We start from the raw sequence: 108,827 nt of genomic DNA on the forward strand, positions 1-108,827 counted from the left end.
TCTCATTCTCATTCGTATTCTCGCTCTTGTTTTCTCTCTCGTTCTTGTTCTCGGTCCTCATCTGTACAAAGTGCACTCATTGGCCATGCATGCTAATGATATGCATCGAATATATGTATGTATAATTACCACGGCCTGATTTGCATGCCAAAAAGTTGAGTCGCCCCGGCTAATGCATTTGTGAATGCAAATCTCTAATGGTAATTATGATACTTATTAACAATGGTGAAACAAAGCCAGGCTGCATGCCTCAAATCAAAAGGCGTCTTCTTGCTGGCTATGCATAAATTTCCGTCACTGCAATCTTCAGTCGGAGATTTGGCATTTAGTAGGAGCAGCTTAAATATGCCGCCTTGTCTCTGCCTCGATTTGCATAAATGCCCAGCCACATTGCAGGTCAGCAGGACCCAATCCAAGCAGGTCGCCAGGTCGCCGGGTTGCCCGCTTGCCCAGTTGCCAGGTTGCCCGGTCGTCAGGTTACTGGTTTGCTGCAGCTTATTAATGCAACGCTTGTCCGGCTTTAATTACTCTAATTAAACGTTGAGCGGCCACGCTGTCAATTTTTGGGACAAGCGGTTAGTTCACCTTTTTGGGGTCTGGTCCTGCACTCGAGCACCATATGGATGTGTATGTGTGTGTGGTTGACCGGTGAGGTGGGTGTATATGCCATGTGCACATCGAATCGGCAACGAAGCACAACGGCCAGCTGCAAAGGTTAATTAGAGATGGGCCAACAGAATTTGCAAATGTCCTAGGATGATTGCCAGGCTGACTGACCCCAAATTTGATATGCAGCCAGCTATGCCGATGGCCTTTTGACTCTGACGTTCAGAGTGCCCCAAAGCATATTTTGCATATCCGGCTAATCAATTGCACATCTACAGCAGCAGTTACGTTTATGCCAGCATTGAATGCCAGCCAAGCCGGTGGCAATCTAGTTAGCTCAATTGATAAATTGTGATCTATAATTATGATTGAAACAAAGATAAGATTAAGATTGAGTTACTGTGTATATGTAGAAATTTGTGGAAGCAAATAGGAATGCCTCTGGGATACTCATGCTAATTTGAAAGAAATGATAAGTATAACTCTAAAATATGTAATTTGTAATAAAAATCTATGGTTACCTATATAATGAAAATAGAATAAATTTAATATAAATATTTAAATTTAAACAGGAAACCTGCGGATTTCAAAACATATTTATATTAAACTGTATATTAAATATACTTAATAAATATATATATATTAAATACCATTTTAAATAGATTGTTTCAATGTTTAATAAACCTTAAATATTCGCATTTAATTTTTTCACACGCAATTCACAACCAGCATAAATAAACAAAAATTAGAAAAATTAGAAAAACACAATAAATAAAAAAAAAATTAAAAAAAAAAATTACAAACGGAAGAGGCTTATAAATGTTTAATTCGTATGAGTATAGAAAGTAGCACAAAGACACTCAAACGCATATACACATTAAGATATAGGTGGGTATAATGATTGAACTTATGTATGTGGTATACTGATACTGTTAATGCCCAGACATTTTAATTTTGTTTTGATTGATTAATTTGCTATGGTACCGCAAATATTACAAAGTACCGCCTGTTCAATCCTAAATTAGTAAGGTATTTGTTCAAGGTATACAAATGGTATACCTTGTAAGGTTGGTTATATACTCTGCGTTACACCATTAATTATAATTCAAGTTGTTTAATTGATATTCCTTTCAGCTTTTCACCTCTCTCTCTCTCTCTCTATCGCTCTCTCTCTCTCTCTCTCTATTACTCTCTCTTTGTCTCTCTCTCTCTCAGCAGAAGCGCAGCAACTGAGCTGCTCTATCATTAATTGTATTGGCTACTCAACCGAAGAGATAAGTTGAGAATATGACGTAAATGAAATTCAATTCTTTTTCTTCATTTGTGCAGTGTATTTTTCATTTGCATTTATCATAATCATTCTTTATTAACAATGTTGTTTGGATTTTGAAGTTGATCATGAAACCTCATTTAAATTTGTATTTTATTTCACTAAAATTTACCAACCACTTTTATTTAAATATTCAAATTCATAGCCAATATATTTGAGAAAATAAAACAAAAATGTATATATGCATAACATAAATTGGCGCCGGATACAAAATTGTGGACGGCAGTCCCAAGACATAGCCGGGGAAATTGGAATTTCCGTTGAAGAGAAAACTTCAGGACATTTACAATTTTGCATTTTGTATTTACCATTTGAATATAAAATCTGCATTTCCTTTATGGAGACTGCAGCTCGCTCGCCTGTTTGCTGAGAGCAAAGAGCAAACTGTCAATTGGCTTCAATCAAATCAGCGCATTAAAATCGCATTAATGTCGATGGAGCAGCGTTAAGTAATGTCATTTGACAAACGGCGGACGGCGGATGGCGAACGGCGAACGGCGGAAGGTTGGAAATATGTGTGCGTGCATGCCATAACGAAACTATTTTTCACACGACTGCACTTAGGTGCTGAGAAAGAGAGAGAGAGAGGGAGAGGGAGGGAGGGAGAGAGGTGAGAGGCGATGACAGCTGAGCTGAGCCATGCCTGCATAGATTGCTGCAAATGTCACATTAACGGCGAAATTGATTAGCTGTTACGCGGCAAGGTAGCGCCAACGTGCCACAAGCTGCTGCACATTGGTTCTACAAAAGCCGAGCGTTGCAAAGCAAACAGAATATAATTAACTTAGTGGTGGGGCATAGTGCGCTGCCAGGCGGTGGCTGGCGGCTCTGTGTGGGGGTTAAGAAAACAAAATTGACGCCAGAGCATGCAGCACAACAAATGGCAGCCACTTCACAGGAAGAGCCTCACCAGAGTTTACAGAGCAGACGGAGCGTGTACTCGTCCTAAGCGTGATTTAGTAAATTGATGTATGCACTCCTAGCAGTCACACACGCACACACATACACACAGGCCACTCGTAATGGCTCGAAATAACCGCAACCGAATAAAATTCAATCTGTGAAATGCTCTTCTTGCATTTTATGCTGACAATCTGCAAACATAAGTGCAGCACCCGGCCACAGGAGGCTGGGGCGACGACACCGTCCCGTTTTCTGCTCAGCGATTGCCGCAGCCGAAGTTAAAAAGCACTCAGCCAACAACAGCAGCTCGTACGTAATTCCGGAAATGGCAAAAGACATGCCAGCTAGCTCAGCAGACTTGTGCCGCTGCCCACAGTGGCACGCCCACCGCCAATGGCATAGGGCTGCTGCTGCTGCTGCTGCTGCAAGAGGGGCCATTTGCGCTCTATACTGCAACAGCAGCATCAGCAGCAGCAACAGCAACAGCAACAGCAACAGCAGTAGCAGCAGCAGCAGCATCAGCAGGAACAGCATCAGCATCAGCGCATTATTGGATGATTTATTGACGTCGATATGCTTAGTTGAGCACACACAGACAGCGACAGTGGCAGCCATTTTTGGCGTCTGTGCGTGCGCTAATGCACACACACACACACACACACAGAGAGAGAGAGAGAGATACTCATGCAGTCATGCACACATCACGCCAGCGCATGCAACTGCAACATTCGCAAAATGTTGCTCGATTTGAATATGCCACTTTTGAGATTGAGCACGCGTTGCAAGCGCGCCATAGATTGCGTTTGCCCCGAACCCAACAGCCCTCGGGCCGGAGACCCAAATTATTGAATCAAGCATGCATTTTGACGTTGATAGCAGTTACGTGCACACACACACACACACACGCATGCACGCACGTAATATCTATAAATTGCAGCTAAACATAATTGCAAATTTAGGCTGGGCACGTTGAACTGTTGGTCTACGCCTCTGGGCTTCAATCTTTGATAACATACGAGCTCGAATTCGAATGTGAAACGGCATCTTTCAATTGCTCTTGGCGAACTAATCAAATTTTTATGGAGCCCGTCGACCGACAGCAACTCGACAGCGTTTACGACGATGGCTCCATAGAAGTGGAGCGCACATCCGTTAGCCAAATATTTACTTCCGTCAAATCAACAAATTCATACATTTTTGATGGCATCGCAGCTGCAGCCTGGACTCGGCAAATGTCACTTTGTGCATTTGAGTCCCTGTCAGCAACAGCGCTCACACACACACGCACACACACACATATGTATGTGCATTGTACGCTCGTTAGCTGAGAGTGCACAGCATTCCTTATGGCCAATTGTCAACTGATACGCTGGCAGCAACAAGCAACGAACGGAAATGCACTTTTGCTATTCTATATATATATATATATATATATGTATATATATTTTTTGTTTGTTTGTTACTTTTGCTTTCCAGCGGAAGTTGTTGTTCAAAGGAAGTCGAGCTCGTTGCCATTATTTATGCAATTCCATTTGCACAACATTCTAATATTTATAGCGCTATCAAACATGAGAGCATTATGCCCCAACAACAAAACAAAAGTAAGTATATCAAAATGCTTTTTCAATTGCTTTGAATTCTAGTTACACTAAATTAACAATTTCATTATATATATATGAGTATTGAGACTGCAGTAAATATAATAAAATTGTTTTCAAATGTGATAAGGTAACTGCCATTCCACGATATGAAGACAGATGTGCGAAAGCAATAAACTGATTACTTTACTCATATATAATATACTTGGGGCAAGGCAGGATTCTAACTATACTGTATAAGACGTGAGTAAAATTGATGTGTTTATGTGTGGGTGTGTCGTTTATGTCTATATATACGGAAGTCTATTTGCAGTTGGTAAGTTTCTTGAATTCAAGGTCGGAGGCATGTCTAAAAATAGGTCAGTCCACTAGCAGTTATAAAGAGGCGTATTTATCAGCTTTCTATGCATGGCAGCCATTCAAAATGGAATTTAAGGATCGAAGAGATATGAGTACTATGAAGGATTATTCTTCTTGAGGAAACGATTGTACGATTTGTACGTTGATTTCCTCATCGGAATTATAAAATTGCTTATATATACAATCATGTTTACAGAATTTATTAACTATTTATCCTTAAGTCAATTGAGTCAGCATAATGCCATACAAACCAGATTCACTGCTAAGTTAGCAGGAGATTTCAACTTATTCTATGTCTCAGACAGGATAAACCACATATAATTACTAACTGTACTCCCGCCTCACAAAACTCCGCTAGAATACTCCGACATAGAAGAAAATGCAGATGAGTCAAGACTTCAAATCACTTCATTTAACACTTATCTATATACAATATTGAGAGCTGGGGATTATTATCAATATGTATTGATATAATTGCTCTCCTTTATTAATTGACATAAATTCTCAACTCATTTGGCTCTGAACTTTTCCTATGCAAACAAACAAACCCATTCATACTAGTTTTCTGTCATCATTTTTCGATACAAATATTGTATTTTGCCATTTTTGCTAACTATTATCCTATAGCCTCTTATATTTCAATTAGTGCATGAAAGCCGCCATTAAATGCTAAATTAAAGCATTTCAGTTATGTCGTCTGGTTGTCAAACGCAGCAAGAGTCGCAAAGGACTTTGCCCATTGCGTGCAATTTGTATTGTGGTTAGTTGGATGTGACAGCTCAGGAATTCCTATTTAGAGTCCACACACCATCGACAAGAGCAAAAAGCACGCATATCCCGATATAAGCAAAGCACTTCAGAGTAAAGCGGAAACTTAATTAAACTTGCGGGCCGCCGTTCAAATGAAACTTTTCACATAATTGACAGCTAATTAATTTGGCAATAAGCCGGTGCTGCTGCCACCTGCCAAGGTTGACAAGTCGCCTTATTTGTTAATGGGGCGCTTAAGTGGGCCGCAAGGATGCGCTTTATGACAGCGACAATTGAAGCTAATTAGCCAGGATTATGCAGTGTGCGCACACTCGAAAGACGCTCCCAAATGCGGCATATAAATGAAATCGAGAGGCGTGAGTTGCTTGCCATATTGCGCGGACGATGCGTATAAATTTTGGGCATTAACATCCTCATTGCTCAGCGAATGTCAGCCGGGGCACGGAAACGGACTCGGACACGGACACGGACGCGAGCTTGCAATTTACGAGGCGTCCATTGTAATAAATTAGCCGAACTTGTTACGCAAACTGAAAATGCCAATAAAATTGTTGAAAAACAGAGCCGCATAAATTATGGCCTCCCGCCCCCGGCCGCTGCATTCCGGCCGGAATCTGTTTGGTGGGCTGTTCGGTTTGCAGCTCAGCTTGCCAAATGTTTGGTAAGCCATTTCAAATACAAAGAACTAAGCAAACAGTCGGAAAAAATCGGATATAAGTGCAGGGCAAGCACAAAAGTACGAATGCTGAATACTTTTGGCCAAATCCGAAAAATCAATCAGTTTAATTACATATATATATATAGAATGGGGGAGAGAGAGAGAGAGCGAAATGAAAAACTAAATACAGAAATATCCTAGAGCGGGAGAGAAGGAGACAGGCAGAGATGAGCACTTGCATTCAGTTTCATTAAAGAAGAACTTTGGAAAATCACTTAGCCAAGTTCTTGGGGCATGCATTGCATTAGTTGTATTTGTGCAGCGCTTAAACTCGTTGCACTTCAAAGGCAAATCAATTGAATTTGCGCAATGTTGCTAAGCCAAGAAGAATGCAACTTTGACTCCTCTGCAACGCACCACACCGCACTACACTACACTGCGCTGCACTGCAGTGCATCAGCACAAAAGGTGCATCAGCTGAAGGGCAATCCACTCCGCTCAACAATGAGTTGTTGCGCACAAACTTTGGAAAAGTTTAAGTGGCTGCCAGGGCAAGGCTCGCGTAGTGCAGTCAAGTGGACTTTGAGTGGCTTTCGATGTCTTTAATCTAATTTACTCAGCCATCTGCCCAACTGTCCAGCGGTCCAGCTATCCAGCTGTCCAAGTGCCAGCCAGTCAGTCATTTCACTCAACTCCAGCCATATTATGCATGTATAATTTAAACTTTTTCCTAATAATAATGCTTGGCTTAAAAAATCCATTAGCTGCTGCTATAACTTTCCCTTTTGTCAAGGTAAATAGGAATAAGCTGCTTAGTGTCGCATTGTATTAAATGAAATTAATGCGTCTGAATCCTTTGAAAGTCACAAATTTGTTAACAAAGGAACCGCGTCCAATCCAGGTCGAGATATCTGGCTAAGTTAATTTAGTCAAAATATTTTATGCTGTAAAAATTTATCACTATGCGAACTTATTTCCCTAATATCGGTCAAACAAAAATTAAATCTCAAATAGAAATTCTTGTATAATTTCTTATTACTGAATTATTATTATTATTATAACTCAAAGATAAATGAAGGCACTAAATTAATATATGAAGGTATATATAATGAATCTAAGATTTCTAAATTATTTTTGCCTTTTAAATATTTTTGGAAGCTTAACAGAGAATACAATCAACAAAATTACATTATATATATGGTAAGATATAATGTAATTATGCTGAATTGTATTCTCTTTATTATTATTATTTCTATAAAATTAAACATATAAATCTATGTATGTGTACGTAAGAGATTTATTTGCTGGACATTAAATTAAATTAAATTAGAGAGAAAGTACTTACTCTTATTTGTTTTGAAGTTATGAAGAAAGGATACCAAAGGCAACGTCTTGGATTGGATTCTTAGAATTATGAAATTCATATCAAGAGCAATGCTTGAGAGAAAGAGAGTCGATTCGACCAAGTGTGCTGCAGCTGTTGCTTGATTGAAGCATTATTCTAGACCGAATCGACGATTGATGCACGAGTATAGGGGCGATACGAGAGACAAATATGCAGACAGGCCACCTGGGGAAAAAGAAGAGAGGCAACACAAAATTCTAGCTGGCTATATTCTGAGGAGAATTCAGCAAGAGAAGGAATTGACGATGAAGTGCGATATGCCTACTAGCATGAATCAAATTCAATACATTCCCCTTTACATTTGTCACATGGTAAATAAAGACAAATACACAATTTTATGACGACAGCTCTTAAAATAAAAATATATTATTTACTTTTTATATTCATATAAATAATATACAGATGTATTTCAGCCTTTATCGAAACTTGCATCCATGTCAAATAACAATTTCCATACAACTAATATTTTCTGATTTGAGGCATATTTCATTGAGAATTTTATTGAAAATACAAAACTTCAAGTCAACTGAAAGCTGGCAACAATAAGTTTAGGCCTTTACCTTCGGAAAGTTAGCAGTGAAGCGAAACAAACTTATCACACTAATCAATTTTCTGAAGTTGAGTGGTATGTGTTTAGAAATAAACTGGAACATAACAAATAATGCAATGAAAAAGCAGGCATATGATAAACAATCAATGCCTCTGCTGAATATTTATTAAAGTTTTGCCAGAAAGAGATATGCAAACCAGGCCAAATAAATACTGACAGGCATAAAGCAATTATAAAATGCAATCGAATCATTTACAAGCAGACACAAGCATATAAATATGTGTATATGTATATGTATGCATATACATATATTTAAGCAGAGCCAGTATGCTAGTGGCATTGGGTCACGTGCCGTCCCGAAAGACAATGTGATCGATATGCGAAAACTGCAACTAGTCCACAACAACATCGTTGAGGCGTAGGATATGCCGACATTGTCCTTAGACATTCAGCCTCAACCTGTGATACTATTTTGCAAAACGCCAAGGGAGGCATACAGACACACACGCACACACACACACACGCACACACACAGGCGCACACACGCATACGTGTATGTATATAGAATGAACGTGTGGGATAGACTCGTGCAGGCATAGCCGTACAAACATATAAACAGGATTACGTGTCTCAAGGGTTATGCAAGCAAGCTTCCGATGTAAATTGATTTTGTAGCAGGCAGAAGGAGCACACAAAGGAAAAATGAAAGGCATTTTATCAACTTATTGTTGAGGGTTCAATATCGAAGTCCACCTGAATATACAATACATGTATTGTATGTATATACGTCGACAAATCAGCTCATAAGCCATTCAAGCTCATGGCTGTGTTGATGTCTGTATGCGTGTGTGTGTGTGTGTGTGGCGGATTTCAGTTCGCCTGAACAAATTATGCAGGACATTTGGGCATAAAAATCACAAGATTCATTTTCTTGTACTATATTATGGGTAGCACAAACCAGCATTGTCAGCCCATGCGTCATGAATATACATATTCCGTATATCGAAGCTATGCATTGATTAGGCACTGAAAGGATAAGCACAAGGGTTAGCCTTGCCGAGCAATTCGACGCTTGATTCATTTGACATGCGGCAAGAGGTGGTACGATGAATTGGCTTCTGTTATTCATGATGATGCCCCATAAAGTGTTTTCAATTAGCTCGGAATGCTGAACAGAACTTTCCATTCCATTATTTTTTTTTTACTTTTTGCGAATTCTTCATAAAGTGACTGTGAGCTGCTTCCAATGGCTCGTCTGCTGTCGGCATATTAATGGAGGCCAAACAGCCGGCTTTGGCTTTGGCTTTGATGACACACAAGCACACACAAAGCTATCTGCTAATTGCGCACACACGTTCACAATTTCACCTGGACAGGTAACTAGGCAACTCGTGTTCCAAATGAGCGCAAAAGCGAATAGCAAAAACGGAACGGGCGACAAAAAAAAAAAACCAACAAAAAAATACTAAAACTGACGACATGTACGCCAAATTGGCGCTCAGCTGGATTAGCCGATGTCCAGTTTCATTCTACATATGACAACTGCGAACAGGTGGTCCTTGGAGCCTGTGCAAACATTTGCCTGAACTTTGCCCCTTTTTTCCCGCTTCGCAATAAATTCATGTGTCTGTGTGTGCGTAGGTGTGTGCGGGTGTGTGTGCTGGACTAATTTAGTGAACATCTGTGGCAGCTGAGCTTTGACATTGTTTTTGCATAACACCCAAACTAGAGAATGGTCCTGAATATTAATGTCGATTATATCAGCCCAATGGGAGGCTTATATGCACACCCACACATCCGGGCCATCAACATAATTTACTCGGCTCTGTTAGTTTAGTTACTCCTACTTCCTGCGCTCCCCCCACTTCCCTCGGCCTACACATGCATATTTTATGCCTTTTATCATAATTTATGCGTTCATACTGCAAATGCATAAAATTAAATTCAATTCATTCAGATATCTGCATGCATATATAAAGACATAAATATTGCCTCTCTCTCTCACACACACACACATACACCCACACACACAACCACACTTAGCTGTGGTTATCTGGCCGTATTAGGTTTGCGTAATACGCAGTTTTGGTCAATGGATTCACATTTTCTATAATGCCCTATCCGCCTCTGTCACGCCCCCTTGGCTGCCTTTGTCGGGGAATCATATTTTTTGCCATCATTTGCATAATTTTCTGTGAATTTATTGCAGTTAGATGGACAAAGAGGTTTGTCGCTTTTGTATCACATTGATAATAAATTGATAGGATTTGGGAGTTGGCGCAGTTAGTAAATCATTTTTAATTAAATCGCAGTCAATCAACTCGATTAAAGCTACAGTAATGAAATCTTCCCAGTACAAATCCCGATTTGCTGCTGCAATTTGATTACGTCTGTTGTCTATTTACCTATTTCCTTTTATTTACCATCTCGGCCCTTGTCTCCGATGCAATGAAAATCTAATTAAATTAAGAATTGGCCGATTGCTCCAGCCAGATACATTGGTACATCCCACGCCCACTTTATTGAATTCGCTTGCGCAATAAAAATTTATGTTCAGTCCGCCCCACTCCGGTCATGCTCCAACTCCAACTCCAATTCCAACTCCAACTCCTCCCACACAGTTGATCACAAAGCGTAAAAATAAAAAAAAATAAAAAAGAGAAAATGAAATGAGGAAAATCTAAAAAGGAAGACACAAAAAAGAGGCAAAAGGGAAACAAAAAGGAAAACATTTCTGAAAGAGCAGGCAAACTGATGATTTTATCACGGCCAGCATTTTTTCAGCTTGAGCTGTGGCGTTGGCCTTTTATTCAATTTGCGCGCTTCACTCAAATTGTGCGCCAACAAGTTTTGGCCGGGCTTGAACTTTTGGCATTGTTCTCCAGTCAGCGGAACAGCCAGTGCTGGTTGGCTCCATTAAAGGAGCTACCAAATCGACGGCTATCTGGCCAAGCAATTCTAAACCTCATTAATTTGTTGTGTGATAAATTAAATCAAAGCAAATTGTGCGGCCTTTGCCATGACAATATATGTATATATATGATGTAGAGAGTTTCTCTGAAAACATTTATTATTATTATTGTTTAACCAAGCAAAACAGTTCAAAAAAATAAATAAAAATAAATATTCAGTTCAAAATAGAAAAGTTTTCATGGCGCTAATCTATCACGATGCTACCATTAAGACGTCCATTGATCTGGTGTTGAGTGTGCTCGATGAGATCGGTAAAGGCATTCCCTTTTGCCAGCTGGTCCACTATTTCAGCGCCAGAATCGGATTTCCCGCCGACGTTTGCAACACGATCGTCCAGGAAGCCCTAGAGTGTGGCATGGAGAATAAGGCGATCATAAAAATGCGATCACATTACTATCTGACCCCGCCTCGTCGCCTGCGCAACCCAAGGGCACGCGACAGATTCATAGACTTTTGCAGCATTGTGAAATACAGGCGGAAGCTGAAGGCCAGGAGAACTAGAGCAAAGAGGGCAAAGCCAGCATCAGGCTGATATAATTAATTCATAATTCTATGAGTATCAGCTGGAGTGTGCCGGGAGTGCAGCGCAAACACTTTATTAAAATTAAAATTTATCTAAATTGCGGCGGCAAGCCATTTTGCCCGCAAAGTACTTAAACAACTTCGTCGACTCTTGTGGAGATGGTGCTGGCCACAGATTTTGGGAGAGAGTGAGAGCGAGAGAGAGAGAGGAGGGGTAGCTCAGGCGATGAAAGCTGCAAAGCCCTGCAGGGGTTGCTTTTGATTGTTGTTGCTGTGCGAGTTTTATAACCGAGTACTGTCAGTCAGGTTGTCAGCCAGGCAGTCTGGCAGTCTGGCAGTCTGGCAGTGCTCTACTCAGCTAGTCAGCTAGTCAGCCAAGTGTCGGGATCGCCTTGTCGGCTGCCTGCTTAGTGCCTTGCTCCAGAAATTGAAAGCCTTCTGTTGCCTCAACTGTCTTTGGCGAAGAGAGCTGCCAAGTGGCAGGCAACACCTTGCATTTTTCAATGTATCCATGCTGATTTATTATTTTTGACAGTTGTTTCTTTTGGCGCGGGCATTGCCTGCCTGCACTTCAATTTAAACATTGTGTGCTCACTCGTGTGTGTGTGTGTTGTGCGAGGGTGTGCATGAAAGTGCGCGGTTAGCTGCCAGGCGTTGCAGCTCGTGCACAATTTGTCATTTCCTTAGCATGATGTTCTGCAGCTCGCGCCACTTCACGTTTTTATTTCATTTATTTATTTTACAATTAGACAAAGTGAAGTGCAGCTCAAGTCAGACACAGAAGACAGACTGTAACAGAGAAGGAGGGTTGCCACTCTAAGGAGACATTATGTGAGGGAGAGTGAGAGAGGGAGAGAATGTGTAAAGAGGGGTTGTCACCGTGTAATGGCAGCACGCCAACACGGGGCACCTTAAATCTGAAGCTTATGCCCAGATATGCTTAAAATCCACATTAAGGCGCACTTAAGACCATCTGTAAGAAGATACACAATCATCCGCATAGCTACAAATACCTTCATTCCGAGGCGGCAGCGACAGAAAGCAATAATCATAAAAGTAGCCCGCACGCCCAGCTGCCTGTCAGCCTAGGCTACCTTTGGAGCAAAGTTTTCGCATCTGGGAGACACGGCTGCCTCGGCTGCCTCGGCTGCTACTGTTGCGCCCCTCTGCCCCTGTTGGGCGTGCTGTGCCAAAACAAATGGCAAATGGTCCTGGCGATGGAACACTTAAGCGCAAGGTAAGTGAAAACTCAAATAAAAAACGCTCCAGCACCAGAAAAGTTTCACATTGCCGCACGATACGAACATTGGAGCTGCAAGTTCCTAAAAGTAACTTCAAGGCTATTTTTGGGCCAAAGCGAGTCTTGGCTATATCCAGCCCCAAAAATGGCGGCAGATTCAATAAACAGTTTGTTGTCAGCCCTCTTTAAGCTCAACTTGAATAACTGATATGCGGGCTTTAAGCCCCTTCGCACTGCCAACGCCTGTGGCTATGCAGCGGTTTATTTATCGTGAGGCTCCAGCTCCCTTTGAAGTTGCCCCATCCGAGCTGTGACTGCATTCGGCCAACGACTCGACAATTGTTATTATCTGTTATCATGGGCCTGCACTCTCGCCTATAAATCTCCCTTTCCTCTAAGACTCGACAGTTTCTGAAATGGAGGCCTTTCTGGTTTAGTGGACCGTAAATGCGACACACAGCCCGGCGATATCACAGCAATCATGCCTCAAAGAAGCGATTGGGCCACTGCAATTATGTTGCACTATTGTGTTGCATCCTCGAGCTGCAGCTCAATCAACGCTCTAATAAACGCGTCAATGAGGTACGCAGTGCTGGGCTGAAGCTTTTAATTATGTACGTAAGTATGTAGACTCAAACTTTATGAAAATTAAAGAAATCCAAAATTATAATTCAATTATTTGATAATAATTCACGATTTAAGTTTTCAATAATTTGAATTTTTTTTTCTATTCATGTTCATATATTTGAATTTGCAGATACTCTTTGTTCTGATTATTTTATTTAACTAATAAATAAGCAACAAATCTATTTTAAGACTATATGTCTTCATTGTTTCTCATTATATTCAAATCTCTAATATTATATTATAACCTGCAATATTTTAAGCTCTTTACTCTTTTCAGCTTTCAGGCTGGTTTCAGTACACTTCTCATAACCTAGTCTGATCCAATAAATCTCCGTGTATATTCGATGTAGGAAGATTAGCTTTGGCTTTGCTACTGAAATATACTTAGCTGAAGGCTCAATTTAGTTTAGTTTAAATTTAGCTTGCCGTTAATTGCATTACTATTTTTATTTATATCTGTCAGATATGTTTTGTAATATATGTATTTATTTATTATTATTATATTATTGTATATAATTTATATTTTATTTTTTATCCTCTATTAGCTTAAGACTTGACTATTTGTAAATATTCACTCATTGTATTTTTGGCGGATATTCATTAATAAATATAAATTATAAAAAATATATATATAAATTTGTTTATTTAATATAAACTCAATAAAAAATTAAATTAAAAGTAGTCAACTCAACTTAATGTATTCAGCTATTTTGTTGTTGCAATTTCTAATTCAAGTTCAGAAATTATGGATATTAAATTGGAAATTGATAGACAGGCGCAAATCTTTCGTCAAGGTACAAAAATAACCTAGATTTGTGCAATTCATGCGTTCCGATTTTCCACTTCTCAATGGACGGACTATATAATTTATGAGTCCATAAGAACTTCGAATATTTAATGTCATTATTACGACATTGATTATTTCTGATCTCCCACGCCCTTAAACGGATATTACGCAGAGCCAATACACTCTTCTGCACAACACATTCGACTATAAAAGTGTAAGTATTTATCGAAATTGCTGATAATCAGAAACATTCATCGATAAGTGTCACTAACCGCAAACTTTTTGTGTCAACTGTACTACAGCTAGAGCTTAATTAGTTGTTGCACTCATCATTGTTGCTGCTATCCCGAAAAACTCACAAAGTAATTACTTGTAATTACATGTGTGCGAATATTATAAACTTAATTAGTGAATTCCTGAATGTGCGCTAATTGTGTATCATTTCTATTTATTTTTTTCTTTTGCATTTTTATTTATTTTGTTTTTGTCGAGTCTTGGTCAATTTTTGTGGTCATTAAAACAACTACTCGTAATTGACAGGCATTGCTCGATGACTGAATTAATAGATGCGATGAGATGGCAGAGAGAGAAAGAGATAAAGCGGCAGAAATTTGCACTTTGTTTGATTTCCGTTTCCCTGTCATTGTTTAATTGCAATCAGCGGCTATCATAGAACGTTGTATACCCTTTGATGGTTTAAAATTTAGTAGGCTTGAGTTTTTTTTTTGCGACTTCCCCTCCTAATATTGACGAAAATGCTATTTAGTTTAGTTGACCAATAAAACAATAGTTGATTAAAAATATTTGACATTTCATTTGAATTTACATGTGGAGCATTAGCATATTCGTTGGCCTAGGGCAGAAAAACTAATAAAATATAATTTTATTTGATTTACAGTGAATTGTTGAATAACAGACGAAAGAGATACACTGAAATAATATGCATCTGGACTGCACAAAAACATTCAAATAATACAATTCAAATAATTCAAGCAATTAAATACGCATCAATGTTAAAAATTTTATTTATTTTGCCTCCAGCCATGCAAAGCAGTCTATATAGATGTTTATTATGCGCATTTAACGAACATGCATGATAAAAAATGCACGTGTGTGAGTGAAGGAGTGAGCAAGTGGGTGCACAGTGATAGCGAATGCAATAGCAACAGTCGAAGCATAACCTCATAGCGCAAAATATCGTATAGTATATCTTAAATATCGTATATCGTTGTTCCGTTTTATATACTGCTTTAATTACTTGGAGAGCACAGCTACAAATTGCATCCTTAATATTGCTGTATTCATGTGGAATATATCCTTTGCTTACTCAATTTTCAATGTGTGTGAGAGAGCACACTACGAGTGAATGCAATAGCACATAGTGAATCGCTGAGCTACAAATATCGTATATTTTGCTTATTAAACCTAGCAATCCCTTCGTTCATTATTTTGCATGTGGCTAAGAGTTTGTTTCTGTGGGTGTGTGCATATAAGAAGGGAATATAATGGTGAGACTGCAGCAGATCTATAAATATAGTATATTACATCGTAATAATGGTATATCGTATATATTTCGATATTTTTATATGGTTAATTAAATAGTATATCGTATATTCTTGTCAAATCAATAAAACAATGCAATAATTAACGTGTAGCAAATAAATATAGCATAATATATCCTTAATATAGTACGTATTATATATATATATATATATTATTATATTTGCTTTGGTAATTCAATTCTTTTCATGAGCTTAAGTAAGAGAGGGACAGACAGAAAAAGAGTGAGAAAAAGAGCGAGTAAGTGATACTTTAATGTGTTTTATTGAATACAGTATATTCTCGGTAACTTAATTGTTTGTTTGACTAACTTGGTTAGCCTATCATTAATTTACATGGCAAAAGCTCACTCCTGCACCTTTATTTTTCCATTGAAATCCATTAATAACTGTTAAGTGCTTCAGTTAGATAATTAGGCCCCTTACTTTGTGCAAATATTAATTACCAAACAATGATGGGGAAGCGAGCAGAACTTGAGCTGAGTGAATAGCAGTGACAATGCGGCAGAAGAAACTGACATGATTATCAGCTCCGATGTGGATAAGTGCGGGGGCGAGGCGCGGCACACACTCAGGCGTTCACGGATGGCCTAGCAAGGCGATGCGACATCAACAACAAGAACAACAACAACAACAACAGTAGCAAGAACAGCATCCCACAAGGGCGGCCACAATGCCGCTACTTAAGCTGCTTTACGTGCGCAAAGGACACACACGCAAATAACTGCAGGGTAGCTTTTAATTATCTCGTTATTTTTTAATTTCCAGCATTTCACTGATTTCATTTTGAGCACATTGAGCGAGGCTGGGCAGAAGTGGCGCTGTGCTGTGGGCGGTGGGCGGTGGGTGGGCGCTGTGCAATGGGTTGTGGGCGGTTGTCCTGAAAGTCGCCTTTTTGTCACCACCCGCAGAGATGGCAACTTGAGGCAAGTTGACGCCAATTGAATGCGGAACCTGATGCATTAAACTGAATTGCAGCAATTTTCAGATGCGACCTATTGTTAGCTGGCCACGCAATTAACTTTACTTTTACCTTTAGCTCCGGCTTTAATGGCTGTGCGCACAAATTGTTAACGCTCTAATGACTCAGCTTTAAAGCCCCACAATAGCGCCAGTGTAAAGTGAGTCGAAAAACAATTAACTCGTCTACCCCTAAAACCCGCACGTCAACGTCAAATTAGTTTGTGGATTAACACGTTTTTTACATGTCCCGCCGGCGACCCGGAGAAGGTCAAAAGGGTGAGCAGGGATTCTATGCTTAATTACGCATACGACACGATGAACAGGCTCAGTTTGCACTGCTCACTCGCTCAGTTGGGCATGAGATGGGCGCATAGTTATCAATTATTTTTAATGCGCTCGTTTTATTATTTTCGGTCATGTGTCCATCTTTAGCTGTCTATTATTAACAGGTGAAACTATTTTTAAGTATCTCATTAGTCCCTTCCAGCTGGCCCTGCCATCTGCGTGACTGGCTACAGAGTGCAGGGATTATGAGAGCATTTAAATAAAGTTTTGTTCGCATTGTGAAAGTTTGCAGCCAGCAGGCAGCAAATAGGCTTCATTGTGCCATTGTCATGCTCTCGAAGCGCTCTCGAAGCGCAGCCCGCTGCCAATATATCTTTAAGCTCAAATCACTGGCACAATAAACGTATTGTCTGTTTCAAAATTTAATGCTTACGTGACCGACTCAACTGAAATATGGAGCGTTCGTCGAGCGTATAAGAAAGGATAAGAAAAACTGTTGCAATGTATTGGGGCACATGAAGGAACGCATCGATTGCGAGCAAAGCTCATAAATAAACGCAGAGAAACCTTGTCTTGGCTTAAAATAAAAGTTGCTGTTGCACAAAAAAAAAAAAAAAAAAAAAAAAAAAAAAATGAAAGAAACCGAAAAAAAAGAAGAAAAAATACAATAAAATTGCACTGCATTGAAGAAAATCTTTTGCTGATTTACCCGCTGAGCCGCGAGTGCAGCAGCACCGAGCCACTAATAAAAGTTTCTGCAGTTCGTAGCCGCTGATGTTTGTTGTGCGGCAATACTTTCAATGTGGTTGCACACACACACACACACACACGCGTACACACAAACACACACTCTCGCAGACACTCACAAATGCCGGCCAGTGGAGAAAATTTTTGGCTTTTGTGGAATTTCAACAGCAAATGGCTATCAACCACAGGGCAACCAGCATCCGGCATCATCCAACTTCACGGCACACGTACGCCCGGGAGAAACTTAATTTGACCAACACTTTAATAATGAGATTTGTATTGAAGCGCCGTTGATTGACTGTTTGGGGCTATAGCTGCATCTAAACTTGGCTGATTCTGCCAGTTATTCGATGCCATTAGAAGCGGCAATCAAACTTATTAAGTCCATACACATTCTTTTAAAAAGATTTAAGTAACCAATGCGAAATATACTCAGTTTTTAAACTCTATGTAAAATTCCTAGCTAAATGAGTTGTTTAAGTTATAAAACTAGAGTTACAGATTTTCATATAGCCATAGATTTGCCTAGGTAAGTTGTTTGCTTTGAATTATAGTCAATAATTACCATAACAATAAAAATAGTAATAACAATAATAATAATAATAATATCTATATCTTATCATTGAGAAAGTCATGAACGGTTCTTGTGGCGCCAGCTATCGAAAATTTTTGCAAGCTCACTCAAGAGAGCTGCCACACCGGCAATAAAAGCAAGCAGTGGACTAGATACGTCACAAAGCAGTTCAATTATTTGAAACCGGGAATAGGCAAAATGAAGCGACAATTTTACACAGAGCAAATATTAGATAATGATAAAAAATTATGAAAATTTTGAGTCTATAGCAATTTATTTTTATTTTGTTTTATGTATGATGGTGAATATAAGAAAAAAAATGTAAGCGTAATTACTTCTCTAGTACACACCTCTCCACAATGTTAACAAACAATGCTTTAAACTCCGCATTGAGCAGAGCAAGCAGTGCACAGCAGTTCCGAAGCTAAACTAATGTATGTATGTTTATATAAAGCTAATAATAATATAAAAAATATATAAAAAGTTTATAAAGAATAAAACATTTAACGACAAGTCTATTGATCTACCAGGTCGCACTCATGATTTATTGAGCTGGCGAGATTTATAGGCAAGGAAAATGCAATCCCTATATGCTGAACAAGCTAAGCTTATATTTCCTGCTTTAAGTCCGTAGCGACTTCTACAGCAATGACGAAAGAAACGCAATTAAACTGGATAAGCGACATCCAGCCCGAGCACCGCTGAGAAAACCACTCAAGAAAGTGGCTGCCACTGCTGCCAGCGGAAGTAAGCTAAGCTGGCAAGCATATATTCAATTAGGTGTTTGTTGCTGAGACAAATTGATTAATTTGCCAGTGGAAGCCCATAGCTGCCCTGACAACAGGCAAACAATATAAATACACTAAGAACTCTGCACTGCGGCAACAGTCGGTGTAGAACCAGTTTTCAGCAAACAAACCCGCCGCCAACGCCGAATCTTCGCTTTGCCAACGAACCCACCCACGTACGCGCTTAAGCCGACAAAACGTTTCCAGATCTTAAGATCGAACTACCGGTGAGTGTCGAGTGCTATTGCTGTGCCGTGTACGTCACCAGAGCAATTAGCCAAAACAAAAAGCTGTTGTCCGCTCAAGTGGCACGCCCACAAAACGTCTGTGACGTAGCCGCTGCACTTAGCACTCAATTCACATTACTCATACGTACGGCGCGTGTTAGCAATTAGCTCGAAAATAACAATAATAATAATAGTAGCAAAACTGTCTAAGTTGCATAAAATTAACATAACTTGATATTTTCCCACGATTTACATAGTTGACAGGCTAATATATGATTTTGTTTGCGCTCAAACTGTATACAAAAGTGTAAACAAAACAAAGTTTAAACAAAATTCCGAGAGTTGATGTTCAGATACTCTTACAGAAATAATCGTATTATACTCGATATTGATTGATAGATTAGGAAATATTTATAGCTAAACTAATTAGATATGGAATGCCAAAACTGAATTAGAAAAGAAAGAGAATCTATTTATCTCCAAGTTCATTAAGAGATAGTCTCTATCTAGCTCTATGTGTGACATCGCTTTCGCCATAGCTCTTGTACCCTCTGGAAGGGTAATGGAAGTGACGCTACCGTTGACAAGCTGCCAGACAGCATGTAGCCGCTGGCTGGCTATCGCGCTAAACCAGTTGCTGGCATCGTGTCCGGTTGGAACAAAAGAATTTCACGCATTTTATTGGGGCGTAACTTATTCGTATTGGCGCCAGCGCCAACACCCGCTGGCATCTGGACTAGCCGGCTCTCCCAACTCTGTTCTACGTTGTAAGCTTTAAGCTGCAGTCATTAATTAATGAGCGATCGGTTGATCGGTCGATCGCTGATTGGGCAGCCAACAGCTACAACTGGTCCGCATTCGATTTTCATTAAATACAGTTTTTAACACACGACAACGGCTGCAGTTGGGCTCTGGCCGATTCCATGACACTTCCTGCTGTTACTTTCCGTGCGATTCTCTCAGCTTTCTTTCCCAAAGTCGGTGAAGTTTTTTTTTTGTTGTCACTATTTGTTCTTGAGACTGGGGATTTTTGTGCCAACTCACCGTCAACTATTTAGTTGAACGTTTACTTTTATTTGGAATGATTTGGACTAGATGAAAATTCGACGTATTTTATTTGTTTATTAGTTTATCTCCACAATAGTTTAAAACGCACTTTTATAATCACTAAACTATCTCATTAGAATTAATTTTTCCAAATCGCCCATTTACATATTCTAATGTTAGACGAGAAATATTTTGATTGTTATTAAAATACCTTTTAATCTGTTGACCACGCGACTCCCATACATTAGGCCTCGCTGATTCCTGCCAGCATTTGATAATGAGAACATTATGTATTCTAATATATATCACATACATATACATCATGTAATTTGCATAGAGAACATCAAGCAAATTGGCATTTTATTGAATTTGTATTGAGTTGAAGTTGTTGCTCTTCTTCTTTTTGTTTGATTATCTTACGTACGGCGAGCTCTCTGAGACCGGCTTGAAGCGTTGTTGTAGCCGCTGCCGTTGCCGTTCAGACTTCTTGACGTTGTTAAGCTTTCGCATCTGTGTTTGGGTTGCCTATAAAATAAGAAGAGACAAACGTGCGTTTAATTATTTCAACAACGCACTTGGCGGACAACGGTCGCAGCGCTGTACTCTACCATAAGCCAAAACAATTTTGAGTCGTATATTTATCTAAATAGATTGATATATATTTAACTATTTGCTTGACTTAGATCTTGAACTTCTATCAGCCATGTGCAGCAACAAGACCCTACTGCTGGCTAGTATTGCATTGGCCGCTCTTTGCCTCATGCAATACGGAGAGGCGTTACCGTCGATCGGGCACTATGGCAAGCGATTTGGTAAGTGGTGAGAAGTAGTTGGGGTAGTCATACGTTTAAGGTTAATTCGTCTTCTTGATTTGTAGATCCCATGGGTGGCATTGATTTCATACAGATTTGCCTCAACAATTGCGCACAGTGCAAGAAAATGTTCGGAGACTATTTCCAGGGCCAGACCTGTGCCGAGTCCTGCCTCAAGTTTAAGGGCAAAGCGATTCCCGATTGCGAAGATATCGGCTCTATAGCGCCGTTTCTGAACGCGCTCGAGTAGAGATTTCAAAGATGGCTCTGCCGCGTATTAACAGTTTATTTATATATATATGTGTATGTGTGTGTGCGATTATTTATCGCCTGTGACTCAGACGCGTTTTTTGGGTCAATGCGATGCGATGCGATGCGGTTCGATGCGATGCGATGCTTAACACGATCTTGGCTTGATGACTACCACGACGACGACGACGACAACGACGACACTGAAGCTGGCGCTTACTATACGATTAAATGGCTTTAACTACAATGCTTACCTAGAGTTTCCGGCAAACCTCAGCATGGGTTTGCCGCACAACACGTAACCGATGAAGTTCCTATAGCACCTACTTATATGCATACTTATACTTAATAGTCTTAGCCAGCATTAAACAATTACAAGAATTTGAACAAACATTTACTCTGTTTTTATTTTATTTAAATCTTAGATTTTGCATATACAAAACTTACAAACGAAATATCCGTATGGTTTAACTTTATTCAAGGCCTCGCGTGTCATGACGACCTTCCTTGTTTGTTTTCTTTTTTTCACTTACCCTGTACTTTTGCTATTTTTAAAAATAATACATATATACAAAAAAATGTATGGATAATGCATGGAAATGTTGGAAATCACTATGGAAAATGGCAGTGTGCACCTACAACTGACTGGCTTTAGGATGTATCAGAGCGAAAATTGCGTGGCAGCGGGAGAGAAGACTAGTTAAAGAGACTAAGCGGTAGTGGAAGACATGAAGAGTGTCCAAAGAGTCGCGAAACAGAGAGAGAGAGTTGAAAACTAAATGCTGTAGATGTGTGGGTTTTCTTCTTTGCCAGATGGTATAGAGAGACGTCCAAAATGGTGTATAGAAATGGATTGTATAAAATGATGTTTACTTTCTAAAGTTGAGCAACGTTTCGGGTATTTCGTTGATATAGTTCTAAGAGTAGAAAGAATATACATTATGTAAAGCTATATATGCTTATACTAAATGTGCCTGACTTACATAGACAGAGGGGTCCAGGCCTTGGTTGCCGAAGTCGGCCCACTTGCTCAAATCGATGGAGGGTATAATGCCGCTCTTGCAGGGCACGCGCGGATTGCTATGGATAAGACGAAAGTTAGATCACATCAGATCAGATCAGCATTTTTTAACTCACATTTCGTGATCTGGCAGAACCATGGGATATATCTGTACGGTATCGATCAAGTCGGTGTTGTCGCAAATCAAACGCGAGAGTTTGGCCTTGCGTATCTCTTGCAGCTGCTCGGGAGTAAAGGACGAGGGCTGATTGGGCAGCTCGTACCAGAAGCGGTCGCCGCGACGCAAGTAGCTCATCTGTGTGGCGATGATGCAAGCAAACGTAGGTCCCAGCATGGAGCCAGGCAGCGACTTCTCCGACACGCCGCCAGACCATAGATCAATATCAGCCGGATGTCTAAGTGGGCGGAGCGAATGATTCACGAGTAAAACACAGCAACATAATCAACTACTCACTCGAATATACTGCCGTAGCGCAGTACAGTCTCGTTCGGCATGGAGCCGTACATCTCATCCCAGGTGTTCGATGTGGGCAGACCACAGAATTTGCGGAACTCCATATAGCCGGGTATGCCGAATTCGCGTCCACGCTGCATGTTGAATGAGACCAGGTCCATGCCGAAGCGAGCGCCCTCCTTCTTGAAGAGATGATTGGTGACCTCTTGTGTAATCGAGTCGTCCATGGCCTGTGCCACCTGATTCATCAGACCCATAAAGTACTCATCCAGCACGCCGGCTCTATACAAATCGTATGGACGTCGAATCAGGTCCGACAAGCGCTTCGAGGCAATGAATTTGTGAGCCTTGGACCAGCGCTCCACGGCGGTGGGCAGCAGCGAATGACCGAAGCGGAAAGCAGCGCCTGCGAACGAGTCAATGATGCCTGGATTGACATTCGGATCATAGCCATCCCAGTAGCCATCCTTCTGCAATACCAGGCCAAACTTCTCCATCACTTCTTTGCCCAGCAGGATGGGCAGGAACTCGTTGTAGGTGACGTGCTGCACGATGGCAATGTTGATGCGGCGCGCCTCCTGGAACAGCGTCTCGTCATCCCAGTGGTGGTTAATTTGGGCCAGACCCGTGGCCAGACGATTGTGCTCCCGCGCCATCAGGGTGTGCATGCAGGTCAGCACTAGCTGCTCATTGACTCGGATCTCTCCGCCCTCGAAGCAGTACATGCTCTTGTTGGGCCGCGTGCATCCCTCATCGGGTATGTCCAGCTTGAGTGGCAGCAGGTCCTTCAGGCCGTACTCCTGGAACACGGGATTCATGCGCATCAGGCCGCCGTAGCCGGTGCGCAGCTTGCGTGCAAACGACTCCTTAACGCCATACACAGTGTTCGCATCAATCACACCGGTCAAGGTATTAAACTGCTGACGCGAGCCTGAAATGCCGGGCATGAGTATTAATCATCAGGCCATTATGGGGCTTAACTTACCCAAGCGACAGCCGGGTCTGGGCGAGGGGAAGCCGCGCACGAAATCAATACACTTGACATTAAAGAGCCGATAGAAGTAGTCGTCGTCTGGGATGCGTATCTCGTTGCAATATGGATGCTTCTTGTGCAGCGGCCGCTTGCAGCACTCCTCCGGATCGTTGCGATTTATGGGATCTGTAATGGGAGCGAATCGGATTCTATTCAACAATTCAATGCGCACAGGTCGAGCGACCTACCCAGAGGCGTGCCAGTCAGCGTAAAGTCGTGATCCATGAACTGGCCCCAGGCAATGACCATAACGGTGCCTGCGTGATCATGATACCCATCGTCTGGGTGCATTGTGCGCGAGACCACACGTGAGTAGGGCAAATCGCGACCGGTTACCGAAATGCGCGGCGCATTGATGCCGTCCGCATAGAGTGGACCGATCAGACGCTGAAACGGCGCATTCGCCGCGCCCCAGGTGGGATGCTCAATGTTATTGCACAGTCCGTCGAAGCGACGGTATTTGCCCGGCCGGCACTCGACGCCCGCAAAGAACGGCGGACAGACCTCACGAATTAGTGTCTTCGACGTGTCTATGGTGGGCAGACCCTTCTCGATTTCCTCATAGGACAGGCCATAGCTGCAAGAGAAAACGCTAAATCAGTTGCCTGACCAACTATGGCTAAATGCTGACAAATTATTGCCAACTATAACTGTATTGGCTGCGGATGTCGCCCAACTTGGCGTTTTCCTGTCGCGCCAGCTGCTTAGCCCGTTTGGTTCTCCTTTGATCTGTTATTTTTCAATCTTGTCAGAGAATTGCAAAACGATCGAATTAGCCCGGCTGGCAAGCGGCAGGCAATTAACGCGCTTTTGGCTCGGCTTACCGAGACAGACACTGATGCTGATATTTGAGATTTGACGTCGCCATCAATGGCAAAAAAAAAAATTAAAATTTGAAGCCAGTTGCCGTTTTATGGAATCGGACTGCGAGGCCTGTGGTCCGTGAATTAAACGCGTCTTATCTTGTATCTAATGCAGGCCAGAGTGCTGGAAAGCTCTGAACCGGCGGCTGCAATATAAATTACCATCCGCCACTTCCTCAAGTGCATGGGAAAGTGAGAAAAACGGCACTAGGAAGGGCGCCAAAGGTAGGCCAAAGCTATTGTTGCTGCCTCTGGCAGATGTGAAGTCAAAAAGAAAACAAAAGACAAAAAAAAAGCTACAGCATTTTACAGTCAATTGGGCTGGCAGTTAAACAGACTGAAGGTCCATAAATTAGAGCAACTGAGGAAATGGCCAGAAAAACTTGAGGCTATTAAAAGGAAACCTTTCAGCAGAGCGTTAAAACCTTTCGAAAAGGCATTACCAAATAACTGATCTCGAATTGGGTGGGATAGATAATAGCATTCAGTGCCTGCAGACGGTTAATGCTATGGTAATTTTTTCACTGTTATTTATTGTTTAAAAATTTGAATTTTTTTTTTTTTTTTTTTTTTTTTTTTTTTTGTAAAACCCCAAATAGTTATTGATAATTAAAAAGTATGTATTATAGCCGCAACTTAAGTCTTTGAAGTTAGCGGTGCATTGCTTAAAGCTCGCAGCTGGAGCTGAAAATTTGAGCACACCTCTGAGAGTCTAAACAATATAGCATAATATTAAATAAATTTATTCAAGACAGTATTATTAATAATATCTCTGTTAGCATAAAATTGCCATTCTAATCCTTTAGCTTATATCATCGACTTGAATAAAAATTACTTCACATATATGTGAAGCTGAGACTGTATAATCATAGGATTATACAACTACAACTGCAGCTGTAGCTGCAGCCGCTACGACTGATGATCCTCGAAGCCAAGCTTTGCATTCATATTAGATGAGCAGGAGTGCAGGGGGTGGGGGCTGGCCAAAAAAGAAAGTCAAGCTGCAACTGCGAAACGGCTGCTCTGACCAACTGACTCGGCAGCACGATTACCCACAAGCGACAGTTGGCCAACTGCAAGACTGCAAAACTGGTAATACTTTGTTGCATCCTCAGCTGGCTTCTGCTCGTTTACTTGCCGGGGGGTGGGTGGGGGGCAGCCACTCGCGCACTCTCACTGCGACTGCCATCCCGAACAGACGACGCATTGCATAATTCGCGTTTGTTTACATTTTGCGCAGCGAGCACAACAAATAACTAGCAGCCAAACAAAAACAAAAAACATATTTTTGGAAGCAGGTTAAAAAAAATGCAGTTGCGCCAGTTTGAAGACGACTGACTGTTTGCAGTTGCCCCATCGACAGCAGAGCTACAGGTGGCCAAGTGGCCATCAGTCAAAGCCACCGACAGCGACGGCGACAGCAAATTTGGCATTGCAATTAGCATTTGCATGTGCCAAACTTTCAAATCTCAAATTCATCTGAGGCTGCAGAACCTTGAGAGCAGGCACAGCACTAATTCAGTTCAGTTCAGTTTAGTTCGGTTCCAGCTTTAAGCTCATACATATTTATGACTACAGGCGGTCTGGACGGAGCTCAGCCACAGCAGCAGCCACAGCATCAGCATCAGCAGCACGAGCACGACTTAAGTGCCATGTTATGCGTTATTTGGCAATCGTTTATTGGGGCTGTGGGCGTGCCAGGCGCAACTTTCAAATGCGTTTAGCATTTATTACCGTAGCATTTACTTACGTGCGAGCCAGCTGTATGGATATGTCGAGCAGTAGCTCGCCCACGGTGGCCAGCTCCTCGGGCTTCCAGTCGGACTTGGGCTCGGCCACACCTGAAACGCGTATCAGAAATATATATACATGTATATAAATGTCTATGTATGTGTGCAATGCTCTTGCTCTACTTACGTATACGCTTGCGTGCATCTACGTAGGCCGCATTGATGGCGTCGTAGGTAATGCAAGTGCCCGTGCCAGTATTGTAGGGATTTCTGCAATGACAAAGGCAACGAATGCCACACACAATTCGATTATTGAATGCTATTGACAATATCAGACAATTTGTCGTTATCACATGCTAACCACGCACACAAAACACTCAACCACCACCAGCAGCAGCACCACATACGCACACGCCCGCACCGTCTGCACTCGGTCTGATAATCGAGTTATTGACAGGCGAGCGACTCGAGCAGCAGGCCAGATGTCGCTAGGCGAGCAGGAAACGGAAATGTTGGCCACAGTCGACTACGCGACTCGGCCGAGGCAACATGGAGCAAGCACGCAGCCAGTTGAGACGCATTTTGTGGACTCATCGCAGCGGCGATCCAAGTGCCACCATGCAGCAGCTGTTGCAGCAGCACTGTGCAGCCTCTGGGTGCAGCCAAAAGCTGCTCAGGCTGACCAAAATCCTGTTATTATGTGTGTTGGCCATATATTTCTTGAGTTACTACCGAACGGAGTTGCAGGGACAGGTGATGGCATATGGCAGAAGTGTTGGGAATATATTTTTAAACATTTATTTGTATTTTATTTTAATTTACTGCTTTTCTAATGGATTTACAGCGCTGTGCTCTGGCACTGCCACGCCCACTGCGCTATGCGCTGCGTCCGCCCGAACGCTGTGACTTTTGTGCGAATATTCAAAGCGTGCCACGCCTTAGCAATCTGACGCCCGCCCAATTCGAGGCGGAGTACGCATACAGTGGAGCACCGGTCATAGTCACCGATGCCATGCAGAACTGGACAGCTACAACGGTGAGTGGGCTAACGAAATGAGAGGAGTCTTCACTTGGCTTATGTGCAATGCATTTAGCTCTTTGACTACTGGTACTTTCGGGATGTCTATCGCAAGGCTAAGCGGAAGGAGCGCATACGCGACTGCCAGTTTCTGCCCTACAAGACGGGCTTTCGGGACATCTACGAGGCCTTAGACATGACGGAGGCACGCGTCAACCTAGAGCCGAACGAGTCGCCGTGGTACTTCGGCTGGAGCAACTGCCATGCGGAGACGGCCGAGGAGTTTCGTCGACACTATGGCAGGCCATATTTCCTGCCCGAGCGCTCGGAGAATAATGCAGTCGATTGGTTTTTCATTGGCACCGCCGGACTGGGAGCCCAAATGCATGTGAGTGAGGGAACTCCCTCTCTCTCTTTCTCTCTCTCTCTCTTTCTCTCTCTCTCTCTTTCCCTCTCTCTCTTTCCTCTCTCTCTTTCTCTCTCTCTCTCTCTTTCTCTCTCTCTCTCTCTCTCTCTCTCTCGCTCTCTTGATTCTCTCTTTTAATTCCTCCACTCCTGCCAGATTGACAATGTGCGCTTGCCGTCGTGGCAGGCACAGCTGGCGGGCAGCAAGCGCTGGCTGCTGGTGCCCCCGCCCGAGTGTTACTTTCAATGCAAGCGCTTCGATGTGGTCGTGCAGCAGGGAGATATAAGTGAGTATTACTTGCAATTATAGAGCTGCCCATGTGATTGCCGGACAATTGTTTTGCAGTCGTTCTCGATACCAACCGATGGTATCATCAGACATTTGTGCAGCCCGGTGCCATTAGCCTAACCATTGGCGCCGAATATGACTAACGCAAACCGAATTCGAATTCGAATTCGAGTTCGAATGCGGAGTGGGTTGCTCCGAACAGGAAATAAAATGCAGCCACAGCAGATACCGCATCTCGGGGCATAAATAAATAAGCTAAACTCTAACTGTAACAGTAACAGTAACAGTAACAACTTAACTTAACATTTAACATTGCATTGCGTTTGTAGCCGGTTTGTTAATTAAATGCCAAAACACGCAAATTTCTCGTCTCGCGACTTACTCGCAAAAGGCCCCCTCGAAAAAAGAGGGGCACAGCGACTTCCTCAAATGGAGCGACATGTAAAACGCGTGTCAGGTGACAACGATACATGTTAACAATGCGTAAGTATTAAATAATTACAAAAACAACAACAACAGCAACACACGCCGCAGCACCCAAGACATTGCCCAGACACGCAATGCAAAATCCATTTAAGCTATAGACGACATTCTTCTCGAACTTGCAGCCATATCTAGAGTGCAGCATTTGCAGCTGAGCAGTCTAATGATATTTAACCAAGATATGTGGCATATGTATAACATGGGAAGCGACACAGTCTCACAGAGCTTCTCTTTTCATGCTTGTCTACCGTATGACTGAATTTGCATTCTATATTTATAGTAGAACAACAGTCTTTCAACACAATAATACCTGAATAGACTGCATACAGTTGCTTTTAATAGTCATAGTATACTGATATACATTTACATAATACATGTATATATACAATCAATTCCATTGCAAAAGATGTTTAGAGGGGCCTCAAGAACGTCGGGCAATCCCTACTATCGCTAGGGCATTTTCCCGTGTTAATGAGAATCCAATCTGAGTGAACGAATGTACATTAAGCAGTTAGTAAATGTGAAGGATTTTTGTTTATCAATCTTTTGGCTTACTTTGTTTTCTGACGCATTGCTGTCTGTTCAACGCGCATCTATTGGAAAAGGTGCACGCGCTGATTACTCGACCGCGTCGCAAAATGGCACACACGGGCTTATAGTCCTGGGTGCATATCGTTGGGCAGTTTGACCTCGGTCTATTGGCACCGGAGAGCACACAAATGCTGGCGACGATAAGCAACAGGAGAGTCACCGATTTCATGTTGAATGTAGAAGCTTGAAGACTGAAGGTATTTCTATAATTTCCCTAGATTCGGCTGCGGTTTATATACAGCTCAAGAGCTCTAGAAGGCTGGATAAAACAATGTTGCATATTCTATTCATTGACAAGAATGAAACACATGCCATTTCGGCATTTGTCTACATTAAATACAAGATTTATTTAAGGCTCTTCTTGACAATACACCAATTTTACAATATTGTATATTGTCAGAATTAAATGCTACACTTGTGGACTTCTGCTGTGCCGTCAAGTTATTGACCTCGAATTCGGCTGTATGTAAAGACAGAGTCATGTGATAAGAACAGATGCGCTACAGTTGAAACCGCACAGCAATATAAATATATCCTGATATTTATACAATGAATAATAATTTTAGTCAGACAGCCAAAAGTAACAACCATTTCTGTCTGTTATCAAGTTAATCGTCGTTGGACATCTCAATAATATGTAAGCCCTGCTATTCCCATGAAAGACATTAATCACATGCTAAAGAAAACTATGTGTAAGACCTGATTATTCGCTTGAAAATAGTGCCTTAATTTCAGACATTGTCGAGATTGCGGAACAATTTAAAATAGCTCCACAAATAATCGTATGAATTCTAAACAATAAAGATTATTACGCAAGCAACTTCATCTGTTTAATGACTACAACATCAAAATCAAGCCAAGTCAAAAGATTATAAAAAATCCCTTTTAGTTCATAATACATATAATCCCTTTGATAATTACAATTAATGGCATTCAATTGTCTATATAGGTATACACATATATTAATTCATATTTCTATATATGTAGACTGTGAAAGATAAGATAAATATCTACTTAATGGCTTATCATAAAGTATAAATCTATATATAGTCGCAAATGTGTTAGACATATCTAACATATCTAACAACCATAGAAGGTAAGATTTTTCAAAAATTTTAAACGCATTAATTCTCCCCACTAACAATACGATAAATTAACATTCATTTACATAATACACGCGCTTGTTAACGCATTTATTATAAGCCAAACTTTCAATATATCTCGCTTAGTTGGGGTGCTCACTAAAGACTGCATAGATTTTGAATAGTTTTCTTCTTCTTTTTTTCGTTGCATTTTTTTGCGTGAAAAATTTGTCAAATGCGAAATAGCGGCTGGCACTTAACTGGTCCGCCAGTTAACTTAAAAATTTATTGCTGATGGAAAGTTCAATGTGCGCATTGCACTCAGCCAGCGGGCAGTCCGAGGTAAAGTTTTGGGCCAGCTAGAAAGTTGCTTGCATGCGGCACGCACTGCAGTCGACGTTGCATGGGGCTGGGACTGGGACTGGGACTGGGACTGGGACTGGGACTTGCTATCCTGATTGGGTGGCTGTGGCACAATGAATGTGCCTCTTGTTGCACTGTGAAATGAATTCGCGTCTGCAGGTGCGCAACTGAATGCTTCCTGCTGAAAGTGAAACTGTAGTTGGCTGGCGTAGCGTATGCGTAATATTGCGAGTTGTGAGTTGTGAGTTGTGCGTTGTGAGTCGTGAGTAATTGCAAAAGCGTGTCGTAAAACGATATGCACACCATCCGAATATCAGTTATCTGTGCACGCGTAAGATTTTTGGGGCCTTGTGGCAACGCAGAGAGCTCAGACGATCGCCGGCACTACCACGCTTACGCAGACAGACGTGCGACGGCGAAATGTAGGAGGAAACTTTATAGCCGCAGCAGCAGTTGCAGCAGCAACAGCAATGAAAGTGTCCCGGGTCGTGAAACCTGTATTTATCATTTAAGTAGGTTGTTGTGGCTGCAATTGTGGACTGAATATTTGCCGGCCGCAGCAAGGCTCAATAGCCAAAGCGAAGCCGAATAGTGGCCAAGTCACGTTTTGCGCCAGGCAACCTCAAATTAGCTCAACTCGCTGCTGACCCCTATATAAATTCGCCATGGCCCGATCGTGCGACATTTAAAACGGTAACTGTCTGTGGCAGAGCCGCAATTTTTGTGGCGCATGGTCAGAGTTCAGGCATTGTCTCTTGGCACTTTTTTTTCAAAGTCACATTTCGAAATCGTTTGCCATCAATAGAAGAATAACAGCAGCTGCTGCCGCTGCTGTTGCTGCTGCTGCCGTTGCTGCTGCTGCCGTGCCGCGAAACAGGTGCTTTTGGCGGCAGAAGTGTTGCAACGCCATTTATTTGTATAGCTGTTGTTGCTCACAGTGTTCGTCTCTGTTGTTGCTCAGCTCGCTGCAGCTGTCGTGCGGTTTTTACCAATAAATCTGTGGCGGCCTGTCAAGCGCCGTCAAGCAGACGCGCTCGCATCACATGACTCTGTCTTCACATACAGCCGAAGTCGAGGTCAATAACTTAACGGCACAGCAGAAGCCCACAAGTGTAGCATTTAATTCTGACAATATACAATATTGTAAAATTGGTGTATTGTCAACAAGAGCATTAAATGAATCTTGTATTTAACGTAGACAAATGCCGAAATGGCATGTGTTTCATTCTTGTCAATGAATGGAATATGCAACATTGTTTTATCCAGCCCTCCAGAGCTCTTGAGCTGTATATAAACCACTGCCGAATCTAGGGAAATTATAGAAGTACCTTCAGTCTTCAAGCTACTACATTCAACATGAAATCGGTGACTCTCCTGTTGCTTATCGTCGTCAGCATCTGTGCGCTTACCAGTGCCAGTAGACCAAGGCCAGTGTGCCAAACCGCATGCAGCAGGATCTATGATCCCGTCTGTGCCACCTTGAAACGCGGTCGGGTAATCAGCAGGTGCACCTTTGCCAACAGATGCGAGCTGGCCAAACAGCGCTGCGTCAGAAATGAAAGTAAGCAATGAAATTGAAATTTAATAATCCCTCACATTTACTAACTGATTTCTGCACTTTTATTTAGATTGGGTTCGTGTTTCTAATGAAAAATGCAGGAGGAATACCAGGGATTGCCTGAAGCTCTTGAAGTCCCCCTAAGAATCCTTTGAACTATTGAAACTCTTTGCGACGGATTTACAACAAATTTGTTCTTTTTTCATGTAATATGCAAATTTATCTATTTCTGTTAAATAAATACAGGCACGTCACAAAAGCAAATTCGCTTATTATTTTTTAAATAATATTTAAACCATTAAAATTGAAAGTGAGAAGGCAAGACCTATACTCCAATATAATGAATATAATTTATAGAATCTACTGCAGAGTCTTTCTAATCCTGCTCATTCGCTCCTTCTTCAGCTGTCCCTTAGTATAGGCTCATCAATTTTTCTTTATTTTTGTATAAGCCAAAGACTTTGTAAACCTAAGTTTACTTCCACAAAGAAAAAACTATTGACAATCCGAAGAGCTGTCACAGTAGAGTCACAAGATTTCAATCTTCTTTTAGGTCTGATGATAGACTAAAAAGTAATTTATATATTGCAGTATTCCCTCAAGTATAAATTTTAGCGTCTACTGCTAATGGAGCTGTTGCCACAGTCAGTTGCCCAAGCCAGTCCTGCCCCGCAGCAGATCCAATCACTCAGCGAGCCTTTGGCAACTGACACTGCAGTTGACTATGCGGCGGTTGCCCGCTGCGTTGCTAGCTCCACTCGGGTGCAAGTACGTCAGGCCTAGACACGAGCTGAAGACTCGCTCCCAGGCGTGCAACAGTTGCCCCTGTTGCCCATTTGGCAAGACAAACAGTTGCAACATGCCGCCACGTTGTTGTCGCTGCTGCTACTGCAGCTGTTAATGATTAGCTCAAAGCCAACTGTCGCCATCGTTGTCGTTGTTGTTGTCGTAGGTGTAGAGTATCGACAGGCCGTGCATGTTGCCCCTGCTGTAGCCGCTGTCAAGATTTATGACTGACAGCTAAGCTTTTTGTCGTTTTTGGTGTCAACGTTCAAATATTTGCCCGCAAACGTAACCCAGAATGCCACTTGAACATTTTCTATTTGTACTTACAGCGTGCCGCGAAACAAATTTACATTGTAGTCGTAGACAGAGGAGCGACCGGGTCCGGCCAGCAGCAGGGCGCACTCCGAGCCATGCGGCGACTGCAGCTGTGCGCCAAATTGATGATATTGCGACTGGGCAGCACTGAACAGGCTCAGCATAAGTATTCTGCAAATAGAGACAAGAATAAGGCATATTTATTAGCAACTAGCAGACGTGCATTGGATTGACTTAAGTCTTTAAGCAGAGAAAGTAACGTTGGCTAGGAATATGTCGATTAAAGCTGTAGGCCTATAGCGTGGCCTATTCAACAGATACAACAATAACAACAACAGCTATCGAATTGCTGTCAGTGTAACGAATTTGAGTTTAATTGTCTTTGTCTGTCAATTGTTGTGTGCCACATTCGGCGGCGTCAGGCTGCTTGACAGCAACAGGCAACCTTGCTTTTGTTGAGTTGTGGCACGCGTTGATGTTATTGGCTTGTTAGCCCATTGTCAACTCCACAGAGCCAAACACTTAAACATATTTTCGGTCAATTGTTAATGGTCTTTTATAAGTTTCGATTGTAAATGCCAGCAGCAGCAGCAGTGAAAGTGCCCTGTACTGTGGCCTGGCATCTGGTCAAGTTTCATTTATGATCTATTGCCTTTAGTCTTTTTTTTTTCATATTTTGATGAAAAGAGCTGCTTAGGGCATATCGCACTGTTTCGCTCTTCGGTATTGTGTAAGCGCAATGAAACGCACTTAAGTCCTTTCACTTTCCACTTCGCATTCAATTTGTTGGCTTGTACTGAAGCTTTCTTTCTTGCCAACTGGCCAAACACAAGAAACAAGTGTATCCCATTTCAGCGCCGCCCATTGATGCCGCCGCGTAATCTGAGCAACTTGGTGGCAAGTGCACTGCCCTCAGCAATGCAGACTATCATATATGACGAGCTCTGCAATGTTAAGTGCAATTGTTAAATAATTTCGAAAATTGACTAATTATTTATGCGATGCCCTGGGGAGAATTATAAATTTAGCATAAATAGTGCAAAACATCAAGATGTGACAAAAGCTCAGTCCCATAAATCCTTAATCTAAATGCTTATATATTATAACTGTAAATTTATCTATATAGTCATATATCGAGTGAGAACTGTTATTTATGTTCTACTCAGATGTTTGATAGAGAACACATTATGCTAAACTCTCTCTCTTTCTCTCTCTCTCTCTCTCTCTCTCTCTTTCTCTCTCTCTCTCTCTCTCTCCCTCTCTTTCTCTCTTTCTCTCTCCCCCTGTTTGAGTGTCATTTTACTGGTGAGGGACACTCAGAGTGGCTAGATGGACCCAACAATGAATGAGAACGAATGAATATGAATGAGAACAGCTAGATGTAAGATAAGTGACTGACAGCTATGTATGGTAAACGGTTTGTCTCTGTTAAAAATCATATAAATAAAACAAAAAGAAAACAAACACTTATGTTCAAGGCATCTCTGTATCATCATATGTTTAATCAGTTTGGAATATTTAATTTCTTCACATTCTTCGGTTGATTTGCTTGCTGGTAAACATTTAACTTGCCCAGCCTACATTCGCATATATTTCAGTTAACATTTAGCCATTGTGTGAGACTCCGCCTTTTCTGGCTCAACAGCTCTTCAGAGACAATCTCGAGTTGCAAAAATAAATAAAAAATGTACATAAAAGCATTTGAATAGGTACACGAAGCAAAATGGTTCAAGGCAGCATTTTGAAATCATAAGCCGTTAAATGCGAAAAGCGTGCAATGCTGGTAATTAAATGGCCAGTAAGCTGGTTACTTGGACCGTTTGGCTTATGAGCCGTCAAGCCAAGGCAATTAGAACGCACCAATAGGCTCCCAATTGGCGCCCACGCAGTGATTGCCTAGCTGAATTCCAATTGGACACGCCTCTCGAAAATCGAGCTGCTGCGAGTTGATTGCATGCAGCCTGCTGCTGCGTAAGTCAATTAATTGTTGCTCGCCACTGGGGCGACAGCATTTGTGAAAGGCGTTCACGCACACATAATAATAATAATAAAAAAAAAAAAAGAGACAAGAAAAACAAACAAAAATAGGCAACGTCCTTCTAGCCAAGAGCCAAACAAAACGACAATATTTTTTGCATATTCACGCAGCGTCAAGTTTTACACCTGCCCGCAAGAGCCAATTAATTTTTAGCTCGCATACCTATCTTAAATATGCAGAGAAACATACATATATGTATATATGCACATACATACAATACATTTGTATATGCCAAATTGTAGCTGCAGCTTATCTAACGATCCAACGCATTTGCATCGCACTGAACTCTGGTCCAGCTCAGCCCCAATTTTGCTGGCAGCTGGGTGACCATATTTGGACTTGGGTCGCCACTGCTGTCCTCTTTGAGTGCATGCCCAAAAATCGGGCGACCTTTTTCGTCAGCTCTATGTGCTGCAGTCGGGCTAAAGCTACAGCGAATTAGGGGCACATACAATCCGTTAACAATATCTGTCTGCTAACGATGCAGCACACTCAGTTTTGAACATTGTTAAAAACATACAAAAATAAAATATTAAACAAAAATAAAGTAAATGCTGTTATATGCCCTAAAATGGAAGCTATTAATCTGCGCATATTAAAAGCGCGTCCACAGTTGACATTTGTTAATAATTTTTACCAGAGTTACGTTAATTGCCGGTTGCATTGTTGTTGTCCCATTGTTGTGGCATTGCTGGATGTTGCATGATGCTGTGCATTTGCATCGCACGATGCCCGCCGCCGCCTCTCGGTTATGTCATCTCTGACTGGCTGACTGGCTGACTGGCTGACTGGCTGGCATTCATGTAAGACCCAACACAGCTCATCGCCCAGACCCAGGCCCAGGCCCAGGGGCGCGCCAAGTGCATAGAGGACCTTTTGTTGGGCTTAACATGTGGACTCCGTTTTTGCGCTTACTGCGGATTAAGATTGTGCTTACCACATCGCTCAGCATTGTCTTTCGGATTTGTATGTAAATTGCTCGCGCCTCTCGAATGCACGTCTCTATACAAAGTGTTGAAACGCGCATAATTTTCCCTGATTAAGATGCAACAATCAAGAATGAGCTTAACCGACAAATATGTGACTTTGTCTGCTCTCATTGTATATGTAAATACGGGCATATTAGTTGGGCACATTGTATATATGGAAACATTCAAAAATGCCGAAATGATCGACAATCAGCTTATGGCTATTTATAATTTTAAAATATATTTACATATATAAGATATAAGATAAGATATTAGATAAAAAGTAGATATTTTAATATATAAAATTAAATAAATAAATAAAAATAATAATAAACAATAATAATACATAATTAAGTGTTTATAAAATATGTTTAAGCAAGTTAGCTAAAGGCTTCCCTTAATGTTTTATGGGCGTTTGAACATTAATGTTACACACTGTATATTTTTAAGATAATTCACTAAAAGTACATATATCATAATTTAAATAAGTAATAATATTCTGTACTTTTTTTAACCACAAAATTATATTTTTTAGTTTAACTAAGTTTAACTCGAGCTCCAATAATTAAATAAAATAAAATAAATGAAGTTAGCTTAAGGCTTCCCTTAAATCTTCTACAATCCTACAGAGAGCTAATGCAAACTTCGGTATAACACCAAGCCTTCAACTAACTGGCAGACAGCGTGACTGACAAAAACAAAAACGGATTTAGCTAGATAGTCAAGATGACAAACAAATACTGTAGCTGAGTTCCTCCGCTTCCGGATCTATATCTAACTATCTGTATACCTTTTAAATTCAGTTGCATATCTTATATTATAAATTCAATAATAAAGTAATTAATAGAGATTTATTTCCATTGGCTAAACAGTTTCCATAGCAATTTGCAATTATAAGCAAAAATTGATTGTGTTAAAGCCACTTGACTTTGTGGTGCTTGAGATTGTGTAATAATTGGCAGTCATTCATAAATATGAAACTCTCTTAGTGGCGGGCAACGCGTTAGCTGCAATAAAAACCTAGACATATGTAAGTGGGTCTTATTTCTATTCGATTGCTAATGTTGAATTCATGACGTTTTAATTGCCGCATTTAGTTTTTTCCATTTTCTCAATATTGTGTTGCGTTGGCCCATTGCTCAAGTCTAAGTGCATCTCGTTGGCCGGCCAGAATCGCGTCTGAGACTGACTAGATCAGGCTCTGGCCACCGGCCACTGTCATGTCTTCACATCCGCTCGCCATGCGAAACGCAACTGTGAAAAACATCAAATCAATAGCGCACACATGGCGCATACTTAATAAACTGTTGGCCAATTGCAACACGAGGCGCATTTATGTGGCATTAGTGTCGCTCTTTTTTATCGACCACTTGTGCAGCGACAAACACGTTTAATAGATTCATGCAATGGGTTAATAGGCTCTACTTTAAATTGACCCAAAAAACATTGGCAATCGGGAACTTTTCAGTTTTGTGAACTGGAGTCGACGACGACATCTTGTGAAGGGTTTCATATATCACCGAATAGAGTTTTGCACGCAATCACTTGGCAGCAGATAAGCATCAGACATGGCTTACGTGCAGTTTATGGACTCGAATATCGAATTCACTCGATTAGAATGTAACGCGCAGACAGGCCAAAGCGCAGCAGCAGCAGCCAGAGCAGTTGTTGCAGCAACCCATTGATCTCTGTTGCTCATACGCCGCGTTGCACAGCTGCGCAGCCCCTGATAACTAAGTAGGCGATCTGCGGGCTTATTAGCAGGCTAACGCCTTTGCAGATTTATAACTCGCAGTGTTTCGGCTAATTGCAAACAAATTGCAGTGCTTAGCGGCCAGTCAAATATTTTCTGTATCTGCGGCCACTTTCAATGCCAACTTACTGACCAAACTGTTTGCCATTTTATTATATTTTTTTATGTTTTATGAAGTGCAAAGCTCAATGCAAAACTAGCTGAGACTCGGAGCTGCGATCGATTGTAAATGCATAAATCAAATAAAAACAACTTTTGCATTTGATGTTGAACGCTGATATCGGCCTGCCTTTTTGTCCAACTAAACTGCCTTGACTTTCTTAGCCGAATCTGGCTGCGCAGTCGGTCAGTCAGTCACTCGGTCCGTCATGCAGACATCCTCATGCGACACCTACAGCTAAATTATATGCTCACTTATGGCAACGCCTTTCGCCATTGCTCAAGCATTTGTTTTCAACAATTACCAAATTGTTGCATGAATTCAATAACTCAGCAATTGTTGCTTCGACTTCAAATGTCTGGCAATTGGCACATCGTCGTCGTCGTCGTCATCATCATCATCATCATCAATTTGAGTACGAATGATGCAAGAGCCACTCCACTTGCTCTGCCTACAAATGAGCGGGTGATTATCGCTCAAGCATTGGTGGGTGCATTTGTATAGCAATTGGATATTTGGATATTTGGGTATTTGGATATTTGGATTTGTGTATTTGGCTATTGCGTAGCGCCTCAGCATGCCAACATGCAGCATTTAGCACTGCGCTTTGTTTAAATAGTTTTCCAGCTGATTTGGGGCGCTGCAACATGCTGCATAGTTTCGCTTTCAATTGCCCCATCATTTTGACAGGCGCACATGAAAAATACGAAACAAAAACCCTGCGCTACATATTTGGGTTAGCTTGACTCTCACGATCTATAAGACTTTGTTATTGTCGATCCGTGGCGCTTCATTCTGCATCACGATCGCCGACATCTACTGCATATTAATTAATGCTGCCGGCTGGCTCTTCTATACGCTCTTGACTGATAAGCGCAAAAAAAAAACAAAAACAAAAAACTGCGTGGAATTAAAGTATGTGTACCAAGAGATCAAACAGAAATGAATTCAGACATTTCACTTTCGGTTCTCACGCTTCGCAGCCAACTAGCTCAGGTACAGAAATATCTAGCATACGACCCGTTGACACGAGCATATACACAACAATCACTTGTCACAGTTATTTGTAACACTTTCTCACCTCTGATTCAGCAAATTTGGCTGCTCATCTCAGAGAAGAGGAAAATTTCTACACTGTAAGCGGAATTAGCACAGACAACTGAATGAATTGCAATTTCATGGGTGATTACTGAGCATGCTGGGAGAGACGTAGAAGATGTACTTGGTGTTAACTCAACACACAAGAGTTGGGGTTAGGTAAATTTATGAGGAGTCTTCGGCTGTGGCCGTTCGTTATCAACTGCTGCTGCTGAGTTTGCTTAACCAGGCTATAATTTATTTCATTTGCACGCTTAACTTTCATTTGTTACGCGCCAACCATCATTAATAGATCGCCTTTTGGCAAAAAAATAAAATAAAATTCAATAAAATAAATAAGCAAATGCAAAAAGTCTATTAAATGTCCAGAGTAAATAAACAAATTCGAAAATAAAGCATTATGTGGGCAGCTTGAGCATAATATTTTTGAAAGCGAAATGATTTTGGTTAATTTAACATAATGTCGTGTATTATGGCGCATCATCAGTTGAAATACAATTTCAAAGATCTGTAAATCAAAAGTGAATGTTGGCCCAACATTCACTTTGAAAATCGAGCACTCAGCCAAAGTGCCGCAAAGCCCATCAATGTCAGGCGCACAGTTTTTGTGTTGAAAGCAAAAACAAAAAACCAAGAAGTGAAAAAAAAGAGGCCGTCACGTGGTTAAAGGAGAGAGAAGACAAGGAATTGGCATTAAAGCAGTAATTGTAGCAAAGCTCATGACCAAAAATCGACTCAAGTACAAATTCAGCTCGAAAAGCCATCACAATCCACGGCTGCTGCGACTGCTGATGTCTTCAATTGTAAGACTTTTTTTTTTTTATGTAACACAAGTAAGAGCAGAGCCGAGCAATCGGTCAAATAAATGATACATATTGTAGGCCAGCGCTCATTAATACGCAGCACAAGGCCTCGTTATCGCAACGCCTCGATCTCCATTTGGGCGCTTTCCAATTGCCAGGCAACACGCCCACCGCATATCCACATATCGACAGCCGCGATTTGTGGCTCACTTGTGTGCTGGGGGTGCAGAAAGTGCATGCAAATGATCAGCCGCAAACGGTGCTGCTGCAGCCTTGACACAAATACGACGTGCAACGGCAGAGGCAACGGCAACGGCAACGGCAACGGCAACGATGCGATCAAGCACTTTGATTTCTGTGCAGCTACCACATCAGCTCAGCTTGGCTCTGCTCTGCTCTCTATAGTCACAATTATGTCTTCATTTTATAACATTTGTGCGAACCGGATTTCTAGCAAGTCACGCGGCAGATGCAGCCCAGTTTCAGAGCGGGGCACGCTGAGCGCGCAGCGCCAGTTGCAGCAGCAGGAAATCAACTCGACATTGCACTTAAGGCAGCCTCGAGCCTGCCTGCCTTCTACATTTAAGGAGAAAGTAAAGTGGACAAATGCAGACGCTGTCGCAGACGTCGCAGACAGCCAACTGGTTCAACATGAATTCCAAATCGAAAAGAAAAAAAAAAGAAATAAAAATAAAAATAAAGAAACAAGAAACTAAAATGGACAATCATTTGGACAATTGTGTAACTCGAGCTGAACTTCGACTGCAATGTTAATGACCTCGTTAACGCCCCCCGTTTTCATGGCTTGGATATTTATTGTCTGCAAGCCAATGCTAATAGTCTGTTCTATTAATTCACGCTTGGTAATAGCTTTATTTTATGAATGCTGTCGGAACGCCCAGCAAATCGACACAAACGTGGCCAACAACTGACAATTTACAGCAAAGCGATAACTCAATATTGTTGCCGTTAATTATTGTTGGCCCAGACTTGAGCTGTTGGCTTAGGTGCGAGCCCAGATGCCGTTAGCCAAAGAACGAATGATGGCAAAGAGAAACGAATATTTAGCTATTCGCAACCAAGCATTGACTCACAACTGACCTGGCCACGCCCACAAAGGCAGACGAGTCGACTGCCTTGCATTTATGCGACAATGCGCCCGAAGCTAACAATTCAGCTAATAACATATGCATGAGCGTATTCAATTCCGTGTAAGCCCATATTGTTTTGCCTGGCTTACAGACTTATCTTTCACCTTTGGCGCTGCTTAATTGCTTTTTAAATGAAACGATAGTCGAGCTGAGCTCAATTCAAGTAGGTGTGAATGACGAAACGAGCGCAGAGCAGCGGGCAGCACTAAGCCAAGAGCATGACCTGTACGCTCATTAACTAAGCCTGCTCAGCTCTTGCCTAGAGGCTGTCTCCGATGATTTGTTTGGTTGTAGGTCGCTAACAATATCATTAGTTTTGTGCGCTCCGAGCCATGATTGGCGCGTGACAAACAAAAGATGTGTAGATGTGTAGAAAGTTTTCGGAAGCCAGCAAGCTGCGGATGTACGTACTTAGTTACATAAAAAGGAAGGGAAATGACAACAGCCAGAGAAATCATGTGGTACTCTAAGCCTTTCATAGAACTCATTAAGCCAAGCAACTTGAGCATGGGCCACTCACTGGGCCGCAGACAATCGAAAAACACCGTCAACCTGAATATAAATGTGATAATCAAAACACAAACATGGCCCAATGTAGAAGTTTATTAAATAGCGTCAACAGAACGCATATAAATTTCTCCACCGGCCGGACAGAACTTTCCAGTGCCACGGCGCAGAGAAACGGTAAAGTTTTTAACAGAAAGTTGTCATAACCCCAACAGGTAGGCACATAAAAATTACATAAAATTACAGGCATTCCCGAAACGAGCCGACTTCTTTGATTCTAGTATTTGTGCCACACACGCTTCAAAATTAACTTGAAATATGTGTGTACTAAAGCGACATGAGCCATTCATGAAAATGCAACTCATTAGTGCGCCACACAAATGGAAACAAATCTGCACAACTGGCCAACTGTGATCTTTCGCTGGGTGAGGTGGTGGAGGCGAGCGGGCTGGGAATATAACATACCTTAAAATCATTTTCTTGACGTTGTACGTTGCCACTTGGCCGCCGATCGTGGTGACTGTTAATGACTTCTTTAAATGCGTTTTTGCGTCGATTTTCGCACGCAAAGACCAAAAGCTGCGAATTAATCCAATTATGGCCGGCGGAACGATAAAGTGGAACGTTGCGACAGCCCACGCAGTTTCTGATGATGGTTTTGCGTTTTTCTTTTTATTTACTTTTCGTTTATTTCTTAAACTTTTATTTTGACTTGGCCTTAATTATTTTTTGGAGCCTGTTGGCTGGCCAAAGTGCAGCACTTTAGCTGCTGGCTTCAAACACGCGGCCACAGATCTATTTGCAAGTTTGTTGCTTAAGTCTTTTGTATTTGGTTCTGTTTAGGAAATGTCGAATTAACACCTGTTTGTCACTAATTTTCATAAATTTGCTTTCAATTTAATTTAATCACTGCACTTGTTGCGTGCTGCGTTTGCTGTTCAACACGCTTCAACGTTCAGCACCCAGTTAACCGTTAGCCGCTTGCTGTACCGCCACGGCGTATGTCCAACAAATAACTGAAGTCGGCAGCCCATTGCTGCCACACAAAACCAAATCGCCTGCCGACTTGAATGCGGCTGCGTCAACGTCAGCGCCGTCGTCGCCAACGCCAACAGCGACAACAACATCGACAGCGACAGCGGCAACAGCAACAGCAACAACAACAGCCGCAGCAACATAATACCGATAGCCAGCCCAGACAACGGTCTCGATATTTGCCCAGTGCTTTGGTTATCAGCCAAGCAGCTGCCAACAACGCCGGCAAAACAAACGCCCAACGAAGCTGGCTCTGAGCTCAACTTTGAGTCGCTGCGTCGTGTTTGAGCTCGACTTGTGTTTGGGTTGTGTGTTAGTTGGGCTGCAGCAGCGAACATGTGTTGAGTTCACTCTCTGTGTGGTAGCTTACGGCGCAGTGGTGTATTAAGTAGAGTGCGTATTAAGTTTGTTGCCTAAGTCATTTGTACGCAACGCTCGCGACGCGCTGAGGCATTCGACTGATAAACTTGTAAATGCTATCGTAATTGTTGCCAATCAAAATTATGAAGACGACAAGTTGTAAAAAAAATCTTTTTATGAGTTTCTTAACTTAGAGTATACTAAATTATATAAGTTTATAATTATTAGTAATATTTTATATATTATAATATTCACTAAATATTCTGGTTTTTTATTAAATATATGTATGTATATTCTTTTATTATTTAATTTCTTTCAATTATTATATATTTTAGTTCATTAAATATCTTGAATTTATAAAATTAATAGTCATATTTGACTAGACAAGTTTTTATAAATTTTATTTAATATTTTTATTTATTTTATATACCCTAAATATACATTTTATATCTAATATATTTTTACTATTATTAATAGTATTAATATTTAATTTATTGCCATATATTTATAAAGACTAATATTTAATTTATTTTTATTTAAATTTGATTACGTAATAAATTTTAGTTAATAAATTTGCATTATTATAATATTTTTTAATTCTTTCATGTCTAGGATTTGGCTGGTTATTATTAAACATTAGTATTTAATAAATATAATAATAATAATATAATAATAATAATAAATAATAAAATCTTTTTATAATTGTTTCTATTTTTTATTATTATGACTACATTAATTTTTATATAAAATAAATACAATTTTTAGAGCACACATTTATTATATATGGTCAGGCAAGCAATTAATAATATTCCATTACAATAAACCTGTAATTGAATTTTACTGACTTTGCACACAAGTAAATCTAGTTTAATATTCCATATAGTAACATTAAAATACCCAAGACATGAAGCCATAATTAAACTAAGCTCACCGAAAACGTCCAAAGGTTGAACCATTAAAATCAATTTAACATGAGCCAGGCTTGAAAATTCGTTTTGATCTTAAGATATTTTCCATATCGATTTTATAGCTTTTGAGATTGGCTTTGAGAGACTTCGTTGCCTTTACAATTGGTTTGCATGAACGCATGGAAATTGTGCAACTATTTCAGAAGCAACAACAAACAAGCGCAACACTTTGACACGAGCTCCACGCATTTTTGAAAAGTCGTTTGCTCTGCTCTGTTGCTGTTCTTTTATTAAAGACCAACAAGAGGCCATTTTTTATTTTTATTTTTTATTTTTAAGTTTAGTTTGTGGGCTTTAGAAGTCCGCGTTATCGACCTGGTTTGACAGCATTACATTTTGTTTCGTTTTTGTCTCGTTTTTCTTAAAGTTTATTAAACATGCCATTAGATTTTAATGGCGTGTGACATTTTTGTTTACGCACAGCTTCAATGTAGAGCAAAACATTAACATGGTCGCATATTAGTTGCTCATTCTCCTTTGCCCATGCCATTGAGTTGCTTAATTAATATTTATCGCATGCCATTTTGTTTGCTGGCCAGCCGAGTGCATCATAATGGAATCGTTAGGCGTTGGCCTGACAAAAAGCTCGTTGCTATGGCCTAACTTAATTGCAAATGCGCCTTCAAATTGGCAATTTGATTAGTCGGACAGAGCCGCCAGCTAACCAACTAAGCCACAAATGGTCCATGTTAAGCCAATTTAATTAAGTTGGAGGCGCTGAATGGCTGCCACAGTGGATGTAGACAACCTTGCGGGCATTCTTAACATGTTCAAGATTTTTACCAACGCACCACATGTATGTAGGCCTGTTGTTGTTGCTGTGAGTGCTGCTGCGTTCACTTTTCAAAATGCTTACAAAATGTCAATTTTCGGCACAATGTTATTTGTTACTTGATCAATGCGATTGAGCAATTGCTGATATGTATGTACTGATTTAATAGCCGCCTGGCTAATTGTATAAGAAAAACGCACGAATATGGCATAGAAATTAAAACTTTTTGGCACTCTGCAGACACCCGAAAACGCACAGCTGGCAACGGGGCTCCGTCTGAGTCATAGCTGGCTAAAGATTTAGAGCACCTCCGGCACATGCTCCCAAGTGGTCTGAAGTGTAGTATAAGCCAATTTTATTACGCTTACATAATTGTAAAATTGTGAAGTGAAGCATTTGCCAGCCACGATGGTGGCATTTGTACATTTTTTTTTCTCGAAATTTTGTCTATAGATTTCTTAAATCATTATTGCCATGACATTTCATTTTCGCAAAAAATCACTTATCACAGCAATTGGATTTGCGATAGCTCAGGCGAATAGTAAGCATAATTTGCTCTTATTGTTGCACATGAGCCAGACACCAATAATCGACCAGAGCCGACCCTGAGCCATTTACCAATTGGGTGTGCGAAGGTTGATTTTCAAATGCCTAACGATCATGTTATTTCTTTTCACACTGCTTCGGCTTTCGCTGAGCTCCATTATAAAATGAAATACCTTTGACCAGCTACCCCAAATCCAGCCGTGGCTGTAATGAAGTCTTCTATATGCCAATTATGGCAATCATGACAACTAATGAGGAATTGCACAGGCCATGGGCTTTAAGCCAACCCGGCTACGGTTTAAACTACTTATGGCTTATGTATTATGTATATTGTATAAACAGCTGTCTGAATCTCATGTTAAAGCAACAACAGCAAAACATGGTTTAAATTACTCCAAAATATTTATGAAATTATTAAATTAAATGACATCAATTTAAAGTTTTTTTTTATGTTTTGTCTCAGTTACTCTTTTTAATTGGGAAGCTCGAGTAAACCTTTCATTTTATTAAGATTTAAAAGGGACCACGAGAATATTTATTGGGGATTCCCTGGTAGCCATGACCTGAAGAGATTGGAGACACAATGCCTTGTTGGAAGCCAGGGTTTATGCGAGGACGACCGACAATGCCAACGGGAACACCAAATTTACGACCAATGAGGGATCCGTAAGCAGGTGAAATTCCTCCAACTCCACCTATTCCACCAATTCTTCCAATTCCACCAACTCCTCCAATTCTACTAACGCCTCCAATGCCTCCACCCAACACAGATCCGTAAGCAATAGGACCTTGAAGACCAGGTCTGTAGCCCGGCGATACAGCTCCAATTGGCGACACGTACGGCGGAACTGGAGGCACGGCTACGACTCCATATGCCAGGCAGCTAAGCAGCAGAACCTTAGTAATTGACATCTTTAAAAGTTTTCCAGCTGCTACTGATGTTCCCTTCGGTGATGCAGATTCTTTTATAGCTGCTGCTTGACCCACATCTTATTTGCCAATTAAATCATGCAAAAGGTCAAGCGTTAAGTGCTAAAAAATAAATTTAATTTTAATTAACTTAACAGCTAATTATAAATTATAATCTAATTATTTAATTGCAGAGTTATATTCGGAATTTCCCAGTGCGTAAATATTTCATATTATTGTACCCCTTAGCGCAACACTTTAGCTCTGCGACAAATATGTTATCATCTATTAATACATTTATTGCATATTATTATAGACTCATTACGTATAATATCTAGTACAACCTAAAATTTGTTAGAACATTTATTAATATAAAGTATTTATTCTTCTCCACTAAGTGATGTGATGATGTGTATCAAGACTAATAGAGCAATGTTGTTAAAATCAATTACATTTGGAAACTCTCTCTCTTTCAGATTCATACGGGCTTATTAGAGTCTGAAAAAGTAGTTGATATGGCTACCGTGAAAGATTGATAAAAACAAAGCAAGTAAATTAAGTTAGGTTTGTCTTACTTGAGTTGAGGTCAACGCAACGAAAAATACAATTTAATTGACAACGCAGCATTTAAAAATATAATCTTATGAAACATTTTAAAGCCTTTTCTTATTTTGAAATCAAAATCACTTTATCTTACTTTGCTGCTTTCAGAATCAAATTACTTAATTTTGAAGAAATGGAATAACCATTGCTTAACACATATCGCAATGGAACAACCTTCAAAGAGAAAGACTTTTTATATGTATAATTTCCTCTAGTGAAAAACAAATTAAATTTTTATAATTCTGTCTTGCTTGAAATTTATTTAAGATTTTTGAGAGAACATATGCGATATGAAAAATAAAGATTCTAATTTGATTATTAGGAGTAGGCTTGTTGTTGTGTGTTCAGTGTAATCAGCGATTTTCCGTTTCCATCTTCAAGAGTCATATTGCCGCTAAAATTGTTTAGTAAGGAGCCTTGGAGCCGACAGTGCGGGAGCCAACAGTGCGAGAGCCGACAATGTCGGAACCCAGTTTCTGACGGATGGGTGAGATTGGACGCGCCGCGCCAGCTGCCGGTCCTCGTCGTACGGCACCGCCATAAGATGACCGCTGCTTGAGGGGGGCAGACAGACGAGATCCCTGGCGTTTGCCTCCGACGGATGGAGCTCCGATGACAGTTTGGCGATTCACAGATTGAGCACCGACAATGGGACGGTCAGCAGGTAGACGTTTGCCGCCCACATTGACTGGAGCGCGATTATCAACAGGGCGCTGTGCACCTGGTGCCAAATTGAGAGGAGCAGAAGCAGCTGGAGCTCTGACCGCGCCCTTAGCTGGCGGCAAATAGGCATTCGATGGTCTCGAAACAGCAGGTCCTGCCACTGGTGGGCGTAGAGGAGGAACTCCTGCGTCTTGGGCAACCGGACGTCCTTCCACTGACGATAGTTTGGATGGTGCTGCGCCGCCAGCCAAGGCACCGTACACCAGGCAACTCAACAGGATAATGTAAGTAGCGGCCATTTTAGTAATCGGAGAAAGGCAGATGTTTTTAGTTGGCAAATTAGTTCGTTGACAACTGATATTTTTCTGATCAAACTCGACGCTTTTATAGATCCAATTCCTGAATGCTCATTCGTCAAGTGCATTAATATTTCAATTAGTCTGTTCCAATTAGGCGCAGATGATTTATCTCATGTGAACATTAATGCATTGATTACCTGATTACAGAATGAATCATCTAATTAAATAAAAGTTGACTTGACCAAATTTCATAAATAATATAGATTTAGATTTGTTTCATGTATTTTATCCATGTACTTTTCTATTACTGTATTCCAGACAATGAAAACTCTGCAGCAATTAAGTCAATATGTCAATGTTTGCATATATTTAATAAAAATCAACCATACGTCGTTTCTATATATATCGCTATTTTCCAACTTATAGGTAAATTCGTCTGCTAAATCCCAAGATTATGTGAGTACACAAAATTTGGTAAGTATTATATATTTCATAGTAAAATTTTTAAAATTATATGCTCATGAAGCACATCAAACGAAATCACACAATATATCCACATATATCAAAATGATTACTGATTGCCATTAGTATCTATGTATCTATAAAGCTAAGCTCAACTTTATGCTTTCAAGCTGGATTCAAAGACCATTCCAATAGTATAGGGACTATTATGAAAACCTATACACTATGCAAATAAGAAGAAGGTTCAGATAAGAAGTTTCAGTGCAGCAAATATTATTGTAGCTCAGTCTAAACTCAATTTATGCTATTTCTATTTAAAACCTGATTGAATCTGATTGTATTTCCGTTTTCCTCAACCTGGTCTATACCACTTTGGTTCATTCTGTTTTTTTGGGCATCGCGACTTTAGGCTTTCTTAATATAAACGGGAGCCATCAGTAATTGGTTCTTAGGGGTTCCATAGTTTAAATGTAAAAAGTAAACGTTGAAGGACATATTAAAAATATTTTCATTTTATTCAAAATAAAATCAAATATATTTTATAATATACAATAAGACCATCAACACCTGAAACTGTTATTTATAATTAATAATTGATATAAATTATTAAGGAAGAAATTATTTTCTAGAATATTTTTATTTGAGTAAAGTTATAAATTTGTTGCGTATGTTTAGTAGTATCACAAGTGGAATTCATATATTAATGATATTTAGTAGGGAGTCTTGGAGCGGTCTCTGCTTGGCTCCAAGATAGCACCTTCGGTAGTTCCAGCAAAAAAAGGCCGTTGATTAACAGGTGTAAGTATAGTAGATCCAGCAGCAATTGGATTTTCGAAGCTTACGGGCAATGTAGTGCCAGTACCCACGGATGGTCGATAGGGCCGTGAATATGCAACAATGCCGTATCCGAACAAAATCAGAAGGATAACGAGAGTAGAACTCATTTTTGCTATCGACAAACAAATAATTATTTGAATTTATAATAAATAAATACAGCATTTATTTATTTAACAAATGATTCTTATTTCTATCAAACTCGGCGCTTTTATAGATTCAACTCAAACAATTAAAAGGAAAATCATTTATTATTTAATTGGCAAAGAAGATTACAGCTTGACGTATATACTATAAACAATAATTTATAGGGACTCATTATTCGACACGCGCCAGTTTTAAATGAGAACAAACTTACTTTCGGAGATTCACCTTATATTATTCGAAAGCGCCGGTATTTTTTAAAAATGAAGCACGTGTATTAATTAACCAAAAATTTGACAAAAAACAAATCTTGATTTTAAATCCCGAAGGCAACAAAAATAAATATAAGTAAAATAATTTTAAGGTCTATGCAAATAGTAAATAATATAAATTGTTTAAGCTTTTAAAATACATTTTAATGATTTTTGATGAAGTGAAATGGGCATATAGGTTTTTGTAATTTAAGCAAAATACTCTTAATTCAAATAATATTATCGGAATATGATCTGATAAAACCTAAAAACATTCTCTAGGGATTGTTTAGATAGGGCAAGCTCTATTTGTCATATATTTCCCACTAGGGTTACTTAACATGTTAGACATGTTTTTGTTTTTAAGAGCGACTTATTAAATCAAATTATACTTCCCTCGGAAAATAAAATAAATTTCAATTGATTTGAGTTTCATGGAAGCGTAAACTAGTATAACGCGTTCAGTTGCATCCTACTATGTATATTCGACTTAGTATATTATATTAATTTCGATTCTATCCCATCTAACGTGATGAATTCAACTTTAAAGTTTTAGATTGGATTATAATGAAGCTATCCCCATTTTGACTAAACAAAAATAATTAATAAATACTAATTAATTAATTAATATAATTAAAAATTAATTGTCTTTAACGTTACTATATTGTACACTTTTTTTTGCAATAAGTTTATTTTAATATTTGTATGTAATAGTCAAGAATTCTATAATAATTGTTTTCATCATATGCTTTGTGGGTCGTAAGATCCGATAAGTGCATAAACATACACTTATCTGATATCATGATGTTTAGTAAGGAGCGGTGGGGCCAAAGGTACGAGAGCCATAACCGCTCTTTGGGTTTGGTGCAGGTACAACAGGACGCTGGATAGGACGCTGGACAGGACGTTTGCCACCTCCTGGGCGTTTTATTGGTCCTGGAATGACAGGTCCTGGAATGACAGGTCCTGGAATGACAGGTCCTGGAATGACTGGTCCTGGAATGACTGGTCCTGGAATGACTGGTCCTGGAATGACTGGTCCTGGAATTACTGGTCCTGGAATGACTGGTCCTGGAGCTACAGGGCGACCAGAGGGTCTGCAAACAATTGGTGATGGGCGTCTGCCTACTCCTTTAGATGGTGGCAAATTAATAGCAGGTAGCTCAACTGCGGGTAATGTGATTTCAGGAATGCGCACAGGAATTTGGACTGGGCGTTTGGCAAGCTGGCTTCCAGTTGGTGGCAAAGAGGAGGGTGGTGGTGGAATGGCTACGATGCCGTATGCCAGGCAGCTCAACAGAATAACGAGAGTGGCAGCCATTGTTGATATTATTTCAAAAAGGTCTGTATGATTGTTGCTTGTTTGTTGCTCAGGGACAACTGATGTCTTTGTTGAGAAACCTTGGCTTATTTATAGCTCGAAATTCCCGATAAAATTAGACCAAAACACTCAATTATGATCTTTATCAAACCCTAGTCATTAAAAAGATAAGAAAAATGCAAAATGAAATACTTGATCTAATCTAATAACCCAATTTGAACAGAGTTTGGATTTGCTTCAGTATGTAGCGGTGGTTGAACTCTGAACTTAGGACTACGAGACAGAACTTTAATGTATCAACTATGACAAGCTTAAGTGGGTAAGTCCGAGTAATTCGCTTAGTGAGCTTGATGACTTTGTCAAAAAAATTGTAATACTTCTGTTTTTGTATAAACCGGTGTAAAAATAAAATTAAGCAGAAAGGCATTACTTATTGGATTTACGATGGGAAATTTATTATTTAATATTTTTTTCAAATGCTCCGATGTTCTATTTTCCAAATCACAAATCCCTTCTGTTGTAAAAATTTGATTGATTGATATATACAAAATCCGAAATCTACTAAGTCGGTGTATTCATGTCCCGTACGAAGTTAAAGCCTTATAGACTTCCCATAGCAAACTTAGAACATGTTTGCATTAAATAACCTATAACTTTTCCGTTCCATTGAATAAAACTAAACTTATATTAAAATCTGTATATGTCGTACATTAATTTCATTTTTTTTTTTTTTTTCAGAATAGAGCTTTCTTATTTACTCTTAATTAATTTATGACCTAAACCAGTGACTTTAGCAAGATAAATCGTCCGTGAACAAATAGTTGTAGACTTTGTATACGAATTCTTCGGCAGAATCCATGAGCCTCTTAACAAGGTGTTTGTGACATTGATTGTATGATAGGCATCTATTGCTGATATATTGTATTGCTTCTTTCACATTTCCTGATTTAAATAGGAAACTATACCATAGCCTCTGTTACTAAAAATAAATGTAATCTATTCAATTTTCTGCTTCGCTAGTAATAATAAAATACATTTTTGTGTTTGTTGCAGCTATTTGTATATTTTTGTAATTATATAGTTGATATAGTTTATTCGAAAGTTATATAATGATCGTTTTCATCGAATGTGCAGGAATTTCGGGTTTCAAGACCTCAATCACCTCATCTCATGATATTTAGTAGGGAGCGTTAGGGCCGACGGTGCGAGATCCGCTCTTGGAGCATCCAGCGGAGATCGGTCTTTGTGGAACAGGTGCAGGTGCAGCTGGTTCAGCAACAGGACGCTGGACAATTGGGCGAGGAGCTACGATGAGAGACGGCCTCTGCACAGATGGCCTCTGGACAGATGGCTTCTGCACAGTTGGCCTCTGAACAGATGGACTCTGGTCAGATGGAGCAGGAACAACGGGGCCATAAGAAGATGGACGTTTGCCGCCCACGTTGGTTGGAGCCCGAACAGTAACTGGTGCAGGCCTAACAGTTGCAGGAGCTGGAACGGGGGGTTCGACCACTCCCTTAGCTGGTGGCAAGTAAGATGGTGATGGATTGTTAACCACAGGAGCTGGCAGGGCTGGGCGACCGCCAGGTGAGCTTCCAATTTGCGAAGGACTGGCTACGATGCCGTATGCGAGGCAGCTCAGCAGTATAACGAAAGTGGCAGACATTTTTGATATTTCAGAAGGTTCTGTATGTGTTCCTTGAGGACAACTAATGCCTTTCTTCAGAAACCTCGGCTTATTTATACTTCCAAATTCATATAAAAATTTACTCAAGGCACTCAATCAAGATTTCAATCTGTCCCTACACAAAAAACAGTTAAGAATAACGCAAAGCTAAGTACTTGATAAATCTAATAACCTGATTTAGTTATCGGAGAGCTGTGGTATGCTCCAGTTTTAGCGGTGGTTGATCTCTGAACTTAGCGGTACGAGTTTAGATTGTAGTGCAATAAAAGTATAGATTGTAATTCAATGTTAATCTTACAAGTTTGAAATATACAAGTACATATAGCCGGAAGGGGCCCTGTTCCTGCCGACGCTACTTTTTCAATCATAGATACAAATAATGAATTAATTATGGAAAATAAATTCCTAAAACACTTTAATCTCTTTTATGGCTAGCAGTTGCTCTACTATAAAAATTAACCGCTTTACTCTTTCAGATTATACGCATTAATTCAATTCAGCTATTAGATTAGCTCGTATGACTTTACATCTGCTCGAGTCTTCAGATTTTCATCTAGTATTATGCGAATTGGATATAGGCTTAAAATACTACCAAAACTGCATTAAAGTCCATTAAGTAACTTAGAAATTATTAAAAAAAAACCTTTGACCAATTACCAAAGGAACGTGGCAGCATATGCATTTTACCTTTGCACACATCTAAGGATAGAAATAGATATTGAATTATGTTTGAATTGTTCTTACTAGCAATGCCTATTTTTTCCCCTCCCCTCTTTACACCCTACAAACACTTATACACTGAGGAGCATATATAAGGAGAAAAATCTGCCGGCGTTAAGGGTATTATCTAGTCGAGCAACATATATGTACCTTCATTCTTGTTTCTAACTTGTTCATAACTTTATTTGTGATTTCGAATATAAATTCTACGTATTGAGAAGGTCCCAACCGTGCGACTCTTCCAATCTACAATATATATTATGACTGCGCATTTGCGTGTATTGGTAGTAATATTCCAACCAGTATGAAAACTTCATTCTTTCTACTCCAACGTCTTACGCAATTTATACCTGAATGAAATATAAAACGTTTGATAACTTTTGTACTTGTAAATCGAAATAACAATTTATTTATTTTCATTTTGTCTTCAAATTAAAGAATAAAAAACTGTTTTTTCTTTGTAGCTATGTGTTTATTTTAGTAATTTGATGAATTATTTGGAAAATTGGTAATAAATGTTTTCATCGCAAGTTTTGGGGGTCACAATTTTGAGTGGGGGCTGTCTTGGTATTTAGTAGGGAGCGTTAGGGCCGACAGTGCGAGATCCGCTTTTGGAACCAGAAGAAACCGGTCGCTGTACAGGCACAGCAGGTGCAACAGGACGCTGGACAATGGGGCGAGGAGCTCCGATGAGAGATGGCTTCTGCACAGCTGGTGCAACAGGACGCTGAACAATGGGGCGAGGAGCTCCGATGAGAGATGGCTTCTGCACAGCAGGTGCAACAGGACGCTGAACAATGGGGCGAGGAGCTCCGATGAGAGATGGCTTCTGCACAGATGGATTCTGGGTAGATGAAGCAGGATCAACAGGACGGTAAGATGATTTACGTATGTCACCCACGTTGACTGGAACTCGACCAGAAACCGGGCGCTGCGCAACTGGTGCGGACACAACAGATCCGAGAGCTAGTTGAGCTGGATTCGAGGGTATGGACACAAGAGGCTCAGCACCTGGACGTCTGCCCTGCTTAGCTGGTGGCAAGTAAGATGACGATGGTTTGTTAGCTACGGGACCCAGGACAGATTGAGCTGGGCGACCGCCAGGCAAGCTTCCAATTTGCGAAGGACTGGCTACAATGCCGTATGCGAGGCAGCTCAGCAGGATAACGAAAGTGGCAGCCATTGTTGATGTTATTTCAGAAGGTTCTGTATGTGTTGCTTGTGGACAACTGATGTCTTTAATGAGAAAGTCCAGCTTATTTATAACTCCAAACTCCCAACAAAATTTGGCTAAGGCACTCAATTAAGATTTGAATCTGTCCTTACACAAACAAATTAAGAACAACCCAAGTTAATTACTTGATATATCTGATATATCTAATAACCTGATCCCAAAATATATTACTGACATTGGATTTGCTCCAGTTTGAAGCGATGTCTGATCTCTGAACTTCATATTTTATAATTATATATTACAACTAAAAATACAAAGTGTGTGAGGCTTAAGACCCGAATAATTGGAGCTCTGTCTGACTTTGTGAAATAAGTTGAATGACTTTTGTGTATGGATATTTTTATTGAATACAAAAATAAATTTTAATGTTTACAATTGTTGTTCTCCACAAAACAATTAATTTTGCGATGGGGGAGAGCTAACACATTTTCCAAGATCGTAGAACGAGTAGGCTATTGAGAAATTCGTAGATCAGTTGCTTATTATTCTCAAACACTCACAGTTAATACTCACCCCTTTCGTGGGTGCATATATAGTTGCGCATCTCGCACTCATTGCTGAAGGTTATGTACTCCTCCTGGAAGAACTGAGCACAGACAGGCTCAAAGTTTCTCTCGCACGGCCTCTCACAGGTCTTTTTGCAAGTCTCTCGATCCGTTTCCACCAGCTCCGCCTTGCCCTGATCACGGCGCGCACATTGCTCGACCTCTAGCAGGCACCTGTTATGGATCACATGACAACGCTCTTCGTCGGTTGCCCAGATGTAATCCTTCTCCGCCGAGCACTTGTACTTCACATTACAGTCGAACAGGCTGTGTCGCGCCTCCGTTCCCTTCAGTATGGCCAGAAGTGAAAGCAAGGCGATTGCCAATGCCAATTGATTTTTGCTGCTATTCCACATCTCTCTCATTGACGGTTTTCCTAGTAACTTGGCTATTTCAGCGGCATCGGCACGTTTTTATATGACTTTGCATGCATTGACGTCACTTCGTGGGATTTTTGCAAGCCGACAGGTAACGAACCTTTATATTTGTTTATACAACCACAATAGATATTAATTTTATCGTTTCATCGACAGATTTTAATTACTATTCATTGAAAAACGTACTTGTACTTTAATTGGGCTTTTATTATAGTATTCAAACTGAAATGGTATATCACTACCATCTTCACTCCATATGAATATAATTTAGTAATATTATATTTCGTCATATAATAAATGAATCAAAATATTTGTTCTCTGACTCATTGTCATTGATTTTTAAAATCGTAAACTTCAAGCTAATTCATAATATATATCCATATTCAATATATTTACAATCTGTTATCTCGATCAGAGTTAAGCTCAACTTTATAATTTCTATTGCAGAAACAAATCCCTCGTAACACAACATTCTTATAGCTTGACAATTGACTCAGGGTCATAGAGTTATGACTTCTTTATTTTAACATACCATTTGTTAGATCAATGCCGTCTAAACTCTAAACTCATGTTGAATTGCTTGTATATAGTAAAAATCCATCAAGACAGCATTTGCCACTGTTTTTTTTTCCAACATTCATTAAAGTTTATGAATATAACAAAAATAACTGTGTAAATAAAAAGTAAACAAGTTTTTCGCGTCTAAGTTATAAAACAGGTTTCAATGTAGGAAAGTATTATTTGGCTTTTTTGCACTTCGGCTACTCTTTTAATACTTTTATTGTTTTAATATGATAGAATTATTATAGTAGATGAAATAGAATTATTATAGGATATGTTGCACATTCATATACGATTTTAATAAAGCCAAGTTCCGTAAAATATTAATTAGATAGACGATAGACTAAATTTCATGAAGCTCCTGGGAAAGGGCTTAACACAGATACCGAAATTTATACTGTCCCAATATACTATAATTGTTAAAGTATTAATTAATTGAAGTTTAAAATTGAGTTGATAAAGTTTATTGATAAAGTTTATACTAAATTTGATTATATTGATTGAGCCTATTTCTTATATACTCTAAACTTAAAATTTTTAATTTGCTAACAAGTCTTCTTATCAAAAAAAACGTAGGGCTTTCTGCATTGAGAGAAGCCGTCTAATTTTGTTTGGAATTCGTTTTAAAAGCTTGCCTTAAAAGACTCTGATTGTCAATCACAATCACATTAAAAAAATTTAAGGTCTATATAAAATATTATCTTTTTAACACAAAAGTTAATTAACTAATTAAAGATATGAACAAAAATCACATAAATATGTTAAGGTCAAGACAGATCAGCTAATTAGTATTGACAGCTGTGACCCAAATAAGGAAAGGTTATTTAAATAATATAATTATAGCATATTCAAATTTTTCATAAAAGATCCTCAAACGTTTCCTATCCTATATGTGTATGATATGAGTACTAAATGTAGAAATAACTACAAAATAATTGAAATTTTTGCTCTATTCGTTCACTTAATTATAAGTTTTCATTTTAGTCAAAGAAAGCTGAAAAAAGAAAACAGACATCATTTTGGGCTCTGGTTTATATACGAGATTACGTACTTTCGCCGGTTTGGCAGGTGTGCACAATCTTTTCGCATGCATTGCCAAAGTGTCTTAATTGGCCCTTATAGGTGCCTCCAACTGGTTGATAAATTAGTGGGCAGACCCTAGGGCAGAGCTTTTGACACTCCTCCTTGGTCGAAATGGTGAGTGCTGTCAATTGTATATGATTTTAATTAAATAGTCACTGAGTTGAATTGACAGGTTCAGTTGCTTACGCGGCTTCCGGTGGCAGTTCTCCCTGTCGAAGTAACACTTATTACGGAAGACACTGCAACCGCCCCCAACTGCCCACACAATATCCTCAGTGTCGGGACAATCAGCCGAGCAGCTGGCAGTGGCGTGACTTAAGGCCAGGCCAAGCAATACGAAAACCGCGTAAATTAGCTTCATTTCGACTGTTTAGCATCAACTGCTGCCACATTGCCCAATGTAATGGGAATATATAGCACAATCTAAAAATGAAACTAGCTTGAGCATTTGAATATGTTTGTATATTAGTAGGTATGTTTACTAAAATGCTGAGCAGCTGATAAAATAAACAGGTTTTGTTCACACACACACACACATACACAACAGTTGTTCATAGAGCGAGAACTCTCCATGCAAACAAACAATATTCAGATTTTACTCATTAGCTTATTAAATATGACGTAAATCAAGAGACCGTGTTGATAAGGTTAATGATTTCTGTACAGTAATTGGATAAGTGAATAGTTTAATCTATCAATGGGTGTATCCCAATCTGAAAGCGAGCTCATAGACCATTAACTAAACTAACCCACGTAAATCTAAAAATGTATGTTTAGTTCTGGCTAAGAGCTAATAGGTTTCTCTTTTGTGTTTATTATAGTGCTAGAGAAATTATCATTTCTTTGATAAACAAATCACATATGTAAATAAGAACAATATTAACTTGTTTTAATATTTGAAAATCAAATATTGTAATAATGTGTACTACTACAAATTAAAGTTAAGGTTATTCAAATGACTTGATTCATTGAAATATTAATAAGTATCAGATTCCAAGAATATATATAGATCTGAGACTTTGATTTGAAATTACCGATTAACTTTTATTCATTGATTTATTTTTTTTATTGCAATTATTTATATTTTTTATTTATTTATTAATTAATTTTTTTTATTATTTTTTTTTTTTTTTTTTTTTTTTTTTTTATTTTTAATTTTATTTTTTTGTATACAACAAAATTTATTTCATTAAAGTTTGAGGTTTTTGTTAAAGAGAACATGTTAAGCTTTCAAAAATACCAAACCTATTCAGTTGAGCAGCACTGTATATGTTTATAATACCTTAACCTTATACCAACTGATATAGAAATATTATTTGGTACACCTTTAAAAATGAATTATTTTAAATTTCTTTATTTTTATTCATATTGTGCTAATTCTCCTCGAGAACAGCTTCAGCAAAGCCAACACGTTTGGCGTCCGCATCGAAAACGCTGTAAACGCGCGTCAGGAATATATCGCCCAGCACCCAGAAGCTCTCATCGATTGGCATAAATCCAGCGATACAGATCGTTTTACTGGGAGTTTCTAGCTTAACCACATAGTCGGCAGGGCTTAAAGTAAACTTCTTCTCTCCGACATGGAAGTAAACATCTTGCAGATTCTCCGCCTGGCAGCTAACGACGTTCGATCCGTTCACAATGATGGCCCCGATGGCGCGCTGCAGCTCCTCAAAGAGATCGATTGGCAGCAGAATAAATGAGGTGCCCGTGTCCAAGATGACTTCAATCTTCTCTGCCACTTGTCGATTGCCCACAGCCACGCTGGACATCTCGAACTGCCAGTAGCCGACCCTGGACAACGGAACATAGTGGAGATCGCCCAGGTAGCGGGACTCGTCAATGCCCCCAAATGTGATCTCGCCGCCATACAGCTCGCCAGGCATGCGCCGCAGATAGACCGAGAACAGGCAATGCTCGACGAGATGCTGCTGGCAGAGGAGCTCCAGGAAGGGTGTCGTGTTGCGCCAGCCAATCTCACCGAAGCCCAGGCCCACGATGCCATCGAAGGTCGTCGGAATGAAGGCAGGCTGATAGTGCGTCAGCGTCTCCCCGAAGGTCACGCCGGGCACAACAACATCCGCTAATCGCAGCGTATCCTGCGACAGATATCCACTCACATAGCCACTGCCGTAGGCCATCGAGTAGTTGCGACCAATTGGCACGTGGCTCTTCGACTTGCGCGCCTTGTAGCGGCTGTGCAGCTGGCAGGCGATATTGCTCTCCGGGCAATTGCTCGAGGGCAGCCACGTGTTGGCCGAGCCCGTGTCGAAGATCACCCTGAACAGCTGTGGGGGCGTGCCCATGCTAATGCGCCCATAGTACTCCATATTGTCTCTATTTTCCAGTGTTAGCTTCAGCGTCTCAGTTGCAAGAAAACTGTGCAATTGCGGACTGGCCAAAGGCTTCGCCTTCACCTCCAATGACACTCGGAGCATGAGAGACTTGGCCAAGGGGCTGACATATACTTGAAGTAGGTAAAAAACTATTATACACATTTGTAACATCTTCGATGAGGCTTGTCCGAGAACTGAGCTATTTCGCTCTGGACGCTGTTAGCTGCCAATACACCTGTTGGCTGTAATGAGCCCATTAAGGCCAACCCATAACGTGTGCTTAGGCATACCAATATATTTATAGGCAATACAATATTAGGGGGAAATAACGGGAATAGCAATGATTTTTTAAAGTATTTAATACGGAATGTTCCCATTTTCAAATGCGGTTATCAGTATTATTTATATATTGATTTGATTTTGGATTGGTAAACCTATAAAAGTATTTTTTATGTTTGAGTAATCAACTTAGTTCTTCAGGGCATCGCACAGTGGTGAAAGTCCTTTACAAGGCGATTCCTGCCAGTCTGTAAAAATGTATTTTTTATTAATTAAAATATAATAAAATATATATCAATATATTAACGAAAGATGTAGTCACGTAAGACTAGATTAAGTTGCCACTCAGAACACATGTTGTACATCCAATATATAAATATGTGACTTACTAATTCCCTTAGTGCAGGCATTAACTCCCATCACACAGCTGTTTGAGAACTCGCAGCGCACCGGCCTTCCCTTGATCGTGGCCTGTCCACAGACCGGTTTATATATCGCTGGACAGATGCTCGGGCAATCGTAGGCGGCGAATATTTGGCCACAGCAGAGCAGCAAACCGATTAGCACCAAGCAGAACTTCATTGCGATGGAGAGTGACAATGGAATATTTGTTAGTCAAATCATCCGCAAGCTTATATAGCGACTGTTTGGCATTTGGCTAAAACTGGTTTCCTCTCTGAGAACGTTGGCATAGAGAGCAAAACAATTGTCATCTGCGTAGATGTGCGAGCATATTAATTAAAAGTGAATCCCAATTCGTATATGAGTGGAATCAGATAAACAAACACACTATGATTATTTCTGTGAACAGTCATTCCAGGTACTTATTACACCTGACTTGCAAAATAATTACACGAGTGTGAAACCTGAAGCCAGCTATCGTATGACTCTCGCTCAAAGCTGATCATTAATCTGGGCTTGACTGAAATATTGTAATAAATTTATGTGGGTTAACCGAATTGACCATTCGATTTTCCATTTAGAAACCTCATTTTATGCCACGAATCGATTCGTTACATAGCAATTGTTGGCAAGCGTGGCAATAGGTCGAATAATATTCAGTACGCCGCTATGTATACCAGCTGGATGTGGAGCGTCTTGTGGCTCATAGAGGTTTCGAGCTGCTATTTCATACGCGAGCATGTTGCAATGGGAGACCTCGGAATTGGAGTTCATTACGATAACATCAATTGTTGTCCGCACCCTTGTAGCTATCCTTGTGTTGAACTACTGAAGCCATACAAACCACACCGACCACATAAGCCACACAGGCCCCATAGGCCACACAAGCCACACAGGCCTCACAGGCCACACAAGCCAGTAACACTCATAACAACCGAGAATCCTTGCTCGACCACGACGTCTTGTCCAACCACAACGGCACCCTGCTCGACCACAACGACACCCTGTCCGACCACGACGACACCCTGCTCGACCACAACTACACCCTGTCCGACCACGACGACACCCTGTCCGACCACAACGACACCCTGTCCGACCACCAGACGGACCACGACACCCTGTCCGACCACCAGACGGACCACGACGTCCTGTCCGACCACTAGGCGGACCACGATGCCCTGTGCAACCACGACGACATCATGTCCGACTACAACGACGCCCTGTCCGACTACCAAACGACGGAAAAAACACAGGTGTTGCAGAAAGTCCCATAAAAACATTTATATAATCATAAATCAAATCAAATGATATCCATAAGTTGCCTAAGGAGAGTTAAGGAGAGGAGGAGAAAACTAAGGGAGTAACACAGATGAACACAATTCATAAACCAAATAAATAAAGCGTTTGCCAAATATTGTCATAAATCATATGTGTATTTAAGTGCAACTCTTCTTCAGTTAATGTGAGCTTACATATAAATAGAGGACGTCAAATTGAAGAAGAGATTCATTACCCTTTCATTCAGTACAGTCAAGTGCTTCAAGCGTATTCAATTTATTTACAAATGAAAGACTTTACTTTCGAAAGGGGCAAAACAATATGCGACTGCAAAGCTATCACAGAAGAAGGGAATGTGCCCGGCCAAGAAATACCCTAAAACGTGCTCTATCCATTTTTGTTATCGAACTCGGACTGAAATGAGTATACTCTGAGTCACGTCGGACTATACCTAGAGGCATAGGTAGCTAAATATGTATAAAATAAAGAGTGACGATTTTTGGATTCGCCCTTTAGATGTGTGGAAAATCGGGAATAACTATATCAAGCTTCACGTTGATATTCAAAGAATTTTCTGAATGCTGTAACTTTTACGAGCTTTACAGCTGAAAGCTGCCGTCGAAAGGCTCGAGACTGGCTGGCCACAAATATAATTAATATATATTATATAATAAAAATATATTTATATATACCCCCAATAGCGAATCTCAATGCTCACAGAGTATATCAACATGCATAACAACATCTCTACATGTGGATGACTTTCAAAAGCGTCTCTCTGTCCAGACCACTCGACTCGACTCTAGTCCAGTCCAGTCAAGTCAAGTCCAGCGGACAATTGAAGAAGATATTGTTGCCAGAAAGCCAGGTGCCTGTTGTGTTTTGGCAATTAAAATTATGTATGGTAAATTGAAATTTCATGCCAAATTATTTACAACTGAATTCACAAATCCCTCTGAAACTGCTATCGAGCTCTGTGTTGGGGCAGATTTTTTGATTCATCTGTTGTTATTTGTACTTTATAAGTACGTAAGCTCCCTGAAGTATATATAATAAAATATAATTTTACAGACGCAGATTTACCACAATAATTTAAAAGCCTAAAACACGAATTAAATACGACTAAAATATACGTAGCACCCACAATTCTTACTTTTGTTGGAAATTCATATATTTTATTCGTTTTTTTTTTTTTTTTTTTTTAGTTTAAAAGGGTATATTCGCCTTTGTACATTGTTCGACTGGCTTTAGAGAATTTAAATTTAGATGACTAAGCTGAAGCCAAGTTTATAATTATTTTCGTTTTAACAGAAAAGGGAATACAATTATAAATATTCATATATATGTTTGATAAAATGAAAATTATTAAATGTTTATAGAATAAACGAAGCACCCAGAAAGTAAAAATGTACTATATTAAAAATATATGTATATATGTATATTTAAAAAAATTTTTATTTTTGTTTTATTATATCACATATTGTTTTCAAAAAATTTATTTTAATTTTTCAATATAAATTTATTTAATAATTTTAGTTAATATAGTAATATTTTTCTCATATATAGTAAAGAAATTTTTGTTGTATATTAAAAAAATATATTAAAAGAGAAATGAACTCTACTGAACACAAACAATATGTTATTTCAAAATCATCCGTGATCGACTGAAAAATTCTCTACCGACTTTTTCTTTTGCACTGTTTTTCTAATGTTATTTAGCTTCGCTCTTGGCTCATTTACTATTTGATTTTGTGGATGCCAAATTGTTGTTTTATTTACACATCAAATATTGTTTATTTAATTTTAAATATATTCAGATATGAACAATTGAACAATTAGGCTTGCTCTTCGCTGCCTTATATCACAATGTCAGACAACCCAATAATAAAATACAATTTTGTGAATAGTGACGTACATAAACTATTATTATATTATTATTTGTAAATAGAATTTTTAGCTTTTCTGTTTAGTTTCGGTTTTTTCATACTTACCATTATACACGTACACAAATGGGAATTGCACAACTGAAATGAAATACAACAAAAATGTATACAATAGCAACATTAATAGCACATATTGTGATTAATTAAACAACGCAAGTGATAACGGCTAAAAGGCAAATCGGTATAAATGCGAGCTTCAGATGAGTCAAAATTCTAGTTTCACAACTGCAACATGTGTAAATTGTCGTTCTCCATCGCACTGTGCGCCGTAATCGTCTGTCTGAGCACGGCTCTGTCCCGGTGTTGCCCTCGGAAATGCGAGCTCGCATTTCGCTGCGATCCCTTTTACAGGGAACCAGTGTGGAGTATTGTTGATGGATTCTGCCGAGGCTTCCAGAATAGCTGCATATTCGAATCGGCGAACTGCAATCGTGTGAACAGCTGCCAAAAAGGTTAGTTACCTAGGAATTTCTAGGCATATTTAACAACCTCTGTCTATCACGTAGCTTTGGTAAGAATAACACGAGAGGAGTGCAAGAAACGTTGCGTTCAGATCTGCCCACTGGGCGGCAGTGGTGTCTGTGCTACATTCGGAGATACTAACAGGGAAGGCGCCCCCATAACGAGGACCAGAACTTTCCTGAATCGCTGCCTCTTGGATCAACACTCCTGCGTAAACGGAATACGTATGAAAATATCATATAATTATACTCGAAATACCCCCACTAAATAAGAAATAATATTATCATTTCAGCGTATATCGGCGTAGAAGAGGGCGAATGCAGGCAATAAGTACCTTAACTAAAATGGAGTTGAGTTGAAGTACCGGAACTTGGATATTTCATCAGACAAAAGCGAAAGTGCACAGCTCGAACCGATCACTTGTTATTGACCCCCAACAAGTGTTAAAGTATTTTTATAAATTTTATAAAAATATTGACACAATTTTTGAAAACAAATAAACACGGCAGAAGTAAATGAGAAATCGAATGAATGTTGAGTTTTAATGTCATTACAAAAATTGCACGCGAGAAACAAGTCAGAATGAAAACCGGACTAGCTCCTGGCTTCAAACTTATTTTGCTTATATTGCTCGGTTCGATTGGCACTATCTTTGGACAGTTGTTCTCCTTGCAAGGTGCGTCAATGTCTCGTTGACAAAAAAAATGAAATTTTTAAATAAAATAATCGCCATTCCCAACATTTTTCAATAGGACCCAACAAGTGCCACGACGTTTGCCCCACAGGATATCGCGTGGTCTGTGCCCTGCACGACGGTTGTCTGCGAACATTCGCCAGCAGCTGTGTGATGCGCATGTATAACTGCAAATATCAGAAAGGTGAGTGCTTGCTGAAGTAATGGATATAAACATCGAGAAATTTCAGTCCTTTTTCCTCTCTATCTGTTGCTCTCTTCCAGACTATCGAATAATATCTAAAAGAGCCTGCGAGTTCATAAGCAACGAGGACCTTCAAAAATTGGAGCTCTAGCGGCGACAGCGCGGCCGACAGCACCTTGCAGCAGTGGGAGATGGACGCTAGATGTCGCCACAGTGCCGCGCGCATGCGTTGCAATATATGTATATAGTTCAAAGTGGCTGTGGCATGGCAGCCGCCAGGATATACATATATCCAACCACTGCTGTTGCTGCTGTTTTATGTGTAACTTTCTCTCTGGCTAAGCTGTCGTCTCGTCACGCCACAACTAAAACAAGCGTACATTTTAATTTAATTTAAAAGCGCAACTTTGACCTGTTTTAATCGTATACGTATACAATTGTGCTAATCTCTTTTTCGTGATCTAAATTTATACCAACAAGAATAAAAATAACGGTGAACGCGACCACTGAATAAAATATCCTCCCATATTAGCATAGTCACACCGTAGTGTAAGGACCAACAAATAAGTGTACATAATACAAATCGCAGACAACGACAAAAAATTCGCTTTAGGCAGGCAGCAATATAACCTGCAACACACACACAGAGACACACGCACACACACACAAACACATATGCACATACGCACAGTCGAAGGCTGCTTACTGTGAAGGCTCCAAAGATTTTACAGCTACTCGCGTGGCGGTTCAATAACAGGTTAGTTGCCCAATTATTAATTGTTTTGACATTTAGCCAGTTACCTGCCATACACATAGTTTCGATTTCAAAGCCAAACAAATTGCGCATCAATTATGCAGAACAATGCCATGTCACTCACTCAATTGTTCCGGTCGTGTGAGTGTGGAGCAGCAGCCGCTGGCCACATTTCGAAGCATACATTTCTGCCCCATTGTTGCAGTATGAACTATACAAACATGTCTGCGACACATACACACACACACATACGTGTTTGCGGTATGCATGTGCTGGTGGAGTTTATATGGGAGCATTTATATCTCTGTGTCTGTGTGTGGCTGTATCATGCATGTGCCAGTGAGTGTGTACACACATACACACATGCCAGCTTGTGAATATGTGCAAGCAAACAATGTATGGACATGTGTGTGTGTGTGTGTGTGTGTGTGTGTGTATGTGAGTGAGTGAGTGAGAGTGCCAGCGTCCGTGTGTGTCTAATGCGTATGTAAATGTGAGAGTGCGACCCTGCCACTGGATAACAATAGCCACACTTCAATGACCTAGACCTCGACCACGAGAGATTTAAATGCCGCCAAGTGGGAGAGTGCATTGCAGTTGGCCTCCCACAAGTTCTAGGTCGTAATTTAAACTGCGCAATTCCAATTATGTCCATGTTGGCGCGACAAAATGTATAATTCGAATCTCATTGCGGATAATTCATATATGCTTTCAATTAATCAATTACATTATTTATTTACACTGTACGCGAATCCTTAAATATGTTCCAAATTCTCTGCTGCATTTGATATTATTGTTTCTATTTTTAAAATAATTTTCTTTATAAATTGTTTTGGTTCAATAAAATCGTTTTAAATTTCACTTTGAGATTTTGATAGCGCCATCTATGTTTCATATAATTTTTCACGCTCAATGGTAGGCCTTTTAATTTGTATCGCTGTTAAGACCAATTTTTATCGAAGCATTCCCTACTCACTGGTGCAATTTTTTATGTAGAAAAATAATCGTATTTGCCAAGCAACAGCTGTTCTGTTATATTTCTGTAGGAGTATTTCTCTTATTTATGATAATCAATAATTGCGTACCTTTTGATATTAATGAATCAAAACAATGATGCGCCTTCCATCTACTTAAAATCAAACACTTAAAAACCTTTTAAAATTGCGCGAAAAATCAATCTAAAGTAACGGAATTTTTACCAGAAGCAAATGTTTGCGCGCTGTTAATAACATTTTAGCAACTGTTTGATGCTTTTGAGTGCCCACATATGTAAAAAACATTCGTCGCTCATTTGCGTTGTTCTTTGGTCGCTGCCGCTACTCAGATTTGTGATTGTGAACTTAAAAAAAAAAAAGATAAACAAATTAATTCAAAAGATAATAAATGGATGTTAACTAGAAACCGTAAGTGTTAATGTTGCAGATGACCTGTGAGTGTGTGAGTGTGTGTATGTATGCGCGTAGGTGTGTGTATATTGTTTGTATGGGAATTGTTTGATAGAGATGAGCAATGGAAGTGACTTGGATTAAAATGTGATTTTAACTGCTGGCAGTGTATGTGAATATTGTATAAAATTGCATAGTATCTCTGATAACAGTGTAGACAGATATGCTATCGCAAGATAAGAACTAATCGGTGACTTGTGGCCATCGGCTAACTATAAGGTGTTTTATGCCTTTAGTGCAGATGTATGTATTTGCAGCCAATGAACCATTCACTCAAAAGTCACAGGTAATCCATGCATACTTACATACATACATATTACGCATCACTATTGTGCAGTTGCTTCGTTTCGTTTCCGCCACCCACAACAACAGCGCAGCGCAGCGCTGCGAAATTTATGCGACGATATGACAACAACAACAACATGAAAAAGATGACTGAATATAAAGAAGGAATAGCGCACAATACCCCATAATTATCAGAGAAGATTGAAGAAGCAATGGCAATTTGTCATGAATCAGAAGTCGCCGCAGCAGCAGAATCATACTGAACTGACTTACCCAGCCTTTTGTTATGTTTAGCTCGTTATCAAATAAGTAGCGAACAAAAATTCCGCAATGTTTGCCAGCAATAATATTCAAGTAAAATATTCTGAACTGTTTTACATATATATAGATGCATACATACATACACGCATACATTTATATGTAAGTGGGTACGCAGGCTTCTGTACCCGGTTATGATTTGTGCGAAATTTGATAGGTTCAAATTCGAATAATGCACAGAGCTGTGTGTGCGGTGGTCCCTCTTTGCATACGTGTGCTGGATGTGCGTGCGCGAGAGTGTGTGTGTGTGTGTGTGTGGGGATGTGCGTGTGAGTGTGTTGGTGGTCATGCGTGATGCCATATAACGGTAATTTGAGGTTTCTCTTGCCATCGCACTCGTTATTGTTGGTGTTTTTATGTCCGCTCTTCACCTTTGGCATTGGTCTTCTAGGAATTGTCAGCTCCTCTGACCTTGACACTCAGCCAACCACATGGCCATTTATGCAGCATTTGTGTGGGCGGTTGGGTGGGTGTACGGACGGCTGCAGTCCGCTCGTGTGCGTTGATGTCACCCGCTTCTGAAGTTTGCAGTAGATGCACATTAATTATGTGTGGGCATGTCGCTAGGGATACAAATGCACTTAATTAATGTGCGCTGTAAACTTATTATGCCTGGTTAAACTAATAATAAATTGAATATATCCAGATGCATAAAGCAAAATGCTGGATCAATATCTATCTATAGCAGATAGCGGGGGAGAGAGAGAGAGAAAGGAAATATAAGAACACAACCAAATAAAAGCTCTATCAAAATTTGTTGAAACAAAGTTATTTTTGAGTAATTTACTAGATTTATTATGAATCATATTTCTATAAGACTTAAGACTCTATTATGATATTATGACGCTTGAACTGTAAAGATCATTATTTATTAGACCTAAAAATATCTTAAATTGAGAATAAAAATCAACAGCTTGACTCAATGCACTTCCAAGGTTTCAGTTGAAAGGGTGCTTATGCTTAAGGATATTATATTAATATAAGAGTACTCTGATTACTCTTTACTGTTCTCCTTTAAAAACAGAAAGAAATCTTGCATTGGCTTATATTTCATGATCATATTTGGGGTATGCAAGACCAATGGAGATCGATTACCTACATATATACTACCCTCATATAAGTATACATATACATATGTATATAGGAAGGAAATTATATAAAACGATTTATTGGGTCTGAGACTAAATTAGTTAACTTTAAAGAAGACAAGTTTGCATGGGAATGTTTTACTTGTTCATATATGTACATAGGAAGGAAATTATCTATCCAGACAGGGCATACTCCAGTCAAGTACTATTGACTATGTCACTCTTACTTTTTGTTATCACCACTAAGTATTCCAAGTATTACGTCTCAAACTGTTTGTGTAGGATCAATATAGTACAATCACATTTATTCAGTTCGTTTTAGTGAATATTAAAAATGAGTAAATGTTAAAAATATCATCCTTATAGATTATTTCTTTGTTCGTGACTTTATATTATTTTTGTTTTTATTAAATTTATTGTGATTCAAATTGGATAAGGTGAACGAATTGTTTTTGTGGTGACTGTGGGCATGCTTATTGATTTGTGCGTAGAGTTTCAGCAAAGTTTATGGGCAACTTGTTGGAGCGCATGTTAATAAGGACCGAGAAACAAAAGCAAAAGTAATAAATTGCTTGGGTGGGTGTGGGCTGTGGTCTGCGGCACGGTGACTACGGCCTGGGGGCTTGGGGCGGCGGGTTAGCCATTGATGATGACGCACGGCGTGGCTTGTCTTTTTATTGGCCTGTGGCCGGGTCTGACGCACAATTGATAAACTGCAACAATAAACAGCTTACACTCCACACTTTACGGTTGTCTCATTGCTCGTCTTTATCTGAACGTTGCAGGGAAAAGCAACGAGTTCCACTGGCTGCGGCTGGAGCAATTGCTGTTGTCGCTTTGGCATACTTCTGGGCAACGCATTGTCGCCGGCTACCGCAAGACTGGGCAAAATTATGAACTTGTGCTCCTCGGCTGGTGCGACCGCATCGACTACATCGCTATCGTCCACGGGGCACGGAGAGAATAACGGGAGCAGTCCCTCTGAGGTTACGCATTGTTTTGGCGGCGGCGGTGGTGGCAGCGGCGGCGGAGGAGGAGGTGGTAGTAGAGGCGGCGGCGGCGGTTGCGGAACTGACACCACAGCACCCACACTTAGGAATCGAAGCACTGTGAACGGTGCCGGTAGCAATACGACAAGCAGCAACGGACACAATCTGACATATAACGAAAACAACGCAAACATGCCGCCCGAGACACGTCCCAAAATGGTGACGGTCAAGCATCCGGAATCAAACAAACCCAAGCCCACCACAAAGAAGATTGTGAAAAATATTCAGGCGGATCAGGATGTGATCAAGGCATTGCAGCGGTGCCGTGACGAAGGTGAGTTGTCCAAGCTAACTACGAAATCCAATTCTAATATAAATGAACTTTGCATTCCAGGCATCAAGCTGCTAGACTTGAGCAAGTCGTCAATCACTGTCTTACCGACGACGGTCAGGGAGTGCGTCCATCTCACCGAACTCTATCTGTATAGCAACAAGATTGTGCAGCTGCCGGCGGAAATTGGATGCTTGGTCAATTTGCGCAATCTGGCCTTGAACGAGAACTCGCTGACATCGCTGCCGGAGTCGCTGAGGAACTGTACACAGCTCAAGGTGCTAGATCTACGCCACAATAAGCTGGCCGAAATACCGCCAGTTATTTATCAGCTGCGCTCACTGACAACACTATATCTGCGCTTCAATCGAATCACTGCCGTGGCAGATGATCTGCGCCAGCTGGTCAACCTCACCATGCTCAGCCTGCGTGAGAACAAAATCAAGGAGCTGGGCAGCGCGATCGGCTCGCTGGTGAATCTGACAACGCTGGATGTGTCGCACAATCACTTGGAGCACCTACCGGATGACATTGGCAACTGTGTGAATCTGAATGCGCTCGACTTGCAGCACAACGAGCTGCTGGACATACCGGACAGCATTGGCAATCTGAAGTCGCTGGTGCGGCTTGGCCTGCGCTACAATCGACTGAGCTGCGTGCCCGTTTCGCTGAAGAACTGCAAGAGCATGGATGAGTTCAATGTGGAGGGCAACGGCATCACGCTGCTGCCAGACGGCATGCTCGCTAGCTTAAGTGCGTTGACCACAATCACATTGTCGCGCAATCAGTTCACCAGCTATCCGACTGGTGGGCCGGCGCAGTTCACCAATGTCTATAGTATTAATCTGGAGCACAATCGTATCGACAAGATTCCCTATGGCATATTCTCGCGCGCCAAGGGCCTGACAAAGCTGAATATGAAGGAGAACATGCTAACTGCGTTGCCGCTGGATGTGGGCACCTGGGTGAACATGGTCGAGCTGAACCTGGCTACCAATGCGTTGCAGAAGCTGCCCGACGATATCATGAATCTGCAGAACTTGGAAATACTCATACTGTCCAACAACATGCTCAAGAAGATACCCAACACCATTGGCAACTTGCGCAAGTTGCGCATTCTGGATCTGGAGGAGAATCGCATCGAGGTGCTCCCGCATGAAGTTGGCCTGCTGCACGAGCTGCAGCGACTGATATTGCAGACTAATCAGATAACGATGCTGCCGCGTAGCATTGGCCATTTGAGCAATCTAACGCATCTTTCTGTTAGCGAGAACAATCTACAATTTTTGCCCGAGGAGATTGGCTCGTTGGAGAGCCTGGAGAACCTCTATATCAATCAAAATCCAGGCCTGGAGAAGTTACCGTTCGAGCTGGCGCTGTGCCAGAACCTAAAGTATTTGAACATTGACAAATGCCCGCTGGGCACCATTCCGCCCGAGATCCAAGCTGGCGGCCCATCGCTTGTGCTGCAATGGCTCAAGATGCACTCACCCTATCGGCAGATGTGAGATGTGGATGGCGTCTGGCGCACCGTTTACGTTGGCAGCGACTGCTACTATCAGTACGAGCTGCAGGCGGCGCAACAGACGCAGGGTAAGCAGGCGGGACGCTCCACCAATGAGCGAACCAATGAGCGGCGCTAACGGTGCGAGCTTTGCTAAGTTTAGCAATCCATGTTAGCCCCACCCCCACCCCGGTCATGCCTGTGGGCCACACCTCTCCCCATAAACATACACACCGCAAACAGAATACACACAGATTACCCCGACTGGAGTGCGTTGCCTGGCAAATGATAGCTTTAAACAAATTGTTATACCAACGTCCCGCGTATTGTAAAACTGCCCCGATTTGCTTTTACCTTATGTTTAACTCTTAAGTTCACACGTTCGAAGCTGCTTAGCGACATCTGACTTGGTCCTCAACGTTTAGGTTTTAGTTGTATGCTTCCAAGCTAGTCATAAAAAAAAAAAAAAAACAACTCACAAACAAACGAAACTAAATCTAATTTAATTATATTAAAGCTTTAGAAAAGAACAAATACTTTTTTCGTTTCGTTCGATACTCGTTTAAAGACATTAACAAAAACAAAACAAAACAAAACAAAAAGAAGAAAACTAACTGTCATTAAGGAAAGCTAAATCGAATGTTCAAAAACACAAAAAAATACGCAAGCGCCATGGAATTGTTTGGAAAAAAGAATTAAAAAATTAAATGAAAAAAAAACTAAATATACATACATATATAAAAATAATTATTAACGTACTTTGTACACAAGTATAAAAACTAAATGAAAAGTATTAATAATTTGATTACTATTGAAAGTTTTTTTGAGCGCTTCAAGCAAGTTTATATTGATATGGTGCACCCTATATATATACATATATATATATATAAGTACATATTTGTGGATCGGCTTGTAGCGCGTCATTTAAGTTTCTATTAAAGCACAGGCATTATAAGTATTTTAAACACTTGAATGTTAAATAAAAAAGAAAAGGAAAAAAAAAATATATGTCAATGTGTGTGCGTGTATAAAAAATAATTGTTAAATTTGATTTCGACAATTTTGGTTAATAATAATCACATACAATTTTTGTATGGCAAACAAAGAAAAACACACATACTTGCAAGGGTATAATGCCACCTAATTGATAAGCGAACTATATAAGTCGATATACATACTATATACATATAGATAACAATTGAACTGGAGACATTCTGACATTGTAGACATATATACATATATTTGACACGTTTTGGTAACCAAGAATCAGACTATACGAGTACATCCGAACCAGTAGAGCAATTCAACAAGGAATCCCGTTTTCCTAGTACATTTGAAGTACTCAGAACTAGATCGAAGATATATTTGTTCAAATAGACAGCTCGAAGTCTTTGTTCCTGGGATATCGTCTATTGAATTTCCAACAGACGATATCTCGCTGAAAGAGTACAAATTTGTAAGAAGCTGAAAAATCGATTTTTAAGGCAACGTTTTTTATGCAATATAAGATTTTTCGATTTTTAAAATATTTTGAAATCAGTTCTGGTTTCAAACTCGGATATGTCAAAGATTATGAACTGATTCTTGGTCCCTATAATAATTGTTAAAGTGTGTTTAATGAATTTTATGTCTAAACAGCTCAAGATTCATAATTGTTTATTTTTCTTAGACGAAAACTACAAGTTTTTCTCTCATTTTAAACATAATTAAAAGACAACATACGGCATGCTATAAACTGAGCAGCTTTCTGTCGCAACGCAAAAGGGCTTTAAGAATCATTTTGAATACCAAGTACATCTGAATCAACGAAACTAACTTTAAATACTATAATACATGCATGAATCATGTTACGAGCTATAGCTATACTTTTACATACATATTTTACATAGGCATACATATATACGACTATTTTTTAGAAACACTAGAATGCTATACATACATACAAACAAATTCATACACTCATACATACATCATACATATATGTTTTATCTCAAGATATAAGATATTATACTCATACAATTGTAATTGAATTACAAAACGCTTAACAAAAATAGTAAACAAAGTACGAAAATCGTAAAATGCAAACGGTACAAAACAAAAATAAATAAGATAAATGGAAACTTAACAAAATAGTTTAATAAATGTTACAAATTGTTCGCACACCTGAAGCACACACATAAAACATATAATATTGAATTTAGAAATGAGCAAAAATACAAACTAACGTAAATTTGAAGATGAAAATTGAAATGTTAGTACAAGTACATCATATATGTTAGACTAGAACGATGGATTCGGTAAAGTCAAAATGTAAAGATATTCCTAAACATACAAAACATATTTGAGAAATAAACATAATGTTAAAATTCAATGTTAAAACACTGAGAAGTTCAATCTACTAATCTCCAAAGCTTTGCGTGATCTCCGTGCACTGTAAAATGATTCACTCAATCGTGTGTGGTTAAAAGACTCCCGAGATCACTGTTAAAAAGGTTAATGTGTGCTGGGCTGCGCACTGTTAACTAACCATTCTGTTAGTGCGCGCTGTTAAACAATATGAGTCTTTTAACAGTGGTGCTGGAGCCGAGCTCTAGTGGGCGACTCAAAAGAATTGAGCATGAGGGTAATAGTATAAATCACACGCTTACAAAACAGCTGTTAGCTTTCTCCCACTCTCTAGCGATGGCTCTCTTTGTCTACTTCAGTCGCTTACTCACAAACTTACATGTTGCGATAATAAAAGCTCAAGTGCTCGCATCATTCTGCCAGTCAGCGTCTAGAAGAAAACAACGCAGTTTGCAACCGAATTAATAGTGCAAACAAAAGCCGTTTAAGGACTTGAGTAAACAATTTTATCAATTAAGCAGTCAGCGAACAGGTAAGTTTCTTGGCGAAATGTAAACTGTGTATAGCATTGGAATTGATAACGATTAAAAAAAGCTCCAGTACTTCTCTTTGTTCTTTTGGCTCGATTGTTTAATGCGTATATACATATGTACATATATAAATATTCATTGTTTTATTATTGAAATAATTTCGATTCGACTTGATAAGGTTTTGCCTTTAAAAGTGTCGCATTCCCGTTGAGCGCTTCGCAGTGCGCATATCAAAAGCAATTCTTATCCATCTTCCGTACCGAACTCTGATCTCCTCGCAGCTTCCGCAACACAATGCAAGTGTTATTGCTCTTTTTTGTTGCCTGCGTATCCATTGGCCATTCGCAGGCATACTCGGCGTATCGAGATGCTCAGATTATAGCTGAGTATAAACGGCAGCTGATATTGAATCATGCCAAGATCGCACGTCAACTGGTACATCGCGCCAATTGGGCGTCTGTGGGCAGCATTTCGACCAATAAAATTGTGAAAGACTATCCCATGGTGAACATTATCTCAGTTGACGACAATAACCTGGAGGGCAAGTCTTCGGGCGTGATTCGTTTCCTGCTCACCGATTTGGACTTCACGGGTCCGGACTGGCAGAACAATAACAAAGTAACTTTCCTGTTTACGGATGAGCAGACGCTGAACTGCAAGAATGCCAACAAGGATCCGATGGAGCCTACCTGTGCGCGCGTGATAATCAGCGGTCAGGTCAAGAAGGTATGTAAAGCTGAGTTGTAAAATGCTTGAAAATAAAAATTTATACATTACATATTATGTATCCCATGTAATAGCTCCCGAAAGATGAACCTAGCTATACTCCAGCTCTTAATACATTTATTGCTCGACATCCGGCAGCGGTTAACTGGATAAAAGGTAAGCGTAGCAAATGTTATGGGGAAATAACTCGATAAATTTTAAATACTTCTTTTTTAGAACACAACTTCTATCTCTGCGAACTCGATATTCAGAATATATTCGTGCTGGACTTCTATGGCGGGCCGCACCAGGTCAACGCCTCGGACTATTATGCAATTAAAATTTAAGACTGGGTTTGAGTAGGTCTCCCTATAAGACCCACAAGTCTTTTGTTTACAATCCGAGTAATGTATACAGTGATAAGCAAAAGTCTATATAATGCTCTACTGAACAAGCGATCCTACGTGCTTCTCGTCTCGCCCTCTTTCTTTTTTTCTATCGGACTTTGCATGTGATAAGCTTTAATATAATATAGAACAAATGGTGATAAATGTGTATATATATGCTACATATGTTTATACTATGGAAGGGTGTTACATGAGACCCAGGAGCATTTCGTTTGTCCACTGTATTCTAGGAAAAACAAAATCAATTACTTGTAACATTTTGAATATATATTGTAAGTTTTAGGTGTATAATATAATCATTGGATTCGATAATTGCCATGTGCCAGGACGTTACGCATGTTGGCCCGGCAGCACGCAGAGGGTGGCATCTATTTTCTGTAACTGGGGAAGAATGTCGCGTAGCTTGGAGCGATAGCGGACATCTGTGGCCACGGGATTATGTTCCAGGTAGATCGTCTGCAAGGCTTTGTTGACCTTCAGTACCTCGAGATTTTTCCAGTTGTCGATCCCATTGTCGTTTAACCAGAGCTCTTCGAGCTGCTGCAGCGCCTCCAGGTTGGCAATAACCTTCAATCTGTTTTTGGCCAAGTCGAGTGTGTCCAGACACTTGTTCTCGGACAGATTCTCAATGGTCTCGATGCCATTCTCTGATATGTACAGCTCCTTCAGATTGGTCAGCTTCTCCAAATTCTCGATTTTGACAATACGATTTGCCTGCAGACTCAGTATCTCCAGGTTGACTAGCGTATCTAGATTTTCAATCTTTGCGATTTTGTTCTTGCCCAGAAATAGCTGACGCAGATTTACCAATGTCTCGATGTTCTCAATTTTCTTCAGCTTGTTGTCGCCCAGCTCCAGCATTGTCAGATTGGTCAACATGCCCAAGTTCTCGATGACAGTTAGTTTGTTGGCCACAAAGTAGAGTTTCTCTAGTTTTACCAGCTTGTCCAAATTCTCGATTTTGGTCAGACGATTGAAGCTGAGGTCGAGTATTTCCAAATTGACTAACTTATCTAAATTCTCAATTTTTGTGATCTGGTTATCATACAGTTCCAGCTCCACCAGGGTTTTTAGCATGTCCAGGTTTTCGATCTTTTTGATGAGGTTCCATCGCAGATACAATCGTTCGATCTGTTTCAACGGCTCGAAATTTTCGAGCTTATCGATACGACGATGATTCAGATCCAGTTCATAGCATTCGGGATCAATCATCACGATTTCCTCAATTGACGCCACCAGCTCTCCCGGTATGATCTGCATTCCGGCCGTTGGCTTCGCTTCTCCACTAATCGGGACTGCATTGTCGCCGTCAGCCATACTCATAAGAATGCTGTACGTTTTCTTAATTATATATACAAATTTAATAAATTATAAATGCCGCCTGCCCTGCCCGACGATTTTCTTGTTGGTTTTTCTTATTATTTGCCGAATGTTATTTAGTGTTGTAAAAGAGTACGAAAAAAATTGGCAAATTAGTGTGGTAAGGGATTTTACTGTGCTCGGTATGCTACTCATATAAGCGCATTTCTCATTTTTGGTTGTCAGTAGAAATTACCAAAAATTGTTTTAGCTGTAATAAATGTCTAAGTCTGTATCTAGTTTTTATCAAATATATTGAGTTGTAAATCAAATAAAAATTCTCAAAAATTGAATTGTTGCATTTGCTGCAAAAATTTTGATCGTTTCGTTTGTTATTGTTATCAGCGTACTTGACACAGCAGCCAGACTCTTGTTGCATTTCAGCTGAATGTGTATTTAGTGTTGAAAAAGTACAAAAAGTTTAAAACGCAGTGTTGCCAGTTAGTTGCTGAGATAGGTATGCAGCTCATGAGAGCTGAGATAATATATATTGTTAAGTAGTTAATAAATAATATAATTCACATTTTTGTTTGCATTATAATAATAATATTAAATATACATTTATTACCGTTATTAAATGTATTAAACAGTTTTAGTTCAGTCTAGCTCCAACAAATTTTTATCTACCTCTTCGATTGCCAGCGTACTGTCCGTAACAGCTGTTCATAGGTATTTTGGACTTTTGTGAGAACGCGTGCAGCATTAGTTTTAATGTGTAAAAGTTTTATGTTGAGTTTGTAGGGAAAATGTCGTGAAAATTGAATCCAATGGCAATTTGTGCTCACATTAACGACTCGTTAGATATTCTGTTATTATCAAGCAGCTGAACAAACAACATGTCGACGGGCTTCAAATGCCGGAATTGCGGTTCCAATGAGATCGAGGAGGACAATGCACGCGGTGATCGCGGTAAGCAAGCAGCCGACAGTCTATAGATTCCCCAATTCTTCGACTTCAGACTTCTTGTGCTTTTAGTTTGCATGAACTGCGGCTCTGTGCTGGAGGATTCGCTTATTGTGTCGGAGGTGCAGTTCGAGGAAATGGGCCATGGAGCCTCCGCTATTGGACAATTCGTGTCTGCGGAGTCTTCAGGCGGCGCAACAAACTATGGCTATGGTAAATTCCAAGTTGGATCCGGCACAGAGTCGCGCGAGGTGACAATCAAGAAGGCCAAGAAGGACATCACTCTTCTCTGCCAGCAGCTGCAGCTGACCCAGCACTATGCGGACACAGCGCTCAATTTCTTCAAAATGGCCCTGCATCGACATCTGACACGGGGACGCAAAAGCACCCACATCTATGCGGCCTGCGTCTATATGACCTGCCGCACCGAGGGCACGTCACGTAAGTGTAGATAGATATTACTGTAGTCCCTTCAGAAGTACTTATCCAATCTCTGCTTACAGATCTGCTCATCGACATCAGCGACGTACAACAGATTTGCTCCTACGAGCTGGGACGAACTTACCTGAAGCTGTCACATGCTTTGTGCATAAATATACCATCCGTAGGTGAGTTTGAACTCGGAGTTTTTATATACCCGAAAATGGGGAATCGGGCTGTGATTTTGCTAAAATGCAACAGGTGGAATAAGGCGTGGCTAACCCCTTTAAGTTTATATATTCTTAATCAAAACGACGAGCTGAGTCGATTTTGCCTTGCCCGTCTATTTATCTATCCACCCATCTGTCCCCTTATATTGACGCATCGATATCAGAGCTCGTAAGATCCAGGGACTTGAAAATTTCTTGTAAGAGGAATCGTCTCGAACAGGCTTAAAGGTTGAAGAATATATTCTATCCGCAGCTTTCATTTCATAATATCCTTCTTTAAAAACATTTAAATTCGAGAAAAATCTAATATATTTTATTGATTAATAGTCGTAATACATAATTCATAGAGTCATAAACAATATATAGGATAACATTCGTCTTACGCATATGGTATATAAAAAGTTTGTTTTTTATTTTGAAAAAATAAAAAAATCAGTACAATTTTCAAGGAATTGAAAACTTGAATTCAAATATGATTTTTGCGCCGTGCAGCTCAAGAAGATTCATGCAGATTCGTTTATTCGATATTAGGGGAAATCAAGTCTATAATTGGTTTATGTCGGCCTGGAAAAAAGGCTTTTATATTACGTTTATAGAAATAATGCAACTACAAATGCACGCTACAAGAAATACATAGTTATATTAATAATTTTAGCGCGTATATAGCATGTAATCTGTGTATGTCTTTGTTTTGTGAAGAAGAATTTGGCATTTACTAATGCTAATTAAGTGTGTACATCTTTTTACGGTTAACTTGGCTTTCAAATTCCTACGCGTACTTTAACATGGCGTAATAGACTCTTTCAAGTGTATATAGTGTATATATATATGTTGGTTTAGTATATGCTGGCAAAAAATATTTCTGATATTTAATATGTATGTATATATCTATATATATATATATTCTTGTTTTGCATTCAGTTGTTTATTTAGAATATATTTAGTTATCATTAGCTTGACTGATTGCCCGTTGTTTACTTGCTTATTGAAGATGCCTTCGATTACCTTATCTGCTTGCTTGCTTCGCAATGTCTCTTGGAACGTATATAGTATTAGTAATAGGTTTGGGTGTATATCATCAACTTTTGGGGGCTTACGTTATCCAAATTTTAAATAGTTTCTTTTTGTATGCATTTACCAACAGACGTTATATGTGTATGTATGTGTGTTTGTTTATATGTATGTACTACGATAACTAGAGCACTCTACTGTATTGTGATTCTATAAGTGTTAAGTGTATATATATAATAATAATATGTATCTATATATATATATCAATCTAATATCGCTTTCCTTAAAACTCCAATTTGCTTTGTTGTGTTGCACTGAAAACCCATGAGTTTCGATTTTGTGTTTGTTGTGGTTGAATCTGTGTTGGTCTCTTCGATAGCTGCTGCTGCTGGTGCTGTGTCTGCTGGCGGTAGTAGCAGGCGCCCTGCCACTCCGCACAGTATAGCTGCGCGCATCAGGTGTTGCTGCCATCGCTGCTGGCGCTTGTGCTTCCGACTGGCAGCTCATCAGCAGCGTTGTTAGCATTGTTGCTGCCATTGGCTGTGACTGTTCCGCTGCTGCCGCTTGTAATGGCTGGCGTTGCTCCTATGGGCGTGGCGCAGATTGAGCTTGTGGGCGAGTTGAGCGCGGTGACTGCTGTGGGTCCGTAAAAGATCAGTTCGGGTATCTGGCCACCCTGCACGCCGGTGCCGTTGGTGCTCTCCGACGAGCACTGGAATTGGAATGTAACATTGCCCATGAGCACCTCAGACATGCCCTCTTGCCCGAAGAAGCTGAGCTCGTTGCCATCCAGTATTACTGAGGCTGTGTAGTGACACTCCGGCTCTATCTGTATGGGATTCTCGAAGAATACGTGGAAAGTGTTGCTCGAGCCATCCGAAAAGAACTTTGTGTCGTTCTCCGCTAGCGTGCGACCCAAACGCTTCAGCTCGATCTTTACATTGTAGTTAGCTGCACCCGTGGACGAGCCGTAGAGCCCAAAGCCCACAATGAATATTCTGGTCAAGCAAGAAATATGTATGTGAATAGCTGATTAATTTTAGCCTGGTTTGGTTTGACTTACCTGCGATCCACTGAGAACTGTATGGAGTCGCAGCGGCCTCGATAGCGCCACTGATTGGAGCGATAGGCGCACGATTGAAACCGATGGCAAACTTGAGTTTTGAGACCAGCACGCGGACGCGTGGGAAAGCTGAGAGTGGGCTTGATTTTTGCAGTGAAATGCAAAAACATGTCAATTGTCTCCTGGGACGTGAGTATGCCCGTTTGGGCAACGCCATTGGCGAACTCCTCCAGGCTCATTGTCGGTATGCGTATCAGATGCAGTGCCTGGCCTAGAACGCGGCGCTTGTTCGCCGACGTTTCGTCAATGCTCATCTTCTCGCAGGCATTCACGGCCCAATTGAGCGCCGCTTCAAATAGATGAATCTCCTTACAGTTTAGGGTCTCGCGCGACAATATTGATTCGAATGTTTTGAGGTCAATGTCCACAAAATCTTCGGACTTAACCGCCATCTCGGCCTGGGCATCTATCACTTCCCAGCAACGTTGCATCAGTTCGGGCTCCTCGAAAAGACGCGATTGACTGAGAAGTAGGCAGGCGTTTTTTGCCGTCAACTTGACTTCCAGATAGTTGACGCAGGCGCGCGCCAAGTGTGGCACAATATACTTTTTAGCTGCGTACAATGTGGCCAGTATGTGTTCAGGTTCCAGTTTGATTTCATCACAATAGAGATACCTGGGAACAAACATAATGCCAAAGCGTCTAAAATTGTTCACTAAGAGAGTTCTGATTGACTCTTACCTTAGCAGCGTTAAGAAGGCTGTGGGCTCTACATCGGGTACCTTTATCTCCTGCTTGTTCTCCGCCAATCCGCCGTAAAACATGGCGTAAAACACAGAGCTGCCCGTGGCGAGAATGTACTTGTGTGCGGGTATGGTTTGAATGGGATCGAAATCTATTCAGTGTGGAGGACATTGGATTTGGAATTGATTAAATTATTTTGATGATATGCATGCTTCGGTTTAACTCACCGAACTCGCTGCCCACAATGAACTTCACGTCCGACAGCAGCTCATTGTTGAACATCGCTGCATTGCGCTCCAGCACGGTTGCCTTGCTGGCCTGCCAGTTCGGATCGGCCGTGTCAATGGCATTCGAGGCGCCAACAGCGGCATAGCTGCTATTGCTGCCCGCTGCACAGACGTACGATCCGCTGCCGCTGCTGGGCGTTGTTGTTGCCGTCGCTGCATTGGCAGCAGCCACCGCCGAGGCAATGGCCGCGGCTGTCGCTGAACTGGAGGGCAGACAGAATGTGGTCGGACTGCTGCCACTGTTGTTGCTATTCAAGGCGCCAGGCGAAGCCAGCGGCGAGGATGGTGCACTGATCGGCTGTGTTATTTGTATATTGTGATCGGCGGCGCTGCCTGACCCCGGCCCCGGGGATGTGACTGCAGCACCACGTTGCTGCTGCTGTTGCTGGTGGTTATGTGGTGGCGAGTGCAAGAGGCCGTTGCCATTGTTAAGCGTCTCCACTGTAAAATTGAATAGTTATAAATTACGCATTTAGAATATAGTCTTAGCATTATATCTAAACCGTGGCCAACCGAACTCCGCCAGTTTCTGCACAATTCGCTGCAGCATTTGTTAACCGCTAGACGGCGAGGCCTCACTTCCACGACTGTGCTAGCAGCCATCGGTGCCCCCATTCGTCGTGGCTGCAACAGCTGCGGCCCCCTCCTATAACACTCCCCCATATCGGATGCGAACGTAATGTGGAGCGTCCAAAAATAGCGGCTCTTCTGTTGCTGCTAAATCTGCAGCTCGCGACTTTTAGCACGGACCCCAAAATCTGCTTTTTCTGTGTGTGTCTCTTTGATATTAATAATACTCTGCGTGTGCATGTGTACCTTGGTGTACTTGTGTGTGCGTGAGTTACTGATGGGAGATGATTATAAAATTTTCACTGTTCAGGCTTTTTACATGACAAAAATATTTGTACGTTGTTATTATAATAATAATGGAGAACTAGATAATTCTATACGTAAATAATCAATCATAAATAAACAAACCCCGCCTCCTTTCTCTTTCGCATCCTTCTACTGATACCTCAACTGTCATTTATTTTGTGGAAAATCGATAACATACACAGCCAGAGACACACACACACATGCATATGTGCACATACACACACGCGCACCTGCTATTTTGTCTATTTGGATGCATTTTTCTTACCATTAATCCAGCCGCCGTTAACCTGCGAATGTGACATGGATTCTTGATTGCGCTTATTTGTCGATTTCAATGAGAATCGGTTTAGTGCGCTGTTGTTATTGCTGCCAGTATTGCTGTTATTATGATTATTGCTGCTGCTGCTGCTACTGGCCATGACTACGTTTTGTGTTTGTATTATTTGAACAGCAGTCAGAGAGAGATAGAGAAAGAGAGTGGAAAATTTGGAGCACTATGCAAAACAATTCTTGTCCGCAATAACCATATGTTACCACTATAGTTTTACTTTTGATTAAGTGCGCTTTATACTATTTCAATTAACTGACGGCATTTGTAATGCCATTTTGAGAATTAAACTAAGCTGCGTATATTGGCTTGAGAGAACTTGCTGCAGTCGGCAGATTAAAACGCAAATCGATAGACAGTGGCGGTAAGACGATATGCGATCCACAAACAACATCCACGACAGCGATGCATTTGTCTGTTGCCAAGTGATATACCAACCAGCTTTTGTGTATCTGTGTGAGCGCGTGTTTTGAATGCGAATTAGCTGAATTTCAATTTACTGTGGATTTGCGTCAGTTTCGCAAGTTTCGCTGGGCCGCAATTCATTGATTATATCATGGTCGCGGTTAATATGTATTTCCGTCATGCCAATTTGAAGCTCAGTCCGCGCACTCGCGCACTTGCCTCTGTCCCATATAAAAGCGTCAGTTCGTACGTGAGCCTTAAATATTACCATAGCCTTGTGCAGCAGCTGGGGCCAGCATCATGTACATATTAGTCCATGCTTGAAGCTTGTAAACTTGACGCATATTTTGTGCTTGAATACGGCTATTGATTATGGCCCGGCTGCGCATATTTAATATGACCACAAAAAATTTGAACTTGAAATCGATTTGCTTGCCAGAGTTTGGTCATCGCTGCTGTCACCGCTGAAGGTTTGTCGATTTCTTAGCATACTAAAAATCACACATGCACACACACACACAACAAATCTTTACAAATCGAACACGCACATGCACATAAACATCTAACAAAAAGTAAAACAAGTTTTTGCTTCTGTGCAGTCCGCCGACTGCGTGTTTGGGCCATGAAAACACACAACAACAAAATGTTGTTGACCTTTGCGTAAACGAAAACTCATTTCGGCAGCTTTTCCTACAAATTTTCACTCAATATGTTGAGTACTTACTGTTCGATTGGCGTTGCTGCTGCTGTTGTTGTTGTTGTTGTTGTTGTTGTTGCTCTTGTTGTGGCTCGGGCGGCGGCATTTCCTCGTTTTCCGGAACGCGCGCAGCGTATTCCGGCTCATAGTTGTGCGCATAGGCGCTGCCCCAATGGCCGGCAAAGTCGTCCTCTTCGAGCGTCAGCAGATGATCCAGCACCTGGACGCCGCGTTCGAGGGGACCGTGAAACTTATTAATTAGCTCGGAGAGACGCAGATTGAGGCCGTAACTGGCGCCGCTGACGCCACTTGGCGTCCTCGTGTCGATCGCCCAATAAAATAGATGACGTCCCAGATGACTGCTCAGATGGTTTGCAAAGGCCTCGATCATCTTTCCCTTGGCATCATCTCAGCCCCATTTAACATTTTCCGACTCTGGCACTGCAAAATGGAATAAAGAGAAGACTTTGAGGTTATGTAATGTAATCTAACAGTCACTGAACTCGCTCTCTCTATCTGTCTCTCTCCCTCTCTCTCTATCTCTCTCTCTCTCTCTGCTCATCTAACATTGCCTGTTTCTTTAAACCCAAATCTCGATTTACACTTTCACTTCCAGTTCCCACTTCCACTTGCCATTTTCATGTCTATTTCCACACGCATTTCGGATTAGCTACAGGAAGTTATTGAAATTTGGCTCGGCCTTGGCATTTTTTGTTTGCTTGTTTGTTTTGTTTCTCTTTTTCATGTCTCATGTAATGCGATCTGTTCGCATTTGCTTTCGTTTTTCCCAGTCATTTCTGAGGGAGAATCCACACCTGTCGTCGTCGCGCTGCCTTTTCAGATTATGCAAGCAGCCACGTTTAATTGACAGCAATGCGAAGTCCGTAACCAAAACAAAAAACTGCGACACACACACACACCGATACAGATAAAGGCAAATATTGTGGTGTCATGCAGCGCATGCGGGTGTGCGTCGCGACGCTTAACAATCAGCGAACAGCAGCTGCCACGCCCCCCTTTCTGCTCCGCCTCAGATCTAGCAAATTATTTGCCGAGACCGAGTGGAATTTTTGGCAAGCGCTTGTTTCCGGGGCGACCAGCTTTGTATATAGCCATATATGAGCAGGTCTAACACTCAATTAGCTGATTTATTTTTTATTTATCTGAAATAATTGAATTAAGTTCCAAAGAAATCATAGCTCTTCTCTACATATAGACTTTGATGATAATGCCCACAGAAATAGCTGTGCCTAAAGTTCTTGTATAGAATAAAGACTAAATAAATTTATTATCTAGTCAAAAAAAGTCCTCTACTCATTTTAGACTCTACTATTGATCGCTCACTCTCCTATAGTATCAATGTCTCTCTTAATCCTTTCAATTTTTTCAATACATGGTATGTAAACTGTTATCCCAGTGTGTTTATGCGTATATAAGGTAATATCTTAAATAAATATTAATTAATTCATTTTTGTTTATTTAGTTTTCATTTTTAAATATTAGATTGTTTTGAATCCATGCAAATATATCATTTTTTTAATTTTTATTATAGACCCAACCACATAAGAAAATCTAAATAAATTTGGTTATATTTGCTTGCTATATCTACTCTTGCACATAATACCCTCTCCTTGAGGAAGGTTGTAGGGTATACTACAATTATTTCAATTAAGCAAGGCGCATCAAATTAGTTAGCTTTTTATATACATGCATATAGATAGAGTCTTTATAAAGGTGTAGGCCATAGGCAGCTCCGCTCCATAAGAACGTATTTAGGTATATACTTCTATGTATATTATATATTATGTATGCATATACTGCATATATAGTATAGGCGCGTATGCCAGAAATGCAAAATGCATTTCGTTGCATTTGACAGCAGAGTCACGTTTAGCATGCAGCAGACGTAGGCTTAATTGTTTTTATCTTTTCTACCTTTTTAAAATCAGATATACATACATATGCATATAGGAAGTACCTGAACGTAAAATTGACGATCTTTATTTAGTATCGTTAACTAGATTGGGCTAATTAAATTACTGTCTGATTGGCTAGTCTACATACATACATATGTAACGTATATGGAATGAATCAGATCGATTCGATCGAATTAAGATGACAAAATATTATAGCTTATATGTATATTTAGGATTAAAATGCTGCTGTCAAAAAAATATGTCTATAAATAACATAAATATGTAGGTAAATACATATATAAATATCGCATTAATATAACATGATATCGTGTCACGAATTTTTCTTCTTCTCTTGTCTATCGAATTTTCCTAATTCTGCTAATTTGCATCGTGATTAACTCGTGCTTTTTCAATAGGATTAGAGTGACAGCGGCCAAAATGTTATTCGAGTGAGTTAGCTGCTTCTTCTGCTTTTTGCCTTGCATCCTCTAATTCCCCCTCTGTGTGAGACAGAGAAAGATAGTTGTTGCTGAACGTAGCTGACTGCTGCTGAGTGTGAGCGAGATGGCCATATAGGCCACTTAGACAGGGCTGTTATGATTGTCAGTGGCCAAAGAGAAGCGACTAGAATTTGTCATTCTGAATGAAAGCACATTGTGTGTGCCAGCCCAGTGAAAATTCGTTATTGTGGAGGATTTTGAAATATTTACAATTAAAATGGATGGTGAGCAAATTGAGAAACACTAGACATACATATATCGATATATATAAATTATACATCAAATACTTTTAAATGTAGGCAGCAGCACATCTAAATTCTCTGAGCAGCGCAATAAAATAATCGAAAATAATAATAGAAATCATATATCAATCATTTTGTACAGGGTATCTGCACTTCTGTCCACTCATCAATTATTCCCTTTGTTGATTGTTTATGCACATTTGACTTAATTTGTTGTTGTTATTGCTGTGGCTGTTGAGCTTCGCATTGGCTTTTGCAGTTTGTCAGCGCATTCGAAATTTGCGCTTGCATTAACTTTGCGCGCCCTTTTCTTAATTTATGTATTTCTTTTGTTTCGGGTTGGCCTGGCGCTCGCTGTTTTCATTACATTTTTTCATAGCCTCTTTAATTGCGAGTGTCGACCCACTTTGACCACGCCGGGTCAGACCGCAGGCGACCCATAGACAAAGCGACAGACCGACAGACACAAGACAACAACAACGACGAAGACGACGAAGACGACGACGACAACGGACCCAGACCCCAAAGAGACCCCAAAACCGACGCCCGCGTAACACTTTCGATTTTTATTTCCTCATTACACGCGCACCATGCAAAACAAAAGTAAAAAGACAACAACAATACATATATATATATATATATATATATATGTATATAATATAAGAGTTAAGAAAAAAGTGAAGACTTGACTCTTTTTTTGAGCTGCTGAGTTGGTTTTGCTGTTCGCTTTGTGGGCCACTTTAAGCAAATATATCTCATTGCATTTTCACGTTTCAGTACAAATTGTGCAATCGCAACGCATTTGCGCTGATTGGCAAAAATATGGCAAGGAGAGCAGCGATTCGTTTTACCTGACTTAATCAGTTATTGATACATAAAAGCCAAAAGCTTTGCCTTAAGTCTAAGCCATCGCTGAGCCATAGGTGAGCGGACAGGTCATTCGGGATCACGTGGCTGTTGATTTGACGATTTTGCACTTTAATTAATGACTGCTTGTCAGATCGTTCAGTTATGGCTCGTAGAACCAAGTCGTTTACTTTCATTGCAGCTTTCGTGTACAATTTTGAAATGTTTTGTTTATTAGCTGATATATATTATTTCATTGCTGATATATGAAACTCTTACAGTGTATTTGTTTTTATAGAATATTTGTATTCATATTTATCTGTATTCATAGAAAATATTTATGTACATATATATCTGCATTTATATAGAATAAATATGAATTTGAATTATTGAATATTGTATTATTCCGAATATAAAAATCTATAGAGTATAGCTAAAATTACTTCCTGGTAGATCATCAGAGTTGTTCGTATTAGATAAGACTGTTAAATATAATGTTCCCCTCTTTAAAATATGTAGTTCCTAAAAGAAATCAGCATTTATTTTCAAGATAAATGTTCCCATTATATAAGTATTATAAATAGAAGATTTCTCTATTCGGCGTGATGATAAGTTTGGCATGGATCGCTGTAGCGCAATTAAATAAAAAACACTTAAACTCTTGTTTACAATGCTTGAAGCAAAAGAAGTAGGTAGAAACAATGCTAAAAAAAAAAAAAAAATAAATAAAAAAAAAAAAAAAAATATATGATCATGGAATTTATTTCATTAGCTTAAACAAACTTTTGTATAAAAGAGAAAAAAAAATGTTTTAAGTAGAATCCCAAAGACAACAAAATTCCTGAGACCCAAAAGCCAGTTTAAACTATGTAAATAAATAAGTTCTTAATCAGGCATCTTTTTATTCCACTTCTACTTGCAATATTGAAAAATAGGAACGATTAGCTGTAGCTGATATAAAATATATTTTTAACAGCCCTTGGCTGAAAATGAATCTGAAACGCTTTCGTTTTGGCATCTGGCAATGCAGACACAATTCGTTCGCAAATGCATTTCCACGAATGAAAAATACGTGCGCTTGGCACAGAACTTATTCAATTTCCTCGTGAGCTGGCGAATTTCTATGAAACTCTCAACGTGTTCTGTTGGATATCTAGCAAAACATAAAATTTGAAGACATGTTTGGTTAAATTTACATAAAATTAAATATACAGAAGAAACATGATGTCATAGCTATAGTTTGATTAAGTTTATAATCGATGTGTTTGACGGGTGAATCGATTAGTTAGAAATAAAAAGAATTGAGCGGAATTGGGAATCTGAAAACAGTATTCACAGCTCATAGATATATTGGATCTATGGATCCCAAGATCGCAACGCTTAAACTGGCAGACGACTCGACTTTTGATCCTTGCCAACCAAAATAATATATACTAATATATGTATTTATGAGATCTGACACGCCCATTTAATTTTAAAAGCTTATATTGTTACTAGAAAATTCCATTTTGAGTGTGTTCAAGGTAATAAAAGTTTGCGTTTTGAACTTTTAGGTGAAATTGTTGTTTCAGCTCTTCTCCATTTCCAGATTCGCATTCAGCTAGTATTGTTTGTTTGCTTAACGAATTTATTTGATTTTGAATAACTTAGCGCTTACGGCCGTTGAAGAATCAGGGTCAGGGACATCTCAGCTCCCATATGCTCCACAAATAAATATATATAAACGCATTAGCTTAGCTCTTGAAAGTTGCTCTAGAGATTAGTTTTAGAGTATCTGTCGCTTCGCTTATGAGTGATCTTAGCTCATCTTTTAGTCATTGTCGCTTAGCATTTTGTTTTGTATTTTTCTGACGCCTGAATCTGAAGCTGAGGTGTATCTCAAAGGTGTTGTCAAATTACTTAATGCCTCGTTTCGAGTGCCCTTAGGTGGTTTCGCAATCACCCAGCCAGTCAGTCTGTCAGTCAGTCAGTCAGTCAGTAAGTCAGGTGTCGGTCGGTTGGGCCTTGCGGTTTAGACGCTTTGATTTGCAGATAATTTTATAGACATTAGTGTGCAGTTTTTTTTTTTTTTTTTTTCTCTTGTATATTTTTAACATGAGCAACAATCTAGTCGCTTTAAATATTTCTCTATATGCAATTACATGCATGTACATATGTATATATCCAATTTTGTTTCGCTTTTTTGGTAAGTCATGATGCATTTTGTCTTAATGACTTGCCGACTTGGCTTTGTGAAGTCTTTGAAAAGCGTTTCGCAATGGGCCCAGAAAATAAAAACCCCCAACGCCACGCACACACACACAATGCGATTTACTTAAGTTCTTTATCGAGATCAAATGATTCGCATAAATTTGCTTATCATCTTCACTCGACGGTCTCTGGCCGTGTATTTTGTTAAATTGATACATTCATATTATTCGTTGCCTAAACCGGTTCTTGAAGCTCAATCACTTGGCTATTCTATGTCCGCCGCTTTGAATTGTCATCAGGTTTTTTGGGCTATTCAGAAATGCTCTGAGCTCTTCCTCTTCTATTTTCGTATTATTTCATATTTAGATATTCATGTCTCAAGTTGTGCGCGCTCTGCGTGCGGAATTTCAATGAATTATTTGCCAACGAGAATAAAGAGACAGTTTTTGTTTTATTTGTATTTGTATTTTTACTTTGTCTCATGCTCGGTGGCTCTGACAACGGGCGGGGCCAATTTGCAATTGTGGTTGCTGTTGTTGGTGGTGAATGGTTCTCAAACTAAATGGAATCGTTTGTCAATATGGGAAGCTGTGCTGTGCTGTGCTGCGTTGCCATGCCCAAAACTACAATCAAGAAAAACACCTCAGCAAATTAGCCATAATTAAATATTGTTAAATTACACAGCTCAGCTTAAGTTGATTACACAAAGCTTTCAAAACTTGGGAAAATCGCATTATATGCATATATCTTTTATATAGTACTATTGCATACAGCATTACATATTATATAGTATAAATATAGTTGAGACGTGGTAAGTTAAGTGTGTGAATTCGCTATGAGCTTTCACGATTGTTGCATAGAGAGTTCATTCTAAATACAATTGCTATTTCTTCTAGAAATCGACTGACATTTGATGCACATCTTAGACAGATATTGAAGCTTTTATAGAACAGACCTTTTAATTTTAAAGTCATTGAAAACATATGTGGTTAGGAGGCAAGTCAGCTTCTTTAAAACTCTTAATCATTTCATTTTTTATAAACAAAGAATAGCATTGTAAATCTGCATACAGTCGAGTCTCGATAATTAGAATGAATATAGCAGAAAACTGTGAATATGCCAGTTTGAAATGTAATACGCAACTAACTCAGAACAGAATTTAGTTACTGTTTAGCTAGTGTAGTAGTTAGTGCGAAAGACTTTATTATTTTCGCGACGCTGCTGCTAATTTCTACAGAATTGAATGTAGTATTGAATACTCTTCGATTTTTCATTTAACACAATAACTAATTATCGATAATATTCTATTTATCGTTCACTTTAGTGATAATCCCTACATAAATAACACTAAAATAATTAATGGCGTGCTCGACTAGAAGATATCCAGATCCGTAAGAGGGTTCACTTAATTATATGTATAATAAATCAAAAATTGTCAATGATAAGCAAAGATGTTTAGGAATTGCTATTTTTGGAATACAACTTCGACTGAGTTCATTTTGTAGTATTGAAAGCTAATATGCAACAATATTTAAATAATAGACACAAAATTATAAAATTATAAATAATATAAAATTATAAGTTATAATTATAAATATTGTTATCTATGAACTGACGGAATGAATTGAGCTTTAATCTAGAGCTGTATACTTACATATGTCTTAGGGTTTTCATGGGAGATTGAATGGAAATTAAGTGGAATTAAATATGCACGAGTAGAGAAAAATGTATAGCTAAATTATAAGCATTTAAAGTTGAGGAAAAAAGAAATAGGAAATAGAACAGGCCTAATTTAACATGGTTATTGTAACCTTTGAAGAATATCTATAAATAATTTATAGAGTAATTTTATTATTTATATTGAATGCAAACCTTTTACACTGCCTATCAATTTTCTATGAGTATATAAAGAACACTTAAAAATTTCTGTGTTTCATCAGCAATAGACTTCTCTAAATTGCAGCCGAGTGATTGGCACACCTTTAGAATATGCCTTAGAATTAGTAATTAGTGTAAAATTAACTTAAGGCTCGACTAAAGTGTGCAAGTGCCATTGAGGCTGCACAAGTAAGCGCTCATTAGACTCCGTTAGGGGAGGGGGGGGCTCGCAATGAATGACCAATCAATGAATTGTCAAAAATATGCTTAGATCACAATTTGCGCGTTCAGCTCGCTATAGATAGTTAGGGTGGCTCAACATTCTGATCGAGTCGTGCGACTCGTACGACTTACTGCAAAACTTTGAACCTTAATTTGTTAGCATATACTAAAGTGTTTAAACACAAGTTTTATTTATATTTTTCTAGCACTTTCTTTTAATTTTTTTTATTTTTGTTTTTCTGCTTTTGCCGGGTTTTGAAACCCTTTTGTTGACTTTGTTATGTGGTTGAGGCTTTACTCGGTCAACAGCTTCTTTGTTGTATTTTTGTTTATATTGACGTCATTAAAATTATCGATAAACTATTTTATTTTTTTCTCTATTTATAATATATGTCAAGGGGCAGTTTTGGAGAAAAAGAGAGAGAGAGAAGGAGAGAGCGAGAGAGTAGAGAGTGAGAGCGCGTGTGTTGAATGTTAATTATTTTGATTTACAGCCGGTAAAATGATAATTAAACACTTCATTCTTTTTATTATTTATTTGTTTGGGTCTTTTAATTGCAAAGCACTTCACTGCGCTGAGAACTTTTGTTGTCTGCTGCTTGTATTTTTTTTACAGAAATTTAGATATTTGTTTACACACATACATAAATATATATTTAAGTAAATTAGTTTGTTTTTGCACGCACTTTGCCGGCTCTCAGCTTAATTGCACATAAATTAAAGCGTCAACAGAAGAACGCGCTTGTTATTTATGTTTCAGCGATTTCTACACCAACACACGCACACATCAAACTTAACTACATATATAGAAAAAAATAAAAATTTTATAGAAATCTTTTTACATGTTATTTATTTTAGTTTTGCGCATGCGCGTCGATCGATTTTGCTGCTGCTGCTGCTGCGGTTTGTTGCTTGTTCGCGAGCCAACGAACGAATTCGTAATGAGCCACGATGACAGCCACGAGGCAGCTGCTTGACGATCGACGTGTTGCCGCTCAGGTGTTTCGCCTCTCAGGTATTTCGAGATTGCTGTGAACGCAGCTTGTGTGTGAGAGAGTGAGAGAGAGAGAGAGAGAGAGACTTATTCAGAGTTTGTGCATTAATCGCATGGGATATTTGCGCTGAGTTTCCTATATGAAACTTAATGTCTTGTAGAGTGTTAATAAAATATTATTGTTTGCCATTTCAATTTCGGTTTTATGCTCGGCTTTGAAAAGCGTTAATTTAATTTATGAAATTTGAATTTGAGATCAGTCAGAGACAGAGCTAGTAAGAAAAGGTATATACAAATATATATTACAATTTATTTTTCATGTACTATTTAAATACATTAACAGAGTAATTATTTTCTTTACATTTATATATTTTTTAAAAGCCGCATAAATAATAACTAATTAGAGCTATATATATAATTAATATATATGTATGTAATGAGATATAATAGCTTTAATGAGTTTTTATGTGAATCTCAGTTTTAATTTCTAATTCTGGCTTAGCTCAATTAGCTTTGGTATGAAATTATTGCTTGGGAAGACCCCAGCTTTTTTAATATCAGCTTCAGTTGGTTTTTTTTTTTTTTTTTTTTTTTTTTTGTTTGGCCAAAAATTTAGCCCTAACTTTAGCTCTAATTCCACTGACACAATTTTGAGAGCCGAGCTTAATTCGTTGTTAATTGATTAGGACAGAATGCAGAAATCGAAGGTTGCTGGGATCGGTTCAGTTGTAGCCAAATATTCCAGTCGCGCTGCTAGTTAATAATTAATCGTGGCTAAATTAAATAGCAATTAGGCCGTCGCGTTGAGTTAATTGCGCCTTGGAAAGCGCTTGTCCCAAATTGCTGGCATTTTGCAAGGGCAACAAAGTGTTTGCCAGTCAATAGGGGCGGGGCCGCCCAAAGGGGTTGCGGCTGTGGCGGGCGTGTGTTGCGTAACACGCCCAAAAACAATAATTGCTGTCATGACAAACGCAAAAATAAAGTTTAAATAATAATAATTTCGCTGGCTCCTGCGCGGACAGGGAAACATTAAGAAACCATTAGCAGCAGCAGCAGCAGCAGCAGCAGCAGACATTTGTGGCCTCCCCTGGCTGTTAAATAGTGAAGCTACTGCAACAGCTGCTGGTTGAGTGGGTCTGCTGCACAGAAGGGTCAATGCAGTCGACAGTCGAGCGAGAGCAGCGACAACGGCATCATTTTTCAAGTGCCACCACTCGACAGTCGCATGAGTGGGCGGCTTGAACTCGGGCGGGGCCCGGGTCGCCTCAAATATGCGCATTCATTAGGGTTTAATAAATATTTTTTTTGCGAGCACACTTGCTGCTCGCTCTGAAGAGCGGCGTGGTCAAAGGGTCGAATGCCGTCAGCGTTTAGCAGCTGCCGCAGTGTGTCAAGTTGTGGCTCAAACAAGGTTTAAGGACTTCAATGTGGACAGTCACACGCACACACATACACACAGCAAGTCAATACATATATAGTTTTATATTCGCATTGTTAAATGCAAATTTGTAGCTTCAGATTGACGGTCAATCGCTCGCACCGCACGTTTGTCAAATATTAGCACCGTCTCGCTTGGCGCAGTTCCGCCGCAAGGTCGACTTGGTCCAAGTCCATTGTGGACTTAGTGTTTTGTATTTGATATTTGGTATTTGATATTTGGCGTTCATGTTTGTGCTCTTCGCACTCTTTTCGCACGTCATTTTCAATTTTTCCAGTGCGTTTTGTGCACAGTTTATGATGTGGCCTGGCCTGGCCTGGCCTGGTCTGGCTTGGCTTGGCCAAATACTAATTACTGCACGCTGTGCTGTCTCACCTATTTTCCATGCCCAGGCCAACTAATTACCGCACTAATAAGCAAACAGTAATGGCCCAAAGAGCATAAACAATGCGAGTCACAAGCGACGTGACGTATGCGCAATATTTTTCAAAATCTATCGCATGCTATATTCAAAATATACCAAACCTCTCACCGTCTCTCTCTCTGTCCGTCTCCGTCTTACTCTGTCTCTGTCGCCGTCTTGGCTGGCCTCTCTCGAATGTCTCCGCTCTGTCTCTCCCTCTCTTTCTGTCTCAGACGCTGTTCTCTTTCGTGACTGCGCTCAATGCCAGCGTCTTGTAAAAGTTGAATGAATTAAAATATATATGTATATATAAATCGTCTTGGCGTTCGGGTTCAAGTTTGTTTTTCGGCTGTCGCATGGCCGGTTATTGGCTATTTTCGATTACACTGCTTAGAGCCGCTTTGAAGGTCGCTGAACAAGTTCTTCTGCTGCGGAATGTTATCAATGTATGTTGACCATGAGCCTCCACAGACAAACAAAAGGCCGATAAAACAAAACAAAAACAAAAACAAACACAAACTTGTTGCTGTTGCAGTTTTGTTGTTGTTGGGCGAGTTAATTGACGAGTTCCTCATTGCATCATTGTGACGCCTTTTACAGATCCCTGTCTCTACATAATGCGCTTCGCCAACCGCCTGCAGCTGGGCCCAAAGACCCACGAGGTGTCCATGACGGCGCTGCGCATCGTGCAGCGCATGAAGAAAGACTGCATGCACTCGGGACGACGGCCCACCGGACTGTGCGGCGCCGCTCTCTTGATAGCCGCGCGCATGCACGAGTTTAGCCGCACCATAGCCGACGTGATCGGCGTCGTTAAGATACACGAGTCCACGCTGCGCAAGCGCCTCTCCGAGTTCGCCGAGACGCCGTCGGGCGGCCTCACGCTGGAGGAGTTCATGACCGTCGACCTGGAGCGGGAGCAGGATCCGCCCTCGTTCAGAGCGGCGCGTATCAAAGATCGTGAACTCATACAAAATGTGAGTAAAATATTCTATATCAATATAATCGACCAGAACTAGCTTTCGTTCCTTTACATAGATGGGCGTGCACGAGCTGACCGAGCTGCAAAAGGAGATCGATGCGCATTTGGAGAAGGATATTGGCAAGTATACCGAGAGCATGCTGCGGAAGGTGACCAAAGGCAAAGTGACGACGGCATCGATACAGGAAAAGTCGGACAAATTTGCGCAGAAATCGGAAAAGGAACTGGAGCTGGAGGAGTCTAGACAATTCATTGAGGCTTCCAATGCTGAGGCCATCAAGGAGTTCATTGCCAACAACACGGACGCGGACACGGAGCTGGAATCGAAGCCGCATACGGCCATGGCGAATGCCATGATTGAGGGACTGCGGCCCGACATCGAAGCCATTTGCCGTGTCACCGAAAGCGACTTGGAGGATGTGGAGCGGGCCAAGCAGCCAATGGAGACGGAGCTATATATTGACGACTTGAATGACGAGGAGCTGGATCAGTATGTGCTGACAGCGGAGGAGGCCGACACCAAGCTGAGCATGTGGAAGAACCTGAACGCAGAGTTTCTGCGCGAGCAAAAGGAACGCGAGGAACGCATGGCCAAGGAGCGTGAGGAGGGCAAGCCGGAGAAAAAAAAGCGAAAGCCGCGCAAGAAAGTCATTGGACCCTCGTCCACAGCTGGCGAAGCCATTGAGAAGATGCTGCAGGAGAAGAAGATCTCTAGCAAGATAAATTACGACATTCTGAAAACCCTCACAGAGGGCATGGGCTGCCTTACGGGCGATAGCGAGGCCTCAGCGGAGGAACCCAAGCCCAAGACGGTGGAGGAGCTGGCACAGACGCCCGTCATTGTGGAGGAGGGTCCGATTTCCAGTAAGCAGAGCCGCGGCAAACCGAGCTACGACATGCCTGGACCCAGTCGAAAACGCGTCAAGCTAGAGGCCGGCTTGCCCGTCAGTCAGCCAGAGGAGCAACTGGAAAAGAAGCCAGAGATCGCGCTGGAAGCAGGTAAGCCAACGGCTTCACTTGCATTGCTGACAAACTCATTGCTATCTCTGCTATTTCAGACGAGTTGGACGAGGATGCCGAGGTGGATGAAGCTGATGCCGAGCCAGAGGCGGAACCTGAGGCTACGCTGCAGGATATGCTAAACCAGGGCGCTGGCGATGAGGACGACGAGTACGGCTACGGCTTCGACGAGGAGGAGGAGTACTAACCACAGCGACATGGCATGACATGGCATTTAGCAAGCATTATGGCACATTCTGTATGGTCGCTTTTATACACAAATTGATAATCAGCAACTACTCATAATCTAATTAAATTAAGCTTTAAATCTACAGACATCTTTTCCATCATATTCCACGTCTATTTCTTGCTTCACTCTGCACTTGTTGCAGTTTCTTGTTCTCCTTTTTGCGTGTTAGCAGCCATTAAATCATCGGCCCCTCCTGCCCGGCGGCCTTAGCACAGCCATTTACATGTTGAAGCCGTGTTGCCGCTGCCTGCCTGCCCGCCTGCTGGCGCTGCTCGAGTGGCATAGGGCGGCGGAGTCGAGGTTTTTGCTGCCTCTCTGTTGCTAGTTTGCTTCTAATTGTTGGCGCTGCCGTGGCGCGCCTGCAAGTGCTGCAAATAAATATTTCACTCTTAATCATGTTTTGCACTCGCTGTGCACTGTGCGCGCGCTTGCCTTTGTGCTTGTGTTGTTTTTGTGCCGTAGCGCCCTGGGCGGCCAGACGGGCAGCCGGGCAGCCAGTCGGCCGACCAGCCAGGAACTTGACTTGGCTGCTCGCCTCACAACCTCACTGCCTCACGGCTTCACTGCTTCGCTGCTTCATGGCTTCACGGTTTCACGGCCTGGCAGACTGTTGAGTGCCAAGTGCCCGGCAATGAGCTGTTGGGTCCTTGGACCACTTGTCTTTGCGATTTTATAGTTATTATGTTGTAATTAGTGTTAATTTAGTTGCTTCCCGAACTTGGCCAACAATTCGCAAAGTGCTTCATACTTTTAGGCAGCTGCAATATATCAAAATCTACTTTAAAGCCGCAGCTCACACGGCTTAAGCTCTTGAATACCAGAAGTCTTGAGCAGATTAAAGAAACAGAGGCCTACATGTTATATGCAGAAATACGATTAAATCAATTACAAGAAATCACACAAATGCATTAAATATTAAAATACCATTAGAATATAGATTAAGCAATTGATGATAAATTAAAGGTAAAGTTAAAAAAATAAAAATAAATATACATACATTGATATTCGTTTATTTTTTTTATTTTCAACTTCAACTCCAAACGCCTAAAAAACAAATAAAATTAATTGAAATTAAAAAAGTGTAAGTGGTAATTGGTGGTTGAAAAATAATCCTTCCGATTAGGTATATATCAATATATTTGACATAACTAACAAAGATTATACTTAATTTCCGGTTTAAAAGATGAAAAAAAAACAAAAACGATTATCAATGTTACTCATTTATTTAATTTTTTTTTTTTTTTAGTTTTTATATATATAATAAAAATCATATTGAATGAAAATGCATACCTTTTCCATACTTATTTAATTATATATACAACCGAGACCCGATAAATCGAAATTGCAAAGGGTTCAGTATTTACTCTAAGTGTTTTTTCTAAGCACTTCTTTTAAGTATTTCTTTAATGATTAGCTGAACGATCAATAAATATTTAAATAAACTTCACTTCAGTGCTTATTTTCTATTTCCTCTAAATATTTCTTCAAAATATTTCTTGCAAGTATTTCCTGCAAGTCTTTAAAGCTTAGCTGAACGATGATCATTAAATATTTGCACACACTTCAATTCATTTCTTATTTTCTTATTCCTCTAAGTATTTCATCGAAATATTTCTTCTAAGTACTTCTTCCTCCAATATTTCCTTTACGTTTTTAATGCTTAGCTGAACCACTAAATACTTAGTGGCTGAACGTTGATCATTAATGATCGTTAACTATTTGCTCACACTTCACTTCATTCTACTGCACTGCACGACTGATCCCCATCAGGCCTGGGCGACTGACTGAAGAAATGCTGCAGCTGCTTCCCTTTATATAGAGCGACTTTCACTCACTCTCTAAGTCTCTCTCAAATGTTGAGCCCGGCGCCAGGTAGAGGTCTTTACAGTCGATCTTTAATTGACCAATGAAAACACTCTCTGCTGCTTCAAGCATTCTAGCTTGGTTTTACTCAAAAATAAAGACCAAATGAATACTACTACATACATATAGACAACTTAAATGATCTTCTGTAGTTCTTCTTCGTCCCTTGCTTTAGTTAAGAGAGACAGATTTTGAGATAGACAGATACACATACGTATATATAGGCAAACAAACAAACACAGTTAATTCGGATTACTTCATTACGCTGCTCAATAATATATTTGATTATATCTATCATTTATTGCAAATCGGATCTTTCGATATAAGTCCAAACTTTCAAAGACAAACCTATTTAGTGGAGCGGCGCTGTACAAATACAACTACATCAAAATTTGCTAGCGATTATCAAAACTATTTCTTCGGCTTAGTGCGAAAAGTTCAAATTGAAGCTAAAGGATCTATGCAGGAAATTACTGCTGCAGCAAAGGATAAAGTTGCATCTTGACTGTGTATATACTTATTATGTATGTGCGCCTGTTGTTTCTCTAGTCTTGTAATGGGTTTATGTTGCTGCGCTGATAAACGACTTTGTTTTGCATGTGCCGGAGGATGAGGTCGTAAATATTAGCAATGGGTCAAGGAGTTGCGCAAATTTGCGTGCATTTAATGCCTGAATGGTGATTTGCATAAGCGGCGGGCTTTAAGCAAATGATTAATAAAATGCACACGTTCACTTCTAGCTTGGAGTGGCAGTTTAAGTAGAGTGGGCGTGGCAGCGGCTGACAGTGACAGTGGCTTAGCTGGCCCACGGCCAACGGCCAACGGCCCTCGGCCAACTTCAAATAATAATGTCAACTGTATGCACATGTAAATCCAGCTAAATGTCACAGCGCAATGGCAATTAGTAGTAAGACGACGCTCTCGACCCGCCGGCCACTTGAAAGTTGTTCGCATGCCAGTGTGGGTGCTGTGGCGTGTGCAGCGAATTGTTTTAATAGTTTGCAGCAAAGCCTTTGATGTGCATAATTCTAGCATAATCCCTTCATTAATAATTAAAGCCATAAATATTTAAACATTTCAGGCGCAGCACAATGCCCGTTGATGCCTTTGTAACTGTCGGAGCTGTGGTCTTTAATTAAAAAATTCTTCAACACACACACACATACATGTAAAGATATGTAAATACATGTTTACTTACGTTAATGCATTATATACCTACATATATACATGTATTGTATAATGGCTGCATTTTATAGTTGAATATATTTTAATGTAATTTAATTAAAAAATTATCCAAGCAGAAACCATTTTTATTGTTTTTTTTTTTTTTTTTTTTTTTTCTCATTCTCGCTACTGTCTGTTCGGGTCTCACCTCACTTTGCACTTTATTTGCGGATTTGGCCAGGCTCTATTATTAATTGTAACGGCCGCAAGTTGCGATTGGCCGAGTGCATTCCCAGAGTGTCAGTGCCACAGAACAATTCGCAAATGATTTCAAAATGAACTTTAATTAAAATTATACTACACCAAGTGTCTGTTGTCAATCTCATAAAGCGTTCATATTAAACAGCATTAAGTATACGCCGCGTACGCATTAAATGTTCGCCCACTATTAAATTTACACTTGCCGAGCCCAAAAGTTGATTAATTTGGCGTGATTTTCATAGTACACATACACACATACATACATACATACATATGTATGTATATACAATTATATATATCTGTTGCAAAGTAGGCAGAACTTCAATTTTGTTAAACTTGATTTATTTCAGCTCACAAATACACATCAATGTGTGTGTATATCTGTGTGTGTGTGTGTAAGTGTATTCTAATTTATGCGCTAATTATGTATGTTGGGTTCGTTATTTTGCATTTGGATTGTTCCGGGGCTATGAATAAATTAAATGCTTTTTACCCAGCTACCTGCCAATTAATTAGGTTACTAAATGATTTGTTTTGCAATTTGTTTCTATATATCCACTGTGGTTCATGACATTTTAGCCAGCGAGTGAACGGTTGCCTGGCTGGCTGCATAAAGCGTTTCAGAAATTCAGCTAAATGGGTCAAAGCTGGAAATTATTGTACAATTACTCTACTTTGTCTGTGTTGACCATATCACGCAAAAATCTGTCTATGCGAATCATATATAAATTACTTTCATAATTTATATAATTTATGCCATTTACTTTACATATTTATAGAATTTTTTCATTTATATACAAATCGGTTCAAGTTAGGCTCATGTTTAGGCTTAATCGTTAGATTACAGCTGTAGAATAGAGATTAACGGAAAGCTATACAATCTATAAATGCAGTTTGGCGACATGCTCAAGGTGTCCTTATGCAAATGCCACTTGGCCATTGTCAATCGGCCAACGTTTGCACACAGCCGATGCTAAACAGCAGAGGCAACGGAATGCGTTTGCGACTGGCGGTCACTGATAACGGGCGAGCAGTTGAAGCAGCCAGCAAATGGCCAAGTAATGGCTGCGGACTGCACTGAGCAGCAGGCGGTGCAGTTAAGTGTTGGTCAACTGGTAAAACACACGCACACACGCACACACACACGCAGAGGGAGAGAGAGATGGACTCGCAGGCATAGTTTGCGTAGCAATAGCAGTTAACAGACAATTTCCAGCTGCCTAGCAGCAGGCAAAGCATAAGCCCACAAGCCCACAAGCATTCGTACACACACATACACACACACACACACAGATACACGTACGCATTGGCATAAATAAACCACGCACATTTTGGCCTGCATGCAAATATGCAGTAATAAAGTAAATAAACGCTTACCACCCGCCATTATGTCGCTGGCAGCTACAAACACACAGACACAAACTTACAGATACATATGTGTGTGTGTGTGTGTGTCTGTGTATTGAACATAAAGTGCCTCGCAAACTATGCACGGCTATGATTGCAAAACACGACTGCAATTACCTGGCCTGCCGGGCAAAATTCACTCGCTTACACACACACACACACTCGCACACATACATACAGAGTGAGAGAGAAGCGCTGACATGCTCGCGCCTGCATTTATGACAGCAGCTTGGCTGGGGGCGCCGCAAAGTAGGCAACGATAATGGCATAAATTCAATGAATAAACATAAAATGGCAAGCACATAAAGAGCACATACATACATACAAATGTACATATGTGGGAGAGTGTGTAGAGCTATAGTAACAACGACTGCAACAACAGCAACAACAACAACAGCAATAGCATCATTCGCATAGCAGTGGAAAAATATGTATTAGCCCCAAAGTTTACTAACAAAATTAATTATGCGAATTAAGCGTAGTAAAAGCACTTTAAGCAAGTTAACCCCCAACCGAAGGCCCAGCCCTCGCCACACCCACACCATTTATAACATGTGCCGCATTTTGTGCCGTGTCACAGTCCATAGCACAGGAGCAGCAGCAGCAGCAGCAGTTGGAGCCAGGGACGTCGGCGAGGCGCGCGAGGCATTGTTCAATTTATGCGTATATGGTCTTTACTCTGAAGTTGTTGTTGTTGTTGCTGCTGTGTTGGGTGTATTGTGTTAGCCAGTTAGTAGTTTGCGGACACAAAAGTAGGCCAAGCATCCAGGAGCCAGGCTGCGACTCGGACTACAGCAGCTATAGCTAAAACTCGAGCTCGGTTGCAAGCCAGCAGCTGCCGCTGCTGCTGCCGCTGCTGCTGCCGCTGCTGCTGCCGCTGCTGCTGCCGCTGCTGCTGCCGCTGCTGCTGCCGCTGCTGCTGCCGCTGCTGCTGCCGCTGCTGCTGCCGCTGCTGCTGCCGCTGCTGCTGCCGCTGCTGCTGCCGCTGCTGCTGCCGCTGCTGCTGCCGCTGCCGCTGCCTCGGCCGTCGCCTGGAAGTTGTTTATTTAAGTGTGAAATTTGAGTGCAGTGCTGCGTAATGTGTAAGACCCAACGACGAATATTTAGCGTTATGTTGCGGCAGTGCGAGATAAGCGGCGTGGACCTTAATAACCGACGCGTTGCGAATTCCCATAATCATAAATCGACTTGCCGCCGTTCGCCTGCCACATATTAGATAACAGGACGAAAAAAAAAGAAGAAGAAGAGGAAAACTAACGGTACATGTCGTGGGCGCCGCAAAAAATGTTGCACTTTTTTGGTTTTTTTTTTTGCTTCTCTGTACAATGCAAGCACAATATGAAAAGCGAAAAAAAGAAGAGTTAAAAGCTAACTGTTACAAACGGCTTTTCGGCGCCATCGCCAGCCGTACGAAATAAAACAAAATGGCGGCGCTCAGCTGACGCCAGTTGGCAGCGCTGCCTTTGGCTGCTTGACGCCATGCCAAATTAGCTAAGAGTCGGGCCAGTCATTTAGTTAATTGCAGCACAGAAATGTCGCGTTGACTTGGCAAACTCACTAAATCACACCGAGCTGCGTTTTAAATTGAAAACATAAATATCGCCAAGCAATAGTGGCTAAAAAAAACCAACACAAACACACACACACACACTATGGTCACAATTAGTTAGTTTGTTGTTTTTATATTTATTTATTTTTTTTTTAATAATTTTTTTTTATTGTAAATATTGTCACACACAATAGAATTTTAAGTGCTTTGTAATTGTGGCTTCGAGTATCAATTCAAACAACCGAGTGCCATGAGGTCGGCATAAATTGTGCCACTTGAAATGTTTTGCGGTTCGCTATTGTAACATCCTGTGAAATGAGCAAACCCAGAGCTAACACAAAAAAAAAAAAAAAAAAATTATGAAAACTTTTGGCATGCAACAATTGCAAATTATTTTAATTTTATATATTTTAATATTTTCATTTTATGTTTAAAAGACATGATAAGCTGAACTGAGCAAATTGGTAAATATAATATGTTACGTAGCATATTGTGTAACAAATTACTAGAGGCAGGCCAAGGAGCTCTTCTGTCTGTCTGTCTGTATGCTTGAGTATATATAGGTCAGGTATAATGATAGTTTATTTATATTTATGGCAGGGAAAATATAAATTCAAATAGCAAACACACACGTAACATAACACGTACACGGCTGTGGCTATTTTATAAAATACCTATATTAAATAAAGTGCTCTAAATCACTCTAATAATTATCTTTTATATAAGTATGCCAATCAAATTGTACATTTACTTGCATTAATTCATTTCACTTTGTTTTCAACATTTGGCTAATATTCTAAATAATATCCTTATATGCATACTTAATTATTTGTGTACTAAATTTGTTGAAATTGTGGATTTATTAAAATTTCTAATATATGTAGCTAAATTGTGTGCTTAACATAAGTCTAGCATTAGTTGGAATATTACAGTGAATAAAAAGGCTGAATCAGTTTAGGTAATACTTTAGAAAGAACTAACTTAATCACCTTATGTTTTATTGTCATGTTTCAATGTCTGTGAATAAGTGTATTTTACTCACAATTTAAGAATAACTCAGAGAGCGATCGATTACGTCGGCTCTTCAGTGAGATCGTTCGTGATCCGAACTCGCTCTGGTCTTTTTCCGATCGTTTTTGTAGAGTGTAAAGAAGTAAAAAGTTTTGTATGTATTTGTATGGGTATTGGGTATTGGTATGCCTGCGATTGTTCTCTTCACTAAAAATATTATTGGGATCGTGAATTTGACCTAAGAACGTGAATTTGAACTTTTTGTGTTCTAACTCACTTATTGGGTCTCATTGTGCTAACATCAATCATATCGCTTCCCAAATGATGTTCATTAAAAGAGCATAATACGAATAGTTCAACTCAAGGCTCACAATAGAAAACTCAAACGAAAACCTATAAAGTGAAATGGAAGTTGCTCAGAGCGAGAGCGAGTGAATGTGATTTGATTTTATGAACAGAGTATAGAGAATCAAACAGAAAACTGTTAACTGGTTAGATTCTTGCTGCGCTTTAGGCAACTTAATAATTACTGAAATCAGCTTAATATATTTTTATTCTTAAGGGAAGAACATATGGGCGTGCACTGAACATAGGTAAAGTTCAAGATATATAATATGATATGTTTTGGTCTTTGCTCATTAAATCCACAATTGTTGAGCATGGCGGCTTCTAAGTTCACTTGAACTGCAATATACCTGTTCACCTGGTCTGGTTGATTGAGTGATAATTTATTTTTTGTTGTATTGACACATTGACGTCTCTAGCGATATTCCTGGTTCGCATATCCCCAAAATTTTCCCACTTTATTGATTTACCAATATTAGCAAATATAGTTTCTACTACACCATACTATAGTCTCATCAGTCGAGGGTACCCACACAGTCAGCAGTCTGGCATAATTATCGTCAGCCCTTACTGCACGATTCCACAAAACTAAATTGTTTCTGCATATCTTTTTATAAAATCGACTGCTATAAACAACTTTTGCTCAGTTGAAAGAAAAATATGTGTATTTTATATTTTTATTTTTATTTTTTTTCCAGCTTATGCAAATTACACTTATAATGAACTCTTTTCATGCTTAAGCCGTACATTTATCTGCTTGCCGAGTTTTCTTGGCGCTTCTGACTCGACGATTAAATCGCCTCTAATTAGCGGGCAAAGTTAAACAAAAATCAGCGAAAAATCAGCTTTCAATATGGTGTGGCATATGCCCAGATAATTAATTAGCGCTCGCTCGACTGATTGGTAAGCAACGACGAAGACGACGACGACGACGACGATGGAGTGGGCCCAAACAATTAGCCAAGCTTCCAGTCCGGGCCCAGCACAATGGCAGGCAATGATGAAGCAGCCTGTGCAGCGTTTGCTTGATTTTCATTTGGTCAACTGGGCAGCCAGGCAGCCAGGCAGCCAACAGCCAGCCAGTTCACAACTTGCTGTTGCGCCCACATTAACTGGGCGTGGCAGATTTACTTGATATACTAAAAACGTTTTTATTTGCTTTGCTGCCCTTTGCCTTGCTGTTGTTGGCTGGCTGCTTCGCTGGCTGCTTGGTTGGCTGTGTAGCTTGCTTGTGCGCTTGTTTCTCGAAAAATAATGACTGCACATTAAGTATACGTCAAACATGACACACGCACAAGTGCACACAGACACACACACACACACACACACACACACACACACACACACACAGTAAGCATGCCATCCTAACATAAAGCAAGTAAAATGTCAACAAATGACAACAGAAATATGATGCAAATGGCTCATGTAAGTGGTTCTTGCCGCCAACATTTATAAAAAGGGACAACTGACAATGCAGCAGCGACAACACAGAAACATCCACTGCGTATGGCTGCGATGACGGTCGCCTCTCCTCCTCTGCCCTCCTCCCTCCCTATAGCTTCAAAGTCTGTGCTTACAAATGCATATTTGTAAGTACAAGAAGTTCTATTTTACTTAGAAATTTGTCATTTAACGCCGTTACACAGTGTGCGCTGTGGAAATTAGCTGGTATGCTTGAATCGCGAATACGACGCGTTGGCTGCACAATGGGCGTGAGTGAGTGCGGGCAGGAGTCATGTCAAGAGCAATTTCCATGTCAACGAATGGCTTTAAATCGCCTTGAAACTCCTTCACCTCAGTGCCACTTACTCTCTATCTCCCTCTCTTTCCCGCTATCTCCCTCTCTTTCTCTACATGGCAATTAAAAGCACATTTAATATAAAATGTTTGCATGCGCTGCTTTCTGCTTTGCAAGCACACGCAAAGCAAAGTCTGAAAGGTTTTCCCATAATAGCAACACGAATGCTGCTGCCTTATTAAGTGGCTGTTGCTAAAGTGCATTCGGCCCTCATCTGGCCGCCTGCTAATCCCAGTTATGTGCGTCAAATCAGCAGCCTTATCATCATTATTTGTACAAAATAATACTGGCTAAAGCGCCACACAGACACAATTTGCCGATTTGTGGCAAGCAAAATGCCCCAAAGCCAGAGTCTGTCTGTCTGTCTGTCCGTCTGCCAGTCAGCTTGGTCAGTCAGTTCGCTCAGCGAGTTAGTCAGTTGGTCAGCTAGACCACACTTGACCACATTGATATTCCATGCTTGATGCGCGCTGCTGTTGCGATTGGTCATTGATGCTGCTCTTTGCTGTTGCTCCTGCTGTTGCTCCTGCTGCTGCTGTTGGGCTACTAACGATAGATGTCCTTAAGCCAATATACACAGACTCACACACACACATACACACACCCACCCACACACACATGCTGTGTGGACAGTGCCATACAAAAATATTTATCTATATGGCGATATATAGCGAGTCTCTGCCAAAAATGTTGCCGAAGCAACGTCGAAGCTTTGTTAACTTTTTACGTTTAATGAAATCAATTCACAAGTCACGTTGCTGCCGGACAATAAATACATCAGAGTCCATTTAATAAAATCATAATGTGCACTTTGCCATGATATACGAACACACACATACTCTATAAATACATATATAGCATATATGTATATACTTATATATATAATATAATATAATATATATACGTATCGATTCTATATTGTAAACAACTTTTTATCTCATTGGAATGCCGCATATGGCTTGGTCATATATTCCTCCTCCTACCCCTCCCCCTCCCAAAAAAAAAAGAAGAAAACTTTTCTGTGCTTGTGTGTTTGTGCTTCTGCGTGTACTTGTGTGGGTGTTTACCGAGCTCTATATCAATATCAATTGCGCGATAAGTGCAGCACCGCAAAACCTTAAATCAAAATCCGCATGAGCAACTGCTTTGGCTCTGTGGCAATTTGTTGTGGCTTTTGGCTTCCATTTGCAGCTCATTATATACATAAATATCATTTTATATACATATATAGCCAGCGAGTTTCGCCAACTCATTTTTATTTGGCAGATCTGGGGCTTCCTACGGGGGCACTGCGAAACTATGTAATATTATATTCCGAGGGATTGGGCAATTTGCTTGACATTTGACTTCAGCTCTGGATAATCGATGCGAATGTGTTTAACGTAATTGATCCGAATACTTGACTATAAATAGTTGTAATTTGTGCAAACTCTTAAAGATGCAGACAGAGTAAAGAATATTAAACTTGAGATAGATTAAGCGACCAGATATCCCGCGGAGTATAAAATACTTGGAATGTTTGCATATTGAGAATATGTAATGCTTATTTCTTTAAATATAAATTATTCTCGATTCAATATTAGCCATTGGTCCTTGCCATTTGCTTAACTCATAACTAATAATTATAAATAATTTTAAAATGTTATATATTTATTTATTTCTTTTCATATTGGAATTTGATAAAGCAAAAAAATTATTCATCAAAGACTTTTTGAGCTTTAGGGCCTGAGTTTTATGTTAAGAAGTGAATATATATTATAAATTTATAATTATTAACATATTCTCAGTTCTATATTAACTGAACTTATATTCAATTCCTAAAATATTAACCGTTGAGGAAATTTCTCTCCTAATTTATTCAAGCTAATAAATGCTTCAATCTTAATTTTTACACTATTAACAATTAAGAAGAATTTACACCAAATTTCCTCAAGCTCATAAATTCTTAATTATTTCGTAATTTAAGTCCCAAATTATTACGCTACCATAAGTCTCTAAGCAACGTAATATTCAATTCTTAGTTACTGCACTTTTTACATTTTTAATTTATATGAATTGGATTGATCATCAATAGTAGTCGGCATAAGTATTTTGACCAATCAGAATGTGTGTATTTTTCTTCTTTATAATTTTTTCTTCGTATATTTTTAGTTTTGTATTAGATGTTTAAAAAAGTAGTAAATACTTTATTTTGTATATATTTTTAATAAATATAATATATAATATCATTTAATGCAAATTTATAAACATATAAACAATATTTTTTCTTCAAAACTTAAATAGATAGAAATTATTATTCAGTATTCCAACTGTCATATAGGCAGCCGCTGATAACGACTTTGACTGCACAAATAGTGGGCGCAGAGCTGTGCCCAGTATTTGTCTCTATTGCACAGACTTGGCAATACGCTTGCGCAGTACTAAATGTGCTGTTATGCCACTTGCCATTTGATAATAATATACTGGCATTGGTCTTATCAGCAGAAGCCAGCGGGCTGACTGCCTCCTGCTAACTGTAACTGTGCTACTTGTCGCTCTCTTT

The 108,827-nt window shown here is 40.0% G+C and overlaps 18 protein-coding genes across 21 annotated transcripts; 9 read left to right on the top strand and 9 right to left on the bottom strand.

Annotated features, from left to right (window-relative positions):
* The first annotated feature begins 11,252 nt into the window (after positions 1-11,252).
* LOC6573850 lies at positions 11,253-11,812 on the top strand. Its single transcript, XM_001999873.4, has one exon. It carries the CDS (start codon positions 11,333-11,335, stop codon positions 11,684-11,686), a length of 354 nt encoding a protein of 117 aa, XP_001999909.1. The 5' UTR covers positions 11,253-11,332; the 3' UTR covers positions 11,687-11,812.
* Positions 11,813-19,324: 7,512 nt separating this feature from the next.
* LOC6573849 (eclosion hormone) lies at positions 19,325-21,974 on the top strand. The gene is made up of 3 exons (XM_001999872.3): positions 19,325-19,473; positions 21,204-21,332; positions 21,398-21,974. The coding sequence occupies exons 2-3, from the start codon at positions 21,224-21,226 to the stop codon at positions 21,580-21,582; spliced, it is 294 nt and encodes a 97-aa protein (XP_001999908.1). The 5' UTR covers positions 19,325-19,473; positions 21,204-21,223; the 3' UTR covers positions 21,583-21,974.
* Positions 21,975-22,057: 83 nt separating this feature from the next.
* On the bottom strand, positions 22,058-43,073 carry LOC6573847 (peroxidase). The gene is made up of 10 exons (XM_001999870.4): positions 42,516-43,073; positions 33,585-33,743; positions 26,870-26,952; positions 26,703-26,793; positions 24,278-24,666; positions 24,042-24,215; positions 23,057-23,987; positions 22,719-22,997; positions 22,565-22,661; positions 22,058-22,498 (listed from the first exon to the last, which is right to left on the bottom strand). The coding sequence occupies exons 1-10, from the start codon at positions 42,524-42,526 to the stop codon at positions 22,451-22,453; spliced, it is 2,262 nt and encodes a 753-aa protein (XP_001999906.1). The 5' UTR covers positions 42,527-43,073; the 3' UTR covers positions 22,058-22,450.
* LOC6573848 lies at positions 27,195-28,756 on the top strand. The gene is made up of 5 exons (XM_001999871.4): positions 27,195-27,435; positions 27,527-27,718; positions 27,777-28,088; positions 28,263-28,392; positions 28,452-28,756. Exons 1-5 carry the CDS (start codon positions 27,232-27,234, stop codon positions 28,535-28,537), a joined length of 924 nt encoding a protein of 307 aa, XP_001999907.3. The 5' UTR covers positions 27,195-27,231; the 3' UTR covers positions 28,538-28,756.
* Positions 29,193-29,682, bottom strand: LOC122756820 (vasotab-like). The gene is made up of 2 exons (XM_044007400.1): positions 29,433-29,682; positions 29,193-29,361 (listed from the first exon to the last, which is right to left on the bottom strand). The coding sequence occupies exons 1-2, from the start codon at positions 29,635-29,637 to the stop codon at positions 29,288-29,290; spliced, it is 279 nt and encodes a 92-aa protein (XP_043863335.1). The 5' UTR covers positions 29,638-29,682; the 3' UTR covers positions 29,193-29,287.
* On the top strand, positions 32,226-32,734 carry LOC122756819 (vasotab-like). The gene is made up of 2 exons (XM_044007399.1): positions 32,226-32,474; positions 32,542-32,734. Exons 1-2 carry the CDS (start codon positions 32,270-32,272, stop codon positions 32,613-32,615), a joined length of 279 nt encoding a protein of 92 aa, XP_043863334.1. The 5' UTR covers positions 32,226-32,269; the 3' UTR covers positions 32,616-32,734.
* Positions 43,074-52,252: 9,179 nt separating the features above from the next.
* On the bottom strand, positions 52,253-54,807 carry LOC6573843 (serum response factor-binding protein 1). Of its 2 annotated transcripts, none has more exons than XM_001999866.2 (2): positions 54,273-54,807; positions 52,253-52,579 (listed from the first exon to the last, which is right to left on the bottom strand). In XM_001999866.2, exons 1-2 carry the CDS (start codon positions 54,805-54,807, stop codon positions 52,395-52,397), a joined length of 720 nt encoding a protein of 239 aa, XP_001999902.2. In that variant the 3' UTR covers positions 52,253-52,394. The 2 variants fall into 2 exon arrangements, with proteins under 2 accessions (XP_001999902.2, XP_043863348.1); XM_044007413.1 differs by lacking the exon at positions 52,253-52,579 and having other exon boundaries at positions 54,075-54,320; positions 54,447-54,807.
* Positions 54,601-55,799, bottom strand: LOC6573842. The gene is made up of 2 exons (XM_001999865.4): positions 55,372-55,799; positions 54,601-55,310 (listed from the first exon to the last, which is right to left on the bottom strand). The coding sequence occupies exons 1-2, from the start codon at positions 55,766-55,768 to the stop codon at positions 55,255-55,257; spliced, it is 453 nt and encodes a 150-aa protein (XP_001999901.2). The 5' UTR covers positions 55,769-55,799; the 3' UTR covers positions 54,601-55,254.
* A 990-nt stretch (positions 55,800-56,789) lies between these two features.
* On the bottom strand, positions 56,790-57,832 carry LOC6573841 (U-Kazal-Dg21.2). The gene is made up of 3 exons (XM_001999864.4): positions 57,611-57,832; positions 57,393-57,545; positions 56,790-57,335 (listed from the first exon to the last, which is right to left on the bottom strand). Exons 1-3 carry the CDS (start codon positions 57,783-57,785, stop codon positions 57,322-57,324), a joined length of 342 nt encoding a protein of 113 aa, XP_001999900.2. The 5' UTR covers positions 57,786-57,832; the 3' UTR covers positions 56,790-57,321.
* A 926-nt stretch (positions 57,833-58,758) lies between these two features.
* Positions 58,759-59,998, bottom strand: LOC6573840 (aspartic proteinase). The gene has a single exon (XM_001999863.4). It carries the CDS (start codon positions 59,929-59,931, stop codon positions 58,798-58,800), a length of 1,134 nt encoding a protein of 377 aa, XP_001999899.2. The 5' UTR covers positions 59,932-59,998; the 3' UTR covers positions 58,759-58,797.
* Positions 59,999-60,101: 103 nt separating this feature from the next.
* On the bottom strand, positions 60,102-60,651 carry LOC6573839 (vasotab). The gene is made up of 2 exons (XM_001999862.4): positions 60,429-60,651; positions 60,102-60,287 (listed from the first exon to the last, which is right to left on the bottom strand). Exons 1-2 carry the CDS (start codon positions 60,619-60,621, stop codon positions 60,229-60,231), a joined length of 252 nt encoding a protein of 83 aa, XP_001999898.1. The 5' UTR covers positions 60,622-60,651; the 3' UTR covers positions 60,102-60,228.
* A 3,216-nt stretch (positions 60,652-63,867) lies between these two features.
* LOC6573837 (salivary glue protein Sgs-5) lies at positions 63,868-64,652 on the top strand. The gene is made up of 3 exons (XM_015167148.3): positions 63,868-64,114; positions 64,169-64,348; positions 64,417-64,652. The coding sequence occupies exons 1-3, from the start codon at positions 63,895-63,897 to the stop codon at positions 64,452-64,454; spliced, it is 438 nt and encodes a 145-aa protein (XP_015022634.1). The 5' UTR covers positions 63,868-63,894; the 3' UTR covers positions 64,455-64,652.
* A 3-nt stretch (positions 64,653-64,655) lies between these two features.
* Positions 64,656-65,505, top strand: LOC26527122. The gene is made up of 3 exons (XM_032728332.2): positions 64,656-64,800; positions 64,877-65,002; positions 65,083-65,505. The coding sequence occupies exons 1-3, from the start codon at positions 64,656-64,658 to the stop codon at positions 65,151-65,153; spliced, it is 342 nt and encodes a 113-aa protein (XP_032584223.1). The 3' UTR covers positions 65,154-65,505.
* A 4,172-nt stretch (positions 65,506-69,677) lies between these two features.
* LOC26527420 (leucine-rich repeat protein soc-2 homolog) lies at positions 69,678-74,087 on the top strand. Its single transcript, XM_032728331.2, has 2 exons — positions 69,678-70,215; positions 70,276-74,087. Exons 1-2 carry the CDS (start codon positions 69,786-69,788, stop codon positions 71,718-71,720), a joined length of 1,875 nt encoding a protein of 624 aa, XP_032584222.1. The 5' UTR covers positions 69,678-69,785; the 3' UTR covers positions 71,721-74,087.
* A 379-nt stretch (positions 74,088-74,466) lies between these two features.
* On the top strand, positions 74,467-75,854 carry LOC6573836 (protein CREG1). 2 transcript variants are annotated; one of them, XM_015167144.2, is made up of 4 exons: positions 74,467-74,594; positions 74,874-75,318; positions 75,393-75,474; positions 75,535-75,854. In XM_015167144.2, the coding sequence occupies exons 2-4, from the start codon at positions 74,887-74,889 to the stop codon at positions 75,642-75,644; spliced, it is 624 nt and encodes a 207-aa protein (XP_015022630.1). In that variant the 5' UTR covers positions 74,467-74,594; positions 74,874-74,886; the 3' UTR covers positions 75,645-75,854. The 2 variants fall into 2 exon arrangements, with proteins under 2 accessions (XP_015022630.1, XP_001999895.1); XM_001999859.4 differs by lacking the exon at positions 74,467-74,594 and having other exon boundaries at positions 74,790-75,318.
* A 95-nt stretch (positions 75,855-75,949) lies between these two features.
* Positions 75,950-77,395, bottom strand: LOC6573835 (protein phosphatase 1 regulatory subunit 7). The gene has a single exon (XM_001999858.3). The coding sequence runs from the start codon at positions 77,025-77,027 to the stop codon at positions 76,035-76,037; it is 993 nt and encodes a 330-aa protein (XP_001999894.2). The 5' UTR covers positions 77,028-77,395; the 3' UTR covers positions 75,950-76,034.
* Positions 77,396-77,725: 330 nt separating this feature from the next.
* LOC6573832 (transcription factor IIIB 90 kDa subunit) lies at positions 77,726-96,969 on the top strand. The gene is made up of 6 exons (XM_001999855.4): positions 77,726-77,972; positions 78,039-78,407; positions 78,470-78,574; positions 95,257-95,633; positions 95,695-96,637; positions 96,697-96,969. The coding sequence occupies exons 1-6, from the start codon at positions 77,900-77,902 to the stop codon at positions 96,843-96,845; spliced, it is 2,016 nt and encodes a 671-aa protein (XP_001999891.1). The 5' UTR covers positions 77,726-77,899; the 3' UTR covers positions 96,846-96,969.
* Positions 78,908-84,457, bottom strand: LOC6573834 (BTB/POZ domain-containing protein 6-B). 2 transcript variants are annotated; one of them, XM_032733593.2, is made up of 5 exons: positions 84,055-84,457; positions 81,662-82,162; positions 81,432-81,585; positions 80,691-81,365; positions 78,908-80,625 (listed from the first exon to the last, which is right to left on the bottom strand). In XM_032733593.2, the coding sequence occupies exons 1-5, from the start codon at positions 84,416-84,418 to the stop codon at positions 80,082-80,084; spliced, it is 2,238 nt and encodes a 745-aa protein (XP_032589484.1). In that variant the 5' UTR covers positions 84,419-84,457; the 3' UTR covers positions 78,908-80,081. The 2 variants fall into 2 exon arrangements, with proteins under 2 accessions (XP_032589484.1, XP_032589485.1); XM_032733594.2 differs by lacking the exon at positions 84,055-84,457 and adding an exon at positions 82,225-82,646.
* Positions 96,970-108,827: the final 11,858 nt, after the last annotated feature.

The sequence above is a fragment of the Drosophila mojavensis genome, unplaced genomic scaffold (genome assembly GCF_018153725.1).
Source record: "Drosophila mojavensis isolate 15081-1352.22 unplaced genomic scaffold, ASM1815372v1 contig_16, whole genome shotgun sequence".
NCBI lineage: Eukaryota > Metazoa > Arthropoda > Insecta > Diptera > Drosophilidae > Drosophila > Drosophila mojavensis.

Coding starts and splice junctions, on each gene's coding strand:
- LOC6573841 (XM_001999864.4), bottom strand. CDS start 57,785: ATGAAGCTAATTTACGCGGTTTTCGTATTGCTTGGCCTGGCCTTAAGT. Junction 57,546..57,610: donor GAACTGCCACCGGAAGCCGC/GTAAGCAACTGA, acceptor TACAATTGACAG/CACTCACCATTTCGACCAAG.
- LOC6573850 (XM_001999873.4), top strand. CDS start 11,333: ATGGCGCTAATCTATCACGATGCTACCATTAAGACGTCCATTGATCTG.
- LOC6573848 (XM_001999871.4), top strand. CDS start 27,232: ATGGAGCAAGCACGCAGCCAGTTGAGACGCATTTTGTGGACTCATCGC. Junction 27,436..27,526: donor GAACGGAGTTGCAGGGACAG/GTGATGGCATAT, acceptor ATGGATTTACAG/CGCTGTGCTCTGGCACTGCC. Junction 27,719..27,776: donor AGAACTGGACAGCTACAACG/GTGAGTGGGCTA, acceptor CAATGCATTTAG/CTCTTTGACTACTGGTACTT.
- LOC6573842 (XM_001999865.4), bottom strand. CDS start 55,768: ATGAGAGAGATGTGGAATAGCAGCAAAAATCAATTGGCATTGGCAATC. Junction 55,311..55,371: donor TATATGCACCCACGAAAGGG/GTGAGTATTAAC, acceptor ATTTCTCAATAG/CCTACTCGTTCTACGATCTT.
- LOC6573847 (XM_001999870.4), bottom strand. Junction 22,662..22,718: donor GTTCTGCCAGATCACGAAAT/GTGAGTTAAAAA, acceptor TCTTATCCATAG/CAATCCGCGCGTGCCCTGCA. Junction 22,499..22,564: donor GCCTGGACCCCTCTGTCTAT/GTAAGTCAGGCA, acceptor TTCTACTCTTAG/AACTATATCAACGAAATACC.
- LOC26527122 (XM_032728332.2), top strand. CDS start 64,656: ATGTTGAGTTTTAATGTCATTACAAAAATTGCACGCGAGAAACAAGTC. Junction 64,801..64,876: donor ACAGTTGTTCTCCTTGCAAG/GTGCGTCAATGT, acceptor ATTTTTCAATAG/GACCCAACAAGTGCCACGAC. Junction 65,003..65,082: donor TAACTGCAAATATCAGAAAG/GTGAGTGCTTGC, acceptor GCTCTCTTCCAG/ACTATCGAATAATATCTAAA.
- LOC122756819 (XM_044007399.1), top strand. CDS start 32,270: ATGAAATCGGTGACTCTCCTGTTGCTTATCGTCGTCAGCATCTGTGCG. Junction 32,475..32,541: donor GCGCTGCGTCAGAAATGAAA/GTAAGCAATGAA, acceptor ACTTTTATTTAG/ATTGGGTTCGTGTTTCTAAT.
- LOC6573834 (XM_032733593.2), bottom strand. CDS start 84,418: ATGATCGAGGCCTTTGCAAACCATCTGAGCAGTCATCTGGGACGTCAT. Junction 81,586..81,661: donor CATTGTGGGCAGCGAGTTCG/GTGAGTTAAACC, acceptor CACACTGAATAG/ATTTCGATCCCATTCAAACC. Junction 80,626..80,690: donor CAGTTCTCAGTGGATCGCAG/GTAAGTCAAACC, acceptor TTGCTTGACCAG/AATATTCATTGTGGGCTTTG.
- LOC6573832 (XM_001999855.4), top strand. CDS start 77,900: ATGTCGACGGGCTTCAAATGCCGGAATTGCGGTTCCAATGAGATCGAG. Junction 78,408..78,469: donor CCGCACCGAGGGCACGTCAC/GTAAGTGTAGAT, acceptor CTCTGCTTACAG/ATCTGCTCATCGACATCAGC. Junction 96,638..96,696: donor AGAGATCGCGCTGGAAGCAG/GTAAGCCAACGG, acceptor CTGCTATTTCAG/ACGAGTTGGACGAGGATGCC.
- LOC6573837 (XM_015167148.3), top strand. CDS start 63,895: ATGTGTAAATTGTCGTTCTCCATCGCACTGTGCGCCGTAATCGTCTGT. Junction 64,115..64,168: donor TGTGAACAGCTGCCAAAAAG/GTTAGTTACCTA, acceptor TCTATCACGTAG/CTTTGGTAAGAATAACACGA. Junction 64,349..64,416: donor CTCCTGCGTAAACGGAATAC/GTATGAAAATAT, acceptor TTATCATTTCAG/CGTATATCGGCGTAGAAGAG.
- LOC6573849 (XM_001999872.3), top strand. CDS start 21,224: ATGTGCAGCAACAAGACCCTACTGCTGGCTAGTATTGCATTGGCCGCT. Junction 21,333..21,397: donor GCACTATGGCAAGCGATTTG/GTAAGTGGTGAG, acceptor CTTGATTTGTAG/ATCCCATGGGTGGCATTGAT.
- LOC6573836 (XM_015167144.2), top strand. CDS start 74,887: ATGCAAGTGTTATTGCTCTTTTTTGTTGCCTGCGTATCCATTGGCCAT. Junction 75,319..75,392: donor TCAGCGGTCAGGTCAAGAAG/GTATGTAAAGCT, acceptor CCCATGTAATAG/CTCCCGAAAGATGAACCTAG. Junction 75,475..75,534: donor AGCGGTTAACTGGATAAAAG/GTAAGCGTAGCA, acceptor CTTCTTTTTTAG/AACACAACTTCTATCTCTGC.
- LOC6573835 (XM_001999858.3), bottom strand. CDS start 77,027: ATGAGTATGGCTGACGGCGACAATGCAGTCCCGATTAGTGGAGAAGCG.
- LOC122756820 (XM_044007400.1), bottom strand. CDS start 29,637: ATGAAATCGGTGACTCTCCTGTTGCTTATCGTCGCCAGCATTTGTGTG. Junction 29,362..29,432: donor GCAATGCGTCAGAAAACAAA/GTAAGCCAAAAG, acceptor TCGTTCACTCAG/ATTGGATTCTCATTAACACG.
- LOC6573843 (XM_001999866.2), bottom strand. CDS start 54,807: ATGGCTGCCACTTTCGTTATCCTGCTGAGCTGCCTCGCATACGGCATT. Junction 52,580..54,272: donor CCAGCGTCCTGTTGCACCTG/CTGTGCCTGTAC, acceptor TTCAGAGGCCAA/CTGTGCAGAAGCCATCTGTC.
- LOC26527420 (XM_032728331.2), top strand. CDS start 69,786: ATGAACTTGTGCTCCTCGGCTGGTGCGACCGCATCGACTACATCGCTA. Junction 70,216..70,275: donor GCAGCGGTGCCGTGACGAAG/GTGAGTTGTCCA, acceptor TTTGCATTCCAG/GCATCAAGCTGCTAGACTTG.
- LOC6573839 (XM_001999862.4), bottom strand. CDS start 60,621: ATGAAGTTCTGCTTGGTGCTAATCGGTTTGCTGCTCTGCTGTGGCCAA. Junction 60,288..60,428: donor TGCCTGCACTAAGGGAATTA/GTAAGTCACATA, acceptor ACATTTTTACAG/ACTGGCAGGAATCGCCTTGT.
- LOC6573840 (XM_001999863.4), bottom strand. CDS start 59,931: ATGTTACAAATGTGTATAATAGTTTTTTACCTACTTCAAGTATATGTC.